General features: G+C 38.2%; 1 protein-coding gene and 1 long non-coding RNA gene across 2 annotated transcripts; both read left to right on the forward strand.

The window, feature by feature from the left end:
• The first annotated feature begins 3836 nt into the window (after window positions 1-3836).
• LOC125122177 (uncharacterized) lies at window positions 3837-21785 on the forward strand. The gene is made up of 3 exons (XR_007133720.1): window positions 3837-4029; window positions 10139-10322; window positions 21614-21785. It is a non-coding gene; the product is annotated as an uncharacterized LOC125122177 (long non-coding RNA).
• A 23901-nt stretch (window positions 21786-45686) lies between these two features.
• Window positions 45687-92757, forward strand: NEIL3 (nei like DNA glycosylase 3). The gene is made up of 10 exons (XM_047772294.1): window positions 45687-45928; window positions 59895-60022; window positions 69341-69475; window positions 69768-69981; window positions 72462-72536; window positions 74113-74279; window positions 82841-83010; window positions 84754-85171; window positions 90872-91046; window positions 92459-92757. Exons 1-10 carry the CDS (start codon window positions 45773-45775, stop codon window positions 92639-92641), a joined length of 1821 nt encoding a protein of 606 aa, XP_047628250.1. The 5' UTR covers window positions 45687-45772; the 3' UTR covers window positions 92642-92757.
• The last annotated feature ends 51422 nt before the right edge of the window (window positions 92758-144179 follow it).

Here is a 144179-nt window from a genome sequence, read left to right on the forward strand (position 1 = left end):
AATAAATTCTAGAGAAAGACAAAGACAAATACCATATGATATCACTTATAACTGGAATCTAATATCCAGCACAAATGAACATCTCCTCAGAAAAGAAAATCATGGACTTGGAGAAGAGACTTGTGGCTGCCTGATGGGAGGGGGAGGGAGTGGGAGGGATCGGGAGCTTGGGCTTATCAGACACAACTTGGAATAGATTTACAAGGAGATCCTGCTGAATAGCATTGAGAACTTTGTCTAGATACTCATGTTGCAACAGAAGAAAGGCTGGGGGAAAAATGTAATTGTAATGTATACATGTAAGGATAACCTGACCCCCTTGCTGTACAGTGGGAAAAAAATAATAATAAATAATTTAAAAAAAAATTCTAGAGAACAACTGCACAGCATCATGCCTATAGTTGACAGTACTGCATTGTGCTCTTAAAAATTTGATGAGGTAGATGTCATGTTAAGTGTTCTTACCAGAATTTTATGCTAATCAACCATAAACATTATAAAACAATATATAAATGTGTTTATCAAGATAGTATTTCATTGACTATATGACACACGGGAGGCACCAAATGGAAATCTAGAAAGAAAATAACATAATCCTGGTCATATACATATTTAATATGAAACATATCCCCAAAAATCCATCCTATACTTTATTTATGCAACCTGCAGTATACATCTATGAGGTAAAGGTATCAAAGAAGATGATTTTTTTGGTTTTCTTCTTTTTTACCCAGAAAAAGCTTTTACTTCCTGTTATTGACTTGATAGTTTGATAAAAATATATTTTGCCAGAAAGTGCCTCTATTTGGACCAAAGATTTTCCTATTATATAGTTTAGCAAATTTCAGTAATTTCACTGAGAAGTATCAGAAATGATGGCATGATCACTGTGAACAAAGCATTACAAGGTGAAGATACAGCTTCTGTAATATTCCAGAAGTAGCTGAGTTGTACATTTTAACACTGTGGTTGATTCACACTCATCCCAGAGCTTACTATTTATATCTTTTTTAGAGCTCTTTGCATGTCTATAAAATTTGAGGATACAATTCAATAAAACACAAGTCAGTGAGTGAATTTTTAATTTAAATTTTGTTGTGGGCATTATCAACAAAGGCAGGCCATTAAAAAGGCTGTTTCTTTACCAGTGAATTAATGATAGAAGGACAACTAGTGTAAACCATTCTGCCTACAGGCCAATAATGAAAACACAGTTAAAGCAGTAAAGCTTGCCAACTACTGATGAGACTCAGGAGAAATTCCTTAACAGATGTTTCCCTGAGCAAATATATACTTTGCCTACTCTGATTATGGTGGTCTTGAGAATTCGTGATTTGATTCAACATTCAGCTGCTTTTCAGTGGGCTCATAAAAATATGATTCTAACAAAGAGTATATTCTAAATTTTCCTTTTCTAAGAACCAATATATAACATATTTATGGTTCTCAGTCCCATATGGCGAAGCAGTGGTCCAACAGCACTGTTTATAACACCATAATTAAAGTGATGTCAGCATTTTATTCTGAACGAAAGGAGGCAATGCCTTTCTCTTTTGCTTTGTTTTGTTTCATTCTGTATGCTCCCTTTAGTTGAGTGCCCACTGGCTGCAGTAATCTGCTCCAAACTCCCATTTGCCTCCTGCTAAGAATGTCTCATGTCTTGCTCTTGGCTGAATGATTTGCGTACAAACAGTTTAAAAGAGCTTTGTTTTTGAACACTGAGAGATTGTTCCTGCCACACAGTTCCACCTTTCAGGTTAATCTCTAATCATGATAGTATTTTGAAGACTTCTTTCTGGAATGAGCATTAGCATGAAATAGTTGGCAGTTTGTAAAAGCAATACAACCAAATCTACAGGGAGGAGAGACCCACAAATTATTGAGTCCCGTTATGATGCCTGTCACTGGCATCTCTGTGGCTTTACTAATGTCTATTTGTGTGTATTAAAGACAAAATTATTTTAGTTATTTCTTTCTAAAAATCTTCTGTCTTCCAGATTTTTTTATTGAGTGAGAAACACCAAAATATGCACTTAGTAGTTGTGTGACATTGGACAGTTGATTTAATTCAGCTCAACCGCAAATTCCCTGAGGATGGGGTGGATAATAATAAGAATACTTACCTCATCAGATCATGTAAGGATCCAACTGGATAACCCATGCCAGGGCTGAACACAAAAGCCCTCCGTGAAAAGGGCCCTCATCCTCCCCCCTCCCTACCTGGAGCGGCTCCATCCTGGTCACCACCATCACCCCTCACTCTGCAGGTGCCTGAAGACGATTCCATGTATCTAACTCTCTACCCAAAGCCAATCCCTTTTTTTTTTGCTTTTTAGGGCCACACCTGGGGCATATGGAAGTTCCCCAGGGTCAAATCAGACAGCGCTGCAACTGCCGGCCACAGCCACAGCAATGAGGGATCCAAGCCAAGTCTGAGAACTATACCAGAGCTCACGGCAACACCATGTCCTTAACCCACTGAGCGAGGCCAGGGATTGAACTTGTATCCTCATGGATAAGAGTTGGACTTGTTTCCGCTGAGACACAGCAAGAACTCCCAATGGCAATCCTTTTTAAACAGTTTAAACTCTTAAAAAAAAATTCAAATGAAAGCAACAAATTAACCAAATCAATGACTGCTGTTAAGATTAATAATTATCCTCTAGGTTCCATGAAGGGGCAAATCTGTGTCTGTTTTCTTAGTGCAGTGCCTGGCGAAGAAGTTATGTGCTTCATAAAATGGTCTTTAGAGTCGTTAAAAAAAATTGTGATCTTATGTGCAGTAACACAATTTGCTTAAGTGAAAACAATTCATTTTTGAGGCTGTTCTGGTTGGTAGTGAAAAAGTCAGCCTTGCTCTGGTATTACTTGATTATCAGCTTCCACACAAATCTAGTATTAGAACCGATATTAATTCACACTTTCAACAAGAGGCTTTAAGCTAAATCTGGAAGACATGCCATGGTGTTATCAAAGAGCACTAAGCAAGCTGCTAGACATGGTGATTGGCAGGGAAACAAAACCCACAGAAATCCTGAGGCAAAGAACTGTCCAGTACTACTCTTTACACCTCCTGGCTGTGGCCTGAAAATGTTAATTGCTATTCAGTGCCTCTTGTTGATAAACCACAGTTGTCCCAGCTCTCCTAATTTACATTTGCAGAATTCATACTTCAGGAGCTTCTCATATCCAACTCCATTTAAAAGAATAATTGCATCTGTGCCTCATTAAAAGAAAAAGGGTTCTGGCTAAAAATATTTCCTACTTATCTTTTGAGTATTATATATTTTTAGGTCACCTTAAAATATGAATGAACAATCTCCTGCACAATTTGATGAGAGCCCAGTGATCATTTGGCTGTATTGAAAATTTATTAACAGTAAATTAACCACCAAGAGGACAGCCTTTCACTGTAACAACAGAATCACAAGCACATATTCTAGGCTGAACTCACAGGTGTTTTTATATTTGCATTCTCAAAGTTGACAGGCGGAAGATTCAAAAATACAGCCTTTAAAAACTGCCCTTAATGCTTGATTATCACAATCACAATATTTCCACATGTCCCGAGAGGGAAGAACATTCAAATCTTGGAAGGATTTCCCTGTTATCAAGAGATAATTCACAGGTGCCATCTTCCCTTACCATTTGTAACATTCTCAGAGGTTGAAAGCTGCTAGAATCATTAACTGACTCTGCATTATGCCATTTCTCTTGCTGTCTCACCTGTCACCTTCCGGCTCCTCTTTCCTTGTCTTACTGTCTGTCTCCTCCTCAGAAATGCCATCAGGATCACTGCTTCCTTTCCTCAGGCAGCCTGACAGGCTGCTGTTTTGCTATCGTCCTCAAGGAGGCGCTGGTGGACCGCGAGCCTGTTCTACATGTTTCGAGCGGGAGTTCCTGCCGATCTCCTTCCAGCCCAGGAAGAGAAATACTCTGTTAGAGCAATAGTGGCTGCTTTGAACCAGTGCTACAGGCCACGGTTTTTACTTCTGATTCCAAAAGATAACTTGTTTATATGAATGAAATGTAAGTATCCAGCACCCTAGAGGTAGCTACCTTCTTTTTCTGGGTGGTAGTTTTGCAAAGTCAGTGCAAACCTGTTTGTCTTAGAAGTTGATTATACGAACTTCTTTTTACTGAATCCCACTAAAATGCTGGCTTTTCTTTGGCTTTTAAATCATTGTATTTAAAGTATGAATTAAGTAGTAAACCTGAGTCAGCTTGTTAATGCTATTATAGAACTATGTATTAATAATTATAATAGTTTACAGTTATGTCATTATAATTACATCGTAATTACATATTGCTGCATCAGTAACCTTTATAGTAAGTATTGTCTAAATATTTAAATACACAAATGTTGACATGTACCTAATCTACAGTGAGCATCATAATAGCTTGTAACTCTTATCAACAATACTATGAAGCACTTAATAGTATCTGTCACATATCTTCTCCTTAATTTCATAATAACATATAGAGATTTTCTAAATTTGCTTTTATACATATCATAGTTATTTATGTTTGAAAAACATCTGATTTCAAAACAGTTTTAAAGATGGTTTCTGTGTTCAAAAGCATCTATCACATGGTGTCTGTGATACAAGTGAACTAGCTGAAATAATGAAGAAAACATCTGTTAAAAGGGATAAATACTCTGGGATAAATACTCTGTCAAAAATGTGCCATTAATCATCACGACTATTGCTATAAAAGTATAAAAAGCAGAATGAGTGATATTTATAAAACATAAATAGGATCATGTCACACATCCCTACCAAAATCTTCCAGTGACTTCTCCTTGAAATAAAATGGTATGCAGAAGTTAAAGAGTCTACGAAGCCCTACATGATCCAGTCCCTCCTACTCTAACCTCTCCTTAAGGAGTCCTGCTTTCCTCTTCCCTGTGCTGCTCTCATCACAGTGCCCTGCTCCCATTTCTGTAAAAAGCATTCCTGCCCTGCCTTGGCCCTCTTCTCCTGAGCAAGAACCTCCCACCCTTTGCCTGGCTCACTGTTCCTCTCCTTTCAAGTATCAGCTTAAATGTCATTTTCTCAGAGTCCTACCCTGCTTCTCCCTCCATTACACTCTTTTTTAACACCTTCTGCTACTCCTTCTTGACGCGTTACATTTGTAATTTTTGACGGGCTTTTCAGGATTATGTATCTTTCATTTCCACAAAAGTTCGAATAGGGGTCTTAGCTTACTGGTTAACAATATGGCTAACTAGAGTCACAATCCCAGCTCTGCCAGTTACTTCCTTTGTGGCCTGTGTGTCTCCTATGTAAAATGTGGTGAAGATTGAATAAGTAAAAGGCCCATAGTAATTACTATGCAAATGCTTATGCAGTATTTTCATCTTATTGTATTGGCTTTAATGGCTACCACATTATAAGCCCTCAGAAGTATTCACCATCTGAATTAATGAATGAGAATCTTTTCCTTGTCCTTATAGAGAACTGTACACTAAATGAAGGAACTCTTCCAGTTCCTGGGACATGGATCTTAATTTTCTTGAGCATTGTGGGGCAAAAATGCATATGAGAAATAAGAGGGTTGGAACACATAGGCCTTGAAATTGATTTCCTTTCTACTTTGCCTGTCTCTTCTGCTATGCTCCAGAGTTGAGAACAAATCCGGTGTGTATTAAGGCCATGACTTATGATACCTGTTTAATTCACTCCCTCATCAAGTATTGTTTGAGCACCTACTATGCTCTAGGCATTATTCTAACTGCCAGGGATATAGAAAACCACCCAAACAAAATTCTGCCTTTGTGGAATACACACTCAGTCACAGCAGGAAAACTTTGGCTTATCTCCAACTCTTTGTGGATTTCTAAAGTAAATATGATGAAATATCTTGTACCCTCTCTCTCCCAACCCTGGAAAATTCCAGAACTATTTACTCAAGTTTCCCTAAGCAACTGGGGAATTTCAGAGCTGATCTGAGGTCTGCAAATACAGCCATAGAAAATCTAACTAAATTAATGAAATGTTTCTCAAAGTATAAATTTTAGTAGAGTCTGTTACTCAAAATGCACAATCCATGGACAGATGTGTATGGAGAACAATAGTTTTTTTTTAAAGCTTTTAAAATTACCACTACTGTGGCTTTTCTTGCTTTGTTATGTTTCATCTTGCCTTGACTTTGGGACCCTCTCATTAACATAGCCGTTTAAATACCAGATCAGACTTTTCCTACTGTGCACACTTGAGCAAGTTACTAGACTTTTCTAGGTGTCAGTTTCCACATCTGTAAAATGGGTATAATAACAATTATCATTTCATAAAGTTATTGAGAATTAATGAGTCAGTACATGTAATTTGTATAGTTCAGAACTTGACCCATGATGGGGACTCAGTGTTAATTTTGTTATTGTAATTCTTGTTATACGCCTCCCAATGAACCAAGAAAGTCTTTATTCCAGGAATTGATTTCTACAGAACACACTTGGGAGACAGTAAACTTCATCAAGACATTAAACATGCAGAAAATGCCAATTAAGTTCACTCTGGCCACTTCAAAAGAAGCCCTGGGTCAACAGACACAGACAAATCAGCCCTTGTAAGAAAGGCAAGTAGAGTAGATAAACCCCAGCCATCCATGCTCCAGGGGAGGACCAAAGGCCCCTGCAGGGACAGTGAAATCCTGTTCCAACTCAGACGACCTCTGTGACACGACAATAAACTGCAATGCACATGAATAGCCACACAGCCTGGCTATATTTAAAGTTAAGAGCTCTAATATTACTAATGAGATCACTTAGGTTTCCCCCAAAAATTGTGAATGTAAAAATGAGAAATGCATACAGAGTCTTATCATAACGAATGCCATTTAACCAAAAGCTTTTTTCCATATATAACCAATAAATGTACGAGGAACGTCCTGCCTGTAAGTATTGTAGAAGGCAATTCTTCTCTTGCCTCACTCCCAAATAAGTCATTTAAAAATTGTCAGTCTCAAACTCCCATCCTATCAGACTTAAATCTCTGAACGAACAACCACATATCATAATTTAAAAAACAATCTTGCAGACAGAGAAGAGGTAAAGTTTACACCTTTCATCTTCTTATTTTCTCTACCAAGTCATTACACTAGGTTGATAACCAGTGCTGATGGGGAAAAGGGGTTAAAGGAGTAAATGATTTCAAGAATAGAAGTCAGATGAGGAATCAGGAATCTTGATACACAGATATATTAGAAAACAAGACAAGAGAAGTAAAAATCCAAATGTGGTAGAGGTGGGGGCTTGGTTATATGTGTTCACAGGGTTTGTAAAGCAGGCACCAGTTGGTAGTTTGCACCTAATTTAGTTGGTTACCCAGCCTAGCTTTACCTGTATGAGGTGTGGTTATAAAAGTCTTCTGATGCTGAGACTTGGAGGTTCATATCAAAAAATAAAGTACATCCTGGCTGACTGAGGAAGGACTGTGCCTGGAAATATTCATATGTCTCTACAGTGATGATCCCCTGTGAATTCTTTCTCCTGACCCTTGCCCTTTATAAAGGGCACCTCGTCTTTACCTAAATACCTGTCCTCCTTTCAAATATGCAACCCAGTGTAACCATTACACCAACCTAGCTGAAGTATTTCTTTTCATTGCTAATTTCAAGGGTTAAATATGATGCTTGGTTCTATTGGTCCTTCAGTTCTATCCCACTAGCAGTGCAACTTATGCTAACATACTACCTAGATCTAAGTTCTACGGCAACAAAATTCAGCTACCTCTTCTGTTTCATGATAATGCTATTTTGTATGTTATTTTCTGTATCTGCAGTTGGGTGCTATCATTTTGATTTTTGTGATAGAATTCAAAATATTTTCAGTCAATTTAAAAATACCATGTGAAACAGTATTTACAATTTTGTGCCATATGTCTATTAAGAGTATCCTTTTCATGGAGTTCCCGTCGTGGTGCAGTGGTTAACGAATCCGACTAGGAACCATGAGGTTGCGGGTTCGGTCCCTGCCCTTGCTCAGTGGGTTAAGGATCCTGCGTTGCTGTGAGCTGTGGTGTAGGTTGCAGACGCGGCTCGGATCCTGTGTTGCTGTGGCTCTGGCGTAGGCCAGTGGCTACAGCTCTGATTTAACCCCTAGCCTGGGAACCTCCATATGCCGTGGGAGCGGCCCAAAGAAATAGCAAAAAGACCAAAAAAAAAAAAAAACCCAAAACCAAAAACAAACAAACAAACAAACAAACAAAGAGTATCCTTCTCCAAAGATTGGTCTACATTGTTCAGAGATTGGCAGAATGGAGTGAGTCTTATAGACACTCAGTCAGAAGTAAAGTTGTGTTCTTTCCCTGTGACAACTGGTATTTGCCACCCCAGCTTGGGCTGATGGCTTAAAAGCAGTCAGAGGACTTCATTTTGGAAAGGTGTTTTTTTTGTTTGTTTGTTTGTTTGTTTTCTTTTTTCTTTTTTAGGGCCACACCTACGGCAAATGGAAATTCCCAGGCTCAGGGTCGAATCCGAGCTGCAGCTAGAGCCTACACCACAACCATGGCAACACTGGATCTGAGCCACATCTGCAACGTATGCCACAACTTCTGGCAATGCTGGAAACTGAGTGAGGCCAGGAATTGAATCCTACTGGCGTCCTCATGTACCAGTAGGATTCTACCTGCGCTGAGCCACAGCGAGAACTCCTGGAAAGTTCTTAAGTGTCAACTTCTCCAACACAAAAGGCCGGATAGTAATTGAAATTTGACTCTAATATGTAGCCACCTTACTTTCTTTCTTATATTAAGGAAATTCTTCTTACATCAGAGTTTAGGGAATGCATATTCTTAGGCAAGAATTACAAAGGTATTTACTAGTGAAACTTTGCAAACATAAGTTAAAATGTAAAGTGAAACTAAATAATTTACCACCAAGTGAAAACCTTTAAATAAGATATCAGAAAGATACTTTTTAAAAAGTTTCTTCTCTTGGTCTTTCATCCCATTCAGGGAATTTCAAATAATGAGTGAGTCCTTGCTTAGAAGAAATAAACAAGTGTAAATAAAACAGACACAATGAATGTTAGTTTATGTCTAGGCACCTCTGCATCAGATAACTTTGTAAGGCAATTGAGCTTTCTTCCAGGGTTTCCATGTGGTTGATAATGTCTGTGCATTATCTTTCAGGTGAGTCTTTCATAATAAAACGAATCCCCCAGAGCCTCAAAACCAATTAACCTACAGTTCTATTTTTCCTAAATAGAATCTCTCCCTATGAATCTCTACTTCAGTTAAAACTGCAGTTACTGATAAAAATAACAACCATGGCATCAAAGACATGTTTGCCACACACCTGTATCAACAACTCTATCATTTTAGCCAATCCGTTAGTTAACGGCCAAGAGGACACCATGTGGTCGGCATACTCAGATTGACCCTACTGCCTCAGTGAGGAAATAAGACTATTTTTGACTGTTGGGTGGAATGGAGCCCACATTACCATATTGTAGAAAGATTGGTTGGGCCTTGTAGTACCTGAAGTGCAAATATATTAATGAGTCCTATGCAGTTATTGGTTGATTGACTTGAATATATCAAGGCTTCGTTAGAAAAGAAAACTGCATTACCATTTAGTATAAAACTAAATAACAAAATCCCTTTAGCCATGAGCTGGGTGCTATCTATTTTTATGTTTCAAGAACATTAAACAAAAGAGGAAAACAAGTGTCACAGACTTCAGTCTCGGAGAGTCCAAATCATCTATCTTATGAGTTTTGTGATGTATGGTTTATATGTACATACTATGAGAACTGAGTGAAGTATTTGCTGCTTATAGCTCTCATTAAAAGTAGATGTGGGTTTGATTGTGCCTGCATCTAAGTGGTAAGTATGGTCATCCTTGATGGTGAGCCAGGCTAAATACAGGGGTTGGCTTGCTCAACTTAGATTCTGTCCTATCTCTGAGATTTGGGAAAACTGAGAACAACATTTATCCATGGCCACTAGGACTCAGGATGCAAATTCAGCTTCTCAGACTAAATGAACTTGGGTGAGATTCGGTAAGTGAAAATGAGGTTGAAACCATTTCCTTGTCCCTTTTGATTTTTTTTTCTAATGAAAAAGAGGTCATGGAAATATGAAGATTTTCTGCCCCATTAATTTTCCTTCTTTCTGCTTCTTTTGTTTTCTAGGAGATGCATCAGAGGTGCAGGATGGAGTTAGCCTTATGGGACTAGATCCCTACTCCCTGCACCTTGGTGACTCTCAGCACCACTGGGTTGTCCCAGTACATTCGGTCTCCTATGGATCTGCCCTTGATTGTGGAAGTCATTCATGGTGACTCAGCTAGAATTTGTCCTTCCAGTCTTCCTTAACGTAAGCCCATAATTCTCTGTGTTTCATCCTTTCCTCTTTTAAAGATACGGAGTGGACCTTGTTTTCATATTAAATTCTGACTGATACAGAGTCTGACACTAGAAACAGCTGCAAGCAGAAGTCCTCAGTGATGGGAATTTGGGAGTGACTGTGGGACCTATTGGGGTGTGAAACAAGGATGATGCCCTTTTTTTTTCCATTAAAAAAAGGAAAAACATGTTGCTCACATTATCACATCCAGTCACTTGAAATAAAATGCCTACTGGAGGGAAAGCTTTAGTATACCAGATACCTGTTGGGATAGAGTGCTGGAGAGGAATGTGGACTGAGGAACCCTGGCTATTTCCCACAACACTGGAGAATTTAAAGAAGAAGCACACACTCTCTGAGTCTTAAATTCTCAGCCCAGGTGTGGTTAGAAAACTAAGGAACATTTGCAGCCAGGAAACTGACATAGCTGAAATCAGACAGAGTCAGTTACTATAATTTGCTAAATCACCATATAAATTGAATGCAAAGTCTTGCTGTGCCTCTTGTGTCAAAGTTTCAGTATTTATTAAGAGAAAGTGTAGTCCTGACTGAGGACATTTAGTGGACTCAGATGGATTTGACCACTTATACTGTATGCTTACATATTTTGGTATAGACTTACAATTATACAGAAAATATGCATAGTAATATATATATAAAACATATGTACTTATATATATGAAAGGAGGGAAGGAAGGAAGGGAGAAGGAAGGGGATCTTTGTTTAGAAGAATGCCAAGTATTGATTGGTAAGTGTGAAGGGAATGCTGGAGTTATAGTAAATATAGTAAATACTTGTTGTAGTAAATATTGGTACAGGCAAGAATCATTAATCGATGCTAAAACCAGGGGGACACATTTTGATAAGAAGCAAAATATTTGTCTGATCTGAAGTTGTCCCTCTAGATTGTTTACTAACTGCAAGGCCAAGTGAAGAAATCTGACAGCACATTGACAGGGTGATAAAGATGAGACAGACATTGTGTGCCTCTTGATTTGATACCCTGAGAAGGCTGTCAATCATGATGTCCTTTATGTAGCGTTCTGGCTAGGAATATGGAACCTAAATCTAATCATGAGGAAACATCAAACTCAGAGTAAGGACCATTCTCTTCTATTTTCTGAAAAGTAGGAGAGGATCGTATTCTACATAAATGTTAGTAATAGTAATAAATAATAATACAAGACAGAGAAAAGCTTTATAAATGTCTCAAATGAGTCTCCAAAAACATGACAACTATGTGCAATAGCCAACTCTAGGCTACATTTTATACCAGAGGACAAGCGAACTCAATACAAGACATTATTGGATCAATGGACCAAATGGGAACATGGATGATAGATAAAAGTATGAAATTTATGTTAAATTTACTTAAAATGATAACTGCACATTTATTAGATGAGACTATATCTTTTTGCTTAGGAAATAAGTGTTTAGTGCAAAGGACCAAGAGGTATGCGAATTATTGTCAAACGTTTAGGGAGAGTCCGCTGATAAAGCAAATGGAGCAAATTATTTAAAATAAGTGAGCCAGTGTAAAAGGCACTTTGTTGTTCCTTGTATATGCTTGTTTTTGCACCTCTGCTTTATATTTGAAGTTATTTCCAAATAAAAAAATGTTAACATATATTTTTATTTAAAATAATATATACAGCACCTTGAAAGATGTCCCCAGTAGGCCTTATGTAAGAAGGTTGGAAATGCTGCCGTTGATATAGGCTCACTGATTTCACTGAGGATGATTGGATCCCAGAGAGAATAAGACAAAGTGGCAGCAATTAACTGCTAGAAACAAGGTGCTCATGATTACAAAAACAGGCAGTGAGGACAGAAAGATAATCAGAATGATGTTCCCCTTAAGGATCTTTAGTAGCTTCTAATTCACCCCAGACCAAGTTGGTCTGAGTCAGCTTACAAAACTTGAGTGTTGGAGTTCCTGTCGTGGTGCAGTGGTTAACGAATCTGACTAGGAACCATGAAGTTGCGGTTTCAATCCCCAGCCTTGCTCAGTGGGTCGAGGATCCCGTGTTGCCGTGAGCTGTGGGTATAGGTTGCAGTCGTGGCTCGGATCTGGCGTTGCTGTGGCTCTGGCGTAGGCCTGCAGCTACAGCTCCGATTAGACCCCTAGCCTGGGAACCTCCATATGCCGCAGGAGTGGCTCTAGAAAAGGCCAAAAAAAAGACAAAAAAAAAAAAACTTGAGTGTTGTAAGCAAAAGCCTAACTTTGACATCGTAAAGGAGTCCAAAGCCACCTCCTCTAGTTCTTAGGGGAAAATCATTTCTCAAGACTGTGAGTAAGAGTATACAGAAGTTCCCTGGTGGCTCAGCAGATTAAGGCTCCAGCACTGTCACTGTCGTGGCTCTGCTTACTGCTGTGGCATGAGTTTGATCCCTAGCCTAGGAACTTCTGCCTGCCATGAGGATGGCAAAAAAAAAAAAAAAAAAAAAAAAAGGTAAAGAGTAAGATAGATTCCCTTAAGGAAGGACCTGTGACTGCTAAATCTTCTTTCTAGTCTTTCCCAAAAGGACATAGGGCCCCTTACCATGGAACTGGAGTGGTAAACCTTGCAGGTTTGAGCTGGGACTAACTACTGAGCTTGGAGTAAAACATGGTTTGTTTGGCTTTTTTTTTTTTTTTTTTTGGTATTTTTGCCTTTTCCAGGGCCGCATGTGTGGCATATGGAGGTTCCCAGGCTAGGAGTCTAATTGGAGCTGTAGATACCGGCCTATGCCAGAGCCACAGCAACGCAGGATCCGAGCCTCGTCTGCGACCTACACCACAACTCACGGCAATGCCAGATCCTTAACCCACTGAGCAAGGCTGGGGATTGAAACCGCAACTTCATTGTTCCTAGTCAGATTCGTTAACCACTGAGCCACAACGGGAACTCCAAAACACAGGTTTTTAAAGATCCTAGTATACTTTGCCTCTGTCTTCCCTGCCTGAGTTCAGAATCATTTGGCAGTCAAAGGAGATTTAAATATCTATGTATCTTTTTGCTTTTTTTAGGCGTGCCTCAGGCATGTGGAAGTTCCCAGGCCAGGAATTGAATCCACACCACAGCAGTGGACAACTCCAGGTCCTTAACCCACTGAGCCACGGAGGAACTCCTTGATATATTTTTAAAACTAATAAATATATTGGAAAATTTTTATCAGATGTGGTCCAGTAGGTTAGGCATACATCAGTCACCCCAGGTCCCCATCGTGAAATTAATCGGACACTCATGTTGGAGCACAGTGTAACTGTCTGTTTCATACAGACGTTTTGGCATGAGAGTTGCCTAATTAACAGCATCATTGGAGGCCATGACTTCAGTTGACAAAGTTTGAGACTAAACAGAATTGACTATTTTATGACCTGCTTGGCCATTTGGCCCTTTATTTACAAGTCACTGAGGGGATAAATTGTTAAGACAAGGCATCTTAACCACTCGAATGGCTCACTGAATTAAAAAACAAGGTATAGAATTGCTATTAAGGGAACAAATAAATACTTACCTATGGAAGGTTTCAAATTCTCTTTCATTTTCAGATCAGGGAAAACATGAGGAGCTATGAATCATGTCAAAGATATAAAGGGATTACTGATAATGCAAATTTTTTTCAACCTAACAGCTGTGCGGAAAAATTTTCATAATAATGATTGCATTTAATTACATAAAGAGCGGTAGAGTCTCTTTCATTTTATCTCAATAATGAAGCTTTGATTTTGAAGATAATCCTGGCCTTTCTCTGTCAAGGCCAGCATGTGAGCAACAGTGAATTCAATTCCATCTTAGTTATCCTGAGAGGATAAAGCAAGAAAAAATTTTCACATACATTATGAAGATGAAAACTATTACCACAGGGCATATTTTCTTTAATATGCTTTAAAATATATATATATATATATATACATATATATGTGTGTAAATAGACAGATATCCAAAAAAGAGAAAGAACTAGCTCCTGAATCTTTAGAGTTCACTGTTACATAATTCAACAAAAATTAAATGATACGAAAGTCTTTAAAAAAAAAAAAGAACAACAGTAGTTTGTTACATTTTCTAGTACCCTCACCTATTTGAGATTTAACAATGGCTCTTATGACTTACATCTTCTTTCACCCTTTGTTTCTGGAAAGATCACTAGTTTTATGAAAATAATTAGGGAGCCCAGCTCTGCCACATAAACTAGAGTCTTGAGGTTAATTAAAATGGAAAGAACACTGCACATATGTGGACCACCAGGAACGCCTGACAGGCAGGTACACAGACTTCTGTCATCCACTGAGAATACCAGTGAAGGAAGATAGTGTGGTGAATTAACGGGGGACCTTCATGTTTACACTTTCTGTTATAGTCTTCAGTTGACACTGATATCTGACACATTACACCCACAGAATGAAGAGTTGCTTACTCCACTGATTTTATACACAGTATTCAAAAATTTCCAAAATATTTCTATGTATTCCTAATAAGGGGTGAATATTTTTCCTATGTGTTTTTAAAAGAGAAATGAATGGAAACATTTTTGAATAGGCTCACTGATTTCAGGTAAAATGTCAGTTGTTGTTCAGCCTCTTTAATTGGCCATTTCTCACAAAAATTCTATTTTAAAAATTAATAATTTCTAAGAGTTCCCCTTATGGCTCAGCAGTAATGAACCCAGCTAGTATCCATGAGAATGCAGGTTCGAGATCTCCAGCCTTGCTCAGTGGGATAAGGATCCGGTGTTGCCATGAGCTGTGGTGTAGGTCACAGATATGTCTAAGATCCCACATTGCTGTGGCTGTGGTATAGGCTGGCATCTACAGCTTGGATTCAACCCCTAGCCTGGGAACTTCCATATTCCTCAGGTTCGGACATAAAAAAAAGATTTAAAAAATTTAACCATTTCCAAAAGCCATTCAAAGTCATGGTGTCAGCACCAAAAAACTAGTTTCTTCAAAGGAGAATGACTTCTGAGCCTTGGTTTTTTTCAATATGAAATTGACACAAAAAGCCATCCCTTGTTGACTTGATGGAGTTTTTATGAAGATAAAATAAGAAGTATGAGTGTACTTTATACTGCAAAATACTGTGTACATGTTAGCATTTCATTATAGAAAATATACCCTTTTTTCCCTTTAGATGAAGAAGTTTTTTATCCTTAATTTGTTATGTGAGAGCAGTTTGGTGAGGGACAAGGAATTGTCCCTTCACAAATTCAGGAAGTATGGACCCCTGCCAGGTGGTTAATTAAAAGTTCACAAGAATGGGCAGAAATAAAATAGTGCATGAAACTTCATAGATTAACCAATAATAGAAAGACTATAAGTCAGGATAGATGAGGATGTGGAATATCCATCCAAAGAGTTATTTGTGCCAATCATAAAATTTACCTGCAAGCTTTCAGAAAATATGCACTCAAACTAAAATGAATGTTGGTTTGTAGTACGGTGTGCAATTGTTAACAAAGCTAATGTATAGACAGCAGAAGTCTGAAGAGTATTATTCTGCACTTGTGAGCCCTGGGGGGTTTCCCATGTGGCAGTGAAATTGCAGTTTGTCAAGTTGGGATGTCAAAATGAAAAAATAGGGAGTTCTCTTGTGGTGTATTGAGTTAAGGATCCAGCATTGTCACTGCAGCGGCCCAGGTCGCAGCTTCGATGTGGGTTTGATCCCTGGCCTGGGAACTTCCACATGCTGTGAGTGCAGCCAAAAAAAAAAAAAAAAAGACAGAAATAGGATAAAATAGTATTGGGATAACTTTGCATTTTTATCCATCCTGAAACAAGCTTTGAGGGAGGAACTCAGAGCTCTTAATGAATTTCAGGAGCCTGAACTTTAGAGCATGGATTTTTAACCTCTTTACTGAGAGGTCAAAGGGGTTTTTCTCCTTAATTCCCAGTCCGATATGTTCTGAACAATATCTAGCTAAGTGTAATCTAAGCATTCTGTGATCATACTGAACATATGAAGAAACACACACACACAAGCTTACTCCTTAATCAGAGAAGTTAAATTGATTTCATGGTTGAGTTCACTCTGCTCTCCAAGTGGTTACTTCTCAAAGTTAAGCCCAGATGGTTATGCCCAAGATAATGCAATACTAGGTTATGTTAATCCCTGTCTGGATTACACTGTAATTTAACTCGTGACTCCAAATCATTTGAGAAAGCTCCTCATGCCAAACAGACTTTTAATAATTCAGTCCATCTCATTCATAGAACAAATTTGCAACCTGAACGAATCAAGATATTTTGGCAGCAAGTTTCAGAACACACAGTGAACAACAGCCTAAACTATAACACCATGATGTTTCACCACGGAAGAAGAAAACCAGAAACAGGTGGTTGTGAGGTCAGTGTGGCTGCTCAACAGTTACAGAAAGCTAGGTCAGCATCACTGTTGATTGTTTGGTCTTTCATTCATGGTTAAAAGATGATGACTAAGGATCCAGAACGCATCGGCACATAACCGTGTCCCAAGGAAGAAAGATCGGAATGGGAGCAAACATGTATAATCCTTTCTCTATGTTTGCTCTCAAGGATCTTGCAAGTAAGATCCTTTCCAGATGTGTCCCCGAACTTTCCCCTCCTGTTTCATCTTCCAGGACTGAGTCACACATCTACCCCAGACAGACCCCTAGTGGAGACAATGGAATTGCCAGTAACTTTGACCTACCCCACAGGTATGAAGCAGTTCTATTAATGAGAGAGGAGGATGACTTTGAATAGGCAATGACTGGGGTCTCACTCCACAAATTGGTCTGAGTTCTGGCTAAAGTATGTATAAAAAATAGTTGTATATTTAAGAATAAAAATGGATCTGCAAACATTTTTCTGTAAAGAGTCAGGTGGTAAGTATTTCGGGCTCTGTGGACCCTAGAGTCCTTGTCACATTCTTCCTTGTTATTTTTAAACCCTTTAAAATATATTTTTAAAAAATTCTTAGCTTACAGGATACATCAAAACAGGCCATGTGCTGACCCTTGGCTCAACATATGATATGTATAGTTTGATGAATGTTTGATACAATTATCATCTGACTAAGTATTGGGGACACAGCCATGATAATGTGGAGCATATTCCCCAGAAAAGCTCACAACCTAGGAGGATATGCACAATAAACAAAACCCAAATTTAAGTTCATCCTTCATTTTCCCAAAATGATTCTCCTGAAAGGATTTTCTTTGCAACTTTATTTATTTATTTATTTATGGTCTTTTTATCTTTTGCTAAGGCTGCACCCATGGCATATGGAAGTTCCCAGGCTAGGGGTCCAATCGGACCTATAGCCGCCAGCCTTCGCCGCAGACACAGCAATGTGGGATCTGAGCTGTGTGTGCAACCTACACCACAGCTCACGGCAATGCCGGATCCTTAACCCACTGAGCAAGGCCAGGGATTGCACCCGCAACCTCATGGTTGCGAATCCTCATAGTTGGATTCGTTAACCACTGAGCTACAATGGGAACTTCATCTTTGCAACTTTAGAATATAAATTTTACAGCTAAAAGCAGTCACAATGTTACTTACAAACATTTAATTAACCTGGGGAAATCACATGGTTTCTAAGGGATTCCACACTTTTGAATCATTTATGACTTTCCTGTGAGGAACAGAGAAGAAATGCAGAGCAGGTGTAGGGTTGCAGAACAGGCCACTCCAAAGTCCACCCTGTGGTTTATGGATTCCTTGGAGCTGGGGGCACTTGGAAAACAGCAAAGGCAGGGAGAGGCTTTCTCTGAACTCCCTTATCTGCCTCAAGACAGATTCCCCAGAAGGAACCATTTGCATGAATCCCCTCCCTGGGGGTTTCATTAGCCAGAGAAGTGGAGACTGGAGGTGGACACTACACCCTCCCACACACATTGTCACAGATTATCACACCTCCCATCAACTCTTCTAAGAGCCCTTTCATCCTCCTAAAAATCATTTCCTCTCCCCTAATAGGCCCACATCCTCCCTCCCTTTCCCTAATAAGATGATACTCAAGCCTGAGTCCTAAGCCGTACCGGGGAGTCACTCATTTTTCCCAGGGCATCTGCCACATGCATACTGAGGTCTACATGTTAATCAAACGCCTTGTGTTTTACTCTTGTTAATCTGTCTTTTATTACAAGGATTTTTGGCTAAGAACTCAGAAGGGTAAAGGAAAAATTATTTTTCCTCCCCTACATAGCCAAATCTGTATACAAATGCCCTAAAATATTGATGCCATTGCTGGTCCTGGTGCCAAATTCTTATTAATTTCTTGTCTAAAAAATAAATATACACACATGTATATACATACACTAAGGCCTAATAGCACAAGTTTAGAAGGCAGAAAGTCAGTAACTTTAATAACAGTAGTCGTCAAAAGAAAAAAATTCATATGCTGAATGTAATAAAACTCAGGATAGGCCACCATAAGTAAATGGAATCCAATTCTTAATGTAAGATATTAATATCTTATTCCCAAGATTTCAGTATTTTTAAAGGGATTTTCCTAAAAATACTATGGAAGACAGATATTCTCAAGGAAGAAAGAAACCATTTAATCTCAATCAGTCTGACTGGGTCAGAGTTTGAAGCATATTTGAGCTTAGTTTGAAAAGTCTTTACCAGCATCACCAAAAGTACCTGCTTGTATTTAAGAAATGCCCTCAGTCTATTGCTTTGAGGCCATCAGAGGATCATTTGTTTGCTTATTCTTTTCCTTTTTCATGGTGACTAAGGAGGCACACTATACAGCCCTTCTAAGAAACGCAAAATAAAACAGCAACAACAAAAAAATCACCCAGGCATTTCTGAGAAAGAATAAAAGTGTCCTTCGGAAAACTGAAATTGCCTTTGGGAACTGCATGTTCTGTCTTTAAACAACACAATTGTTGCTCTCTTAGAAACGGTTTGTTTGTGATAAGTGAGCTTGCTTTCTATACACAAGGCCCCCTGAGAAACTTTCCATCACCAGGGTTTTCTTTCTTTGGACTTGGGAAACGAGAGTCTGCAGATAGCATACTTGCCCAAGAGGCACAAAAATGTTACAAACTTCTGAACAGCTCTGGGAAATAGTGTCCCACAAAACTCCTGGCGAGTGCCCCAGAATGTTTATGGGAATCCTAACCCTCTACAGCCATGTGTTCGAAGCTTGTGGTTAAGTTTCTCAACGGGCCTTCCTGGAGCTTTCAAGATGAGGATGTCTGAGGCTGTTTTACAATTCTAAACACCATGAAATTGCTAGAGACAAAAATTTGAAGTACTCACAATACAATCTGTTGAAAATAACGTGACTCGATAGGTCAGGTTTAAACACTTGTGCAGTTTCAATGATTTGCCAGAAGCAGCCTGGAGTCATTGAAAAGATAATGACTCTCAAGTCAGAAGTTCTAGTTTCCTTACCCATCTCTACGACCTTGTGAAATAGTCCTCAGTTAACCCGCCTGATTCTTTCTTTTCTCATCTGTCTAATAGGGATAATGTCATGAGCATCCAATGTAACAGTGCTTTAGTTCATTCTCTCACTGGGTGAATATGTGAGTCAGGAATTTTGTGTCAGCTCTAAGGCTCTAAGTTAAAGGCTGGGAACACTGTGAAGACAGCCACAGTCCTGTCTTCTGGCAGGAGAAAAGCTTGGGAAACTGTAAAGCCATCTGCACAGGCTGATAACTCTCATGAAAAGAAAGATGCTGGTGTGGTTGGAGGCGCAATAACCGATTCCTTTTCTGATAATCCATGACAAAAATGACTCAGCACTGAACAAATCAAAAGAGAAACATGTACACATACCAGGTGGAGTTTTCTTTCTTTCTTTGAGGTCCCTGAGATAAAGCACATGTGGTGATAGAGAAATGAAATGGTTCCTTCTACCAGAGTCTGATCAGTCCTTTTCAATTAGGCTACTGACTACAGTCAAATTAGGCTACACAGTTCAAAGAATGCTCTCATAGGCAGTGAATTCTGAATGTGCTTTAAAAAGCCCAGTGCTGGGAGTTCCCATTGTGGCGCAGCAGAAATGAATCTGACTAGTATCCATGAGGATGCAGGTTTGATCCCTAGCCTTGCTCGGTGGGTAGGGGATCCAGTGTTGCCCTGAGCTGTGGTGTATGTTGCAGCCGCCGCTTGGATCCCGAGTTACTGTGGCGTAGGCTGGCAGCTGTAGCTCTTATTCTAGGAATTTCCATATGCTCTGGGTGTGGCCCTAAAAAGAAAAAAATAAAAATTAAACATTAAAAAATAAGAAGCCCAGTGCTGAACTTCAAGTATGTATCAGGTTAGATTGCTGATGGGTTGTATTTCAAAAAACTCTAGGAAACAGTTTAACAAAACTTAGTAACCATATACCAAGTATGTTTTTTAAGTATTTATACTAACCAATGAAAGGACACTATTTATCTCCTAAAGCACTGTATTGAAATATTTTTAAGTCCTAATTTAAATCTCATAAATTATATTTAAATATAGATAAATAATACAGAATCTATTATCAAAACTAAACCTTATGCTTTAAAAAGTATCATAGAATTTCAGAATTGATCTTAAAGATAACTTTCAGATAAGGAAATGAAAGAACAGAGAAGTGAAATTTTTCTGCTTATTTTCCCATAGCTTTTTTTCTTTTGTTTGTTGGTTTTTCTCTTTTTAGGACCGCACCTGCAGCATAGGAAGATTCCCAAGCTAGGGGTCAAATCTGAGCTACAGCCGCCGGCCTAGATCACAGCCACAGCAACACGAGATCCAAGCTGCAAACTATGCCACAGCTCATGGCAATGCTGGATCCTTAACCCACTGAGTCAGGCCAGGGATCGAACATGCTTCCTCATGGATGTTAGATTCATTTCTGCTGAGCCATGATGGGAACTCCTCCCATAGCTTTTTAATGGCAAACTTGGTGTCTGAACATGAATACATGTTAATCTATGTGTTCCTCCTATAAAAGGTTTATTTTAGTTCATAAATAAATAACACAATATTTAAAAGACTATGAAAGTCGTGAATGCTTGAAATATCTGCCTGAAGAGCATTGTCTTTAGTCAGGAATAAAAATAAAATATGGTTTCCTTTATGAAACAGTCTTCATTCACCCATTACTTGATTCCATACTTTTTTTCTGAATAACCATCCAGTAACTATCTCTGTACACACAAAAAGAAATAAAACACACCCCTGCCTTTTTAGGATCCCCCACTGTAGAATGAGATAGGCACCCAGTCGGGTCATATAAAACATCATGTATAAGGACTCTAATACCTTTCAGGGCAGTTTCAAGGTCTGAGGAAGGGCAGAACCCAAGAACTGCTCTCTCTGCCTGCAGACACTCTGGAGAAAAGGAGAACTGGGACCATCTGGGGAGCAACTGCCTGGAACTGATGATGGTGGATGAGTTGACCATGGACCCAAGGATGGCAGGAGAAGCTGACCGGGGTGAATTCCAGGATAGCAGCCTTGATCCCCTGCCTCTAAAATGGTATCAGTACCGAGCTCATAAGGTGTGTATAAAGAATAAAATAGAGGAGTTCTTGTTGTGGCTCAGCGATTAACAAAACTGACTAGGATCCATGAGGACACAAATTCGATCCCTTGCCTCGATCAGCGGGTTAAGGATCTGTCATTGCTGTGAACTGTGTTGTAGGTCACAGACGTGGCTCAGATCTGGTGTTGCTATGGCTGTGGCTTAAGCTGGCAGCTGTAGCTCTGATTTGACCCCTATTTTGGGAACCTCCATATGCTGCGGGTACAGCCCTAAAACAAAAGCGGGGGGCAGGGGGAAATAGAGAGTGTCGTGATGATGGTATTGATAAAATACAGTAATTCTAATATGGGTAAATCCCTAGACAGAAAGAATGCAGATAGGAGGTGACTGGTGGTGGGCAGGTGTCCTCTGCAGCAGAACTACCCAAGTTCATTAGCTTTACTGCAGTAAGAACAATTCCATTCCTGCCTCCCCACCCCCTGCCCCAGGGCTATCTCCACCCTCATTTTACATGGCTGAATTTTTTGCTACCTTTATAGCATTGTGGTAGGTTTTTATTTTTCTGTTAAAAACTATTCACTTAAAAACTATTTACATTATTTCATACACTATCTTCATTTCATCTTTACAACTCTAGGAGGGAGAACTCGTACCCTCTTACAGAGGGTTTAAAGAAGTTAAATAATTTGCCTGAAATCACAAGGCTCAGGAGGTGAGAACTGAGAGTCTCACTCTGTAGGCCCCCACAGTCTTATTCAGAGGTTGGCCAACAAAGCCCACAGGCCAGATCCTATCTGCCGCCTATTCCTGCTCAACCCACAGCTGAGAATGGCTTTCACCCTCTTAAGTGGTTGGAAGTGCTACCCTTAACTACAATTATCAGGCACTGGCTGGTTGGAAATTAGCTTTTAGTGCTGACTGGATAACATTTTGTAATGAATTTGACATCAAATACAAGGAAAAAAAGTGCTTATCTGCCAAACGTATTCTGTAGTAAAGTCATTTCTGTGATGACTGAGGCTGTTTGAAATAAAATAAAATAAAGCTCCCTTATACACATCAGGTACTATTAAAATTTAGAACAAGAAAAAGAGGTTTCCATTCCCACACAGATTTGCAGTAGTAGATAGTTTCCAAGTTCAAACTATATAGTTCTAAGAGCATTTTTCAGACCTTGATCAAAAAGCAAGAAAAAATCCTACATTTTTCAAAATCCAATTAACAATGCAATGGAGGAACTTCCACCTAATCTTCTTTTGGAAATTACTAATATGTGATATAATGGCAAGCTAAAATCAAATATCAAGATAATAATATAATAGTATTCTATATGTCTTCCACTCAGTAAATATGCTCAGTTAAAATGACATGCTCCTGTATTGACATGTATTTAGTGATACCTATTTGTATGAAAAATATTCCCAAAGATGAAATACTTAAAATCTCGTTTTGAGAAGTTCCACTGTGGCTCATTGATAACAAGCCCAGCTAATATCCACAAGGATGCGGGTTCCTGGGCCTAGTTCAATGGGTTAAGGATCCAGTGTTGCTGCGAGTTGCAGTATAGGTTGTGGATGTGGTTCAGACCTGGCATTGCTGTGGCTGTGTTGTAGGCCAGCAGCTTCAGCTCCAATTCAACCCCTAGCCTAGGAACTTCCATATGCCACAGGTTCATCCCTAAAAAGAAAAAAAATCTCATTTTGAATCTGCAATTGATTCTGACCATAGTGAAAACTAAGTTTGAACCTCAATTAAGCAAAATGGTATCCCCCCCCAAAGAAAATTGCATTCTTCTCACTAGTAGGCTTATTGTTTTATAAAGGAACTTAATTATCATCCTTATATTTTGAATTTCATTGGTTAAAACTTTGTGCAAATCTGTCTTCCCTTTTGTCACATAAATACTACATAATATATTCAATGTTGCCTCATAGCTGGCAAAGCCTAAAGTATTTACCCTCAGACCCTTTACAGGAAAATGTTACCAACCCCTTGTTTAATTGCAACAATTGCTGGCTTCATATAATTTCTCTTTCAAAGTTGTCTGCTAGTTATCTTTACCTAGACAGCAAATTCACTTGCTTCAAAAGCTTTTGGTAAAAATTACAGGGTATACAAAAAATTTTATCCAGTTCCCTGGTGGCTCAGTGGGTCAAGTATCTGGCATTGTCACTGCTGTGTCTCTGGTTGCTGCTGTGACATGGGTTCAATCCCTAGCCAGGAACTTCTGCTGGCTACAGGCGCTGCCAAAAAAAAAAAAAAAAAAAAGTTTTTTTTGTTTTTTTTTTTATAGCTGCACCTGGAGCATATGAAAGTTCCCAGGCTAGGGGTCCAATTGAAGCTGCAGCCACTGGCCTACACCACAGCCAAGGCAACACCAAATCCCAGGTGAATCTTCGACCTATGGCACAGCTTGCAGCAACACTAGATCCTTAACCTACTGAGTGAGGTTTGAATCTGCATCCTCATGGAGACTATGTCAGATTCTTAACCCACTGAGGGATAGAATCTGCATCCTCATGGAGACTATGTCAGGTTCTTAACCCACTGAGCCACAAGGGAAACTCCCTCCAAAATTTTTTATGAACTTTATATCCCATTTTACAAAGGCTTCATGCTGCTGACCAGTCTCCTCCATCCCCTGCCCCACATCGTCTCTACAGATGCCCAAAGTGTTCATGCCACCACTCATTGTTCATTGCCCTCCAGCCCATTAAATGTTCCTTGGACTCCAGTTTCTCTTCTCTCTTCCTGACTCTGTCACAGATCTTATATCTGAGTGCTTTTCTGTCTCAAGTCTTCCCCAACCTGTGTAGTCAGGGTTTTGGATCCCCAGGGAGTGAGGATCCCTGCCTCTGCCTAACTCTTCTACCTTCCCAAGGGAGCTCTCCAACTGGATGAGCTAGCCCATCGATCTCATACTATATTTTATCCAAAGCCTGAGAAACAACTATCCATGAGCCAGTGAGCTATGAACAACTGGCCCCCAAGGTTTGAGGCAGCGGAGCCTTGGATGGAGGCAAAGAATAGCAGAAGGTTGACAAACTGCCTTTCAACACCTGTGCCTGTGGCAAGCTGCCAAAGGGCAGGAGAATGGAGGGTACTGAGACTGCTTTTCTCGGAATGTCTCCTGAAATATTTCCTCTCCTCTCTGGCCAGCTTCAGAGAATTCTTATCCTCTCTGGTCCCCTGGTGTCGTGATCCAGGGAACAACAGGAAGAAAATTGTGGAAGGAGGAGGTCCAGTAATATTCTGATTAAAGACATTCACCCAATATGCTACAATAAACTAATCTTCCTAGAGTTATTTTTTTTTGTCTTTTGTCTTTTGTTGTTGTTGTTGTTGTTGCTGCTATTTCTTGGGCCACTCCCGCAGCATATGGAGGTTCCCAGGCTAGGGGTTGAATCAGAGCTGTAGCCACCGGCCTACACCAGAGCCACAGCAACGCGGGATCCGAGCCGCGTCTGCAACCTACACCACAGCTCACAGCAACGCCGGATCGTTAACCCTCTCAGCAAGGGCAGGGACCGAACCTGCAACCTCATGGTTCCTAGTCGGATTCGTTAACCACTGCGCCACGACGGGAACTCCCTTTTATTTATTTTTTTTTTTCTAGAGTTATTTTTTTAAGGGAAATATTTCTGCGCAAATGGATGTCTAATTGGTAATCTAGGAGTTCCCATTGTGGCTCAGTGGGTTAAGAACCCAACATAGTGTCAGTGAGGATGCAGGTTCAACCCCTGGCCTCGCTCAACTCAGTAGGTTGAGAATGCTGGCATAGGTCACACAGATCCAATCTGGTATTGCTGTGGCTGTGGCCTAGGGCTGCACCTGCAGCTCCAATTTGACCCCTAGCCTGGGAATTTCCATATACCACATTTGTAGCCCTTTGGGAAAAAAAAAGTAACCTATGTGCAGGACGTATTGCTGAACAGTGGCTCCCCACTTTAAGAGCTTCTTGTTGAGCCAGTGTGTGGCTATCCCTTCACATAGCCAGTGTTTCATATGTAAAATTCTTGTCAATGGAGAGACTTATTTATTTAGAAGTTACCAAAAGACAGCTTAAAAAGTTAAAACATGGAGTTCCTGTCATGGCTCAGTGGAAACAAATCTGACTAGCATCCATGAGGATGCAGGTTTGATCCCTGGCCTCAGTGGGTTAAGGATCTGGTGTTGCCGTGACCTGTGATGTAGGTTGCAGACATGGCTCGGATCCCACATTGCTGAGGTGTAGGCCAGTGGCTACAGCTCCAATTCAATCCCTAGCCTGGGGACCTCCGTATGCTGTGGGTATGGCCCTAGGAAGACATTAAAAAAGAAAAAAAGAATTAAAATATGAGAAGAGCAGGAAATTTAATTATCTTTAAGTGTTTAAATGTAGTACAATAAAAAGAAATAACTATATGTTCTTATTAATGGAGACATAGTACCAAAATAGATAAGCTTAAGTGGCAGAAGAAACTGACATAAAAATAGAAAACTAAACTTTCATAAAGTCAAAGCAAAGATTTCTAGACTTTTAAATTCATATAGATATCTTCCCTTATGCATTTTATTGCATACACTATTTTTTCTGCAGCCTTCTGTTAGTGTATGAGTCACATACATGCTGACTGATAATAATAGCATGTGATATAATGCTTTCCAACTACGTGTTTTATCTGTTATATTCCATGACCAGCCTCAGCGGTAAATGGAGCAGGCCTGCTTTACCCCAGAATACCTACAACACTCAGGTGCAGATTTACATACTTATAGCAATCTAAGTCCCTTCTTGGTTCTTCTCCTGATTCAACAGTTTTGCTCACCTGGCTGGGCCCCCAACCCAGGCTGGCACACCCGCACACTTGTCTGGCCCATGGTTTTGACAGGGGCAGGTCCAATGTCAGGCTGCCTTATTCAGTACCTACTTAGTCATTTGCCGTGAGTGAGTCTAGTGCTTGCAGGTTTTCTTTCAAATGGGTGAAAATTGCATCATGATTCTGTGAGTGAAAAATATACAAAGAAGTTAACGTGTAATTTTCATGTATTTTTTGGCATCTGTTGCTGTTTTGTTCCTCCTTTACATTTAAGCTCAAGTTTATTTGGTTTTGTTTGTTTTTAATGTAAGTCTTCTTTCCTTCACTTGGTCTATTTATTTCAAAAGTGTATTCAGATGTGCTATTATATTTTATTTTGGTCTCCATCAGACTATATTATATAGCTGATCTTTTTTTCTACTAACCATATAATGTTATATTTTATTTTCATCTCCATCAGATTATATTATACAGCTGATCTTTTTTCCCCCCTATTAACCATATAATCGTAAGGAAGTACATGGGCCAGAATATTACATTCTAAAATAATCATGCTTATCAAAGTCAATGCCTGAATATCAAGACAGTATGAGGCTAATGAAAAATGCTTTGAAAAGCTATAGACATGGTGTATCTCATGTTACCAGATGGGAAATGTGGGTTATAGGCTAGAGAGTGTGGAATAAGAAACAGGAGAGATTAATGCTATACCTCTGGGCTTTAGTCTCTAGTATAAACACTTCCTGTGACTGAGAATGATTAAAGAAAAGAGCAGCCTCTTTACACCAAAATCTGTAAAGAAGGAAACATGCAGAAAAAAGATCTTTAAGATTCCTTTTTAAAGTGATGATAGAGTTTAAAATCATTACAGATGGAATTATTAGAAACCAGGAAGACCATGACACTATGAAATCAAAGGCACAATTAGATTTGATAGCAATCACAATCTGCAGACACTCAGGTTCTTCCTGAATTGTTATTTAAGTGAGCAAGAACCTCAAGCTGTAATAAGTGCAGAATCTGAGACAACAAAAACGCTACAGAAAGGCCATCTACAATTGTAAAATACAGAGGGGAGAGGGAGGATTCTAAAACATACTCAGGAAATAAATGTGCAGTTAGTACCACTCAGAAATAATGCAAGAGGAGAATGTGGCTGATGTGAATGAGGATGAAAATTATGAAAGCACTCAAACAAAAGTAAGAAAGCACAAGTCAAATATAGCATCACTAAAACTGCTACTAAAAGAAAGAAGAGTTAAGAGCCAGAATAAACTATTAGGAAAACTTACACTTGATGGAGGACTCATAAAGTAAGCAGAATAAAGATGTAAATATGTACAGCAGAAATAAAGCACAATAAACAAGAATAGAGTATAATTTTAGTTCTGCTACATTAAAATGTACATAGTACATCATATACCTTGAAGAAAATAATACGCCTTATTCCTGAATTCTGTTAGACTTTTTAAGTCCCTCCACTTACTTGTGAAAGCACCTGTTCTCATGCAGAGTAACCACTGAGGTCAACAAGAGGTGAGGGTCTTTCCTTTCAGGTTAAACTGAATTCACTAGTGAGGTTGGGTTTTGTGACCCCTTGGTGAAATATTCTAACACTTCTTAAAGGACATTATTCTGTAGTTGAAAGATAATTAAATGAGAACCCAGGTTCAAGGTTAGTTTTGATCTTTCACCAGTTTATGTGACTTTGGACAACTAACCTAAACTTTTTTACCCATCTGCTGCTTCATCTGTAAAGTGTATGTACTGATTACACCTTCAGAGAAGTAACTCAAGAATGAAATATAAAGCAGTTAATACTGTTTCCGGGACTGATAAAATATTAGCTCTTTTTCTCCAAACCCCTTGAAGTCAGCAATGCCATTGCTGAGTTCTACAACGAAGAAAACAGTACCTGCTAATAGGCATGTTGAAAAAATCCATTAATGATGAAGAAACTTAGCTATAAAGTGGTAGTGTCACTGTTTCATCAGATTCCTTCAGGGACGGTCCGCAGGATACAAAGCCCCACCTCTAGGTGACTGACAGCAGTGGACAGCACTGCTTGCAATCAGAGAGAAGCTCAGTGTAAACACATCTAACAATCCGGGAGCAGAAGTAGGACAGTAAACATTTTGCACAGTGCAGTGCCATGCCCCCCGAGGAGACTCAAAAATATAATTCATGGTGATTATGACAATGAGGAACAGTCTCGGGCCCTGCAATGGCGTTGGAGCCATTAGCAAAAAGCTGTGCACTCAGGGAGGGGTGGTGACCACCTCTGTGGCCTTGACCAAGTCCATTTCCACCCGCTGGGTTACAGGGCAGTGATTTAAGAAGCTAAGGGCTGTGAGACGACAGGAAATGGCCTGTTTTGTGACCCAGATAAAATGCTGACAGTCTGTCATGAAACCATTTTCAATTTGTGCCCTGAAACTTCATTTACATTTTTTTCCCCTAAAGGTTCTATCTTAGGGATACTAAATTCTCCCAGGGGGAAAAAAAATATATTTTCTGCAATTATTTGAATCAGAAAGCTATCCACTTAAGGATATAGCTTCAGAGTTGCTTCAACTATCTGATATAAGGCCACAAAAGTCTCTTTTCAAATAAGGTATTGATTAGGAGACAGAGGGAGAAAGCCTAAATAAGTGAATAATAAATGAAATAGAAAAATTGAGACATGCTTCTCTGTTTTTCCTAATTTTTCTGTAGTAGGCCTATTAAGAATGGCTTGTCACTTGTCACAATCTAGTGTCTCCTTCTTCCTTGCTAAAAGAAACTCCAATTTTGTTGGAGATGATTATCAGTGTTCCCAGCTAAATATATAAATATCTTCACTTCTGCAAATAATTTTGCAGCTAGGGGAAACCATGTTACCCAGTTCTGGCCATAAGATACAGGCAGATACATCTGGGGAAAGCATCCCTTTTTCCTTTTTAAGACAAAATGAAGCCTTATGAGAAAGTCTTCTGAATCTTTCCCTTTCTTCCTACCTGGGGTCAGAATGTGATGCCTGGAGGGGCAGTAGTCATTTTGCAAACATGAGTGCAAAGGCCACACTGCTGAAGAAGGCAGAATAGGAAATAGGAGTTTGAATCCTTGGAGGGGGCCTTCAGCTCCAGCAGCCCAGGATTCCCTATTTCCACAGTGTCTTGTATGTAAGAAAAATATGCCCTGTGTTTGCAACTGTTTTTCAGGTTTCTATAGCTCAGAGCCAAATATGATGCTATGTAGAGCATGTGTTATTGGTGGCTTCATTTTTAAGTACCTAACTTTTACATGCATTGGGAAACCAAAAAGTTGCTGTCACTCACTTTATTGCAATAATCTTTTTTATCATGAGCTGCAACCAAACTGGAAATATTTCTAAAGTATGCCTGTATTTATCAATGTGTAAAAATGCACACATATTTATATATTATATATGTACATATATAGCCACATACATATGTACACATAGTTATGTATTCATGTATATGGATGTTTGATAGGTACTTGCATACACAGAGAAATACCTAGTATATTTATTTGATTTGTTCTTACCATCAAGAACACAAATCCATTTTTAAGTGGATATCAAAAGAATACTATATTATGAGTAGAATAATCTGAAACCTTAAATATAAATATCAGGAAGGAACCCTAGGTAATATATGAAATACGAAGTGAAGGGATTGATATTTTCAGTCCAAAAGTTGACTAAAGGAGTTCCCCATGTCTTTAACTTCATGCACTTAATTCCATTACCTACAATAATTAAAGGCTATATTTTCAATCCTCTCTAGCTCATGTACACAGACACTTAAAATCATAGAGTTGGAAGGGACTTAAGTGGTCACTTTGTCCAAATTCTCTGATTTTATGGATAATGAAGCTGAGATCCCAAAACACAGGTGATTGTCCTGTGTGGCAAATAGGTCAATAGCTGAGCTAAAACTCAAAACTTTTTCTCTGACATTCTTTCAGGCACAGACCCACTCCTATAATGTAGGTCCCTGACTTTGTCAGCATGTGTTTGAGCCCTTCGTGTCACTTTCATGGACTTGAGAACCAGGGAACAGCCGCAAACATGATGATACCCATGTTGCTTGTTGTCTGTGAGTAATAAAGTCATTTGTCTCTGGTCCAAGTCCCACGTCTTCTGCCAGAATCTGTGAAACAGGAATAGGCTAATTTACTAATATATGAAATAGGCTAATTTACTAAACTGTAAGTCACAAAACATCAACTGCCAGGCCAGATATAAGGCTTATAGAAAAAGTTGGGACTTGGTAACTCCTCTATTTTATGTAAAACTATCTATAGGATTTGCATTATTTCCTTTTCAAAAAATTAATAGAATTCATCAGTAAAGCCACTTGCGACTCAAGTTTTAATTGTGGGGAGATTCTGATGGTAAATGCAATTCCATTATTATGGGGCTTCTCAGATTTTCTATTTTGTCAGTTTGGGTAACTTGTGTTTCAAGGAATTTGTCCACTTCATCTAAATTGTCATATATGTTGGCATAAAGTTGTTCATAGTATTCACATATTATTCCTTTAATATCTATAATATATGGAAAAAAAAATAAATTCTCATTTATTCCTAAAAGTAAAAGTTTTGGTTTTTCATTTTAACATTTATTGAGAGAAATATTTTATTTTTTAATTTTTTTTTGTCTTTTTGCCATTTTCTTGGGCTGCTCCCACTGCATATGGAGGTTCCCAGGCTAGGGGTCTAATCGGAGCTATAGACCCCGGCCTACACCAGAGCCACAGCAATGTGGGATCCAAGCCGTGTCTGCAACCTACACCACAGCTCATGGCAACGCCGGATCCTTAACCCACTGAGCAAGGCTAAGGATCAAACCCGCAACCTCATGGTTCCTAGTCGGATTCACTAACCACTGAGCCACAATGGGAAATCCCAATCTTTTTTACTTTCCCAATTTAAGAATTTTCCTTTAAGTATTACTTTACAACATCCCACAAGTTTTCATAAGCCATATTTTCATTATAATTTTACTCAAATGAAGTTTTCTTTTTCTCTGTGGTTTTTATCCCTTGACCTCTTTGATATTTAGAAGAGAGTTCTTTAATTTCTAAATGTCTAGGCTTATCTAGATAAGTTATTGATTTCTAATTTAAGTCTGTTATTATCAGTTAACATGCTTTAAAAGTCAAGCCTTTTAAGTTTATTGAGTATGGGTCTTTCTCAGCATATAGTTTATCTTGGAGATGTTACTATATACACTTGATAAAAATCACTGTGGGATTTGTCTGCTTATCTTATGAGTTCTACCAGTGTTTGCTTTGGGTTTTTTTGGTATCCACGTGGTTTATTCTTAGGTTTCAACTCTCAGGGCCATCATATGAGGAATGGTGTCATACTTGCTTTTGAATTTGATTTCATATCTGGGTTGACAGTCGAACATACCTTTCCAGCCTCTCTGCATGTATGAGTAGTTCGTGGTGGTGGTGGTGGTGGTGGTGGTGGTTGTGGTGGTTGTTGTTTAGGAGCCCTGTGGAGGAATGAACTCCTGAACAATAAGCTTTCACGGTGTCATTATTCCCTAAGAATATAAATTCTGTGCATCAAAGTTCTGTTGAATGAAATCTACTTCTAATCAAGCAAAATAAGGACAAAAGAGCATGGTGTACGAAATAGCTATTGGAAAGTCATGGCAATGCCAGAACAGAACAGACACTAGTAAATATGTGGCAGAACGTGCTGTTCGCCTACCCAATATCCACTCTCTCCTTTGTTTTTACTAGAAGAACTCTCATTTTCAATTTTTATTGGCCAGGCAGCCAAAACATAAGCCAAAAAACAAAACAAACAAACCCTACCATCTCTCAGACTGTTACAGCAGAGGCTGACCCCAGGATATGGTGTGGTGGGTGAGATTAGCTGAAACCTAACCAGGAATGCCTTGTAGTTTTGCTTTCCTGACACAGGTTTCTCATTCTTCCTGCTTGGCACACAGAAGGGAGGCTAGTTAGGGGCAGAGAAGACTCTTTTGCAGCCATGACAAAACCATAAGGATGAAGGAACAAAAAGACAAAATAAACGCAGATGCTGATGATATTACAAGGCCACTATACCCACTTTGCCCACTTATGTCTATACTTCATGTGTGAGAAGAAGCCTTTAACTGGTTAAGCCACCATACTTGTGTTCCTCTTACATGCAGCTGAACATAATCCCTAGCTAATTTCAAAAAAGAAAGTCTTAAGTAACTCATGACTATCAGAAGCCAAATTCAAACTTCTGCCTGAGAATTATTCTTTCACACTTTCTACTCTTCTAGAATAACCTACAAGAAGTAAACTTAGGAGTTCCCGCATTGGCTCAGTGGTAACGAACCCAACTAGTAACCATGAGGATGTGGGTTCGATCCCTGGCCTCGCTCAGTGGGTTAAGGATCCGGCATTGCTGTGAGCTGTGGTGTAGGTCGCAGACGCAGCTCGAATCCCGCATTGCTGTGGCTATGGAGTAGGCCGGCGGCTACAGCTCTGATTGGACCCCTAGCTGGGGAACCTCCATATGCCTCAAGTGCAGCCCTGAAAAGAAAGACAAAAAGACCAAAAAAAAAAAAAAGAAGTAAACTTAAAAACTCTCTATGTTATCATGCAAAGAAATCAGTGCAGACTTGTACCCATTTTGCATCATTTGGGTAATCAGAAGTCCTCTCTGAAATGACACCCCTTTTTCTGAAATGAAACATTAAGCCCAGGCTACACCAAGGAAGACTGTTGACTGCCCTTCTGTAAGACAATTTGACTCCCTACAACAGTTTGAAAAACATGGCAAGGTGAAATTTGTACAAAATTATTTTCTTATCTGGAATCTCTGCAAATGTGTTTCTGTAATTGCCATGCCCTTTCCTATCGGACTTGACGTCATACTTAAACCTTTTCTTCTGGAAGTTCTGAATCCTCAAAGGACAGTGCGAATCCCTTTCCCATTAGCAGTGATCCTCGGAAGCAAGTTCCAACGTGCATATGCTGGCAAATTAATCAAACCATTTATAATCAAGCTGTCACATGAATATTTACTGATGCAAACTTCTACATCTAAAAAAGACAGCAGTTCCAGTCCGAGTGCCCTCGTTGAGAGTTAGTACATGAACAGAATGCAGTATTTCTCAGCTCTGCTAATCAATTAGAATACTTTGTAAAGGTTAGTGTTTATCCCTGAAAGACTATAAAACCTGTATGTGTGCATGCACAAGTATACACACACTACACTACACACACACACACACACACACACACACACACCCCCTAGCATTTCCCAATTGCTTCACAAATGAAAATAGCAGAACGGTAAAAAACCTAGGAATCAATATTTAGCAAGTAATCAAAAAGTGAAGCATTTTAAATACCTAATAGCTTTGGGTCTGATAAACCTTTCAAATCCAAGAGATTAATAATGGAAAAAGAGCCTACTGTGAATTAATCATTTGTCAAGATCGGGTCCAGGCCAATAATAATTAGATCAGAAATGCCACAGAATCCTTCCTGAGATTTAACAGATAAACTCTGAAACCTGTCTGCATACTACGAACAGGGTCAAAATATTGTTCTTGTTATTCAAGACATCTACAAATTACTTAGCACTGAGTTTTTCTATTGGCTTTATAGTTGATTAAAATTGTATATTCTAAAAGTTTGGCAAGAAGCGATCTTCTATTTATCTGCTAAAATTGACCCTTCTGTTCCGCTAGAAATATAACTATTTTACTATATTATGACCATTGTGTTCTCATTAAGACATCAAATACAATAAATTGGACTCAATTATCTCTTGAGAGTTTCATTTGTTCCATTACATAGGTAGAAATGGATACACATAGAGCCAAAGTTATATCCTGGGTATATAAATGTGATTTCCAAGACTAGAGCATGCCTAGCTGTCTTAAACATCCTCACTATATTTATATCTGACCTTTAGTTAATGACCTAACCTGCTTTGTATGGTCCATCAAGCTCAGGATTGAGTATTTTTGCTTAAACTGTACACACCTTTGATTGCTTCATGTTAGCAAGGTCTGTCTGTTGCTGTCATTTCACAGCTATCAATTTCAATATTACCTAGTCACACCCTGGTACAATCCAGCCGAACTTGGAATGTCTACAAAATTGATAACATGGTATAATGTTATCAATTTCAGGTGTTTCTGCTCTGAACTCCTGGTCCATTCTCAAGCTCAAGACCTGTCCTGTGCTCTTTTTCTTCTTTGTGGTGGCCACAGAGCCTTGACTTAATCTCCTCTCTTCTGGTCTGCTGTCACCTCCCTCTCTGTCTCCATTTCTCCAAATGCATTGATGTTCCTAAAACAGCACCAGGCTGCTAAGGTCCTAAGAGTTTTCCTGTTGCTCATTTTGTGAAACTGGCAATCATTTAAAATAACAACAATGAATCTGCAAAGAAAAAGATTTCAAACCTCTTATAATCTTCATCTGAAATGCCTGAGTTGCTACCAGAAAGCTATTAAGATTTCTGTTCTCAAATTTTATTTCTTAGCTCCGCACTAAACCCCTCCTCCACATTCTGACCCAATCGAGGCAACAGTGGTTGCCCTTTGCCTCATGGGGCAGAGCCTCATTTTTGAAGAATATCTTTGATGTAACTTCTCACTGGAACAAATGTGCTCACCACCAGAAATCTAATGTTTATAGTAATTGCCTTCTGAGACTTGATTTCCTTTTGCCTCTCAGTTTGCCCAATAAAATTTAGTTTACGTTGACATAGTTACTTTCATTCTTTTCATTAGTTATCTGCCAAGAATTGTGGGGAAATTGTTTTTGAAAATGGTTGGCAACTAAATGATAATGCATACAAAACATGCTAATGTTTTTATCCTTTCCAAAATTGCCAAACACTACATATTTCAAAATTCTGCTCTGAAGCTTTAAACCTTACTTATCTTATGATGAATTGCAGAAAATATTTAACTGACTAAATATGTTTTCTCTAGAAAATGCCATAGTACAGTTTTGGTATCCTTCCTTTTCTTCTTTGGTAACAAAATACCTTTTTTTTTTTTTTTTTAGGGCCACACCCACAGCATATGGAAGTTCCCAGACTATAGGTCTAATTGGAGTTGTAGCCTCTGGCCTACACTACAGCAGCGCAGGATCTGAGCCTTGTCTGCAACCTACACCACAGCTCACAGCAACGCCAGATCCTTAACCCACTGAGCAAGGCCAGGGATTGAACCTGCAACTTCATGGTTTGTAGTGGTTTGTTGACTGCTGAGCCATGAGGGGAACTCCTGGTAACTAAATACCTTTGAGTTAGTTGAAATAAAGCCCTTTAGGGTTTAAAGAACCTTAAAGTTTAAGTGAAATTTTAAAAGGCAGATAATTTTATCTCATGCAAACTTTTCCAGAAAAAACTAAGACTGCACAAGTAATTTTATGAGCTTAATATCTTCATATTAAAACTAGATAAGAACAATACAAAAGAAAAAGGAAAATAGTCCACCTCTGAACACAGATGATACTAAATAAAATTTTAGTCAAATAAATTCATGATCTATTAAAACAATACAATGTGAACTTGTAGGAATTACCTCGGGAGTGGTACAATGGCTTACTGATCAAAACTGTTATCAAATTGTAATTCATCACAACAGTGGACTAAAAAAGAAATCATCTCAGTAGATACAGAAAAAGCATTTAGTAAATTTTATACTTATTTAATGATAAAACAACAGAAACTAAGAAAACTGGGAGCAAATATGATGTTTTTAACTTGATAAAAGTATTAATTTAAAAGGCTCAGATAGATAATGTTTATTGAAGAAATTTTTAATTCAACAAAGCAAGGATATCTTTTATCACCACTACTATTCAATGTAGTACTGGAGGCCCAGCCAACACAATAAGACAAGGAAAATAATTAGCAGTAATAAGAATTGGAAAGGAAGAGATAAAACTGTCATTATTTGTAAATGATAAGATTACTAAAAAACCCAAGAGAATGAGCAAGTTAGTTTATATAATAAAAGAGTTAAGTGAAATTGCCAGATACAAGATAAACATTAAAGATTAATAGCATTTTTCTACACCACTAGTCTCAAAATATTAGTTCCTCTAAAAGTTGATAAGTAAAACTTTAAAGAAATATATAATCCTTATCTTTAAAAAGTATGCCAACTCATTGTATGAGCCTAGTATGAACCCAATATTTATTTATAAAGTGCAATAATGTAGTTTGCGAACCACATCGCGTAGAGACTAAGGGTAAGATTGTCTTGGATCCAAATCTTGGTTCTGTAACTTACACCTGTGTGAACTTAGGCAAGTTATATAACCACTCTCTGCCTCATTTTTCTTGCCTATAAAGTGAGAAAAAGTGATCACTTTGGATATTGTGAGGATGGAATGAATTAATACTTGGAAAGCATTTGAATAGTAACTAGCACAAAGTTGGTGTCTAATAAAAATTAGCTATTGTTATTATTGTAGAACTAATGTATTCATACTTAGGTTCTATTTACCTAAAAACTAAAATGTTGAAATATAAAATAAGCATTTATATAGAAGTGCTAATACTTTCTTCTCTTCCTTAATTGGGTGAACACAGTTTACATCAGAGTCCAACACCTTACACAGTAAAAACCAACTAAAAATATGAGAGGATAATAGGCCACTCAAAAACATCAGTCCGAACTATGAAAGACCTAGGAATTAGATCAATGAAGAAAGCACAATATCTTCACAGAGGAACTTTTAAGATATCTAAAGTTAATCAAATGAGACTTTCATAAAAGAAGTCATGCTAACATTGTAAAGCTTTTAATGGTTTCCCAGGTTTATCTATAAACTCAAGGTAATCAATATCTCAGCAGAATTTGCAGAAGAACATGAAACCTATTTTAAATATAATTTGAAATTTCACAATACAAAACTAATGTAATTTTAAGAAGTAAGACTAAAAGTGGGAACTCACATTTAGACACAGTATAATATTTCAGTACCAAAAATAGTATAGAATTGATATGGGAACAGATCAATGAAACAGAATTGAGAGATCAAACAGATACCTGTATACAACAATGATGGCATCATAGATAAAAGGCCTAAATGTAAACATAAATGTTTTAGACAGATTTCCCGAGGATATACGGCATAACAAACCATACCAAAGTCTCAGTGGCTTCCAACAGTGGACCCCTTATTTCACACTCACAAGTTTATAATCAGATAAGAGAACTTGCATTCAATGGATCAAAAGTTGCTCGTGGCCAGTCCTGACAGTGGTGTGGTGAAGTCTGTTCTTTTATAGGAATACATGGCAAGAATGGGTTAATAATAATGCTGTGGGTCATTGGGAGTAATATTCAATCCATGATAATAAAACTATAAGCAAAGTTAATAGAAAACAATGTAGAGAGATATTATATGACACTACAACACCTTGCATTGTTCAGGGGAGGTACAGTTCATAATGTGAAATACTAAGAAATTCGAATCAAAAGTAAAACTGTCAAGACAGAAAAAGTCATAAGATGTAAAATGGATTAGGAAAGGAAGTTAGCATTACTCAGGGCTATTTTCTGAAATTTAGGAAGAACTCACACATACAAAACATGCACACACACAAACCCCTATAAATTTGAAGGGAACAGAATTTTTTCTCTGCCTGGATCACTGTTGTGTCTTCAGCGCTCAGGTGCCTGGCAGAATTGATACCTTCTTACTGTTTATTCTGCCTTAAGATTCACTTCCTGTCTGTCTGTCCTCCAAAGCATATATTAATCTCCTATTGCTGCTGTAACAGTGTCACATGGATAGTGGCTTAACACAACACAAATGTATTCTCTAATCGCTCTGAGAGGTCAGAAGTCCCAAAGCAGCCTCACTGGCCTCAAGTCAAGGTGTCAGCATGACTGGCTCCATCTGGAGGCTGTAGGGGACCTTCAAGTTTCTGGAGGCTGCCTGTTTCCTTGGCTCCCTGCTCCCTCTTCTGATTCCAAGGCATCACCCCCATCTCCCTCAGTGACTGGATCCGTCCTCACATTACCTTTTCTGTCTTTGACCCTGTGCCTCCCTCTAATCAGGACCCTTGTGATTATGTTGGGTCACTCTGATAAGACAGGATCATCTCATTTCACAACCCTTAATTTAATCACATCTGTCCTTTTAAGGACACACATTCACAAATTCCTTGAATTAGATCATGAACATGTTGGGGGTGGGGTGGGACACAGGCATTAGTCAGCCTTGCATGCCAGGATTTCGCCACCTTGGGATAATTAATTATTTGTTCCAGTGGCTTGTCCTGCGCTTTATAAGATATTTAGTGGTATTCCTGTCCTTGACACGTTTGATGCCAGTAGGACCCATTTCCCCTAGTTGTGACCAAGCATCACCATTGAGACCTACTGCTTCACACCACCCTGAGGATCGTTTAAAAGAGCAAATCTGAGTATGTCAACCTCCTGCAATTCTCCATTTGTTCTCCCCTTACTTTCGACATTTTACCCATTCTTCTTAGCATCCCTAAGATTTCCCATAATCTGACTTTGCCAACTTCTCTTGGCCCTGTCTGCCCTCATTCCTATCCACTTGTCCTCCTGACATTCTTGGAGTTCCCCGAAGTATGAGGTTCTCTCACACCTCCTGGCTTTGTAAATATGTGTTCCCCCATCTCCCTAAATATCCCCTCTTCCTCTTCCTCATGCCACAAACGTCTGCTTATGTCTCCTAGAAGCTGAGCTGAGCTGCCTGGGATGGAGGTCTCCTGGTGTGTGCCCAGAGCACTCTGAGGTTCCCTCTGTCAGTGCACGGCCTTTTATTTCCTCTTGCCATGGCGTTAGTCCCTGTTCAGATCCCTGACTTTTTCTGTACCTATGGGTCTAGCACTATCCCTGCAGCTAATTAGTTGCCCAAGAATTGGTTTTTGAATAAATAAGTGGTGGGTTTCATGCCTCAGTCTGAATATGCTCTCCAGTGTCTGAGATGGATGAAAATGTTGCTTCAAAATGTTTACAAAAAATAACCTGCTTTTCTATTTCAAGATAGACAGAGTTAATGCTCTTATTCTCTCTCAAGGAGAGAACACTTCACAAAGAGATTATTTGGGCTCTTTTGTGAGTGTTTAATAACTATTTAGTTATTTTCCCAAATTATGTTCATGCTCAGAAACTACCTTTGCTTACTAAATACGCTTAAATTGAAAAATAAATTAGGGAGTTCCTATTGTGGCTCAGTGGCTTAAGAACCCAACTAGGATCTGTGAGAGCACAGGTTCGATCCTTGGCCTCACTCAGGGGGTTAAGGGTCCAGCGTTGCCATGAGCTGTAGTGTAGTGGCAGATGTGGCTTGGATCTGGCATTGCTGTGGCTGTGGTGTAGGCTGGCAGCTGTAGCTCCAATTCAACTCCTAGCCTGGGAATTTCCATATGCTGCAAGTGTAACCCTTAAAAAAAAAGCCAAAAACAAAAATTTACAAAATAATTTAGAATTTAAAAATTCCAATTTTATTATCATTACTATTTATTAGTTTATTATTTATTAATTAATATTTATTAATTTTATTAAAAACAAAAAATAAATCCTTTCCATGGAGAATTTGGCAGAATCAAAGCACCCATTCCTAGATGTCACAGCACTGTAAAAACAGTAGGTATGTCAGAGTACCTCAGGAATTACCTAAGAGCCCAGGAGTGACTCCGCAATTTACATTTTGACTTTGCAAGCAGAAAACTGTCACCTGGCACTTTCAGCCTTCACAATGGAACAAAACCCACTGCTATGCAAAGTTCCAGTTTTGGTATATGCTTCAAACAACAAAAGTGTCAAAAATGGTTTCTCTTGCTGTGCATTTTATCATTCTTCTGGTAGTCTAACTTTAAAAGTTTCTCTTAATGGGTAGCAACTGGAGACTCTTTAGTAAATACCACCGAAAACACCTGCATGTAATGTTCACTAATGACTCCTCTATTTAGTGCTCAAATTAAGAGGATGTTCATGGAGGATGGATGTTATCGCTCTACTTGTTAAATATATTCAGGTAATTTATGTAAAACATGGAAATTAAAGAAATTTCCCCCATGCTACATTTTTATCATTCCAGCTAAAACTCTGCCCACAGACTTTGTAAAGGGAGGGTAAAAACAGTTTCATTATCCAAAATATGTCAAAACTTAATATGGTAAAGGGAGGCTTTGAGATTTTAATTTCCATAGAAGGCAGACTAAAAGGTCCTTTTCCTCTAACCCACCATTTCATAAGTTGTTGCTAAAAATATCTGGTTGAGGGCTAGTGTAATATAATTGATGTTGCTGAAAGTATTTGGCTAAGATCATGGTTTTCCTGGTTGAATCCCAACTCTGTGACCTTGATTATGTTACCCAACCTCTCTGTGCCCCAGTTCCTCATTTGTGAAATGAAGATAAGAATAGTGGGAACTTCAGAGGATTATCATGATTGAAAGAGTCTGTATTTGCAAAACACTGTGAAATTGCCTGGTACATAGAAGCACAAAATAAGTATCTGGGATTACTATTAGTGAAAACAAAAATTTTGAACTAAGGGCTCTTCAAAGTGTTAGGAACTCTGCATTGTGTAAAAAACTCTATCCACCTACCAGCCACAGCTGTTCTCCATCTGTTTCTTAATGAAGAACAAGCAGGTAAGGGATCCCAAATGCAGAGTGGATTCCTCTCCAGAGCTGGAATGGTCCTGGTTTTTGGTTTTCGTAGCTATGTTCTGCGAACATGTGAGCTTGTGGTCGCCCCACCTGCTCAGCGGTTTCATTGGCTGCCTGTTATCCCAGGAAGATGAATTCTCCTTTTCCTTAGCCAGGGTTCTCCACAATACGGTCCCTATAAATCTCTCCAGTGTTTTCTACCACTTCCTGACCTCTGCTTTGACCACTGTGTTGCATATACATGACATACTGTATTCTTCCTGCTTAGAACTCCTTTCATTGACCTTTCTACTTGCCTAGACCCTCACTTCCTCAAGGCTCAGCTCAGTTCCCATATCTTCTCTGGGCGTGTCCTAGACTATATTGCTTCTGAGTGATGTGTTCCTTCTGTCATTTTCTATAGTTTCTGTCTGCTTTTTGTGTGCATAAGATCTCTTCATTTTATTACATTTTTTCTGCCAGTAACCCTGACTACTTTGTCCTTCTTTGTGGGCTGAAACTCCTCTATGTTGCTTTTTGCAGCAGAGCCCCGCTCTGAGCCTCACACAGAGCCAGCATTAGGTATATTTTTATTAATGATAATCTTTGGAAGTGAAATTCATGTTTACTTTCAGCTTTCATCTGTATCCTTTTGGCAAATTCTCACCCCTTTCAACACTTTTTTGCACTAGTGCTGTGTACTTACATGCTGTATATTGGCTACTTGAGGTCCTGAAGAAAGCTATCTTTTCCAATGTTTTAGACATTTTAATTTCATCCACACTTATCTATGTTGTTAGTGAAAAGAATACTGGTGTAGGAGTCAGAAAATTTGGGTTCCCTTTTCGTCTCTTTGTGGGCTCCTACATGTAATCATGGAAAAAATAACTGCTCTGAAACTCAATTTTTTCATCTATAAAATACTAATGATATTATCTACCTATCACACAGGGTTATTGAGAAGATACATACTTATAAGTTAATGTACACAAATGAGTGCACATAGAATTGGTCTGACTTCCTCAGGTATACATCAAGGTTACGGATATGCTGATCTAAGAAAAGTAAGTATGCCACAGGACAACTTAATGTATTACCTATTTTTGTTATCATTTAGTTTAGAGGAGCTCCCATTGTGTCTCAATGGGTTAAGAACCTGACAAAATGTCTGAGGATGCAGGTTTGATCCCTGGCATTGCTGTGGCTGCGGTGTAGGCCTGCAGCTGCAGCTGCAGCTATGATTTGACCACCAGCCTGGGAACTTCCATATGCTACAGGTGTGACCCTTAAAAGAAAAAAAAAAAAACTAGTTGAGAAGGAACTTCTGAAAATATAAAATATCAATTCATTAAGATGACACTAAAGATATTAGGAAAGATATTTGGGGATAGAAAAGTCAATTTTTTTTCCATCTTACATTAATAATCATAATTAAATTTAACAAATACTAACTGAATGTGTGCTATGTTCAAGAGCACCCTGGATGCTGTGGGAAGTATAAGGATGACAGGACATGCAGTCTTCTGTCTTCAAGGAATGAGAGTCCAAGAGGAGACCACTCTGTCCCCAGTTCAATCTAACACAAGGTAGTTTGGTAAAATCTATGGAAGAACCAGCTTCAGAAGATGAGATTAACTCTGTCTGTACCTGGAAGATTTCTTAGAGAATATGCATTCAAATAGGACTCAAATATCAGACTTCCAAAAAACTGGGATAGATTTTTTTAAAAGAAAGGTGAGAATAACAGCATGAGCTAAGAAGCAAAAAGGACAGAGCATATTCTGGGAATAGCAAATAAAATTTATCTTTATTCATTGAATTTGTAGTATTTTATAGTTTTGAAAGTGCTTTCATATTATTGGAGAATTAAAGCTATTATAGGGAGGTTTAAAGGAAAGGTGTATTTTATTTTACCTAAGAAGAAAGTGTGTTTTAGAGACAATGAATGACTTTTTTTTTTTAATTATTTATTATTATTTTTTTTCCCACTGTACAGCAAGGGGGTCAGGTTATCCTTACATGTATACATTATAATTACATTTTTCCCCCACCCTTTCTTCTGTTGCAACATGAGTATCTAGACAAAGTTCTCAATGCTATTCAGCAGGATCTCCTTGTAAATCTATTCCAAGTTGTGTCTGATAAGCCCAAGCTCCCGATCCCTCCCACTCCCTCCCCCTCCCATCAGGCAGGCACAAGTCTCTTCTCCAAGTCCATGATTTTCTTTTCTGAGGAGATGTTCCTTTGTGCTGGATATTAGATTCCAGTTATAAGTGATATCATATGGTATTTGTCTTTGTCTTTCTGGCTCATTTCACTCAGTATGAGGTTCTCTAGCTCCATCCATGTTGCTGCAAATGGCATTATGTCATTCTTTTTGATGGCTGAGTAGTATTCCATTGTGTATATATACCACATCTTTCAAATCCAATCATCTGTCGATGGATATTTGGGTTGTTTCCATGTCCTGGCTATTGTGAGTAGTGCTGCAATGAACATGCAGGTGCACGTGTCTCTTTTAAGTAGAGTTTTGTCCGGATAGATGCCCAAGAGTGGGATTGTGGGGTCATATGGAAGTTCTATGTATAGATTTCTAAGGTATCTCCAAACTGTTCTCCATAGTGGTGAATGACTTTTATAAAGTAATCAAGTAATTAATGTTTAAGACAAAATCGAGACTATACCAGGGTAGGTTTGCTTGCAATGGTGAGACTGTAAATGCTGCAGATGCACAATGTATGTGATTTTGCTCTTAATTGGCTGTAAGGAAGGATAATAAGGAGAAGCATCAAAAGACTTAGAGGCTAGTCACAGATAACAAAATCTGGCTTGGACTTGCAGGGCACCTCAGTGACATCGTTGAACCTCAGTATTCCTGCCCAGCACTTACTCAGCTCCCTGGAGATGGTAAACCTAACTCTTGAGGAAGATTTTATTTGCTGTGAATGTGCGCCAGTGACAATAGCAACAGAGAATATGTCCGTGATGAATCAATCAGACGAATGAAGATTGTGATGGTTTTAAAATGTTTACAAGTTATTTGATACTCTTCTTTTCAAGGGATAAAGCCTAATTCCCCACCCCTATATGGCTATATGACATAATGACAGGATGGTAATGAATCTAAGTAGTCAAGGTGTGGCTGTGTCACTTCGGAGACTAGGCAGTAAAGTCCATTACAGCTTCCTCCTTCTCCGATCACATATTCTGGGGATGTCATCTGCCATGGCAGAAAAACAGCCAAGCAACAGCTATGCAGAGACTCATAAAATGAGAAACTAAGGCCTCCTGCCCAGAGCTTTGTAAGAAAGCCCTTTCAGAAGTGGATCTTCTAGCTACAATCAGACCTTTAGGTGACTGCAATCCTGGCCTGTCCTGACCGCAACTACTTGAAAAGCACTGAGCCAGAACCACCCAGCCGCACTCCTGCCAAATTCCTGACCTGAAGAAACACTGAAATAACAAATGGGATGATTTGTTTGCAAGCGGAAAATAATACAAAGGTAAAGCGAATAAGGTGTGAGGACTATCTTCCATCAAGGATTCTTCCTTGATTATGCAGTAACTTGAACTAGAAGAGTAAACATCGTTAAACAAGGAAGTATAAAGGATCCTGAACCTGATCCAGCTAACTTTCTACCACTAATCTTTCTCCCAACAAATTTTTAAATTCAAGTCTCTATACATTCTCCTGGTTTAATGACAGCAATGATATGCTTATTAAATCACTTATAAATTGACAATATTTTAATGTGATATACTTTTAATTTTTTAAAGGGATATTTTTCATTATTTACAAAATTGTATGAAGTCTTAGCTTTATATGCTGACATGCATGGATCCTTGTGTAAATCTGAAAAGCTATGCATTGCCCTCAAATATACATAAAGCCCTGTCTTTGACAAAGAAATTTCAAAAAGTATTCATCTCAAGCAACCCCTACAGAATGATTGCATGAATTTTGGTAGGGCTCTCTCAGTTCAGCTATCCAAAATGAAGGGGATTTTAAGATAGATAATAAAATGTATTTGGCATATAAAACCACGTTTTCTAAGACATGCTAACTCTATAGGAGAAAAAGTAAAAGCTGCTTGTTTTAAAAAACCCTCCTCTGAGTCCCTCCCCTCCCATCCACTTCCAAATAGGGCCTGTAGAAACCAGAGGCTTGCCAGCCCGTCTACAGCAACCTCGGATTTCAGAGCTGAATAAAAGCCACAAAATGTGTGTATACTGAGTAGTTCAAGGACAAGGGCAAAACCTCAAAGCAAAGAAAACAAAGTTGGAGCTTCAGAGGCTCCAGGCGGCTCTGACTTTAGAATTAAACCCCGGGGCATGGCAGTCGGGACTCAGGAACCCAAAACTCATTTGCTATTATAACACCACTTCCGTACCAAAGGGGTGTGCCACTGCGCTTGCGCCCCGGAGCCCAGCCCGCCGGGTTTGGGAGGGTGCTGGCGGGGCGGGGCCAGGCGCGCGGGAGTTTTGAACTTCCTCTCCGCGGAGTCCACCCGCCTGGGGGAGTTTTCTCAGCAGGGCCTTGCAAGTTTGTGGGGCAGAGTGCGGGCCCGGGGATGGTGGAAGGACCAGGTTGTACTCTAAATGGAGAGAAAATTCGGGCTCGAGTGCGCCCGGGCCAAGCGGTGACGGACGTGCGGGGCAGCGTGCTGCAAAACGCGGGGGGTCCCGGCTTGCCTCTCTCAGCCTCGGAGACTGTGGTCCCCTCACAGGTGAGCCTCTCCTGTATTTTTCTAGGGGCCAGCAGGGGAAAAAGAAATAACCCCATCAAGTTTTCTGGGGTCCAAGGCGTCTTGTCCTTGCTTTGACCCTGGGCCCCCGCGTTTCCCAAAGTTTACTTTGATTTCACCTGTGGGAGAAGGCCGATCTCTTGAGCCTGCGCAATTGAGAGCTGTTGGACCGCTGGGCTCAGATGGCCACGGAGATGCCAGGTGGAAAGTGATGGAAGGTGTTTTGTTTCATATTACCTTGTTTAAATTCTTTACAACCCAGCAAAAGTCTATAGCTACATTTTGTGCAGTTAATATTATCAGATCTCTGCAATTTCTGATGTGTTTTTTTTTCTTTTTTAATACTTTTTAAGACAATAAGTTTTTAGGATTTTATCCTAAGCTTTTAGAATAAAATTCTAACTTCTCACTTGCGTAATATTCTGCAGTTAAGGTGTAATTCTGCAATTAATTTATAATTCTAAAATTGCACATAGACGATTTAGCACTAATCTTCCCACTCAACTTAATATTGCCACCTAATGAAAGGGTAGTGAAACCCGTTCTGGTTCCCTTAAGTAAATTTCTTTCTTTTTAAAAGAAATCTTAGCACAGCTTTTTGCCACTCAGGCATGCATTGCAGATGGTGTGATATTCATTTGGTAAGAATTTAGAACTTGTAGTAAAAATTTTCTGATTAAGCCATCATGCCTTAAAAGCCCTTTAGATGTACAGATGATTATATTTCCTGGATGCATGCAATATTGTGCTGTACTTCAATTTCTCCTGCAAGGCTTCATCATAGCCTTTGGTCCTGGAAGAAAAAGTTGCCTGCTATGAAATTAGCATATGCTTACAGCTTGAAAGAAATGAGGTTCTAAGTCTGAGAAAATACATTTTCAAACTTGGCAAAAGAGCAAATTTTGCATCTCCTTCCAATTGCACTTGTATTTTATGTATTTTGACTTTAAATGTCAGGTAGTACTCTGCACCTGTATAGTATTTCCAAATTCATTTCAAGGTACCACAGAGATGGATCTTGAATGGTCTCTTAGGAATATTAATGTTTATAAAAATGACTTATTCAATGAAATTTTGACAACTCAAGGAACCTGGGGAACAAAGACTAACACTTCCACATGTAGAGTCTATTCTTTAGTTGGGAAGATATATTCATTAAGAACATAAAGATTTATGAATTGATAAGTTTTCTAAAGAGGAGATACATGGTTTCGTAAGAACTTACAGGAAGTTCAGGGAGGGCTTTGCTAGGAAATGAACAATTAAGCTGAGGTACCAAAGGATGAGGAGATACAGCAGACCTGAGCTGAAGGCTAGCAGGCAGAATGCATCAGGCAGGAGGATAGAAAAGAAGAGGGCTTCAGAAGTGTGAGAGATTGAAAGAAACCTGGTGTGGCTGGAAGAGGAAGGATGAGATGGAAGGTGGTTTGAAATAAGAAAAGGGATTAGTGGGTCAGAGTCAGACCTTGGGGGTCTTTGTAGACTGGTTAGGGACTTCCTATTCATTTTGGGAGTAATGGTGGTCTGTGAAAGGTGATCCATTGACACTTTGAAAAGATCACTCTACTTTGCAAAGGAAAAACATAAGATGGAGGAAAGCCAGAGTAGATGCTGCTTCCATAGTTAGGCACAGACAGCAGGAATCCAGAGGGGTGTTCCTAGAGTCTGGAAGAGAGTAATGGTGGCAGAGATGAAGAGAAGGGAACAGAATCACTGTTTTGGAAGTAAAGGCAATAGGGCTTTGTAATGGATATGGCATGACTGTGAAATGGGTATCATAATTTACATCATTCAACAATACTGTGCTTCGCGTTAGGTTTTATGCTTGCTTCTGGAGATAACAAAGGTGAATAAGATAAACTTCCTTCTGTGAGAATGCCACTTAATGTTTTAAATAGACATCACCTCATTGGTATTTAGGCCAAAACAGCATGAACATTTCCTTTATAATCATTTGGGATTATCTCTAGGGGCAAGGTGTAAAGTGCCTTTGAAGTACTGTTCCATTTCATTTAGTCATGAGAAACATTAACCCTTTGATAAAGGATTAACCTGATTGTACAGATGAAGAATATGAGCAAGGCTTGGCGTAAGTTTGAATAAAATGTCCGAGATCACATGATTAGGAAGGGGTTTAATCAAGGGTTGATCTCCCTTCTTTCAAACTCCAAAGCCTACACTCTTAACCATAGCTTCTCTCAGTTATAAAAGGTTTAGAAGGAAAATGGCTAATGTTTTATCGGCAGGAGTGCCACATTGCTCAGCATGTAGTGGTGATTACTTATTAACCAGAGAAGTGAGACCTTAAGTTTTTGCCTGTGCCTGGCACCATTTTTAGTTTTGTTCGTTTTAGTTGATTCTGTTGCCTACTCTGATAATTCTGTGATGAATCCCATATTTCAAAGTCTTCTATTTCCATGTTCACAGTGCAGCCTGATGATAATAATACACCTGCTTCATCAGTGGTTGGGCAGTTATTAATTTCACTTGGAAACAATATTAAATGAGCTGTACCCCTTAAATAAAAAGCCCTTCCACTTAAAGCTAGTATATTTAATACCTTGACATAAAGAGGTATTAAAAATTGGGAAGGTCTTTATGATCGGGACCAGCAATCTGGTTCTCTGGGAACTGGATTTGTAAATCAGTGTGGAATGAATAAACCTTTTGTGGTTATTGGGAGTATTCTAATTATTTTGTCATGCCTTCACTTTCTGGGCCTTTGATCTAAAAACTAATAATAGTCTTTGTAAACATGAAGAATCTTTTTGTGTTTTAGAGTGTCGCTGGATCTGTAGTAAATTTCATCAAAACGTGATAGCTTGTCACACATCTCTGGCACTGTAACAGGTGATCCTGTGTTTCCTAGGCCTTCATGCCAGAGAGTTAAAGCTATTTAAGATTTCTGCTACAGGCTTGAAATCACTCCTTTTTACAAGGCAGCAGCTGAAAAATAATAACTGCATCAATCTTCTTTATACTGCAGTAAACATGAAAAAATGCAAAGGAAAGTTAAAGAAATATTACTTGAGTACTTAAAATAAATGATTTAAACTTTAGATAATCCTCGTCCTAAAAAAACAACCAAAAACACCCTTACCTATGTAGCTACTACCATAATAAACCAGTTACTCTGGCATATAACCTCCCCTTTGCTCCAGCTTAAATTTCATAGAGAACACATTTTAAGACATGTCTCCTTGTGGGAAGTGATTCTCATTTTGAGGAGGAAAGCCTAGCCGTAGAAGGTCCCAGCATCTGCTCGTCGTGTATGCACTGTATTATTTCTCTGAGTTCTGATCCACTGTCTTGTCAGCATAAGATTATGCAACTCTGTAAGCATGTTGCATAAAACGCTGCTGGAGTTTGTGGAACCTTATGGTAAGAAACAACATTGGAATATAAATGAATATGCCTGGGTTAATGAGCTGTGTAGAGTCAGTCCTCCGATTTTAATTGTTGGGTGGATACAATATTTTGGTGAAATTGGTGTGTCATCTGCCTATGTTTTTTATCTCCTTTCACAAAACAGGATATGAAACAAAGTTTCATTATAAGCATTGGTTTCTTTTGAAACAGGGTCCTCTGGCTACTCCATCAGTCCTTGAGGTTTGACCCATGTGTTTAACATGCTGGCTACTCTCATTCATCTTGATCTGCCCCTGGCAGTGTTTTGAACAGAGTAGACATTTAGTAAACATTTGAATGGATGGATATGAGCAACGTTTTAAATAGAGCAAAAATAGTTTTGATGAAGGATTTAAAAATAAATTCAGTTTAGAATCTTTATGAATGTGTATTCTCTTATGTATGTTAAATGGAAATTCCACTTACAAGAAAATAATGAAACCACATAGTAAAAGTTTTCCTCCCTCCTTTCCCTTTTTCATAGTGGGGGGAAAAAATCCTAGCTCATTTTAGTCATTATATAAAGGAATGAGCTAATCCACAGGGATTCATTCTCCAGCTAAATGAAGCTTTTTTGTTTAAATCCAAAGAGGTTTTAAAACTGTGTAGCAGGTGCATTTAGTACTTACCTTCTTAAATGGATATTGAAGATGTTTCACCTTGACCCAGGATCGTTATTTTTCAGTATTCAGCATTATATGGGATCACGGAACGAGAGATAACAGAACAGGTAACAATTCTGCAGATGAGGAAACTCAGGGAGATGATTTTCCATCACCTTTGGAGCTTTTAACCCAACACTGAAGTTTTGGGTGTGATATGGAGAAAAGAACATCTGATCATCTTGATTTTGAATTCCAGCTCCTTTGTAACTTCCTCAGCTGGAGGTGCCTGTGTGCATATCTTTGCTTATTTGGTCAGGATTAGATCAGAGGACGTACAAAACTCTTAGTTTACTACCTAGCAAAGTAAACGTCCTGGTAATTGTTTGAATTGTTTGTTTCTTTTTCTCACAGATGAGGGCTTTCTCACTAGACCCATTTATCTGAGGCATGCCCTATTCCCTTGTGAAAGTTGTAATCTTTTGGTTACCCTCCAATTGTGTACAAAGCATTTAGCCTCTGAGTAGGTATTTAAAACCTCTGCTCTTACAAAATTTTAGAGTATATTTTGATGTAAGGACCTAAAGACCTCTATTTGGGGGCTTAGAGACCATTTTAAAATTAGGTTCTTTGATGGCTTAAGTTGGTAGGTGAGTGACTTCTCTAATTACTGAAAGTATTGTTGAATTAGGAGGAAGAGAAAGCATTAGGGTAAAAAAGGAGGAGAGACTATGAATGTAATAAATACGGTATCATTTTTTCTCTTTGGAGAAAATATGCAACTGCACCAGAGTTGAGACATTTATCTATAGAAAAGTCTCACTCTGTTCTGAAAAGTTCATCTTCCTTGTTCACTCATGGATAGGCAGGATAAATGGTAATCGGCACAATAAATCATGTACTGTCTCTGAAGATATATGTTGTTTTGATGATTTCATATTATTAAGCCACTTGAAAATGGGAAGGTGAACCCTTCTCAATCATACTTAATATTGTGGCAAAGGAGATTTTTCGTCTCTATTTCAGGGGAAAAAAGAGGATGAAATGTTCAATAATACAGTAACAGGATTATAAGGGTCAACATGAGAAAGTCAAGTATATATTGGGCAATTGTATATAGTTACAGCAAAGATAACAGGCTTATGGGAATTAATTTTTGAATTTGTCTGGGCAACTGAAGCTTATACAAAGAGGTGATAACCCCAAATTCTACAGTAGGACAGTGAATATCTTGTATATCTTAGATTTATTGCAAAAGCCTTGCCCAGTTTCTACACAGTAACTCACAAAATAAGTGGAACAAACCATCACTGGTATACCAGAATTTTCCCCCTAAAATGAAGTTATATTAAAAAAAAAGTTTAAAATATATGCAGGTGCTTGAGATGGGTGAAACAAGTTATAAGTGAAATTTTTATTTTGCCCTGAGTATATACTATCTAGAGCTGATTATTTTAGAAATGATAGCATATGGGAAAATCAGGTGATTTGGGTCAAGTGCTCATATGATGGACAACTGGATAAAAAAGATCTTTTTGTATCATCTCCCTCAAATAAGCTAATGGAATAGATGTCTTTAAAGCATCTATTTAAATGCTGAGTAAACATCACAAATAAAAACCAGGGCACGCTGAGACTAATTGCTGAAAAATACATTAATCCCTTCCTCAACCTTCCCATAAACTTTCTTTTTACTTTATGGGAAAATCCTGTTAAATATAGTATTTTACTTCCTTCTAGCTTTGGAGAGTCATGAAAATTTGAACCCCTCATGTTTAAGTCTTACTCCATTGCACAAAATCAGAAGATAAGAGACTAGGGTGTTAAATTTCAAAGGAGATGAAACAGGTGGTAGAATAGAGTTTTCATCAAGAAACCTTAGGAAAGGTAAAGCAAAATGAGGTTGGTGGATGGGAAAGACAGTGAGCCGTGTTTTAAAGCCATACTCAGTTTTTAAGAGGGAAGGAAGGAGGGATCTGATTAATCCCACAAATGTTTTCTTTTTCTTTTTTTTTTCTTTGTCTTTTGTCTTTTTATGGCCACACCCACAGCATATGGAGGTTCCCAGGATAGGGGTCAAATCGGAGTTACAGCTGCAAAAGCCTACCCTACAGCCACAGCAATGTGAGATCCGAGCCACGTCTGTGACCTACACCACAACTCATGGCAATGCCGGATCCTTAACCCATTGAGCGAGGCCAGGGATCGAACCCAAGTTCTCTTGGATACTAGTAGTGTTAGTTAACCACTGAGCGATGACGGGAACTCCGATCCCACAATTGTTTTCTGAACTCTAGGTATTGTGTAAGGTCACAGGGCTATTAAACACAGGAGTTAATATCCCCAAGGAGCTTATAGACAAATAAGGGAGAAACGCAAGTCACAGACAATCATTCAGTTTGGTAAGTACTGTTATAGTGGTTGTAGAAAACCCTATGCTGGGTCCCCAGACAGAAAACCTCAAGATGATTCCACTTCCCAGGCCGGGAAATGCTAGTACCAGAGAGAATGACAAACCACATATGTGAGCAAGGAGGAGGTTATACTAACGTTGCTTTTTAACTCCCCCGAAAATAAAACAATACTTTTAATCAAATATGAAAAAACTGATTCTGAAGCATGGTCAAGCCAAGGGCACATGGCACAGCCTCTGCTGACTGACCTCATTTGATAGTGTCAAGGCTCTAAGTTTTCACAGTACCTGTGTCTCCGGAGACCTGTGGTCATTCCTGCACTTGCCCACTGCTGACATCTGTGTTATAATAGTCACCTTCATCAGACTGTAAACATCTTCTTTCAGTATTTGTAGAGCCTTTAATATCATAACTTTCCACATTTCTTTTTTTGATGTCATAGTGAATGTTATTTTTAATTATGGAGTATACCATAATTAAACACCAGCAAAGTAGGTGAGACATCTTATCACACCGTCAAAGATTTGGTCTGTGGTTCTTTATGGCTCCGTCAGCCAGGACAACAGTTCACTTTTTATGGACTGCTGTGTGAAGAGATTTAGTGGTCGCATGCATTGTAAGTATATTGGCCTTTGTGTTTTTTGATTCATCCTCCTACGTACAGTGGAACTTATTTCCAACTGTATGTACTCCTCTTTGTCTAGTTAATAAGTGGTCCATAACCATAAAGTTTTGAAGGGCCATCCACTGAGTCTGTCTTTTGCTAAATAACCAAATCTCTCATGCTTAAATGTTAGACTTTCTAAAATCTCTGAGGGTTGACAATAATTTGGAGAGTATGACTGTTTCAGGATAGCCTTTGCAATAAATAAGTGGTCCATAACCATAAAGTTTTGGAGGGCCATCCACTGAGTCTGTCTTTTGCTAAATAACCAAATCTCTCATGCTTAAATGTTAGACTTTCTAAAATCTCTGAGGGTTGACAATAATTTGGAGAGTATGACTGTTTCAGGATAGCCTTTGCAATAAACCTAAGATTTACAAGATATTTGCTTGTCCTACTCTAGAATCTGGGGCTATCACCTCTTTGTATAAGGGATTAATCCTGGATAGAAAAACATTTTTTTTAGCCTACCCCTCAGCCTTGGTTCTGGAGGGTATTTCATCTGTGCTCTCTACAAGCTCCACATGGAACCAAATTCCTCACAAGTGCGGGTTCTATGCAGTCCTGAGGCAGGATCTAATAGATCCATTTAGTGCATAATTAGAAATTCCCTGGGGAAAATCTAGGATAAAAATCAGGATAAACTAGGTTTGAATTTCTTCCTAATAGACATTATTAGGAGCCCTGGGCATATAACTATTTAGGCAAGAAAAGGTAGAAGTTTTCATTAAGTATCCATAGTTTTTACCAGGTTTTTGTAGTTTAATTGATGTCTTCTGAAATATATGTCATAGTGGTTTAAGAATAAGTGGCACAAAATTTTTGATATGAATTGTACTCAGATATTTTGTTTATATTCATTATAACAAAACTCAGTGATGTATTACTGCTGAATTACATTTGGGAGTTTTGATAATGGAGAAGTTTCAGATGGCCCAGTCCATCTGAACAGTGAGCAGTAGTCCTTACAGAGTGGAAAACTTCACCAGAAAATCATCTGGGTTTTCAGAACACATAGAATCAAAAAATTAAAAAATGAAAAAAAATAAGTAAGGGAAAACTATTATCCTAGTGGGCACATGATTATATAGGCAAATACAAACAGGCCTACTTCCTTTCAATAAGATCTATACCCTCAACTAATGAGCATTTGGTTGGTGTACATAAAAAAGGTTACCTCATATGGTCCTATATGGTGAGATTTCATGAAATTTCTTCACTAATGTGACTAGAGTGAAACCACTGACACCATTTGTATGAGGCCATTGGCCTCTGCCTATGAATGATGAGACTGGACATATGTCAGAATCTGAGAAAGTTGAGTGCTAATTAATTATATGCTGCATATAACCTTAGAGGATCTGTGTTCAGGGGGCCTCCCTTCTTCTCAGTTGATGACCTTGATTCCTGCTTTACTGAGAAACTGAATCAACCCATAGGAGAATTTTCATAGGCACATCTACCTACCTATCAACACCTGTACTCCCTCTAATCTGCCTTCCTTCCTGAGGCTGTACATAAACTGTCCATGTTCCTGTCAAGACCAGTAAACCACATATATCTTTGAACCCTGTCTTCTTGCCTAGTTAAGACGGTCTTCCACTGTAGAGTAGTGTTTTCCTCTCTACTGAATCTTTCCATTAACATACAGACAAGACCCATCTTTTAAGATAGCTAACAAAGACACTCCCCTTAACCATCACCCCATGTCTGTGTTGTCCTTTACAGATTTGTGTATTCACACTGCCTCTAATTCCTCTTTTCCTCCTGCCTCTTAAACCCACTCCACCCAGGCTTTTGCCTCCTGTCGCTTTTCTACAATTCTTGTCGCTCCTCACCTAGATGTTGCTGAATGCAATGGTCAGGTCTCAGATTTTCTTTTTCTTGATGTGTTAGCAGTACTTGACTCCTCTTCTCCTTGAGACATGTTCTCCCTTGGCTTCCAGGATACACCCTTGCTTGGTTTGCTCCTACCTTGCTGGCGGCCTTCTCGGTCTCCTTTGGTGGCTCCTCCTCCCCAACATGATAACATTACAGGGTTCTCAGTGTCAGTTCTTGGGCCCCTTTCCTTCTTTATCTCTGTTTTCTTGCTCAGCTCATCCAGTTTCAAAGTGTTAAGAGCCATTTGAATTGCTGACCACCAAATTCCTGTCTCCAGCCTAGACCTCTCTCCTGAACTCCATACCCATATCCAACTGCTGACTTGACGTCTCCACTTATGTGTCTATTAGGCATTTCAAACTTGATCTTCCTCTCCCGTCTTACCCCAGATTCCATCTTCCCAAACCTTCATCTCAGTTGATAACACTGCTGTTTTTCCATCTGTTCAGGCCAGAAATCCCTTGTAGTCAGTGTGCCAGCAAGTCTCCTTTGTTCACCTTCAGGATGCATCCACAGATCTGGCCCAGATATGGCATCCGGGCACAGGTCTCCTTTGTCTCTTGTCTGCTTTGTTGCAGTAGTTGCCTTCTGTTGCGTTTCTGTTGGAGAAAAAGCCAGACCTTAGAGTGGACCTTGTGGGCCACAAGATCTGATTCTTATCTTGTCAGACTTCATTTCTCCACCATCTTCCCTATTTTTAGTGCTCTAGCCACCTGGCCTGTTTTCTGTTCTACATGTACCGGAAACACCTGCCCCAGGACCTTTGCATTGCCCTTCCTTTTGCCTGGATCATGACTTACTTGCAACTCCTTTAAGAGTTGCGTAAATGTCATTTTCCCAATGAAGTTATACCTACTTCATTTAAAATTGCAACCTGCTATGCCCTTACCTAGTCTTGATTTCTTTTTTTCATCTTGATTTCTTGTAAAAATATTCTGATAACATTGTTACTCTGTTTCTTGCTTACTCTTTCTCCTCAGACTATAAACTCCATAAAAGCAGGAGGCATTTATTTTTTTCATTGACATCACTTGCTTTTAGACCCCACTGTGTGTGAGGTTGACAAAATTTTCTAAAAATCCAATTCCACAGCCAAGAATGGTGCATTTTTAATGGGGAGGGTTGTGTCCAGATGTCTCACACCACCTTTGTCCTCAGAGGATGTCAAAGCTGTAGACACAGAGAAGTGAATAAGATGAACTGTGGTAGCTGTTGACTGAGTTTTAAATTAAATGGTGTACATTCTTGTCAAAGCTATTAATTTAGTGATATGAGCAGACTTCACAAGAGGTAGTTGGGACCCATTTATTATTGTATTAGATATTGTGACAGCATTGTTTATTTCAAAATTACCTTGCCTGTCTCTTTGCCAGGAGCCATTATAAAACATGGTAAAGTCAGAATAAGGATAGGGATAGAGGTCTGACAGGAAACAGAGATGTCATTGAGTGAGAGCAGCTCAGTCATGTGGTTCCCCATTTGAGGAGGTAGCAAAATGATGTGATTAGATTTAGAGCAGAACAGTGAGACACAGTGATGTGGCAATCACAGAAGAATTTTCAGTTGTCTATTGATTGGTATTCAGTCAATACTGATCAAGTATAGTGGTTTCACTGTTCACTGGGTGGTCAGGCCATACCAAAGGATAGACTAGAACATGGGTGTGACTACAGTCCAAAGGCAGATACATGACCCTGGAAGAAACTAGTGCCCGATGCCACATTGCTGAGAAAAGACAACATGCACACCAGGTTCAAGGGGTACAACGTTTGCTTACAGCCAGAGGAGAGAGTGCATGGGGCCCCGGTGGATCTAGTCCGGGTCACTGAGGGCAGTGTAATTGCACCTGCCCCACTTTCCGCCCTCCCCCTCGGGCTGGATCCCAGAACACTGGAGTGGGGGTGTCCCTGAGGGCCATTGACCCAAGCAGGTGCTTAAACTGGACATAGGAGTGAACTTGAACTGGGAACAGGAAAGGAATCCTCACAAGGGGTCAAGCGCAGGCCTTGAGGCTTCTGCCTCTCCCAGAAAGAAGAGATCCAGGTCCAAGGCAGAGTGAAGGGTGTGACAGTGACATGATGACCTTTTCCTCCATATTGGGTAGATGTTGGGCTTTCCATTTAACTTGTGAAACTTAAAGGGTAATGCAAGCACTGGGGTGACAGTCATACCCTCCCAACCAAGAAGTAGAGAATGCCACTGTGGTATCTCGGGCTGTACAGATGAAATGGGGTCAGATCATACCCAGCCTCTGCTGGGAACTCTGACAGAAACCAGAGGACTTCAGAGGGCATGGTTAAAACCAGCTGCTAGTAAAGTATATGGAGAGGGGAATAAGAGGTGCTTGGCGTGGAGCAATGGAAACACAAAGCCCTGAACCATTAATTTAGAAAATGAAGATTTAAAATGTCACAAGACCTTACAGCAGAGATCCTAAAAGTGTAAAACCTAATATCTTGAGGCAGAGGTTACTCATAACAGATCTATATCTGCTCTGTATATCATCATCTTCAGAGTCTCCTGGCTAGTTTCTAAGAACTTTCTACCTACTAATTGGTTGTCATGGGAATGCACCTTGAAACCTGTCTTAATCTTCACTTGGCTTGAAGTGTATATAAGTGGCAGCGTTAAGTCTTGTTAGGTAGAAAAACATCAAACTCTTGGTGCTTCTCAGTCCGGGGTTCTAACTGATTCATTTGCAAAAACGAGGCAAATGTGAAAGATGCATTTCCCTCATGAGTACTCAGGCTCATGCCAGTGCTTGAGCATCACTGATTTGCCCTAGAGTTCATCCAGGAAAGAGAAATCAGAGGCAAATGTTCTGAGGACATGGTGACACATGTGCCTGTAGTTCCTGATGCTAGAACCTCCCACAGTTTCTTTTTGTGATTCATGCAGAACTGCAAGGCTGTAACTTTTAGGTGCTTCTGTGCATTTGTTCATTGGCCACTATAAGTCTGTGATTGATTCCCCAGTTTTCATTTTGCAAAGGAGGGTGTGTAAAGCCAGTTCCCTGAACTTCAGACAGTTGAGAGATTCCAGCATTGGCTGTAGCCATTCCACTTGTGAATGGATTTAATGGGAGAATAGCGTGTTCTTAGTCTCCTCAAGCTGCTGTAACAGACTGAGTGGCTTGAACAACAGAAATTTATTTTTTCATAGTCTTGGAGTCTAGAAGTCCAAGATCAAGGTTACAGCCAGTTGGTTTCTGGTGAAGCTCTCTTCCTGGCTTGCTGATACCACTTTCTTCTCACTTGGCCCTCCCTCTGAGCACGCAGGAGGGAGAGAGTGTTCTTGGCCATCTCTCTGTATAAGAATATTAATCCAGTTGGATCAGGGCCCTATCCTTACAACCTGATTAAACCTTAATTACCTCTTAAAGGCCCTATTTTCAAATATAGTCACAGTAGGGGTAAGAGCTTCAGCATGAGAATGTTGGAGAAGACCCAATTTAGTCCTTAGCAGTTCTCAATATATATTTATATATACTTTAATATTTATTATCCCTTTATTCCTTTGAGCTAAATATTGCAGTTGTGTCTTTTTAAACACAGACCAATTTAGTAAAGAACAGAATAGACATATGCACTTAAATACCCAGAATGATAGGTGTCTGTAAACAAAAAGTCTGGAATCATTGAACAATACCGTTCTTCCATAAGTGGAGGGCAAGTTATTATTTGCTCATAGACTGTATCTAAAACTTTTATAATAGTCTCCCTGAGACACATGATGGAAGGCTACCACCACCTCACCCACACCTCGCCAGGATTTTATCCTGGGTCTTCAGAGAATCCTTAAGTCCATCTGAGAGAAAAGGAAATAAAAGTTAAAAGTATTTGAAGATATTACCTTAGATGAAGTTATGTCTTAATACAACTAACTATATGTACCTATTGCATCTTACATAACTCTCATGTATTTATAATATTTTAAAATTTTATTACATTTGAATACAAGTTAAATAATATTTATAAAACTTATGTCTCGAGAATAAAAAAAGTGACGCCAGTATACATACTGCCCAGCTTAAGAAAAAGAGCATTATATGTGTCATCATTTTCTGCGACATTATGTCATTGTTACTCGGAAAGCTAGTTGAGGTATTTCTTTAAAAAAATGATGCGTTAGCAACTTCTCAAGGGGATCTAAACTCAATCCATTCCTTTTCCTCACCTACAGAAGAGCTGAGATTTTGAATTTATAATTTCCTTGATCTTCTTTGTAATATTCAGTACGTGGATTGTAATCCTAACAATAGTTCTGCATGGTGATAAGGGAAAAGTGTAGTGGGTTCTTTTCCTTTATTCTAAACATTGCAAATGGGGAAGAGAGAGAAGCAGACCTCAAATTAGTTTTGCCTGCTCAGGGGGACCCCAGGCTTTATCCCTCAAGGACCATGAGAACTGAAGCCCTTATACCTTAGTGCTGGTAAATGCCTTTCTGATAAAAGCTAGCTTCTTGCCTTTGGGGTTCTCTCTCACTCCTACTTGGTTTTTGACCTCTTATTCTTCCTTTCCTGGCATGTGAGTTCATCTTTACAGGTCAGAATATCTTGTTTTCCTATTTTATCCCCCATTTTTTGGTTGTTTTTAATCCGAATGCTCTTCCAAGGACCTTGGCTCTATTGCTGGAAATGAAATGCTCTGTGCCCGGCTTTTAGCTTTAAAGCATTCACATCATTTTTCTGTGCTTTCTTTTTATATGCACAGAGCTATATGGTCCTAGAAGAAAATCATTTTGATTTTGTGCCAATTACTTTTTTTTTCACTTAATTATTTTTTGGCCTCTCTTAAAACGACTACAATAATTTGACAAAATGTATGTACACAACTGATTACATTACTTGACTTGTTGGAGATTCTTCTTGCTGGGATGCACCTGGGCATGAAGTTATATAAAAACATTAAGAATTAAATTATGATTTTGTTTTGAGTTTATGTGTGTGTGTTTACATGTGCACATGTATTTTCTCTTAGGCTACTGCACTGAATAATAATAAACTTTGCAGCCAGAATTCCTTGAGACTGTTTAATGGACACATTTACAGTGGTGTGGAGACTCTGGGGAAGGAGCTCTTTATGTACTTTGGGCCAAAAGCTTTACGGTAAGATAAACTTGTACAATACATCTTATCTCTCTATGTTTAAAGATGTGTAGAGGCTTTTCTTGCAGTTTGCTGCATGTCACATTTAATCATGTAGAAAGTACTCTATTTTTAAGAGAGCTGTAACACAAGAGGTTGAGATTCTATCCTGGAAAGCAATAAGCAGAAGAGGCATAAATTGTGATGTCATCCCTACTTGGAGGGCTAGTCAATTTATTTCTTTGAAAAAAAAAAAAATGATAGTCTGTCAGAGCTTCCCAAGGGATATTTAGAGCAATACAGCTCTGTTTTGCTTGTCTCCAAACTCCCTCTGCTGCTCTTTCCCCATCTCGTTTTCACCAAATGTTTATTGCATTTAGTCACATCAGTTTCCTTATACTTATGACAGCTCCTAGGTTGGCTTAAATGTATCTCTGGATTTTTATATTTTTCTGCCTTCTTTCCCTGAAGCCTTGTAAAGAAATGGAAACTTATAAAATTAAAAACTTTCAGGAGTTCCCTGTTGGCTCAGTGAATTAAGGACCTGGCATTGTCACTGCTGTGGTGCAGACTGGATCACAAACTTTGCACTGATGTAACCGGTTCTCCGCTGTTTCACAGTGCTTATAGAAATTCATTGGCTAACGTGTTGATTGATTCAATGATAAAAATGTCAAAATGTATCTTATCATCATCTAATTTTTGCAAAAAATACAAAAAAAAAAAAAGGCCTGAGGATTACCATGTCTGTCAAGTCTCCATCTTCTCGGAGTTTAGCCTAAGCTATTGCAAACTGTAAAGTTTGAATCACTTCTAATATTGCTTTAAGATATGAAACAGTATTCAACTCCTTAAAAGAAAAGTTCTGTTACTGGACCCCATACTTCTAACTGAAGGTGAATAATGGACACAGAGAGGTGACATGACTATGTGATTGCTATTTATCGCATCTCATCTATCGCACATTTAGCATTCATGTAATTGCTTTTCCTTTGAAGTATAATGGTCACAGTAATAATGGTCACAGAGAGGTGATATGACTGTGTGATTGCTATTTATCGAATCTCATCTATCGCACGTTCAGCATTTACGTAATTGCTTTTCCTTTGAAGTATTCTCTCTCCGTTGTCAGCAGCCGCTGTCCTTGGACAACATTGTCCCTTCGTGGTTTCTTTTAGTCTGGAATTGATAACCTCAGCATTCGTCTACCGGTCTGTGCGGTAGTGATCAGCCGCAGGCTACATTATGGTTGTATAGATTGATGTGATTGAAAATTCTTTGCTCTGAACAGAGTAGACACAGTGGGAGCCATGTAAGATAGGTGAAAACATTGATATGTTATTGATCTCTGGTGTGAGGTACAGATTTATTTCTCTAGGATGAGAGGGAGGTTTTTATCACATGTTCTCCACAAGACTGATAAGAAGGGAATCATTTCTCAGTGCAGGGCTGTCAGTAAGCATTCCATGAAATTCTAAACAAACTAAGTGAACTAGTTCCATCCCTGGTAGGTACATGTGTCAATATATGGATGGGGAGCAGTGCAGCTTACTCCCTTTCAATTCCCTTCAGCCTTGACTACTGTTTGATGTCACAGCTCAAAGTCATTGGCAAATCAGCAGTTTGAATATAAACAGAGCAACCTAAAATCAATCAACTATAGTCTCTTTCACAATTTAACATAAGCTATAGAAATGCTCTCCCAAGCTAAGCTTCTTAGGAGGATGGATGACTATGGCAGAGAAATGGGATCCTTGTGTGAGGCTGCAGGTTAGGGACTGTGAGATAGAGATGTAGTCCTCATTTTTGACCTCTGTTTTCTACACTGGTCTGCACTTTCAGAAAGCTGATAGCTGGAAACATACTTAACGATTACTTACAATGTCCCCTCCATAGGCAGCTTTTCATAATTAAAATTGCCCATGGATTTCAGTGCATCTTATAGGCCAGGCTATGAATCTTCCTGGGATTCATTTGTTATGAAAGTGGAATACCAGCCTAGCCTTCTGGAAGAGGAACGGGGAAAACCCACGCTTCAGAAAGATACAAATTAGGGTGTGACTATTTCTGTTGCTGAAAAATGTATCAAGTGCTCGGAATAGTGCCAGAAACTAATAAAAATGATTGGGTATACATTTATTTTAGGAGCACAGTTGTGATGTTATATGTGATTAATACCTATACTATTTCTGAACACTTTATAGAAGCTCTCCATCTGTAACACAAAAAAAATGATTTTTAATTTTTTGTTAAGCCTGTATCAAATACTCATTAGAGCAAACTGAGAAATAATGAACAAACAAGAATAAATTTATACCGTCATAATCCCACTACTGAATATAATGCCGGTTAACTGTATTGCCAGTCCTATGTGTGTATATGTATCTGTTAGTCTATTCACCCACCCTACAAGCTGCTGTTTTCAATCAAAATGAATACAGCTTATATACTGGACTATATGTATATAAAAGATATAAATATCTTTTAAATGAATGTCCCTTACCAAAACACTTTTACCTTTCCAATTTGTGATTTATATGACTCTGATTATTGCAATTATCACACATACGCAGAGACTAGAAACTTGTCTGAAATATTTTGGAGGCTTTGCCCTTTAAGAGAAGCATTGATGTTATCACTGTTGTCATTTTGTGGTTTATTGGGGTTTGAGTGATAGGATCCTCTAAAGAGAAATGAAAGACATAATGTGACAATCCTTTTAGTTTGCTGAAAAGTTTTAAAGGAATCCATGACATGCTACTTATTTGTGAGTTTTACAGTTTAAATGTAGTTGTAATCTGTTGAATAATATGTTAGGAAAAGTTGGCATGTGATAAGGATTCTAAACTAAATTACATACTTTAGAGTAGTAAATAACCTGCTGTTTGTCTGTCCAACATGCTCACTTTTCTTTGGGAGACAGCATTTCTTTTAGAGACTCGTCATCTGGCTACCATCACCACAGAGTTCAAGTTGAATTTAACATAATCTCTCATACACAGTCGATTGGGTGAGTCTAGGTTCTTTTGTGAACCTTCTCATCTGGAGCTGAGAGCATTAGGCTGTGATGGAGGCTAGGGTGTGAGGCCTCAGGACTTCTAGGTGGCTATTGGCTTGTCAAGAAAGACAGTGTCAGGGGATGGAAAATCCGGCCTCCATCAGGCAGAGAGAGAATCCCTTATTCCCTCTGTTCCCAAGATCTTGCCGCATTCCTGCTTTTCTTGCAGTTTGATTCTTCAGCCTTTCCTAATAGTCCACAAGCTACCAAATAGCCCTTAATGCCTAAACCTTTTTGAGATGGATCTCTGTCTCTTGCAATTTAAGAAGACTGACAAAGTAATCTATAGGTAGAAAAATACATATTTTTAGTTTTTGAGGTGGTATAACTTTTATTTTCTATTTCAGTTATGATAATGCTTTCATATGTAACTGGAGAAAATATGGAAATCTTTACGTCAATCATTTACTTTCCTTTCTGCACTTGGCAGAGCCTACAGGGTCACTAGTTCTACCACTTTCTTTTTCTTCTTTCTTTTCATGATATACATCATTTTATTGCAATTTTCCCTATATTTTAAAGTAATATATAAGCCAAGTATAAAACATTTGGTTCCAAAAAGGCTAAAGGAAAAAGTAAATACCATATATAATTACTATTATTGAAAAAAAAATACTTAACAGTTTTTATAAATATCCTATATAAAATACAGATTGTATACATACCATATGTCCATATAATTTACATTACATATGTGTGACTTATGATATTGCATGTTACAGTTTTTATGTAAATAGGAATTTTAATCTACATTTGTCTTTTTTTTTTTTTTTTTTTGCTTTTCTTAGGGCCTCACCCATGGCATATGGGAGTTACCAAACTAGGGGTGGAATCACAGCTACAGCTGCCAGCCACAGCCACAGCAATGCCAGATCCGAACTGTGTCAGCAACCTACACCATAGCTCATGGTAATGCTAGATCCTTAACCCACTGAGCGAGGCCAGGGATCAAACCCGCATTCTCATGAATCTTAGTCAGGTTCATTACTACTGAGCCACAACAGAAACTCCCTATATTTGTGTTTTTTACCAATTATATTGGTCAGTGACAAAATATACACATACCATACATTATTATTGTTATTAATGTGCACAGAATGTTCTCCTATATAGATGTATCATCTTTTTTTTTAGTCTAACTGCTGATTAACATTTTCTCTCATTATTCACTTTAATAAATAACTTGCAGCTAACATCATTTGAGCACATATCTTTTACCATTTTGATGTTTTCTTAGGATAAATTCCTAGATATGAATTTGCTGGTTCTTGGTTGCTGATGCTTTTATTATATCCATTTTGAAGGCATATGGGAATCTATCATGAATGGAAAACAAAGCATCTGCAGCTGGCTGCACAGGAGGGAATGACCTGTTCATGGTCTGCCACAGCTCTGACTGTGGAATATTGATCCCCACTCGTGCAAGGTTTTACAACTCGAGAAACATGTTAATACAAAATCCATGTGCAGCATTGTAATGCTTGTGGAAGGGGTGGAGAACCTTATAGCACATTCACCTGGCATGGTTTTCTCAACAAATAATTTCAATTTTTAAATTGATTTTAAATTATTTGCCTCATAGCTTTAACATCTGGGACATCTTTGGCTCTGGTTCTGTTGACTAATTTGGCTCTTGACACTGTTTTATTCTTTATCTTATTTTCTTATGTGTCATAATTTTGTGGAATCTCAGCATGCTTCAAAGAACAATAGAGAACAAGTTATATAATATTTAAGTCCAGAATTAGTAATGCCTCTTCTATCAGGTCATTAGTGTGGGGGATTGAGTGAGTCTAGTAGGTGGTTGAGCTTGGTTGTGTTTTGCTGTATTGTAGTACCTTCAATGCCCCAGCAATTTCAAAACCTTTAGGTGCTCCTGTTACTGTATGCCTCAGTTGTGGCCTGGCTGGCTTCTCTGTTTTTCCTCCACTCTTAGCATTCAGCAGGCCCTGAACATCCTTTTCCTAAGGGAATCCCTCCCTCCCCACTCCTCCCCCACCTTCCTTGATGGTGAACTGCTTTTGCCTGTTGCTCAGGGAGAGGTTCGTGATGTGGGAAATGGAGATTCTTGTTTCTTCTGTACCAGCTTTAATCTTGGGCATACCCTGAGCACATGGGCCTCAGGGTTGCAGTTTTCTCAAGGCTGCTGCCCCTCTCCTCCCTAAGGTAGCTGCACATCCTCAGGTGAGGGGGTGGCCTCAGGTCAGAGAGAGTCTGCTTCCTCTCTCCCACCAGAACGGATACCTCCCTGTATCATGGCAGGATACAGTGCCAGAATCCATTCCCCACCTCACCCCTAGAGGCAAATGGCCTTTGCTTCCATTCATCCTTACCAGTGTGTACTTGGCCGGGGCCTGGAGGCAGAAAGTTTCTTGCCATCCCCAGTGGCAGCCTGCTTGTCTCTGTTACTTGATGCAAGACTTCCACTGAGGGCAGGAGGTTTCCCGTTGCTCCTTCAGGTACAGATAGCTTTTTGTTTGTCCCTCTCCCTCAGCTAGAGCAGCTTAATACTTTTTAAGACTTCTGCTTCATCTAAGAAGCATGTTCGAGAAGCAAGGAGACAGGGTTTCATACAAGCAGGTGCCATGCCACCAAGGGTGACTTTCAGGTTCCCTGCCATAACTCACATCTTACTTGTGTGCAACTAATTTGTGAGTGTGCCCATAGAAAAGAGCTTGCAACTAATGGGGTACTCTCCTTGTGTCTGGGACTCCGGGGGTTGTAAATTGTCCTACCAGCCACACTCCAGATTTAAAAGTTGATTACAAATATTAGCTATTTTCTTATCCACTTTTACAATAGCTGTCTCTTTCACCCATACTCTGCCATAGATGGAACAACTTATGAGTCTTTCTTACCAAGGAGGGGCATGTCACTCTTGAGAATTTATTTCACCCAGCTGCCTGTTACCTCATGTCTCTGATGGGCTCAAGAAAATTTAGAATTTTGTAAATATTGTCACTTTTCTCTTCTTGTTAGCATAGGATATATTTTCACTTATACATCCTAAATAGAAGCAGAGCTCCCTTATTCCTTTTCAACATAGTGAAGACCACATCTTTTTTTTTTTGTCTTTTTGTCTTTTTGCTATTTCTTGGGCCGCTCCTGCGGCATATGGAGGTTCCCAGGCTAGGGGTTGAATCGGAGCTGTAGCCACCGGCCTATGCCAGAGCCACAGCAACGCGGGATCCAAGCCGCGTCCGCGACCTACACCACAGCTCACGGCAACGCCGGATCGTTAACCCACTGAGCAAGGGCAGGGATTGAACCCGCAACCTCATGGTTCCTAGTCGGATTCGTTAACCACTGCGCCACAACGGGAACTCCAGACCACATCTTTTTATACTCTTTCTCTGAATTACCAGCATGAGTTTTACAATCTTTATATTCAACTATTTTAATGCTATTATGCTTTGACCACTTGATCATTTTCAAAAGCAGCTGCCTTATTTGCAGTGTGTAGTTGTCATTAATCTGAACCTGTGACAGTACCATTGTTGATGCTATTTATGTTTGCTGAAAGATATTCAGATTGTTCTATAGTGATAGCCAGGAAGAAGGTGGCTGATGGCTAAAAAAAAAAAAAATAGTATCAAGTCATATTTATTGTTTTGTTTTAGGCAGTTATTTCAAACTAGAGGAATTTTCTTACTATCAATTCATGTTTTAGTTTGGACATAATTCTTCTATTAGAACTTTGGTTTCAGTTTGAAGGCCGGCTCAAACAAGTTCAGTAAGTTTTATGAGACTAAGTGTTTTGTGATACATGGAGATAATGCAGTCAGGCTTCAGGTAGAGATGGAAGCAAAGACTAGATGCTATGAGGACTTTGCATTTCTTGATTCTGTTCCACACTGAAATGTGCTCTAGGCTGCCTCCGCAGACAGGCTTGCCCTGGTTTTTCTGGAGCCTGTGTCAGGCAGCACTCCTATTGACAGCTCCCATGAAAGATCCCCATCCTAACAAGAAACTCATCTCTCTCTGTCTCAGATAAATTCACTTAGAGAACTCTGATGAATCCAGCTTGACTCAGGTGTCCATTCCTGAATCAGCTGTGTCAAAGGCATGGGATCTGAGGGAGGGACAGAGATCACTGAAGGCTGGGCCTAATGCCCACTGTTGGCAGGCAGGTGAATGATCTCCCGCAACCAGTTAGATTGGGGGAGGGGGAGCTTGGGAGGATCAAGAGATAGAAATAAGGATCTAATAAAGTTGTTCTAGGAGTTCCTGTTGTGGTGTAGCGGAGATGAATCTGACCAGTATCCATGAGGATGTGGGTTCGATCCCTGGCATCACTCAGTTGGTGGGAAATCCAGCATTGCCATAAGCTGTGGTGTAGGTCGCAGATGTGGCTCGGATCCCATGTTGCTGTAGGCTGACAACTGTAGCTCCAATATGACCCATAGCCGGGGAACCTCCATGTGTTTTTAGGGTGTGGCCCTAAAAAGAAAAAAAAAAAAGTTGTCCTAGACTCGGTTGATAATAATGAGGAATCTTCTTCTTTTTTTTTTTTTTTTTAAGAGCCACACCTGCAGCATATGGCAGTTCCCAGGCTAGGGGTTGAATTGGAGCTATAGCCCATACCACAGTCACAGCAATGCCGGATCCTTATCCCACATTCTCATGGATACTAGTTGGGTTCATCACTGCTGAGCCACAATGGGAACTCCATAATGAGGAATCTTGAAAAGCAAATCTAACTCTTGAATGTAAATGCAATATAGGTATCTGTCATGGTTTATAAAGGTATGACAGTTGTTATAACAGTATAGGTATTTTCTGTGCCTTGAAAATTTTTGTGATACTGATGTTTTTCTTAATCTAAAATAAAAGGTACTTAATGATAAACACAATTTTTTTGTTTATTGGGGCCCAGTTACAACATTTTGCTATTTCATAAAAATAATAAAAAGAAAATGTAATTACTATAAAATAGTATAAATCTATACTAAATAGATTTATAAGACCAAAAAAGGCATGCTTATTTGATTCGTAGTTCTTACTGGGGCTACTCCTGCATTTGAATTGGGTCTTAACCTTTGAGATTTTATATGTGGATGCAGTTTCATTATAGAAAGTGATTTAGAATATACTTTATGAGCCATGCAGCTGAAAAGATTTTAGGTATGATGGCTTTTGGGCATGACAGTTGTACACCTTTCACTGGGGTTGAACCTCCATAAGCTAAATTATGAAGTACTTACAGGCACACATTTTTCCTGTCAAGAACTATGGGGCATGTAAAATGTTTTTATGATTGATAGTAGGGCACACAGAGTTTAAAACCCACATTTTAAAAGTTAGACTGGTTAACCTTGTACCATACTATAACATGGTGCTTTGGAATTAGAAGCACAGAGCAGCAACATTTGCTGCCAAAAGAGCCGTATTTATTAACTCAACAAAGCTATAAGGAGAAAGATTCGAAAGGCAGAACACAATATTTCATCTTGAGAATCATTTCTGATCTTCATCATCAGAGGTCTCATAAAACCACTTTCTTTTTCTTTTTTCTTTTTTTTTTTTTTTAACCGGACATGCTAATCAATCCTGTAAAACCTGAAAGGCTATGAATTTTTCATCACTGCATTGTGGCTTTCAAGTTAACCGTAAATATTTATAAATCCCCTCTTCCCAATATGTATAAAAGCAGAAGAAAACTGAAAGAATTGAAGACAATAGTATTTGACTTGTTCTCTTTTCTTTTGATTTGAAAGATTTTACAAAAAAAATGGTTTCATTGTGTTATCCCAAAGCAGGGGGGTAGAAAAGAGTCAGTGTCTTAAACTGTAGATCTCATTTTGGAAGAAGTAAACATTTCCAATCCTCTGTGGCTAAAAACTAGGAACGTGAATGTTGGTGGCTTTGTAAAATTCATAAGTACACCAACTATAGGCAATTTAAATGTAGCCTTATCTCACCTCAAGCCTTTGAATCTGAGAAAAAGCTGAGAGACAGTAGGCTGCTCCGTGAATAAAAGATACTTCATCTGACAAGACAAGAGAACAGGGATGTGTTTTCTTGGGCTTATTGTCACGGCCTTATTATTTCTCTAGGAATTTATTTTATTTGTAAGTTGAAAAATTAATTTCCATGTCTAGTTTTATTAGGCTACAAAGCCATTAACAGAAAAATATATATTAGCTACTACCATTTTGTGCCCTTTAAACCCATCTGTTTTGACCAATATTTATTTGCATATATTCCAAAAAGTGAAGGAACAAAAATAGGATGCATGATATACCTTCTGCCATTCAAAAATGGGTTTTCTTTTGTTCCAGGATTCATTTTGGAATGAAAGGCTCTCTTGCGATTAATCCACTTGAGTCTAAAAGTAAAAATGGAGTTTCTCCTGTTTTTGAAGTGCAGCTCACCAAAGATCTTATTTGTTTCTTTGACTCATCAGTAGAAATCAGGTAAAAAGTAAAATTAAAAAGGGCTCTAGCTGCAAAACTGCATAGTTGGTTCTCAGTTTGCTTTGGGATGTCACAGGTGGAAATAAATAAAAATTTTAAAAAGTGGTTTATATATTGATAAAATCTTATTTTAAAAGAGTTTTCAAGTAGCATGTGTTAGGGTCTTCATCGTTTGGCTCTATAGCTCCTTGGCTGATTAACGTAAAGTGTTTATATCAAAGTTCGTTTTAAATGACGCTTTGTGAATTGTAACCAGGCATATGATTAATCTGTTTTCTCTTCCTTTCTACAGAAACACAGCAGAAAGCCAACAGAGAATAAGGATGATGGAAGAATTAGATATATGTTCACCTAAATTTAGTTTCTCAAGAGCAGAACGTGAAGTTAAAAAGCAGGGAGGACGAATGCTCTGTGATGTGTTAATGGATCAGAAAGTGTTGCCAGGGGTGGGGAACATCATCAAAAATGAAGCTCTCTTTGATAGTGGACTCCACCCAGCCGTTAAAGTAGGTTTTAAGTGTTTTTTAATACTCAATTTCTATATTTGTAAATAATGTGAAGGAATCAACGTGGAATACTTAAATCTGAGTGGCAGTAACACATCCTCCCCAAACAGATTTCAGAGGTCTTTGCTCATGTCAACTTCTCCACAAGGCCACCTGTGACCACTGTATTTAAGATTGCTCTGTGCCTCTCCGCTATCCACTCCCTCCCCCTAGTCTTCCATAACTTGCTTTGCTTTTATTTTCTCCACACCATTGATCACTTTAAATATAGCCAAGTATTTTACTTGTGATATATGTTATTTAAAATTTGTCTTGGGAGCTCCCATTGTGGCTTAGTGGGTTACAAACACAACTAGTATCCATGAGGATGCAGGTCCCATCACTGGCCTTGCTTAGTGGGTTGAGAATCCGGTGTTGCCTTGAGCTGCAGTGCAGGATGCAGTCATAGCTCAGATGATCTGGCATTGCTGTGGCTACAACTTTACCCCCTAGCCTGGGAACTTCCATATGCCACACACATGGCCCTAAAACGACAAAACAAACAAACAAACAAAACCATGTCTTCTGCTAGAATGCAGTCTAAAAGAGAGAAAAGTGTCTGTTTTGTTCATTGATAGATCCGAACATCTAGAATACAGTGTCTGGCATTAAATATTTGTTGAATGTATGAGTGAACTAAGCTCACAACTTTCTGTATCTGGCATATTAAAATCGTACTCTATACACACTCATATATTCCTGTTTATAGCTATGTGTGACATAAAAAAATGCTGTTTTGTTGGAATGGTAAGAATAGAAGTCAGGTAGGAGGGACTAAGGAATAAGTGATCAATGAGGAAATAGAAGCAAATTTAGAGTGATTGTTAAAATAGCTTAGATTTGAGTGAAGGGAAAATATTAGATGCTAGAGGTGGGTGTCATGATAAGAACTGGTTTTGGGGTTTTTTTTCTTGTTCTTCAACTGGAGAGATGTGAGCTTATTTATATGTTGGGGGAAAGAGTGGCAGAATGAGAGAGTTAAAGTTGTTTAAAAAAAAAAAAAGAAAAAAAAGGAGAATGGTGATTAATAGGACCAAGTTGTAAGATGGTCAGAAAGGTCAGAACTCAAACCCAGGTAGTATATGTATTTTAGTTTCTGGGGGGGGGGGGCGGGGAGAGGCTACGTTAGGGCTTTTATCTAGACCCAAATAGTCTCTATTAACTGTCATTTTTTACATGACTCCAAAGATACTTATTTATTTTGTGTAATTACTTTCCAGATAGTTTGTGTAAAATCCAAATCAGTAGGAAATATGTTTTAAAAGAAAGCAGTGAATAATTGTTCTAGACTAGTTTGTTTTTTAACACCTGGAACAAGCTGGTCGAATTTCTATAAAATGGGAATAATGAAACAATTTTAACAAGAATGAGCTTATGAACTTTTAAAAATCACCTAGATCTCTGTGAAAAAATGTCTTTGGAAAAAGAACCTAGATCATTGTTACCTAAAGCATTGTTAATATCTTTGATAAACCGATGATTTACTTGTCATCAGTACATTCAGCCAGCCATTTATCTAGTAAAAGATCATTTGCCCATAATGCCTGGAGGTTTAAAAATTAATGATACTTCTGAAGTTTAGCTATTCGTCCCCTAAAAGCCCATGCACAATTAGTGAAAAAGTACAGTTTTAGCATTTTAAGATCTGACTGAATATAGTATATTAGATGTGATAAGAAATAAATGAATTTTAGAAGTACCTATATTTTAAACCTTAAATAAATGAAAAAAATAGGTCATACTTTTAGAATTATTGTGTTGACTACATGGTTTTAGATTTTGTGATCACTGATAAACTTATTTTTGCTATGTATGAATATATGTATGTATTCATATACACACAACAAAGGTGAGTCACCGGACAGAATTTCTTCCTGAATTACCATTGAAACATGTGCCAAATGATAATTCTGCAAGGGTAACCCTGAGATTTATGCTAAGCTGTGTCAGAAAAAAATTCTTCAATAAGGTCTGTTTCTGAGTTCTTCCATGTGTTAACAAGTACTTTAATATTAATGCACATATATAAATTCATATCTTTTTAAAAGCGTGATAGTGACCTTGATGGTCATCTACTCTTGAGCCTATTTCCTCCCCGTCTTTCTGTTTTTTTTTTTTTTTTTCTTTCTTTCTCTCTTTTTTATTTTCTGCAAGACTTTTCAGGGTGGTTGGTTGACCATGTTGGGACTTTGAAGATGTTTGGTACAGAATGGATATTCCATAAATACTTTAATTTAGAATTAAAGTATATAAATAACAATGGTATTTTGAATCCATAGTACTGTTACTTAAAAATACTTTTAATGGCACTAAGTAGGTATATGGGTTCTAGAAGAGATGCATATATTTCAAATCTATTTTCAAGTCTCTTAGAACTGGCAAATGGTATTATTTTTCTATAGTAATGAATAAGCTGTCCTAAGTCATTTTTCTATTTTAAGGTTTGTCAGTTAACAGATGAACAGACCCATCACCTTGTGAAAATGATACATGATTTCAGCATTCTTTTCTACAGGGTAAGAGCAAAATTTTTTCAACTATGTAAAATGTCAATTTAACTTTGGTCACACCAAAACCATTAAGGCTGTATATAGCCATCTAGTGGTAAGAGCAGAGAGGTACAGTAGGAGAGTATGATATGGGCATAATTAACACCTTGAAATTTTAGGTCGTAGGTCAGTCCAAACTTTTCTTACTATAATTATTTAAATTATCTTTATACTAAGTGGGGAACAGCTTTGTTAGCAGTTTCTAGGCCCTTGTTCTATTTTTGGACATATAAGAGTAAAATATAGGTAGCCTAGAGAGAGACTCAATAATTTGGAATAAATAGAGATTTCAGTTCAATCGGATTTGGTCACTTGCCAACTGTGTGGTTAATGTTGAGATAATTTAGCTTTAGTTGCTTTATCTGTAAAATGAGGTAATAATATTTCTCTGTCTACCACAGCGATTTTTGAGCATAAGTCCTCACTAAACAGGAAATTTTAAAAGTTGTGTGTATGCATATATATATATATATATATATATATATATGTTTTACCTGTAAACAAGGCATCATAAATGTCGTTTTACTCTACAGTTCATCTATGGATTCAAAGTGTTTATTTTACTGTTGTCAGAAAGTCAGGTATTATAGGATTCTTCATTAATAGGCCTAGAGTGTTATAATGAGACTCTTGCTTCACATACGTGCCTACCTATGACTATTTTAATAATATTTATGCTCACTTATTATTCCAGGGAAAGATGATTACAGACAGCTACCCATCTTCTGCCCAGATTAAGATGGGCATTTCAATACTTTGCTTAAATTAATACAAGTTATGTATTTTTCAGCTTATGTATGGTGAACTTCATTTCTGGACTTTTAAATGTTCACACTTCTGATGTAAATCCCAGAGATTCTCTTTGTAGAAGCTTTAAATGTATGTGAGTCGAATAAAACTGTGATAGAGAAAGATCACCGTCTTTTGAAATAGGACTTATGCCAAAACAATATGTTCTCTCCTAGGATGGCATTTGGATTTTTCTTTTTCAGTGATTCTGTAAGATTAAAAACGAAAAACTGTCCCTTTTCAGGTCAACAAAGAAGATGATCTTGTTAAATTTTTCCCCCTAGAAATAAATTTTTTGGCTGTTGAAACAAAGTGAGCAGCTTCGGTGGTTCTAAAAATAATCAGATTTAAAGCTAATCTGGTCTTTTTCTTATAACCACATAATTATGTTTAATTATAAAAACCTTAAAAGCATGAAAGGCACTTTAAATTATAGGGCTTTTATATCCCATTTAGATAAGAGGGTAAAGCCAAGCAAAGAACAATGTTGAATACTAATAAGTTATAAAATAATGACTTAATTATTTCACACAAATCTCACTTAACAAATATTGCTGAATCTTGTCAATACCTTTTTCTCAGATGGAAGAAAAGATTATGAGGACATATGTACAAACATATGTAAATTTTTAACAAATTATTTTCAGAAATAACTTTCAAGAATGTTTCTTTGGCTCCTTAGCAACCCCGTTTTGTAGATAACATTATAATGTTGTTTGTTTGGTTTTTTGCTTTTTTTTTTTTTTTTTTTTAGTGCTGTAAAGCAGGATCTGCTGTCTCTAAACACTATAAGGTTTACAAGCGTCCTAATTGCGGTCAGTGCTGCTGCAAAATAACTGTGTGTCGCTTAGGGGAGAATAACAGAATGACATATTTCTGTCCTCACTGTCAGAAAGAAAACCCTCAACATGTTGACATATGGTAAGAAATCTAATTTAAAGTATACCGTTTGTCCCAATTCTCTAACCAAAAGGCTATTAATAAGAAAACATAACGGAGTAACTATCAAGCTATTAAGAACAGAACATAACTCACGAGTATTTAAACCCCTGGAAGAAAGTAGTAAATAATATCATCCAAAACCCAGAATGAGCTGAAGATGATTTCTGGACCTCTTCTGAATTCAATAGAAAAATTTCTAGCTTGGTTGTTAATATCCAGGCTGTGGCCTTAATCTCATCCTGGTAAAGTGATTACCAGGAGGTGTAATTTTGTCAATAATTGGAAAAATTCAGCTGTCTTCAAAAGCGCTTGTGTCGTTTAGAAGAAATATAAATCATTACCAAGCTCTCTTTACAGAATTGCTGTTTTGTTGGTGAAACAGCTGACTACTTATTAAACACAAATATGGTAACTGAGCCAGTGTCTGAATAAGTCTGTTCCCATGATACATTCCAAAACTGGGGAAGTAATCATGGGATGGGTTCAGGGACCCACTGAACCTGTTGTGAGATGAACTTGACCTAAAACCCCATTCACTGATCACCTGACTCCACCTGACTTGTGAAGTACAGGGACATTTTGGGTCTTTTGGAATTACCATCAGACAGAATGAGTGTCCAGTAGTCCTTAAAAGTTTTGATGATTTCCTTTTCCCCAGTGTACACTTATCCTGATAAGAGGTCAAGGGTCCCTTTGGAGAAGGCCGGGCCAAGTATTAGCAATATAAAGGAGCTGCATAGCAGTATATGGGATTATAAGCCAAAACAACCAATATAGACATGAAACATTTTAAAGGCTATGAGAGTTTGGGGATGTCAGAGGTTTATACGTACATAGAAGCCTTGGAATATCTCATAGAAAGAGTATAATTTGAAGTTTCGTTTAAAAATATAGCTGGAATTTTGAATAGATAAATGAGCAAATAAACATTATTTAATGGGAAAGAAGGAACATGACAAAAAACATTTAAGTCATAACACTGGCCAAGTCAAATGAGGTCTCCAAGTTGTTAAATAGTAAAAGGTAGTTTTATAGGTAGATGGGATCAACCTAGTCATCAACCTGGTTTGGGGAATGGTTAATTCTTTCCCAAATCAATAGATTACGGACTTTTAAATGATTATAGCATAGTTAGAATTGAAAGTGAAGAGGCTTAAAGAACATGCAAAGTTTGTTCAGTGTAATGCATGAGAGATAGTTACCAGGTCTGAGGTCAAGACTCTGGAAATGGAGGAAAAAATGGGTACTTCAATTTTTTTTTTTTCCTTTTTAGCTGCACATGTGGCATATGCAAGTTCCAAGGCTAGGGGTTGAGTAAGAATTTTGGCTGAGGCCCATGCCACAACACTGGATCTGAGCCACAGGTGTGACCTATACTGCAGCTTGCAGCAATGCTGGATCCTAATCCACTGAGTGAGACCAGGGATCAAGTCCGCATCCTCACAGACACTATGCTGTGTTCTTAACTTGCTGAGCCACAATGAGAGCTCCTGGTACTTTAATTTAAAATGTTAAATGTCAGCAGGAATTATGACAGTTTTGATATGTAGAGTAATGCATAAAGTTGCAGGCCCAAATAATAGAAATTTTCACTTTATGGGTCTGGGAAATATGGGTAGAATGGAAGAATTAAGTTGAGGATTTGTGAAGTATCTGGAAAACATGTCGTACGGGCCACGTTCAGGGTGGAAGATAATGGCTTGAGGGTTATCATCACTGTAGTGGTCTTAGTGGAAGTATTAAAACAGCATCAGTCCCCTGAAAAAGCATAGAAAAAAAGAACCACAGTCTGAGCTTCAGAGACCACCTGTAACTGCAAAGGAGGAGGAAAAGAATAAGAGCGAAACCAAAATGATGTGGTCAGAAATAGGAGGACAAACGGAAGTGAGTACTTGGCTGTGTGGAAGCCTGGGAGGAAGGAGGCGCCACCTTGTCTGTGCAGAGCTTGGGGCAGCCTGAGGGATGGAGGGGATGTCCAAATCCCTGTCACATCTTCATAAATATATCTGCAGCTGTGTTTTTCCCTCCTTATTTCTGTGTTTCATTTTCTTCATCACACCTCTCGTTCTCAATTACTTTTCTCTAAACCACACCATATCCCCCTTTTTCTCAGTTTCCTCCCATGAGTTTACATGTCACAGAGATCTGAAATATGTTTAGATAATAGGTTATATTACACAGATCTATGGGTTTTTTTTTAATTTCTTGATGAATTTTATTACATTTATAGTTGTACAATGATCATCACAACCCAATTTTATAGCATTTCCATCCCAAACCCTCAGTGCATCCGTCTACCCTCACAACCTGTCTCATTTGGAAAACTTAACTTTTTCAAAGTCTGTAAGTCAGTATCTGTTCTGCAAAGAAGTTCATTGTGTCCTTTTTTTAGATTCCACATGTAAGTGATAGCATGTGATGGTGTCTCACTGTCTGACTGACTTCACTTAGCATGATAATTTCTAGGCCCAGCCATGTTGCTGCAAATGCCATTATTTCTTTCCTTTTTTAATTCCATTGTGTATATGTACCATATCTTTTTTTTTGTCTTTTGTCTTTTTAGTGTCGCACCCGTGGCATATGGAGGTTCCCATGCTAGGGTCCAATTGGAGCTGTTGCTGCTGGCCTAAGCCAGAGCCACAGTAATGCAGGATCCGAGCCATGTCTGTGACCTACACCACAGCTCATGGCAACACTGGATCCTTGACCCACGGAGCAAGGCCAGGGATCAAACCCTCAGCCTCATGGTTCCTAGTGAGATTCATTTCCACTGCACCACAATGGGAACTCCCGTACCAGCTTCTTTATCCACTCCTCTGTTGATGGGCATTTAAGTTGTTTCTTGTCTTGGCTGTTGTATATAGTGCTGCACTGAACATTGGAGTACATGTATCTTTTTGAGTCATAGTTTTCTCTAGATAGATGCCCAGGGGTGGAATTGCTGGATCAAATGGTAATTCTATTTTTAGTTTTCTGAGGAATCTCCATACTGTTTACCAGAGGGGTTGCACCAATTTACATTCCCACCAACAGTGTGATGGGGTGCCCTTTTCTCCACACCCTTTCCAGCATTTATTGTTTGTAGATTTTTTGATGATGGCCAATCTGGCCGGTGTAAGGTGGTACCTCGTATGGGTTTCTTATTTTTAATATTATAGGTGTACATTTCTTTGACCAAAAGTGCATAACAGTATTTATCAGGTAGAAGACATTCAATGTATATTTGTCTACTGGGTAAATGATTAATGTTCCATATGTATTTGTCTTCTATGAATTGATAGCTTTTGAAATTTTAAAAATTATTATTCTTTCAGGTTATCAAAATTTTTTTATTAAAGTATTTACAATGTTTTTTCAATGTTTGTTGTATAGCAAAGTGACCCAATCATACACAGTTCCCTGTGCTGTACAGTAGGGCCCTGTTGCCCATCCATTCCAAATATAAGAGTTTGCATCCAAAAAACCCCTGAACTCCCCGTCCATCCCACTCCCTCCCTGCCCCCCACCCCCCCGAAAACACAAGTCTGTTCTCCTTGGCTGTGATCTGTTTCTGTTTTGTAGCTAGAAATCTGTGCCACATTTTAGATTCCACAAATAAGTGATATCAGATGGTGTTTAGCTTTTTCTTTCTGGCTTCGCTTAGTATGAGAATCTCTAGTTCCACCCATGTTGCTGCAAATAACATTAGTTTATCTTTTTTTATGGCTGAGTAGTTTTCCATTGTATATATGTACCACATCTTCTTAATCCATTCATTTGTTGTCGGGCATTTAGGTTGTTTCCATGTCTTGGCTATTGTGAAGAGTCCTGTGATGAACATGGGGGCGCATGTTCAATGAAAGTTTTGTCCAGATATATGCCCAGGAGTGGGATTATGAAATAAATACATTTATCATGTAAATAAAATCATTGTCTGTTCCAAAGGCTTTTTTGAAACTAGGATTCAAAGCTTCAGGTGTTTCCTGAGAGAGACTTGCGAGTTACCTAGGAGTCAGGGAGGCCATGCTACACTGTCAACGTCCTGGGCCCTGCGGTCCCCCCTCCCTCCTTTCCTAGTTCTGTTTTATATATCGGCATCCAGCTTAAGACTCATTGCAGAATAAGTGTATACATAATAAAACATCACTTTGTTGTACAGCAGAAATGATCACAACCTTATAAGTCAACTATACTTCAATAAAATTAAAACATGAAAGACAATTTGCATAGTCCCTTAGGACTCAAATAAATTTGCTATAATAGAAAAAAAAAACATTTAAAAATCAGTAAGATTTGCTCCGCTCTTAGAGATTTCTGTAATTAAATGTATTCCATTCATTTTTTTTCTGTATTGAACACTTTTTATGTTGACTACATTTTTTCATTAATTTAAAGTCATTTCAAATTAAAATATGAAAAACCCAATAATAATGGTCTAAATTCTTGTGTTCCTTCAGTTGCTAAAGGTTTGTCTCACTCCTTCCTGAAGTCCTCCCCAGATTTTCCAGTTTTTATTGATTACACCACACTTTGAATACCTATACCATTTATTGTTGGCTCTTCTTTTTATACCAGCTCATGTGATTTATGTGAGTATTGTTTCCTTGAGGGGAAACTGTCTGCTTTGTTCTTTGTCTTCATGAGAGTCTTTATCTTATTTTTCGTGGTGTCATTTTCTTGCTATTTACTTCATTAGGGTCTACTGTACATCAGGTCCTGGGAATACAAAGGCAAAATAGAGTACAGTTGCTCAAAGTGGGTATAATGTGGGGAATAAGGAGACCCTAGGAACCTCATAATGGACATGCTACAAAGGGGCACATTTGTGCTAACGGCAGTGGAGGTATCGTATGGAGGAGGAAACCCCGAGTTTCTCTGAGGAAGTGACATTTGAGTTTGGTGTGGAAGGAAATAGGACCTCAGCAAAGATAAGAGGCAGGAAAGGGATTTCCTGGAAGGGAAAAGAGCCCCTGACAAGGTATGTGGGAAAACACCATGTGCCTTTGGAGAGATGCACAAGAGAGAAGATATTCTCTTCCTCTAAGAAGACCTGTTCAGACTTTGGAAACCATCTAGTTTGGAAATGTGCTGAGAGCTGGTTTCTAGTTAATGAGAATCCAGTGTTGTTTGCAGACCAATTCTTAAGCAGACCTGACCTGGCAGAGATTTTTCTGGGAGATGGACTATGACAGGGATCTTGGGAGAAATGAAAAAAAAAATCTGTGCTGGGTTAATCTGGACAGGATAGCCCTATTTGGGGAAGAGAGTTTGATTACGTGGTTGTCATGTTTAAAAACATAATTTAAAAAGGACTCTTTTGATTACAATGAAAAAAACCCAGTGCAAATTATATTAAAATGGGAATTTGTGGGTCATGTAGCCAAAATGAATATTGGGGTAATTCTCAAAATTAATGAAAAAGCTATAAAAATCCCTGTCTTGGGGATTGGAACTCATGAAGGTGACCTTGCCTGGGCTCTCCACAGATGGAACAAGTAGAAAGAATAAAGTCAGGTCTCAGCTGCTTCTTGCTTAAGCTTCTCATTTCAAGTCTCACAATAGTAGATTCACGGTGGTTTCAGAAGAAGAAACATTCTGGAGGGCTGCCTGGAAACATGGGTACTCTATGACCAAGGGATTAGCAGTTGATTCTGTGGAAGTATAATTTGTACAGCTTACTGGACCTCACCCCCAGAGTTTCTGGTCCAAAGGTCTGAGGGAGGCCTGAGACTCTGCATGACTAACAAGTTCCCATGTGGTGTCGGTGCTGTGGGTGGAGAACCTATCTCTAAGAACCCCAGCCATTGCTCAACACTACTCCCCACCCCGCCGCTGTCTCTCACTTGCCACCTCCACCAGGCTGTGACAGGTCAGTGGTGGGTGGTGCAGGTGTCGAATGGACTTGCAGCCCAGCTCGTAACATCCCCTAAGCAAGGAGGTGTAAGACAGTCCACTTGCTCTTTGGTCTCACCAGGGCTCATGTCCCTGGGCACTGAGCAGGTGCAAGGTGGTGTGGGCAGCATGGGGGTCTCACCTGGAACAAACCCCAGGACTGACACAACTGACAGCACTCTCTAACACCTGCAGCAGGGTGATGGCTTCCATCAGTCCCCCAGTCCCCTCTACGGGGGCAGCATGGCAGCCCTGGGAGCTTCCTTAGCTCCTGGTAAATTTGCCTCTGCAGCAGTGCCACAGCATTTGCTGATGGAAGGATGTGGGGAGTCAGGGTAAGGAGTGTTAAGGACCACTTGCATGTTTCATGTGCACTCTACTGAGTGCAGGGGATGCCCTTTACTGGGATGCAACAAACAAGCAGATTGGGGGCAGAAGGTCCTAAATTTTATTTGTAATAGTTTCCTGTGGCTGCCATAACAAATTGCCACAGGAGCAGGTCTGATTGCTCAAAGCAACAGAAATGCATTCTCTTGTGGTTCTGGAGGCTAGAAGCTCAGCATCATTTTGTTGGGCCAAAGTTAAGGTGTGGGTAGAGCTGTGCCCTCCAGAGGCTCTAGGGCAGAATTTCTTCCTTGCCTTGTCCAGCTTCTGATGGCCCGCCAGTGTGCATTTGTGGCCACATGACTCTAATCCCAGCATCTGTGGTCACGTTGCCTTCTCCCCTTCTGTGTTGCTCTCCGTCTTCTATGTTCTTCCATGTCTTCTCCTCTCCCTCTGTCTCTTGCTCAGAAGGATACTTAGGTTTGCATTATGAGGTCTCTGTTAGTCCAGCATCATCTCCCCATGTTAAGATCCTTGATTACTTCTGTGAAGATCCTCTTTCTTTTAAAGTAACATTTACAGGTTCCTGGTATTGTGGCCTGCTATCTTTAGGAGGCCATTATTCAGCCAACTGTGGCCATGTCGAGGTTGAAATTCCTGTTACACATCCAACTGGAGACGGGAAAGAATTTATTAGAAGGTGATTAAGAAATGGAGCAGTAAGGAGGAGATGCTTGCAAAACTCCCATATGTAGCAAATATCCCCTCATAGTTTATGAAATTTATAGGATAAAAGGTGAAAATGGTGAAAAGATGGAGCACATTGTGTTTATTTGATTATGAGTAAATGCGTGATGCTGCCTCTCAGTAAGTTAGCAAAGGGCAGGAATTAGGCCATGTACATACTGTAGAAGGTCTCTTGTCCCATAGGAGCAAAAAAATACCGAGTGGCATTAAAAGCCAAGGGAAGAAAAGATAAATGAACCGTAGAGATGTGTCTTACTTTCAGATTGTCTTAGGCTGTTTATGATTTTACCAGACAAGCCTGAATTTAAAACCAGATGTAATTATGTGTAAGTAGTAAAATGTTACAGAAGACACAACTACCTTTGAAAGTCAGAGAACTCATGTTCTGAAATATAAGGTACAAAGCCTTTACCAGAAGAGCCCCTTTTCAATTTAATCATGAAAGGAATCCATGACACCGATGTGGTTGTTTACACCATATGCTGTGCTCTGCAGACCCAGAGCTGCGTGTTGAAGAACGGGACTGTATCACATATAACAGTATACTGTTACATTCCATATAACAGTAGAGAGTTAATTAAGAATTCCAGCTAGAGAATCATGACTTAGGTTTGTGGCCAAAAAATCACAGTTGGTTTTATCATTGCTTACTAATCTATTAATTAGATATCCAACAGTTTTATCTGAAGGGAAATAACACATTATGGATGAAAAACATATCTCTAGAACAACTAATTGATATAGTGCCTAATGTATTTTTTTTTCTTTTTAGGGCCACATGCATGGCATATGGAGGTCCCCAGGTTAGGGGTCCAATCGGAGCTACAGTTGCCAGCCTTCGCCACAGCCATAGGAATGCAGGATCTGAGCCACATCTGCGACCTACACCACAGCTCATGGCAATGCCAGATCCTTAACCTACTGACCAAGGCCACATATCCAACCTGCAACCTCATGATTCCTCGTCAGATTCATTTCCCCTGCGCCATGATGGGAACTCCCCTAGGGGATATTGAGAAATTCCAGAGATGTACAAAGTAAAGGTAGAACTTTCTCATCCTGCAGTCAGTGCGCTAATTTCTACATAACTTTTTTCTTCCCTAGTTTGGTTGAATAAAAACATTTTAGTTTTGCTTTGGGAAGAGTCCCACTTACTTAAAAAATTAGTTGAGAAATGCTCCCTAGCAGTTATGTCACATGTTTTTAGTTGGGGAGTTCTCTTGTGGCACAGTAGGTTAAGGATCCAGCATTGTCATTGCAGCAGCTTGGGTTGCTGCTGTGGAGTGAGTTTGATCCTAGGCCTAGGAATTTTCAGATGCCATGGGCACAGACCAATAATATATATATATATGTTAGTTGGTTTAAAAAAACACACAACTCCTTGACTCTGAATTAGATCTGTTATTTCTGTCTTTTATGGCAATCAGCAGGGCCCAAGTGAAAACATGTCCAGATAGCCAGATAGGTAGAACTCTAAGTAATAGCAAACATGTAGCATTTGAGTGTTAATAGTTCTGTCATTGTTTCTAGAATACCCAGCATGTAGAACAGGGCAATAATAAAAGTGATAATGAGTAACTTTAGGAATTCTTTTATAGCTTGCTACCAGCTAGAAACACTTTCGTCCCTTGGCCATCCAGCAGGGAGAATCATTTCACAGACTGTGTGGCTTGGAAATCTGAAGAGCAGTGGACGTGTGAGGTCTGTACACTAATAAATAAGCCATCTTCTCAGGCATGTGATGCTTGCCTGTCTTCAAGGCCTGTTGGTAAGACTGAATTTTGATTTTGTGTTCATTCCATTTCAAAGAGGGTTAATTACACAAAGTCAGGTATATATCTTGTCCCCACCTTGATATTTCATAACTAAAATGCTTTCTTTCTGAAAGGTTTAAAGGAATTGCCAGCCTCTGCATGTAAACCATGCTGATATTCTGTTGAGTACTTTTTTTAAAAAAAACAGGGAGGGAAAACATGCTTGTACTAAAAGAGTATGTGCCTTTGTATCTCAAAAAAAAAAAAAAACTGAGATGATCACATCTGTTCTCTACTGTTTCTAATGAATTATTCAATAAAGCTTTGTTTTATGCAGATTTCAGCAACTTTTGAGTTTGTTATTCAGTCCAAGCGTTTGATAAATTGAAAGGGAGGATTTCTGTAAGAATATCTTTGCAGGTGGAATAGAAAAATGCTGATTTTTTTTCCTCTTCTTTATCCCTCCTACCCCTTGTTATTAAAATCTTTACCCAGACAATTGTACTGATTTCATTGAAATCCTTCAAAATAACTCTTTAGAGCTCACAATTTCATGCGTTCAGAGAATGTAAAACCTCAGAGGAAACCCGTGATTAAGAACCATCTCATTGACGCAGCCTCTATTGTGTTCTCGAATCGTTCTTTCTTTCTTCAATTAGAGAGGAGAAAGTTCAGTCTTGACTTCTGGACCCCGCATTGTATGAGCTGTCGTATTCTGTTTTGTTCTCTGGGCCGGAAAGGCGGGCATCACCCTGTCTACAGCATTGCTGGTATCAGAAGGGATGCTCTCCTACTTCCATCCCTCTCCCTTCAGTAGCATTCAGCAGAGAGCCCTCAGAAAAACACAGTTGAGGTTTCCACACTCATTTTGACATTCTGAAATGCCTTTACACATCTCCTTAATTATTTTCTTATTACTGTTTTTCTGAATATGATGGACATATATCTTAACTGCAATTTAAAATAAATTATAGTACAGATTCCAAAATCCTAGGATGCTTTGTTGAAACATTTAGTCAATGTTAAGTCTTTGTAATTCATCTTATTTTTAGTAAGCCTTTTACTTGGTCTTGTCGTTTACAGTAATATTCCTCATCATTTAGATATAAACTTGAATCGCTGATCGAAAGCTTTGTGGCGAGTTCCCATTGTGGCTCACTCGTTTAAGAACTGGACTAGTTTCCATGAAGATGAGGGTTCCATCCCTGGCCTCACTCAGTGGGTTAAGGATCCAGCGTTGCTGCGAGCTGTGGTGTAGGTCACAAACACAGCTCAGATCTGCTGTGGCTGTGTCTGTGGCATAGGCTGGCAATCGGCAGCTCCGGTTTGACGCCTAGCCTGGAAACTTCTGTATGCCACAGGTGAAGCCTTAAAAAAGTTGAGAAAGAACAAGAGAGAAAGCTTTGTGGGATGTCACCTCTTAATTAAACTGCATAATATTTGGCCTAGTGGTTACAAAATTGATAACCGAATAACCTTAAAATGCTTAAACATAATGTAAAGTGTAATAACTACAAGTCTTTTTTAAGCCCACCTCTGAGTCCCTGAAAGTTGTTGAAAATTTGCCCTTTATATAATACTTCATTGCCTAAACAAGAAGATGTTTAGTTCTCAGTTGCTCAGACTAACTTTGTTGTATTAGTTCTCTGTATTAGGTCACTGTAATACATGAACTAAAATGTTTTAGTTAAGTAAAAAGATGTTTCATGTCAGTGTATTTATAGGAATACTGCAGAATTACTGGTCTCTCTTTCCAGATTCAGTGCTTGAGAATGAAGAAAAGCCAACTGCCTTGAACAACTTAGTGAAATACCCTTGTAATAGCTTTGGAAAACCAAGGACAGAAGTGAAGATCAACAGGAAAACTGCATTTGGAACTACAACCCTTGTCTTGACTGATTTCAGTAATAAATCCAGTGCTTTGAAAAGAGAAGAAAGCCAAAAGCAGATTTTAGATGGGGAATTTCCAAGCCCTGCTTCTCATGTCCGTTTTAGTGATACATCGCACCCCTCCCGGGAGAGAGCAAACTATATAACTCAACTATCTAACAAAGTAAATGTATTACCTATGATCTGTACTCAGTCTAAAATATTTAGTCCAGCATATACAAATTTAAAAACAACCCACTACTCATCACCAGATCTCAAAACTTGCAACCCTGGATTTTCTAACAGGTATGATGCTTCTAACTTTCATCTTTAAAGTATTTTCATGGAGTTTTAAGAATGCAGAAAAATCATCCATTGCTAAGGGGGCTGTATTGATTTGGGAAATGTAAATCAAATCAGTAAAGACTATTATAGTAATTGGCATCCCTTGCCTCCCCTAGCAGACAATATTAGAGAAGGAAGGGAATGAAAAACAGAATTTCCTACATCTGCAAAAAGTTTGCTTTTTCTGGCTGTAACCATATATATGCTTAATACAGAATATTTGGAAAATATTGGAAAGTATAAAGCAAAGTGATTAAATCCCCCGAAATCTTACTGGTTATCCATCTCTACTGTTAGCAGTTGTTTGTTGTGTTTGTTTGTTTTTAACTCCCAATGAAATATAGTTCTTCTGAAAGGGAGACTATCATTAATAACATTTAATCAATTCTTTTGTTTTAAAGAGAGAGATCTGAGATAATTTTAGTGACATTTCTGCTAAAAGAAATGGCTGTATTTCAAACAACCAAGGGCGTGAATGGTGGCATTTGTTTAAGCCAGAAAGGCTCAAAGAACATGCATACTCATTTTGGACTTGAAATTTAAAAGTTGTAATTCCGATTAATAAATACTACCAGACTGGACGTATTTTATGAGACTACGTGCCACACATTCAGGAGAAGACCCTCAGGTGCAATCACCAGAGATACAGAAATTTTAGTAAACAGTGTTATCCTTGTTGCTTAATGATTAGTGGCATCCCTTTCTTTCCCAACCTTGTTTAGTCCCTTTATCTGGGCCTCCTCACTGTCACACCTGATACCTCCATTAGGGAGCGTCATCTCTCCACAATTTCCTTTTCCTTCACAAAGCAGGTGCTGTATATCCAGCTTCTTTAAATGAGGGGGAGAACATTTTAAACGAAGTGAAGGTGAAGATTCTTCCTCTCCTGTGCCTTTTCTTGCTGATGGGAGGCGAACAGAGGAAGAGCTACTGTGGATGGGATCTAAAGTCATCTCAGGAGGGGTTCTGATTTCCAGCCTCTCCTCTGATGATCTATGTACATCTCTACTGATGGATAGATTCTTCCTTTGGGCAGTGAGATAAAGGACCACCCGTGTTCACACCTTGAACCAACTTCTGGGAACCCTTGAAGCTTATTTCATAACAGAATCCTGAGACAGCTTTTGGTCAATAGATGCTTTAATCTCAAGTTTCCTATACTAACTCTAAACTTACTATCAGTTAATCTTGATGACTTATCCTTGGCTGTTTTTTTTTTAATTTGTTTGTAATCATTTATAATAACTGGTTTGACTTTTGTCCATAGTACTCACAAAATGTAGACATTTGAATTAAGCTTTGGAGGGCAGACTTTTAACTGCCTGGGTCCGTACGCTATCTTCTCACTTGAAACCTAATTAATGTCTCATGATGAAAGTTCAGGAAGGAGCTAGTTAAAAGTGTCTGAGTCAGGGGGCTCTCCTGTAAGAAAATCATTTTTTCACAGCCTTTTCTGTTGTCTAGCTTAAGTGGAAAGAAGCAGATGTGATCATTTAAAAACAGTGTGGCTTTTGTTGTACTCAAATGAAGTATCTCAGCATATTTTTATTTCCTTAGTGCTTTGTAGAAAATCTCAGACAATTTAACTAATGAATTAGGGATTTAAAAAAGCATTAATGTAACCTTAAATTTAAATGATTTCTTCATAAGTCATTAGTAATAGGGTCATATGATTAATCACAGTGCACAGCATTACTTAGAAACACTACAGCATGTGTATGTGTTGAAAATAAGAACCCCAGGAATGAGACTCTAAAATCAATCAAGATCAACTAGCAGAATAAATGTCAAGTGATGAAATACATTCACCCAGCAGCCCTTCTGCACCCAGCTACTTTACAAGGAATAAATTGCAAATTACTGTCATTTATTTCATTTTTCTCCTTGTCTGGCAGCTACAGTGTTCATCTTGTGGACAAGATGCTGAGCAGACGCTCACAACATAATAGAATTAAAGCAGGTGGTCCACTCAGAGAATTTATAGCCAGTTCATTTTTTCTTTAATAATTATATGGTAATTAATTTGCCTTTTGTTCTCTTAATTACTGATCTCATCACCACATGATACATGCTCTGTTGATGGGGCATATTTTCAGATTGGTCTTTAGATAGACTTGAATTTTATCCAGTTACCAGGTTATAAATTGGATAGTTGGACCAATTTTTAAGCAGTTAAGAATGACTGTTAGACAGTGGTAAGTCTTTGATCCAATTATTGTGACTACAGAACGAAATACAGTGATACTTTTTCAAAGAACACTACCTGTGTTTTAGGTGTAAATTTTTCCTGAGCTGACACAAAGGCTCATGTAGATGAGGAAAGTGACATGAATATAATCACTAACATTTTCTCGGGTCTGCTGCTAGCAGCATTGCCAAATTCTACCTCTAATCACCAGTGAAGCACTGACACCTCATACGTGCTGCAGGTCACCTTTTGGAGTTTTCAGTCCCCAAGGATTTCAGAACCACCTGGGACCATCCAGGATGAATCATTTAACCTCTGCCTGTTTGTTATTATCCTTGAAATACTGCTGCACTACAAAATTCACGTTCAGTGAGACTGATTAGTTCAAAAAATTTTAGTGTTTTTATTATGTACCACCCTATCTGTAAAATAAGTTAAACCGTGGTAGATGGATCACTGAAAAAATACCCACCTGAAAATTACAGACCTGTGCTTGGGAATGTCCTCTTTCTTGATAAGAGTTTTTATCTAATCTCTGTTTGGGGGGGTGTTAAAAGATTTATTGAAGTATATTTAATTTACAAGGCTGTGATAATTTCTGTTGTACAACAGTGACCCAGTTATACATGTGGATACACATTCATTCTCTCTCTGATTCTTTACTTCCATAGATTATCACAGAGTACTGAATAGAATTCTCTGTGCTATACAGCTGGTCCCTGTTGGACAGTTGTTCCATATTTGAACAATATTTATTGAACATGTTCAGTGTTTACTTATTAATAAGTATTTATTGAGAACCTATTATGCGTTAAGCATTGGCCTTGGTTCTAATGACCTCTACCTCAGCAAAGTGCAGCCAGAGGGGCCAAATTCAGCTCACCACCTGTTTTTGTAAATAAGGTTTTATTGGGACACATCACATTCCCATTGGCTTACATCTTCTCTGTGGCTGCTTTTCATGCTCCAATAGCAAATTTGAATATTTTGCACCAGAGATCATAAGACCAACAAGCCTAAAAATATGTCCCTTCTGAGAAGATTTGCCAACCCCTGATCTATCATATTATATTGACCATTTATAATCCAGTATCAGTATTCAAAATGATGGTCCTAGTTATCAAAATAAGTTAAAGTCTTCTATATGCTAAACCAAGAAAATGCTCATTACATTTTAGAAAGTTTTTAAAGCCATGATTGAAGCAAAGAGGAACAAAGATGTCCTCAATTAATCAGAACATTTAATTATGCTGGGTGATGTTTGCTATCATAAAATGAAGATTCCCTGTCCATATTTAGACCCGATGTGATCCCAGGTGGCATCAGTATCTTGGTTATATTAAGTCAGTGCTTCACAACTTAATGCGTATACACATCCCTTGGGAGTCCTGTTAACATGCATGTTCCGATGCTGCCAGTGGACTGGGTGGAGTAGGGACAGGTGATGCTATAGGTCTAAGGAGTGCCCAGGTGATGCTGATGCTCCTGGTTGGTGGACCACACTCTAAGGGCTGAGATAAGATAGCATAGGGCAGTTCTTTTCTTTAACCTTATCCTAAGGGAGAAACAGAATGGAAGACAGAAATGAGGAACCAGTAGGAGACACTGGGATCTTTCTTTTCTACCTTAATCCCACCTTCCATCTTGCTTGTCTCCAGAAACCTTTACTAGTAAAAGAATCTAAACCTCTCCCTGGATTTGTGAAAACCTGGAGATTTCTAGGTTGAGGCAAGTGGATTCAAAAATGTTTAATTGTTTTCTCTGACAGATTTCAACAGACTCTATAAAACTGTTTGCATGTGTGTGCTTTTTAATTATTTTAAAGTATGCATCATTTTATTTCTGTTTAAATTCTTACCCTTCTTTTTTCCTCCTTTAACATTTTTTTAAGCACAATTGATGGTTTATAACCCACATGCTTCAGTTTTGAAATCCCCCGACTTCTCTCCAGCCATCCAGATGTTTAGCTTCTCTTCAAGTTATAGTTTTAATACTGCTGTTTTTTGGTGGGGGGCTGGTGAAATGAAGGGGGTGGGGAAGAGAAGTCACCTTCCCTATTTCTGTTTAGTGTCTTCTATGATTCTAAAATGTAAGCTACCATCCCCCACCTTGAAAATGCTACCAACAAAATAGCTGCTGGAGAAATATTTAATTATAATGATTTCTTTAGCAAGGCCCACAGCTGCTTTGATCTTACAAATGCCTGCTTCACAAACAGCTTCAGAAACTAGCCTCAGAACATTTGAGTTCATCCCAGACGTCGGGATGTTTAAGTCCATTTAAGGCAATATATTTAAGCATCTGTTATATAATTGTAAACCAATTTCCTCACAAATGAAAGATCTCATACAAGTCAATTATATCTCAATAAAACCAGGGAAAAAAGACTTCATACTCTGAACATTTCGATTAGATATGATGATGCCTTGAGGCATCATTATAGGAACAAGTCTGAGAAGAATGTATTTTAGGAGTCAAGGAAGAGGAGAACCACCTCTGATTTATAAATTTTTTAAAAAATCATTTAATAATGATTTTGTTCTTTAGAAATTAACAAAAAAAGAAGCTTTTTATCATTCAAAAGTTAAAACAGGGCTATTAAGGGGAAGGACTTCTAGTTTTAATGAGGTCTTTTTCTCTTCAATTGGTTTATTAAAAAGACCAACTATTATAAAGGCATTATCAAAAATATGCAAAATTTAAAAAATTTAAAATAATCATGAAGCTCCTCTTCAAAGAGAAAATTCTGTATAGCTACAGTGGCAGCCTGGCTTCTGGCCTTTCTCTGCTGTATGCAGGAATAACCTCTAGACACTCTTGATCCTAATCACAGGGGAGAATAAAGCTTCCTTGCCAGTTTTACAAAATACACATTTCTGCTGTGCCCAGCAGCCTGGTCCTTGCTGAAATATGATTGCAACTATTATGGTAGCCTTGATCAAAGCAAAGCATAGAAAATTGCCTTTAACTTGGACAGTAGAAAGAGTGATCTCTTTGGCCTTGTCAGAACCATTGATGAGAGCTTGCTATGGATGAGAAAATAATTAGACAAGATTGTAACTCTCGTTCCTTTGGAGTGTGAGAGGGGAGTTGGACTTGAGAATATTTTATAAGAAATAAAAGTGGTCACACTGTCATGTTGAGTAAGAGAAGAGCCAAATATCACAAATGAAAACTAAGAAAATTGGATATATTGGATATGCAGTTCAGCTCCTTTCGTTCTTGAGAAATTTAATTTAAATTACGCATTTAATTTAAATTTCAGTAGGTGGCTTTGGAAGGAAATGAGAGTTACCTAGGAAAAGCAAGAATTAAAAAGACAGAGGAGTGTATATAATCACGTAGAGTGGATCATGATCACTTTTTGGTATAATTTCATTGTACCGGCAGGATTCTGGCGTGGGGGTGGGGTGGTGTGAACAGCCCCTTTTAGCACCATGGTGCTGCAGTTATTTTGTAACTTGTCATTACAGTGAACTTCAGATTAATATGACAGATGGTCCTCATACATTAGATGCTGGCAGTCCTCGCTGCAGTAAACACGGCCGCCCCTGCATTCTCCGAGTGGTGAGGAAGGATGGCGAAAACAAGGGCAGGCAGTTTTATGCTTGTCCTCTACCTAGAGAAGCACAATGTGGATTTTTTGAGGTACCTGTATGAATTATCAAGCTTAATGATAATATCATGGAATACTTTGGTTACTAAAATGTAACCGATGGCAACCCATTTCCGGCTTAACCATGACATTTAAAAGCCATGTTGAGTCCTAAAGCCTGAATGTTGAATAACTTAAAATTCAAAGAGGGTCATCACAGAAAGAAAAATTAATCAAATGATAGCTATTAGATTATTAAGTGTATCATGTTTGTAAATCACAGGGGTAGAAGCATTGCCCCCTTGGTTTACAGAGAGAAAGTTATTGAGTCATTACTCAGGTGGCTGATGATCCAAGATATAAATGTATGCTTCCTAACTTCAGTGCTACCTCAAAACCTGTGCCTTATGGGTTGGATAGAGGCACCTGGGAAAAATAATATACTGTCCCTGGATTTATAACAAACTTAGCAAATCCTACTGCATAAGCATACCCAAAGAAAGTGATGGCACAATAGCAATTTAGATTTAGGCAATTCCCCATGCCTTTCAATAGGTGTGTCCCTGCAAAGAAATGTGAAATAAGAGACAAGAATCTGGGCCCTTTTGGTCAGTCCCACGTTCTGTCTGCGTTCCTGAATGTGAGCCTCTCTCTCACTGTGAAGGTTTGAAGATACGTAATTTTTCCCACTGCTTCATCGGATACCTAACTGTAAAAAGAAAATAGGGATCTGTTTCAGTGCTGGAGCAAAAGTTTTCTGGTTGCACATATTGAGAGAGAAATGATCTGTCTTCATTGTGGTACCTTCCTTAGGCATTCCCCAGGGAATATTGACAGTGATCTTAGAGCTTAACCTTTGCCCAAGATGTGGCTCCATCCTACTAAACTTAACTCATTTCCTCCTCTAGAAACTTGTACAGATGGGGAAAACATTATTAGCAATATCAATAATATCATAGCCTTCTTTGTAGCTCTCTTGAGGCCAAGATTAATATGGATAGGAATAATATAATGGAATCTGCCTAAATTAGTCCAGGTAATTCTATAGCAAATTCTTTCTTTGCCTGGAAGACTAAAGCAGTTGAGTGTTAAAGGCATAACAAATCTTTGATCTTAAGAGCATTAACTACAACAGACCTGTAGCAGGAACTTTGGTGGTTGTTTTACAGTGAGATTCTAGTAGTTTTCAACTATTTGCAATAAAGTGAAGGAACTTCTCTACGGTGCCTTTGGATTGAGAGAAACTTGAAATTACGACAATTTTCTGTGTGATTAAGGCAAATTTGTTATAGATGCTTCTCATAGGGTATAAGGTTTTTAAGGGCAACAACTAATGACTTATGTGTATTTTACAATGTCAAATTAGTAAGTGAAGACAATACATTACTAATCAAATGCATCCAGACTCAGCCTGTCTATCATTGTAACATCCACCTAAACTTTACAATCTGTTTTTCCCCCCTAGTGGGCAGATTTGTCATTCCCATTCTGCAACCATGGCAAACGCTCCATCATGAGAACAGTGTTGAAGATTGGACCTAATAATGGAAAGAATTTTTTTGTGTGCCCTCTTGGGAAGGAAAAACAGTGCAATTTTTTCCAGTGGGCAGAAAATGGACCAGGAATAAACATTATTCCAGGATGCTAATGTTTTCTCCTTCTGTAGAATACCTTTTAATCCTTTCAAACTATAATTTTAGGTTTATTGTAATATTTGATAACTGTTCATTTTAGTTTGCCACCTTTCCATTCTGTGGCTGTATTTTTTATTGTTGTTATATGTGTTTCATCGAATATACAATATATTCTATTTAAAATGTATGTTTAATGCATTTAGTAATGACAATAAAGTATTTTTAGCATGTTCTTGGTCTCTTGTAATTTCTTTGGGGACACAGTGATTTTTTTTTTTTTTTTAGGAGAGGAGTATACAGTACAATCAAATATAAGGTATTCTGTCTGTAATGAATAATTTCTCCGGTATGACCACTATTCATAATATATGATTAAAGGAACTTCTTGTTTTCTTAAATGAAATGTGAGAAATGAGATTTTCTTCATAGAAAATAATGTTTTTTATTCTGTGCAACAAACATCAAGTTCCTCTAGATGCTATAAACATGCCAAACACTTGTATAGCTTCAAATGCATTTTCGTGCAAAGCTATGGGGATTAAAAATATAAAAGTCACATTTAGGAACAAAAGAAATTGTACATTTTTAAAAGAGAAGTTGGCTTAAACTTTTCTGATTTGATTTTCATACCTATTAATTTTTAAAAAGTTTATTTCAAAAGCTTGCTGTGCTATTTTTTTTTAGTTTTTGTTTTAACTTCTCTCCTTTTTTTTTTTTTAAAGTTTATTTCAGGTAGGATTATTTACCAAAAGAAAGGACAAACATTAATCTCAAGGCATTTCCACATGTTTGTGGAAAATTCCATTTAGAGCTGGTTCCATCAATTTCAAAAAGGACAGCATGGAAGATTCCTTGAGCCCTTTTCCCCTTCTGTCACTAAATTGCCAAGCAGAGCTCTAGAAGGTAACGGCATGTGAAATTACCAGCAGGGCCGAGCATATCATTCCTATCTGTGTTTGAACCCAACACTGAAGAGACAAAATTAGAACCAACCAAAGATCAATGACCTTTACCCAAATTGCTCAACAAGGTAATAACTCTCCAGATCAGAACAGGAACTGGACTGGACCGTTGATCTTAGTGACCTGATGTGAAGTACACAGGGTGTGCATTTGGAAGGAAGGCAACATATTCATTGTGCAAATTAACTGCAATGAAAGATAGGCAAGTGACACGCAACAAATTTCAATATATACATTTAGATGTTTATCCACTAAGAAATGTGCAGGATTTATGTGAAGAGAATTTTACTGACCAGTATCAAAGAACCGGATGGATAGACAAAATAATATCTTATTTGGAAAGGATGAACGTTTAAAAAATGTTATTCTCCCAAACTTATTTTTTTTTTTTATTTTCCCACTGTACAGCAAGGGGATCAAGTTATCCTTACATGTATACATTACAATTACATTTTTTCGCCACCCTTTGTTCTGTTGCAACATGAGTATCTAGACAAAGTTCTCAACTTATTTTTGAGTTTTAGCAAAATTTCCCATTAAAATTTCAAGGGGGTTTTTGTTTCTGTCATGGAGTAAGATCCAACTGAACCCAGCTCTAGATTCTGGACAAAAAAATAGAACTAGGGAGTGAACCAAAAGCAAACAATTCTGGAGGGATATAAAATTTGGAAGAAGAAACCAGCCTTAGGTAATTTCCCTTTTTTTTTTTTCACACTTTCTATCTTGAGGGCAGGACAAAGACAATTTCAACCCACAGTCTTTCTAGCTTGAGGAGCCAGCAGACAGTCTAGGCAACTATAGCTACTGGGAAGGAGGAATCTCAGAAGATATTCAAGAGGGTGCACCCCAGGTTCTGTGTTTAAACTGTCCAGGTCCTTGACTGACCCCTGAACCACACATACATGCATGGGGCAGACAACACAGAGCAGCTCAAGAGAGAAGAACTGGACCAAGACTAGATCTGTCACCCAAGAGAATGTGCCATTTGAAACCAACCAGATCTATTGATTTTCTGAGACAAAGGGACCAATATTCTCTAGAGGAATATTCCAGATCCAAAGGTGCTACCATATCATACTAACATATGCAAGATCCAGTTGGAATTGTGCAACATAGGAAGGGCCAGAGTAATCTGACCCAGATTTGGAGAAAAGACTAACAGCCAAGACCAACTCCACAGTGACCAAGATGTGGGAATTATCAACCAGGGACCTTAAAGCACCTGCTACAATAATGCTCACTGAGGTAAATGCTAAATGGAGAGGATGCCAAATGGAAATCCAGATCTTCAGGAGGCAATACAGAAACTCTGAAATGGTAAATATCTAAATAACTATAAAATACTATTTTTGCCTCTTTGTTTTGTTTTAATACATGAGACTGTTTAAAGCAATAACGTGTGTATGTATATATATATAGAGAGAGAGAAAACCTCTAAGATTTATAATATGTGTAGATATGACAACTACAGCATGAGAGGTCAAAGGAACTCTACAATTGCAAGTTTTCTGTATTTTATGCAAAGCAGTTTCATATTCTAATTGTAAAAATTAAGGGTATATATATATGTAATAGCTATTACCAGATTTGGAAAGTTTTCAATAACTCTTTCTTTGAGTATTTTTTTAGTCCCTCACTCTTCCTCTCCTTCAGAGATTCCATTTACACAAATGTTGGATTATAAGATTGTTATTACCCCTCAGATCCCTGGACTCTGTTTCTTTTTCATTCTCTTATTCGAACTGAGTCAATTTTATCGATCTGTTTTGAAGTTCACTGACTGTTCTCTGTCATTTTCATTCTACTATTGAGATCATTTAGCCAATTTTTTAATTTCACTAATTGTAGTTTTCAGTCCTGTCATTTCCACTTTTTTTTTATAACTTCTATGTCTTTATTGAGATTTTGCATTTTTCCTATTGATTTCAAGATAATTTATAATTGATTCCAGAAGCACTTTGATAATGTCCACTTTAAAATCCTGGACGGATAATTCTTAATATCTGATTTACCTCAGGAGCTTCATCAGCTGAGTGTCTTTTCTTCTACAGATGTGGTTTATCCAGTTTGGAACAGGACAGGTGATTTTTTTTTTTAATTGTATCCTGAATGGTTATTATGTTCAGAGACTACGTTCTATGTAAATGGTTTCTTTTAGCATGTAGTCATCCTGTTTGGTTGAGTGTGTAGGTTCTGACTTATCTAGTTTTTGGAGCCATTGCAATGCAGTTCGGGTCTGCTTTAATCTGGTCCTGCCTTGGGTCTTCATCAAGCCCCCTGGTGCTGTCTGCAGGCTGCCTGGTGCTTCTAGGACATCTTCTGCAGAAGAGTGAGGGCAGAAGCAACTGTGCCCATGTCCCCTTATGTCACCAGGTGGAGGGAAGCAGGTATTATTATTGTCCCCACCAACACTGGTTTCTGTAGCAGCAGAATCAGAACCAGACGTCAGCCCTCCGAGCCTGCCTCTGTTCGTCATCGTGCTAAATCTTTGGAAGGTGCTGTGTGGTCTGCTGATATTCATCACTGTGGAGTTTATCTTCCTACATCTTAGTATTTCAAGCCAATATATGAATATAAAGGCTTTTCATAATTTAGGGAAATCTGAGAGTGAGATGGAGGGTGAAAATGCAGAAGATGATTTTAAGAACTATTGTTTCTGAGCCCTTATTTTGTGACACCTGCTGTCACTTTCCATAGATTATTTCTTTTAATCCTCTTGACTACCCCATGAAATTTATTATTATTTCTAATTTTCCAGTTTAAGAAAGCTAACTTTCTGTAGGTTAGGTCAGAAATGTGTCACGTGGGCTGTGGTATAAATGGAGTTTGTATAGCACTAAAACCTGCATTCTGAATAAGCTTCTCTCCTTTTCATGTATTAAGAAAAGGTGGCTGTACCCAGAATTGCATGTTGTTGATATGGGCAAACATCATTATATACAAATGAAAATAATCGAGGGATGATGATAAGAAAATGGTCATGTTTTTCTCTAAACATTGTCATGTTAAAATTTCTATAAATTTATTTTGAATTTCCACTACTTTCCATTGCTTTTATTTAAATCCCTTTATTTTTTTTTTTTAAGAAATCCATTATTTTCATGTTCTTTGTAAAGGTACCTGCCATTGCACATTCTAGACCATGATTATTAGCAAGTTGGTATGTAAAATGAAAAAACAAATGTTCTAATAAGTTTTCCCCAAAACTTAACCTTCTTTTTCTTCCCAGCACTTAATATCTCTTCTAAAGCCTGTGCTAGTGTTTGCCTTGTGTTATAATACTTGTCCTATATGCATTTCCTAATGTTCACCTCCTTAAGGGATTGTATGTAGCCCTTCTTTGTTCTATACCGAATCTTACCAAGGATTGTGCCTTGTACACAGTATAAACTTGGTAAACATTTGTTGAATCTAATAGATGAAGGTTTAATATCATGTCAGTCTGCTGAACATTTTTAACCTTGTTACCACTGTTCAAACATAATGCACTTAAATGTTATTGAAAAGTGTCTCTGGTTTATTATAAAATAGAAAGAAACGCCTTGGTATCTAAAAGCTATTCTTTCTAGTAATTTAAATAAAAGTCTTTTTTCTTTTTTCTTTTTTTTAATTTTTAGAAATTTGCTTACACATGTACAGGCCAAAGCTAATCAGATCAAAGGGTATGCATTCATTGGAAAGGAAAGAAGACATTAAAAATAAGGCTGCCTTAGTGCTATACCATATTCATAACATAAAGATGAAAAAAAATGTGAGTACGCCTCAGGACACCCATGAGTTTGAACCTCTTCATTTTACAGGAAGCCAAGTCACCTGGTTAAAATTACTTCTTAGCTTTTAATTCATTTAATCTCTAGTGGGCATCTACTATGTGAAAAATTCGATGACACATTTTAAAGTAGATCTTGGGAATGCCTGAATGAATGATAAGTATGGAGTAGAAATGATGAGTGTGGTAGCTCTGTAAGCAAAGTGCAGATGGAGCAGGAAGGGAGAGCCCACAGCTGGCTGAGGAGCTGGATGAACAGTAGTAGGAATTTCACCTTGGTGAAGATTTGCATATGGAGAAGGGCATTTTGGGCTGTAGGTACAGCATTAGGCAAAGATTTCTCAGAGCACAGGGAGTGTGCAGGGAATAGAAAAAAGTCCTGCTTGGCTAGATCACTCTCCCCCTTAGGGATCTCATGCCAGAGAAGCAAGCCAGTGCACACTGGGACCTGTGCTGATTAGTGATGCAACCAGAGGGCCTTCTGAACAATGAAAAAGGGGATCTATGCTGCAGTGTTATGCAAGATGGTATGCATGGTTTACTTATTTTCTAGGAAACAGTTGGGTTCTGGAGTCAGACTGCTAGTTCAAAAACCTGTGCTATCACTTTCCTTGACCTTAACCCTGTGACCTTGAATATATTTTATTAGTTTTGGGTATTGTGTGCTGAGTCTTAGCTACTTTATTTGTTACAAGGTGATAACAATGCTACCATCTCACAGCATTGTTTTGAGGGTAAAGTGCAAAATCCATTTAAAGAGCTGAGCATATTCCCTGGCCATCAAAACACAGGAATTCATTTTATTATCTTTATTATTCCTCTTCCTCCTCCTCCCCACACAACTGTTATCACAGAAAGCTTCAGAAAGGAAATAGCAGTGGTAGTGGCCTTAAAAAAGGACTTGAATTTCACAAGAGAAGTACTTAGGATAGAGGGGAGCAGCGTGAGGGAAGCCTGAGAGCAGAAGGAAGTACAGTTGTATTGGAGAGAACTGAGAGCCTGGAAATTTAGAAAGACGTTATTAAGAAGAAGATGCTGGGCTGAGTTTTATGTTTCCAGTGATGCATCAGGAGTTTAGGGATAGAAAATGTGAAAGAACTACAAAAAGCCTTTATTCATGAAGAATCAAGAGAGCCAAAATTTTATAGTAATTCAGGGATCCACTATCCTAGATAGAAATCATATATTCCAGCAATGAATGTACGTCATTATCAATTACAACTACTCACATGCTATTCTTGCCCTGTTTCTCTGACTGCGGAGGAGGTTCTGGCTCTGAGTGCCTGGAAACACTGTATATACAGTATTTCCAGAAAAGCAGGTGGGTAAGTCTCACACTTTCATGCAGAGTGATGGGCTCAAGCAGTGTGCAGGGTCCCATTCATTGAAATCTATTTTTAAAGGGATGAATACAGGGCTCCACAAGGCAGAGCAAGGCCCCCAACACACCGAAGAGTGGATGAACCCTCTTGTTCTCGAAGTTGCAAAAAAAAAAAAAAAAAAGCCAAAGGCTTGGAGATTGAAATATTTTCTATTTATTATTTGAATCCTATTTCTTCTCTGATAAAAGAGTACTGAAAGGTTGGCGGCAGAGGAAGGGACAGAAAGGTAAAAGAGATGCAGAAAGGAAAAAGTGATGGCAGAGAAAGAAAAAAAATAAATCTTGTGAACAGATAGGGAAAGATAAATGCCTAAAGCATCTTTGCGGACACTATGTATCCATTTTTAGCAATCAGAAACACAAATATATGGATAGTCAACAAAAGAACAGTCTTGTAAATTTTTAAAACTATACACTAGCTTCTTGGACTAAATGCTATCATAAAATGGGAAACTGCCAAGCCAATTAGCTGTGCTGTTACAGCAGTTCCACACCTATGTCCATGTGTCTATGTTCATTGCTGTGTCACTTCCAATTGCTAGCTGTGGCATCTTGGTTTACACATTAATAAATACGCATCTGCTTTTAATATGCGTATATCTTTCTCATTATTGTATTATTACACTCAGCATGTTTGGCACCATTTAAAAAGAATTTATTTTGCTATCATTGGCAGAAAACAATTTAGGAAGCTGAACATTCAGAGCAGAAAAATCGGTAAATCTAAGTATTTGAGTGGGTTATGGACTCATTAGTTTAATAACTTGTTTTCTCCAAACTTGAATAATTTGAATGCATTAGGAATGATACAGCATTTTAAAAAGTGCGTTCTTAAAATGGCAAACACTGGATCTAGGATCTGAGTTGGTAGTTGTTACTTATTTAAAATAAACAAGCAAATTCTGTTGAGATATGGGCTCATTTTCAGGAATAGTCTATTAGCAGGCAGCAGTGAGTGCAACAATTAACCATATCAGCGCATTAAAACCTCATATGTAAACTCCACATAGCAGCACTCACGCATCCTACCATGGCCTATTAAGTAATCAGAAATGATTGCAGATAATTAGTTTGTGAACAGCTGCATAAACTCAAGTATCCCATTTTTTATCAGACATGGAGACTTCAAGTGGAAGGGAGGTTTATCAGCTATGTCTTGAACTGGGTAGGGGTGTCACCATGAAAAAAAAATTAAGGATGATTCTAAGGTTGGATGGCAGGAGGTCACTTGAAATTGTCTTCTGATAATACTCTTAAGGTTCCTGTGAATATCATTCTATAAGTGAAGAGTATGGAAATAAGGATACTACCAATGACCAAATTGAAATAACACAGAGATCAATATGTAAAGTTCTTTTGGTGAGTGTATATCATTCATAGTTGTTTGTATTTTTTACTTCAAATTTGATTTGCACATTCCCATATATCCCTTCTGGATGAGATTATATTCAGATATATATCTGAGTGATGATACAGTAAATATATAGATACACTTGATTTAATAATGTACTTAATAAGTATTTCTTTCTTAAATTAAAAAATGCAAAACATGGTTTCCTTTTTTTTTTTTCCTGTCCCAGCAAGGAAACATGCTGAATGTACCATGATAACCATCTTTAGAAATCCAAGAGACTGATAGGGAAAAGAGTTATGTTTATTCCATACAAGTCCAGAAAAACATGAGAGACATGGAAAACATTCCAAAAATTAGAGTTCTTAAAATGGCAGTGATACACTGTAAAGTGCTTAGGTCCTGCCAGGAATGTCATCAAATAATTTCAGTGACTGACTTCCCATAAGGGTGGATGTGGTCAGAAGGACCTCAGGTTCTATTAAAGGTTTTTCCTCCCATTGTCAAATCCTAGAAACTAAACCCCTAGAGAAGATGATTCAGCAGCAAATGAACGTATTATCCCCAATGGCGCTTTGGATGGTACTTTCTGAATACTTACATTGAAGATTTTGTATCATGTGAGATTACATTTATTGTTTTCTGACAGAAGTTAGTTTTCATTTTATTTATAGGCCTACCAATGATAAAATGGATGGAATAGAAGGATGGATGGATAGTTGGGTAGATAGACAGATAAAAGATAATGCATATATAACTAAGAGGCATGAATTTTACTCACAGAGAATTAGTTCTATCATATGTAACATTTATTTTATCTCTAGTTATCCTCATTTTAAAAAGCATTCATTCAGCAAATTTTATCAATGTGCCTATTGCTGTGTGAAGCTGGAAGTATAGATGTAGAATCAGGCCTCAAGGAGCTTAAAGTCTTGGGGAGGGAGTAAGCGTTTGAGGCAACCATCACATCTAGAGTTCAGTGTGACTGAGAGAGGGTGCAGAGAGAAAATGGGGGAGAGAGTGCAGTGAGAACCTGAAAGACACCAGGACGTAAGGCTAGAGGTAAGGAGTGTGCCAGGTAGAGCTTAGGAGGAGGTGGTAGGCAGAGGAGTTTGTAAAAGGCTATTTGTCCTGGCAAGAGGCTCTTGATGATACTTCTGAAAGATGACTCAAGCTAACACCTACTAACTCTGGTGGTGATGATTCCCTTGTGTTCACGCTGCAAATTGTCGGTGGTTCTCACCCACATTTCTAAGAATGGCTACTTATTACTACTCTGTCTCCTAGGGCCAGGGCTAGGAAAAGCACTAATAAAAATGTGGGCCAGCAACATCAGCATCACCTTGGAGCATGGTAAACATTCCAGGATTGAGGCCCAGGAATGTTTGCTTTAACAAGCTCTTCAGGTGATGTTTCTACAAGCTCAAGTTGTGAATCACTGTTCTGGAGCAGGGTATCTGCTTATGTTTTAGAAACATTTAATCTAATATACTAGAATAAACATGTGACACTTTTTTTGTTTGAAGTGTGTTGCAATAATTAGGTAATTTGAAGTGGAATGGGAATCGGAGGTTGAGAAAAACAATGAATGGACTGGGAATCAGGCCACTTGGTTTCTAATTCCAGATGTGCCACTAAATGATAATAAAAAACTTGTGACTAAATAATGTGTAACTCTGCCAAGGTTACTGAACCTCTCTTGGACCTCACAGGCTTCAGCCATAAAATGGGGAAGTTATATTGGAAGATTTATAAAACCCTTTTCCAAGTCTAGAATACTGTGGTTCTAAAGGGGTTTAACATAAGTTATTCATGTAATTAAATAATGTGATTGTGCCAGGCACTCTGCAGATTACCCTCAATTGTTTTCACCTCTTGTGTCTTTTGAAATCACTTCTGCCCTTGCTCTCTGCTGTGTTTCTGATCCATTTTTTGACTTTTTAAAAAATTACTTAGTGAGGAATTTCCGCCGTGGTGTAGTGGTTAATGAATCCAACTAGGAACCATGAGGTTGTGGTTTTGATCCCTGCCCTTGCTCAGTGGGTTAAGGATCCAGTGTTGCCATGAGCTGTGGTGTAGATCGCAGACACGGCTCAGATCCCGCGTTGCTGTGGCTCTGGCGTAGGCTGGCAGCTACAGCTCCGATTAGACCCCTAGCCTGGGAACCTCCATATGCCACAGGAGCAGCCCAAGAAATGGCAAAAAGACAAAAAAAAAATTACTTAGTGAATTTTATTACATTTATACGTGTACAACAATCATCACAACCAAATTTTATAGCATTTCCATCCCAAAACTTCAGTGCCTCCCCCCACCCGCTAAACTGTCTCATTTGGAAGCCTAAGTTTTACAAAGTCTGTGACTCGGTATCTTTTCTGCAAAGAAGTTCATTGTGTCCTTTTTTTAGATTCCACATGTAAGAGATAGCATTTGAAGTTGTGTCTCATTGTCTGACTGACTTCACTTAGCATGATAATTTCTAGGTACATCCATTTGGCTAAAAATGCCATTATTTCTTTCCTTTTATTGGCTGAGTAATATTCCATTGTGTATATGTACCACATTTTCTTTTTTCTTTTTTTGTCTTTTTAACTTTTCTAGGGCTGTTCCCAGGGCACATGGAGATTCCCAGGCTAGGGGTCTAATCAGAGCTGTAGCCACTGGCCTACGCCAGAGCCACAGCAATGAGAAATCTGAGCCATGACTGCGACCTACACCACAGATCACAGCAATGCCAGATCCTTAACCCACTGAGCAAGACCAGGGATCGAACCTGCAACCTCATGTTTCCTAGTTGGATTCATTGACCACTGCGCCACGACGAGAACTCCGCAACACATCTTATTTGTCCACCCCTCTGTCGATGGACATTTAGTTGTTTCCATGTCTTGATTATTGAATATAGTGCTGCAATGAACACTGGAGTACATGTGTCTTTTTGAGTCATGGTTTTCTATGGATAGATGCCCAGGAGTGGGATTGCTGGGTCAAATGGTAGTTCTATTTTCAGTTTTCGAAGGAATCTCCCTACTGTTTTCCACAGTCGTTTCACCAATTTACATTCCCACCAACAGTGTAATAGGGTTCCTTTTTCTCTACACCCTCTGTAGCACTTATTGTTTGTAGACTTTTTGATGATGGCCATTCTTGCCATTCTGTAATGTGGTACTTCATAGTGGGTTTTGATTTGCGTTTCTCTAATAATGAGTGATGTTGAACATCTTTTCATGTGTTTTTTGGCCATCTGTATGTCTTCTTTGGAGAATTGTCTGTTTAGATCTTCTGCCCACTTTTTGATGGGGTTGTTTTTTTGGTATCGAGCTGAGAGGGTGTTTATACATTTCAGGGATTAATCCCTTGTCAGTCACTTCATTTGCAAGTATGTTCTCCAATTCTGTGGGTGTCTTTTTGTTTTGTTTAGGGTTTCCTTTGCTGTGCAGAAACTTTTAAGTTTAATTAAGTCCCATTTGTTTATTGTTGTTTTTACTGTCATTACTCTAAGAGGTGGATATGAGAAGATGTTGCTGTCATTTATGTTGGAGAGTGTTTGGCCTATGTTTTCCTTTAACAGTTTTATAGTATCTGGTCTTATATCTAGGTCTTTAATCCATCTTGAGTTTATTTTTGTGTATGGTATTAAAGAGTATTCTAATTTCATTCATTTACATATGGCTGTCCAGTTTTCCCAGCACCACTTATGGAACAGGCTGTCTTTACTCTGTTGTATATTCTTGCCTCCTTTGTCATAGATTAGTTAACTGTAGGTGCGTGGGTTTCATTCTGGGCTTTCTATCCTGTTCCACTGATCTATATGTCTGTCCTTGTGCCAGTACCATACAGTTTTGATGACTATTGCTTTGTAGTATAGTCTGAAGTCAGGGAGCCTGATTCCTCCAGCTCCATTTTTCTTTTTCAGGATATCTTTGGCTATTCTGGGTCTTTTGTGCTTCCAAACAAACTTTAAAATATTCTGTTCGAGTTCTGTGACAAATGTCCTTGGGAATTTGATAGGGATTGCATTGAATCTGTAGATCTCCTTGGGTCTATAGTCGTTTTGATAATATTGACTCTTCCAATCCAAGAGCATGGTATGTCTTTCCATCTATTTGTGTCATCTTTGATTTCTTTCATCAGTGTCTTATAGTTTTCAGGGTACAGGTCTTTTGTCTCTTTAGGTAGGTTTACTCCTAGGTATTTTATTTTTGGATGTGATGATAAATGGGATTGCTTCCCTAATTTATCTTTCTGAACATTCATTGTTAGTCTGTAGAAGTGCAGTCTATTTCTGTGTATTAATTTTGTATCCTGCAACTTTGCCAAATTCATTGATGAGCTCTAACAATTTTCTGGTAGAGTGTTTAGGATTCTCTGGGTATAGTATCATGTCATCTGCAAATAGTGTTAGTTTACTTCTTCTTTTCCAATTTGGATTCCTTTTATTTCTTCTCTGATTGCTGTGGCTAGGACTTCCCAAACTATGTTGAATAGTAATGGCAAAAATGGACATCCTTGTCTTTTTCCTGATCTCAGTGGAATTCTTTCAGCTTTTCGCCATTGAGAATGATGTTAACTCTGGGTTTATCGTATATGACCTTTATTATGTTGGGGTAGCTTCCCTCTGAGCCCACTTTCTGAAGGGTTTTTATCAGAAATGAGTGTTGGATTTTTGTCAAAGTCTTTTTCTTTGTCTGTTGAGAGGGTCATATGGTTATTATTCTTCAGTTTGTTAATGTGGTGTCTCACACTGATTGAGTTGCAGATATTGAAGAACCCTTGCATCCCTGGGATAAATCCCAGTTGATCATGGTGTACAATCCTTTTAATGTATTGTTGGATGTGGTTTGCTAGTATTTTGTTGAGGATTTTTACAGTGATGTTCATCAGTGAAATTGGCCTGTAGTTTTCTTTTGTTGTGGTATCTTTGTCTGGTTTTGGTATCAGGGTGATGGTGGTCTCATAGAGTGAATTTGGAAGTATTCCTTTCTCTGTGATTTTTTGGAATAGTTTCAGAAGGATAGGTGTCAGCTCTTCTCTAAATGTTTGATAGAATTCCTCTGTGAAGCCATCTGGCCCAGGACTTTTGTTTTTTGGAAGCTTTTTAATCACAGTTTCAATTTCAGTTCTTGTGATTGGTCCGTTCATCTTTTCTATTTCATCTTGGTTTAGTCTTGGAAGATTGTACTTTTCTAAGAATTGGTGCATTTGTTCTAGGTTTTCCATTTTATTGGTGTATAGTTGCATATAGTAGTCTCTTGTGATCCTTTGTATTTCTGTGATGTCGGTTTTTACTTCTCCTTTTTCATTTCTAATTTTATTGATTTGAGTCCTCTCTCTTTTTTGCTTGAGAAGTCTGGCTAAGGGTTTATAAATTTTGTGGATCTTTTCAAAAACCACCTTTTAGTTTCATTGATCTTTTCTGTGGTTTTCTTCATTTCTATTTCATTGATTTCTGCTCTGATCTTTATGATTTCTTTCCTTCTTCTAACTTTATCTCTTGTCTGTACTTCTCTATCTGCTTTAGATGTAAAGTTAAGTTGTTTATTTGACCTTTTTCTTGTTTCCTGAGGTAGGCTTGTACTGCTATAAACTTTCCTCTTAGAACTGCTTTTGCTGCATCCCATAGGTTTTGGAGTGTCATATTTTTGTTGTCATTTGCTTCTAGGTATTTTTTAATTTCCTCTTTGATTTCTTCAGTGATCCATTGGTTGTTTAGTAGCATGTTGTTGAGTCTCCATGTGTTTGTGTTTTTTCAGTTTTTTTCTTGTTGTTGATGTCCAGTTGTATAGTGTTGTGGTCAGAAAAGATGCTTGATATGATTTCAATTTTCTTAAAGTTACTGAGGTTGGATTTGCAGCCCAGGATGTGATCAATCTTAGAGAATGTTCCATGTGCCCTTGAGAAGAATGTGTATTCTGTTGCTTGGATGGAATGTCCTATAAATATCTATTAAGTCCATCTGGTTTAATGCATCATTTGGTGCTTGTATTTCCTTATTGATTTTCTGTCTGGATGATCTGTCCATGGCTGTAAGTGGAGTGTTAAAGTCCCCCACTATGATTGTGTTATTGTTCATTTCCCCTTTTAAGGTTGTTAGAGGTTGCCTTATATATTGTAGTGAACCAATGTTGGGTGCATAGATATTTAAAATTGTTATATCTTCCTCTTGGATTGATCCTTTGTCCATCATGTATTGACCTTCCTTGTCTCTTCATATAATATTTATTTTAAGCTCTATTTTGTCTGATATGAGTATTGCTACTCCAGCTTTCTTTTGCTTCCCATTTGCTTGGAATATTTTCTTCCATCCTCTCACTTTCAATTTGTATGTGTCCCTAGAAGTGAAGTGGGTCTCTTGAAGACAGCATATATGTGGGTCTTGTTTTTGTATCCATTTAGCCAGTCTACATCTTTTGGTTAGGGCGTTTAGTCCATTAACATTTAAGGTAATTATTGATATGTATCTTCTTATTGCCATTTTATTAATTGTTTTGGATTTGGTTTTGTGCTCTTTTTTCTTCCCTTCGTCTCTTGTTCTCTCCTCTTGTGGTTTGCTGACTATCTTTAGTGTTATATTTGAATTGATTTTTCTTATTTGTTTATGTATCAATTGTAGAAGTTTGGTTTGCAGTTACCCTGAAGTTTTGATGTGAGTCTATATATATATATGAGGTTTTTTTAAGTTTTTGGTCTCTTAATTGCAAGTGCATCTCCAGTGTCCTGCGTTTGAACCCTCCTCTTCTCATAATTTCTGATTTTGGTGGCATAATTTTGCATGGATGATTTCACATCTTTACTGTATATGTACCTTTACTGGTGTGCCTTGTCATTTGTGGAATTTTTGTTTCTGGTTGTGGCCTTTTCTTTTCTGCCTAGGGAAGTTCCTTTAGTATTTGTTATAAAGCTGGTTTAGTTTTGCTAAATTCTCTTAGCTTTTGCTTATCTGTAAAGCTTTTGATTACTCCTTCAAATCTGAATGAGAGCCTTGCTGGGTAAAGTAATGTTAGTTGGAGTTTTTTTTCCTTTCAGCACATTAAGTATATCATGCCACTCCCTTCTGGCCTGCAGAGTTTCTGCTGAAAAATCCGATAACCTTATCGGAGTTCCCTTGTATATTATTTGTTTCTTTTCCCTAGCTGCTTTCAAGATTTTTTTTGTCTTTAATTTTGGTCAGTTTGATTAATATGTATCTTGGGGTGTTCCTCCTTGGGTTATTTTATATGGTACTCATTGTGCTTCCTGGATTTGAGTGAGTGGTTCCTTTCCCATGTTAGGGAAGTTTTGGACTGTTATCTCTTCAATAATTTTTATGTCCCTTTCTCTCTCTCTTCTCCTTCTGGCACCCCTATAATATGGATGTTGGTGCATTTCACATTGTCCCAGAGTTCTCTGAGACTCTCTTCATTTGTTCTCAATCATTTTTCTCTTTTCTTTTCTGCATCAGTGATTTCCACTAGTCTGTCCTCCACCTTGCTTATTTGTTCTTCTACCTCCTGTATTCTGCTGTTGGCTGCTTCTAATGAATTTTTTGTTTCTGTTATTATATTTTGCATCTCTTCTTATTTAAGTTTTATATCTTGTATTTCTTTGCTCAGTGTTTCCTGTAAGTTATCCGTCTTTGCCTCCAGTTTATTTCCAATGTCTTGCATCATCTTCAGCATCAACCGTCTAAAGTCTTTTTCCTGGAGGCCGATAATCTCCTGATCACTTAGCTGTTTTTCTGGGCTTTTTTTCTTTCTCCCTTGTCTGAGTTATAGGTCTCCGTCTTTTCATATTTATAGGTTTTTGGTGTGGTGACCTTTTTGTGGACAATAGAGTTGTAGCCTCTCTTACTTTTGGTGTCTGAACCCCTTGTGGTTGAAGTTGGGACAGGGGATTGCTGTAGGCTTCCTGGGACTGGTGCCTGCCCACTGGTTGTTGGGACTGACTCATATCCCCCTGGTAGGTGGGGCTTTGTCTCTTCCCATCCATTCTTTTTAAACCTCCCTATCTTTGTACCTTCCAGCTCTTGGGTCAGTAGTTGGTTTACTACACAGTTATTTAAAATGAGATCCTCTTACTTTTATAAATATTAAAACTCCCATGAAAACTCCTTAATTAAAACTCCCCAGTAGACTTTTAGAAGAAAACAAAACAAATAGCACTCTTGTTTCAGGGTGTGAAACATCCTGTGTTGAATGTCAGTTGAACAATTCACAGGGGATGGGAACTAAGCAGAAAGCAGTGTTTGACTGAAGCAGGGACCCAGGGAAGAATTTAACTCTTCCTTTTGCTTTGTACACAGTGAGTTAGACTTAGACTTTCCCTTCTTTCTCCCTTCCTCCCTTCCACATTTTTTTGTGCTGATTTCCTTTCTATAGAGCTGGGTTTTTTTTTGTTTTTTGTTTTTTGTGTTTTTTTTGGTCTTTGTCTTTTTAGGGCCACCCCCAAGGCATATGAGGCATATGGAAGTTCCCAGGCTAGGGGGCAAGTTGGACCAGCAACAGCCAGCCTACACCACAGCCACTGCAATGCAGGATCCAAACCACATCTGTGACCTATACCATAGCTCATGGCAATGCAGCTCATGTCAATGTCGGATCCTTAACCCACTGAGCAAGGCCAAGGATCGAACCCGCGTCCTCATGGATACTAGTCAGTTTTATTAACCACGAGCCACAGTGGGAACTTCCTCTGTTGAGCTGCTTTGTCACCAAATCTTTCATATGTGAAACTGTAAACTTCCCAAAGGCATAATTTACTCATTGCTCTCCCTCATAATACTTAGCATAATACTCAAACAAATAAGTTCTCAATAAAAGTTTAAAGGAGGCAGACTTAAAGAATCAGTGCTTAATGCCTTATACTCCGAGCCCCAATTAGTAAACTGGTTTTCTCTACAATCCTTGGAGCATCCCTCCAAACTATTTTATCTGTATTTTTGTCAAGAGGTCAGGTTTTTGACTGTTTGCTACTTCATGTGCTCCTGCTCTCTTTCTGTTAAGATCTGTGACTGGAAGCTGACATATCTGCACCCTCCTTCTGTCTTACACAGCACAGGGTTTTAGCAACTGACTCCTAACACATTCCTGGGTAATTCAGCTTCTGCTCCAGTGCCCTTGAGACCCACTTAGAGCATGTGCTTGGTTTATCTAAAACTTTTCAATAACACTTCTCCACCACAGATAGGAAATTATAGGAAAATGCTCTATTTCAGCATCACTTTGCCATCATTCTACCTCTTTCCCCTCCAGTCTTGCATCCCCAAATCAGTCTTATCTGCTGTAGCTGATTGTCCAGCACTTTACAAAACACATTCCCATAACTCTTCATTTTGTTTCAGAAGGGAGCATAGATAATTCTGATCCCTGATCACTCCAGGGATCTAACGTCTTCAAAGCAGTTATCTGTTCTAAAAATATCAGAAAGCATTCATTTCTGAATAGTATGTCATCTTTGGAATGTGGATTGCTAAGCAGGCCTCTTTTAGAGGCACTCTTAAAGAAATATTGACAGTAATCTTTCTAAATAGTCTCCGTGGATAATTGTTTTGTCACTGATCATGTTTAGCTACTATTGTCACCACTATATACACAGTATTAATCTAATTTTATTCCCTCAACTTGTATTTATTTTCATCTTCCTTCATCCTTTTCCCCTTTAGAAGCCATGCATAAGCAACCATTTGGGGATCCTCATGAAAGCTTTCTGTAAACCTCAGATCAGTTCAGAGGCCCTCTGTGGATTTTTTTTTTTTTCTGTTCAAATGAATCCTGTGTATTTTCTCTCTAGAAATAATAACAATTGTAACAAAATAATGTATTGGTTAATTAATTGTTTAATATCTCTCTTTTTTAGAATGAATGCCCCATGCGGGCATGGATTTTCTCTTACTCAACACCCAATCCTCAGCTCCTAGGCCAGAGGCTTGTCTATAGCAGGCATTCCACAAAAGACTGTGGAATTAACACAATCCTATGACTTTATTAATTTTACTGACTGGTCTTTGGCTGTTATTATGATTCTGAGAATGCAGTTCTTTGGCTTCCAAACTGATAAGGACAGCTGCTTTGCTGCTAAGCATGGAGCTCTCCAGAAGGCAAATCTACATGTGAATAAAGCCTTTAAAATACAAATTACTATTCAGTCTGTCTGGGAAGTGGAATGCTGAGGCTGCCCTTCTCTCGCTGGAGGGAGCTGGAGTCACAGATAAATACTGGCTTTGTAGGTCCCCACTTCCACACAGATGCCCCTACCATCCTTCATACATTCTTTCTTCAGGTGTGTTAGGACGGAATTGATTGTGATTAGAGTACTTAATCTATTCACTATAACTGATTAAGTTACTACTTGATTGTGTTACAGCTCCATCCATTTACCTTGATTAGATTGTTGCTGGAAATATAAGGATACAATCAACCTTCTTGCCATTGTCAAATTCCTCAGGGTGTTTCTAAATTTCTCCAATAATCTTTTTGGCTATTCCTTAGGGTATGTCATTCCTGCAGATAACTAATCTCATGCCTTTTGAATCTTCCTGATTTTATTCTTGGAGGGCAGCTTTATCCCAAACTCCCCAGTGACTCTCCTGCCCTCCCCAGTCCTGACCACCTGGCAGATAATGGTTGGGGCTCTCTCCTGGAGGTCACAAACCACTCTCCTCTTTCTTCTCCTCTCCTGCCTCTTCTTGGTCTCAGAGGAGTGGTGGCGCAGCCTTACTCATGTATAACTCCCCACAAAGCATAGGAGACCTTCTCGTGAATTTCCCATCACAGGCCTTGAATGGAACTTCCTTGCATATATTAGAGGAGCAGAGCAGGCAGAGCAGAGTTCATTAAAAATAATGATAAAAAGTTTCTGACTGCTCAATGTTATACATCTTAAACACACAGTTTAGTGTCTACTCAACCACTCACATTCAGGATCACCTTTTCCTAGGTGAAGGGGGGTCAGGTGATAGTTGCAAAAATCCCTCCCTCCAGCTTGCCAGCTGTGGTGACAGCAGTTCAGAGGCACAGAGCCTCTCTGATGCCACAGTTTGAGGCCAGTCGGCCACCTGACTCCCTGTGCTTGTTCTTTTAGGAGGTCAACCTACTCTTTTAGGAGTAGGTTGTGTTCATTTGTATATTTGACTTTATAGAAACTTCTCCTTTTGATAAGAAGTGGGAAGATTTCTCTGGGTATGCATAGCAACCAAATATTAGAGACTTCCCTATGGCTCCTCCAGAAATATTATGTATAGTCCAGTGAGGCATTGTCTGAAAAATATTTTTTTCCAAAAGATTCAACAGAGGATGAAGGATCTCTTGGTAAATATTACTTTGGGACTGAAGTTCTTTAGTCTGTGAATGATGATTTTATCGGGCCTCTAGTCCTTCGATGCTGTCAAAGTATAGACCAAGAGTCCTTGTTTTTCAGCATTTCTGATATCACTTCCATTTGTATAGTCAGGTCCACCCCCATGCTCTGTCTCCAGGCCTATTTCTTTCCCCTTTTTTTTTTTTTTTTTAATTTTTTTGCTTTTTAAGGCTGCACCCACGGCATATGGAAGTTCCCAGGATAGGGGTTGAATCAGAGCTACTGCTGCCAGGAATCAAGGTTCATAATGATGACACTGGGTAATCAATTCAGTAAACACGTAATGACAGATGCCTTGTGTACAGCATTATGTTTTATATTCAGTGCCCAACTCATTTGCTACGGGGGTTCAACTGTTATAGGTTGAATAATACTGTGAAAATACATTTCACAGAAACACAATGGAGATTATTATGATTTTTTTTTCCAATGTGACCATTTCAAGGGAAGGGTATAAGAAGGTTTAAAAGATATTGAGAATAAAGCAAGTGAGATGGTAGCTGAGAGTTACAGAGAAAAAAAAATGAAAAAGACATTGAAGATTATAGGAAAAGGTCAAGAATATAGAGCTTCAAAAAATGCAGAGGTAACAGTGTAGCGGAAGAACCCTTCTGAAACTCTCAGATTAAAGATTTAAGAAGGCTGTAAATGAGGTAGAGGTAGTATTTGATATAGAAAATGATTAAGACATAAATATGAATCTCAGCAGAGGCAAGACTCTGGTAAAGCCATATATTAGACATGTTCAAAGGTGGATGACAGAAGAATAGGCAGAGGAAGAAATGGTAGGTTCAAATCAAGGATACCTATTTCTTGGGCCTTGGGAGCAATGTAAAAGGAGAAATTTTGTAGGAAAAAGAGCAAAACCAAACTACTTATGGCATAACTAGAAAGTAGATTGTATTCTTCAAAAAGGAAGAATGAATTGACATAAAAGTTTAGGAAGATAACAGATTTAAACTAAAGGATAAAAGAAGTAGGTTTGAGACCAGTAGAACTGTTAATTCAACAATTATATCAGACTTATACAGGGAGATCCAAATTAGGCTTAATTGCTCTCGTGAAGGAAGTATTTAATGAGTTAAGACTGAGAAATATTTTTGAAAATTATAGAAAAATGCACCAAAAGAGACATTGTCATGTGGCCCAAGCAGCATCTTGTTATTGGTGGCTCACCTACCGCTAAAGCCTAAGTGACTTAGTTTGTAATAAGCCCACTTCCTTTGCCCTTCTAATTAAAAGGTTCTCACAACTGGGAACAATACCTAAGAAGTTTGGCAAAATTTTGTACATACATTGCAATCGTTCTTGCCTTACCAACTAGAATTATTTTACCAGATCTGCCTTCTCATTAGTTATAAAAAGAGAAATAATTGTACTTGGTGCTTTACAATAAATATTTAAGAAACCGAAGCTGTAAAATATAACCTGGCAATTTAAGTGATTTACTACAATTGCATAATGCTTGAGACATTCCTATTAACTGAAAACTTGGAATATTTCAAGTAAAACACTTAAAGCAGGACATAGAGATTATCATATTAAGTGAAGTAAGTTGAACAGAGAAAGACAAATATCATGATATCCCTTATCTGGAAAATCGAAAAAAAAAATGATATAAATGAACTAGTTTACAAAGCAGAAACAGACTCACAGGGTTCAAAAACAAACTTACCAAAGGGGAAAGGTGGGCGGGGAATAAATTAGGAGTTTGGGATTAGCATATACACACTACTATATATAAAATAGATAATCAGCAAGGACCTACTGTATAGCACAGGGAACTCTATTCAATATTCTATAGTAATCTATATGGGAAAAGATTCTGAAAAAGAATGGATATATGTATATATGTATAACTGAACCATTTTGCTGTACACTTGAAACTATTACAACATTGTAAATCAACTATGCTCCAATATAAAATAAAAATTAAAAAATAAAAAAAAAACACTTAAAGCAATGAAGGTGTCTTTAAAGAAAACCAAAGCTCTTATCATTGAGAAGGATAGATTCTTCTTTTTCCCTTCACACAAACATCACCAAAATAACCCTTTACCATATCCCATTATATAAGTAGCACAACTTTGCCTAATGCTGTACGTAATAAGACCAGGAAAACAGCAGAAATGAGTTGCTTACTGGATAACTTCCAGTCATTATAAGAAACAGAATTAGTATATTCTTCACCATAACTATTGTTTCATGCTGCCTGAGTTTGTTATTAGATGGTGCATATGTGTGGAACATTGTTCTAAGAAACAAAAACAAGCAAATTCAATGAGTGGTAAGAGAAACATTTTGAAATATGTCTTTTTTTTCTCCAAAAAGATGGTATTCACTTATTGTAACTTCCCAGACATTCATAACTTTCTGGTGTTCAGTTAACGCTCTTGAATGGAAAAGGACTACAGCACAAGAAAGAATAACCTATTTCAAAATGCATTTATATTTTGTTTTTATTTCTGAAAGAAGATATAGCTGGTCTGGTAATTTTTTATAGTTGAAAACAACAAAGTCAGGCATAATTTTGCAGGAGGCTATAATCCAAGTGTTCTAGAACTTAGAGATTTAATTTCTACCCAGCCTCAGAATATTGGGTATAGTTCTTGACTACAAGAGAACATGGGAAGAAAGAAAGTCATGTTAGAGTCACAATATGAACTGCACTTTCCATTTGGTGCAGTTTAAATAGTATGCTGTTGATGGAAGAAGAGACAAGTCAGAGAAACTATAGAGTCATATTAAGCCTATTCAGGACTAAAAAGTTTCAACTCAAAAAAAAAAAAAAAAAAAGGAGTTCCCTGGTATCCTAGCTGTTAAGGACTCGGCATTGTCACTGCTATGGCTGGTTTAGGTTACTGCTGAGGACACACCCTCCTGCCCCCATCCCAAGGTACAACTCACTGTGCACTTTTCTCCAAAGTGAACACTGCAAAGTTAGCCTGCAGGCCAATACTTTTTAACCTACTGCCCAGTCTGGTACTGCTCCATGTTTTAAACTATTTGCCAGCATTTAAAAGTGGAATATGTCACCTGAAAGTCCAGATTTATGGATTCTCTTTAAATCCAATCTTGTAACAACAGATCAATATTCCACACAGACAATCTGCCTCTTTCTGTAAGATTCTTGCTCACATTTATCCCAGTAAGGTGAATTCTTGTCTCTCCAACACAGAGAGTCAGTTGTCCTTCAACATCTCACCAGCCCATTCACTGCTCACATTTACAGCACCTGCCAGCCAGCACACCAGCATTCGAAGTCCATTCTCAGAGCCTAGAGGACCAGTGCTATGGTGTCACATTCCTGGCTCCTCAGTCACATCCTGAAGTCCAAGCCTCCACTCTTTCCCAAAATGTCATCCCTAGTGCTTGGGGTAACTTCAGAGACCTTCTCTCTGTCCTTTCTATTATGGGTTTCCACTGTAACATATCTAAATTGAGTTTATTTTCTTTTTTTGTCTTTTTTTGTGGAAGTTTTTGTTCATTTGTCTGTCTTTTCTGGGGCCACACCCACGGCACATGGAGGTTCCTAGGCTAGGGGTCTAATTGGAGCTGTTGCCACAGGCCTATGCCAGGGCCACAGCGACATGTGATCCGAGCCTCGTCTACAACCTGTACCACAGCTCACAGCAACGCCAAATACTTAACCCACTGATGGAGGCCAGGGATTGAACCTGCAACCTCATGGTTCCTAGTCAGATTCGTTAACCACTGCGCCACAAGGGGAACTCCTGAGTTTATTTTCATTCATCTGCTTTTCATTTAGTGGGCTCTTTTATATGTTTAGTATCTTTATGTCTTCATTAGAGGTGAATTACTTTTAGAGTCATATTTTAATGCATTTATTCTCTTGAATTTTGCCCGGTCTAAAGGTTGTCACATATGTTTAGATTTTATTTCAGAGTCTGTGCTTTTCAACATTTTCAAGTATTTCTTTTTCCTAACCATTTGTTGTTTTAATGTCTGTGTGCTTTGTTCCATGATTTCTTGTTCTTTTCATCCTTCATGGAGGGTCCTAAAAATACGTATTTTAATACAATTTTCCAAGTATTCTGTTATTTTCATTTTTTTCTGAAGTGAATTAATTTTTTTTTAATCTCATTGTCTTTCCTGGTTTATGCTTTTCCTCATATGTTTGGAATTTTGATTTGCTTGTGCTTCATGGATGTTAGTGTGTTCTCTTCCTCCCTCCTCCTCCTCATCCTTCTCTCTTCATCCCCCCCCACCACTTCCCATTCACAAACATTTAATCCTTCTCCAACTGTTTCTAAGTGCATTCACTTAGCTCTGACCCCAGACCAACTCACAGATCTGAAATGAATCCTCATTATAATGGTTTGGGGTCCTGTTCAAATGATGCTATATTACCACAGCTCTACTCATTGAGACAAAAGAGTCTACATTCTGGCTGCAAGGCTGTTTCTCTGTCTGCCTTAAAAGCAACAGCGGTATGTGGTAATTTCTTCAAATATTCCTTTTACAGGCAGAGCTATCTCACCTAAGCTCCTAATTTCAAGAAGTGCATTGCGTTTGCTCCCTGCTTTGATAGGAAGGGGCAGCTTCCACTTTATGTTCCTCTGAAGAGGTAAAAATGATCTCAAGACTGCCTGCCTGTCCCTGCTACTGGTTTCAGCTCCAATGCCCATTTTGTGTTTCTATTCCATATTTGATCCATAAAATAATGATTTTATGTTGAGCTTAGCGAGACTTTTTATTTTCTTTTCTGAAATCTATTATTGCTGTGTTACAAAAGTAGAGGAGTTTTCCCTAAGACAATATGTAAAATATCTTCCTACCTGGAAATTTTCCCATACCTGCTCTTCACTCTCTAAAGGTACTCTACCATCCTCTATCTCATTCCCTCTTCCCTTCCCTCTTGAAAACACATGAATCTCACAGCTGTAATCAGCACAACCTAATTCATCTTCAGCTTTCGCTCTAAACATCTCATTTACCTTTTTTGGTGTTAGCTAGAACTTTGATGAAACCTAAAACTGTTTTTTGGCAGCCCTTTCAAATTAAAAACTTTCACTTTTTTTTCCCATCTTAATTAACTCAAGGTAAAGGATTTAACTTCCTTGCTCTCTATTGCCCCCTTTAAAGTATTCTCCTCCTTTTTCATGGACCATTTCCAGCTCCTTTACAATGATTTGTTCCTGTCTTTTGACAGTAATATAATTCATTGTCTCCTATGTAGATATCATTTAGTTTCTCCCTTTAAGCCATTGAAGTCATCTTTCTTATTTCTAGAAATTTGCCATACTAGATGTTTGAAACAGCCTCCCCCTAGAAACCCCTAGAGATGCTGGATAATAATAAGAAACATCTTTTTAAATGCCTTGCTGAGTTCACAAAAAAACAAGGTAATTTTATTGGCTAAAGCTAAAAGCAAGTAAAATTCAGAGGATTAAGCAAATACCAAAAGTGTGAAAGAGCTTTCAGATCTTTAACCTAGAGATTTGGATGTAAAGGCCTACCAAGGGACAGAATTTATAGACGTGAGAGACATAATCAATGAAGTTAAAAATAGAATGGAGAAATTCAACGGCATGATAGGTAGGGCTGAATGGAGAATGATAAACTGGAAGACAGAGGCAAAAGAAATCACTCAAAAACAGTACAGAGAGCATATATGTAGCACAATATATGGACAATATGAAATGAAGTTTGACACATTTAAGGTAGATAAAAATATGAAAAATATTGCCCAACAACTATTGCATGCCATTGGCAGTAATTCTCAATCCAGTTTAGAAACCTTTAGATGTGAAAATAATTTAACTTACAATTGACAAAATAAGGTAACAGTGTAAGAAAATATTTTTAAGGTAATAAAAATTTTAAATCTGTGATCTTTATTATATCTTTATGAATCATCAGATTTAGAAGTACAGTGAATTTCAAGCAGAAAAATAAAAATAAACATGGACATAGACATATTTTTGGGTAATAACACTGAAGATAAAGAGTTTTGAAAATTATTCTGAGAAAAAAGATTTCCTACAAATACAGGAAAATTAGATAACAATTAACTTTCAACAGCAATAAGTGAAGCAAGAAACAATATAATTAATTCATCTGAAAGGAAATAACTATCAATTAGCAACTGAATACCTAATAAAATTAACTTATAAGAATGAGAATTAAATTAGAAGCATTTTCAGACAAAATTTGAGAGAGGTATTCAACATAGATCTAAAAGGGGTTTGTTTCCCTCCTCCCTTCTCTATTTCTAATTTTTTAAAATATACTTTAATGTGGTTTAAAATTCTAAAACACAAAAGGAAATAGAGTTAGAAGTCTCTGCTCGACTGATTCTCAGCCAATCATTTCTCCTCCTAGAGACAATCAACATGTATTTGGCATGTATATGTATGTCTGCGTGTGTATATTCCTATAAAGATATGTTACAAATATATAGGCAAACATACACACATTATTCTGCATGTGCATTTTAATAAAACTGTAATATTCCATAAGGTTTTCTATAGTCTAGGGTTTTCTATACATGAAGGCTGCAGTGAATCATCCTTTGCTTAAATATAACTGATAAGTTATAGAAGGTAAATTTTTTAAGTAGAATTATTAGATCTAAGGTATATGGCAACATAGCTTTCCTTAAAAGTTATATGAATTTACTTCTACCAGAAAAAATAAAATGACAATCTTTTCTGCATCATCACAAAAAACAGTTTTCAAACACTTTGATCTTTGCCAAGCTGATACAAGATAAGAGTTTTAATTTTGAATTTATCATATGATATGTAATGCTCAGCACATTTTCACATTTGAAATTTATATTTTAGGTGAATTTTTATATTCATTTTCTATACTTGTATTTTTTGGGGAACTTTCTTTTGATTTAAGGGCAAGCTTTATCTCAGCCTAATTAGCCCATAGTGTTGTTATGGCTTGGAAAAATTTTCCTCAATTTTTTATGTCTTTTTTTGTCATTGCATATATAGGAATTTTCAATTTTACTGTGTTTAAATATAACACTTTAAAAAAATTTATGGCCTTTGTTTTTGTGTCATATTTAGAAAGGCCTTGACCTTTGAGTTTATATTAATACAATTTTATTACACTTATTTTATCAATTTAGAATCTATTCATATATAGCTCAATTAATGTAATGATCTTTGATGGTCATCACTTATTCTAGAGTTTTTATTCTGTTTTGTGATCTAAATGTTCATTCCTGCTCTAATATTAAAAAGTTAATTATTTAACCATTGATACATTTTCATTTTTCCAATAAAATTTTGATTTAATTTTAGTTCTAAAAATATCTTTTTAATGAGTATATTAAATGTTTATTATTGAAAAATATAAATCTCTTACAGTTATTACATTTTTGTTCTTCCAGATAATTCATAGAATTATTTTATTAAGATTTTTTTCCAGGAATTCCTGTCGTGGCGCAGTGGTTAATGAATCCAACTAGGAACCATGAGGTTGCCGGTTTGGTCCCTGCCCTTGCTCAGTGGGTTAACGATCCCGTGTTGCCCTGAGCTGTGGTGTAGGTTGCAGACGCGACTCGGATCCCGCGTTGCTGTGGCTCTGGCGTAGGCCAGTGGCTACAGCTCTGATTGGACCCCTAGCCTGGGAACCTCCATATGCCGCGGGAGCGGCCCAAAAAAATAGCAAAAAAAAGACAAAAAAAAAGATTTTTTTCCAAAAATCTTTTAGGATTTTGATTGTGTCAAATTAACATTCTAGGTTAATTTAGAAATAACACATTTTCAATGAGGAAATTTCCTTTCTAAGAACTTGATATTTGTTGTCTAATAAAATTTATATTTTTCTGTTGCACTTTATAGTTTAATTCACAAGCACTGAGTAATAAAATTTGCTAAGTTAACTGTGAATACTTTTGACCACATAATAAAAGATTAGGCCATTTCCCTCTATTATCAATATATATGTTATTTTATTCCCTTGTAAGAATAGTTTGAATATCTTGGAATAGAAAAAAGAATCAAGGGAAAAATTATTCGTTTGGATGATAAAACACAGCCCCATTTTCATCATTACATCATTACTTCAATTACTTCATACCAAATGAAGTTCTAGATGGATCAAAGTTTTTAAATACTGAAAAATAAAAGTATCAAACTAGATTTTTTAAATATGCCAAATCATTTTTATAAACTTGTCATGGAAAGACCTTTCTAATCATGATAAAAAAGAAACACAAGGATTAATTTACATAAATATCTATCTTTATAAAAGTAGGTCATAAGAAAAGCTTAAGATAAGTGGCATATTGAGAATTCTAATACTCCCTATCTGTAAAGATCACTCTTGTTAGTTCCTCAATTCCAACAATGTTTCTAGTCAACCAAGACCTACAGTTACTAGGTAAAAAAATAGTAAAACCTACTATTTTTTTTTTTTTTTACTTTCATTTACCCCTATTTCCATGTTGCTCTTCTTCTTTTCTAACTTAAGTTCAAGGTCAGTACTAATAATCATCATGCCTGCTTGGTTAAACCATAATCCTGGTTCAATTCATCTCTCCATCATGCACCAGTATCTCTGAATCTAAACCTGATTGATTTCAGTCACACTGCAAGTCTTACTTTCAGCTCACAATTACTCAAAACAAGGGGGCTTTAAATACCTTTCAGCAGTTGCGCCCATTCTCTTTCTACTCCCTTTAATGTTCCTTCATATCTCCTCTTCTCCTCAGACATCAAACCTCTGACCACCTCCTCCACATCCTCACTTTCATCTCATTATCTTATTCCCTAGGTCACTACAGATATAGAAACAATTAGGAGAGCCTCCAAGAGCTTCCTTTCCCACGTCAAACCACCCACCTGCATCAAGCAGGTTAAATCTTGAGCATGACTCCTCCAGAGAAATTCTTCTTCTGTGCCAGTTAACAGTATTTTTCATTTGTGCAGTGGAGTCTTAACTGATGATCAAAAAATCTTTTATAGTCAATAAATTGGAAAGAAACCTTTATTTTGATCAGATCTTTCCATAAAATTTTATTATTCCACTATCAGTGCTATTAATTCAGATATTTGAGACCACTGGTAAACATCATCCTGTATTACAAAGTTAAAGTGTCAGTAGTTTTGGGGGTCCATGCTATTTCCTTCAGCATTAGCTTGCTCAGAAAACTATTTAATGGACAATATTGACCTCACTGATCTTGATATGTTTCTACCATGCTTTCCCAGTTGCATCTGTTGGAGGCCAGTTTGAAATTATTTTCCCCAAAGTGGGATTACAGAATGAACCCAGTATTAGTAAGTCTGTGCCATTTAGCAAATTTCTTTCAAGCTGACTTTTTATATCTGTCCCTCAGGAAATGGGGTGCATGCCCTTTTCCTAGAGGCCACAAAGACAGCCTCTACACATCAGTGACAGGTGACTATGATGCATGGATCTGATGAACATAAAAGGGTTGGAAGTAGGGGAAATGCTTCCTTTATTCTGAGACTATAGGAGACCTCTTCAGCTGTTCCTGAGAGTGTAAATACTATTGCTGAATAAAGACATGTTTAGTCAAGGAGAGGTGTGTGTGTGTGTGTTTCATACTGTGCTTGGCCCTTTTATTTCTCAAGAGTAATCTATGGTAACTTCCTTTGGCATTCTTTCCATGCAGGCAAAATCTCAGTAGCAATATCAAGCTGGTTGCTTTTTGTTCTTCTGTGAATGGCAACCTTCACCAATCTATTTCAAAGGATAATACTCCAGGCAGAACACATGATGCAAATGTAATGTGGCAATTTGATTTTCAGGGAGCACTTCATAGGAAGCACAGTTAGGCAAGAGGAGCGAGCCAGTCAGCTCCAGAAAATATATTATAGCAAACCTAATGACGAATCCCAGAATAAAGGAACAATCTTAATTTTCTCAAAAACAGATCCCATCCCAAAGATGGAGACAGTCTTGTTCACAGTAATCTTAGCACACAACCTGAATTCTTTGCCCTTCCTTGAGCATAGTTTGATGCTCTTAGACCCCAAGCTGAGGGGCCTCAAACTCCACTTTAGAGACTCCTGCCTGATTTCTCTTACCCACTCCCAGAGTTTTCAAACCTGTAAATAACCATTGTATAACACGTTCAAGATGGAGATAGCAAACAACTAAATGGATGTATTCAGAGATCCCCACATATTCAGGGTAATATATTAAAAATGGGACAGTCTGTTTTAAGTTATCACAAAGAATTTGGGGGCAGAAAACAACCTTACCAGGGCAAAGCAAGATTTCATTTCTAAGGCTCTTCTGTAAGACTTTCTAACTGCTTAAGTAACCATGGGGCCTATGTATTAGTAGCTGCCAACCAAAAACAAACACTTAGAGTGCATTCTGACTCTTGCCTTAACACTTGGAATAGGAGTTCCCATTGTGGCTCAGTGGGTTACAAACCTGACAGTATCCATGAGGATGTGGCTGGTTTGATCCCTGGCCTTGCTCACTGGGTTAACGATCTGGCCTTGTGGTGAGCTGTAGTATAGGCTGGCATAACGTTTGCATTTTCCTGTCCACACATCACAACCAATCTCTAGTTCAGATCTGTGACATGGTTCCTTAAAACTCTCCTAGTATCCATTGACTTTTTTTTAATCAGATTCCATGCCCACTCACTCAGTTTCCTTCTGTTTAGTCATAGCTATGTTGCAGCATTCATCTGACTGGGCTTTGTTACTTGTCTCTTTGGTTTAGGGCAGCAGTTCTCAAATATTTTGGTCTCAAGACCCCTTACACACTCTTAAAAATTTTTGAGAACCACAATGTTGATGTGTTGTTCATCTATCAATGTGTGCTGCATCCATCAATATTCACCATGTTAAAACTTACAATGGAGACATTATTAAAATCTATAAAATAAAAAACATCTATAAAAATAATAAACTGATTTCATATTAACATGAAATTTTTTTGAAAAATAGCTAGATTTTTCAAAAAAAAATGCATTTAGTGAGAAGAGTAATCTATCACTTTACATGTTTGCGAAGCTCTTTAATGGCCAGCTTAAAGAAAAGGTGCTGGATTCTCATTTCTGCTTCTGAATTCAATGCTGCCATATGTTCTTTTAATTTAAATTCCAAAAGAAACTCTGGCCTCATATAGCTGTATCCAAAAAAGGGAAGAATATCTTAATTGCCTCTTCGTCTGATCTTGGGTTTTCTTCTTTGATGCAACACCAAATTTTGGCAGGCTGTAATTTCTTAAATGCCATTTGCAACATAGAAATTGAAACTATATCAATGAACTTCTTTTACTCTATTACATTGAAATCCATTGGCTTATCTTGTACTTGAAGGATTTTTTTTTAACTATTTATGATAGTGTAACATGCATTGGTCATTTGACAAAGTTAACTGATTTAAGCAGCTCTTACAAATATTGATAATTTCATTACATAAAATCAAAAAAGAATATTTATTACTATAACTACTGATCTCATAAGAAAAGTCTTTGTAGTAAGAAGCTGTTAAACCTCATAGTTGTGAATGTAAGTATTCCAAAATTTAATTTTCACATTAAAATTCAAATTTTATCATTGATAATACATACTGCAGTTGTTTTTCTTTGACATATCGGGCTTACTTTATTCATTTTCAATATAATGTCCACCAAAAACCCAAATCTGTATAACCATAGTTTAGCTATTAATCATTCATTCAAATAAAACTTGGTTTTACAAAAAAATTGGTTAATTTTAGCTCACAACTCAAACAATCGCAGTTTTCCTCACAACATCATATTTCACTATGAAGTTAACATATGTTATTTGTAGTTTCCATTTTGTCACATAGAATGTTAAAAAGACATATGCTCAAGGGTTGACATTAATAAAAATTAATACTTTTCTCTGCCTTATCAAAGACATTCTTAAGAGAAACTGGCTTTAAAAAAAAAAAAGACAAAAACCACAAGTGTGTGATGGAGAAAAATCAGATGATAACTAGCATAGTTTGATGCTGCAGTCTTGATTCATGCTAATATACTAGCCATTTTACCCCCATCATTCCTTTTATACCATCATCGTCAATGTCATCTCAGTGAAAAAGGCAAATGATGCCTTAATATTATTATGACAAGTGTTATGACATCATGGATGAGGTAGAAAGGTCTCAGGAACCCTCAGGGCCCACCAACCACACCTGAAATACTGGCCTAGTCCTAGGGATGCTCATCACTGGTTAAGATATTAAAAGAATGTGGATAGCTTTTAAAAATACTTATGCTCAGGTCCCAAGCCAAACCAATTAAATCAGAACAGGGAACCACTGAGAGTCAGGCTTGGGCATCAGTATTTTTTAAAAGCCTCCAGATGTTTCTACTGTCAGCAAAGTTGAGAAACTTCAATCTGGTGTTTGGATCTGTTTTCAAATCCATGGTCCTTCTTTTTTGCTTTATTTTCTGATTTTTCCCATGTTCTTTGATGTGCTAATACTTACCAATCACTCTTACTCATTCAAATCTCATTATTCTGTAAGAAAACTTTTCTGACTTTAAGGAAGGTGACAAAAATAGAGCAATGCAATTAACTTGTGATTTTTTTTTAACCTCATCATTGTTTTTAATAAAAAAAAATCAGTGGTCTAAAGTTGGAGTAAGTATTGGTTTCATTCTCTTGTAATCACTCACAAAATGGGAATGATGATCAAAAGGCTCTTTTCTCAGAGTAAAAATATCTGTATCACAAAGAAGTTTATTTGTGGCCCCAGAGAAGTACTAATACAGTTTTAAAACATGCCTAACAGGTGTTCCTGCTGTGGCACAGCAGAAACGAATCCAGCTAGGAACCATGAGGTTGCGGGTTGGATCCCTGGCCTTGCTCAGTGGGTCAAGGATCCAGCATTACCGTGAGCTGTGGTGTAGGCCACAGATACTGCTAGGATCTGGTGTGGCTGCGGCTGTGGCGTAGGCCAGCGGCAACAGCTCCAATTAGACACCTGTGCTGCGGGTGCAGCCCTAAAAAGACAAAAAAAAAAAAAGATAAAACGTGCCTAACAGTGAATACATTTTTAAATGTTTTCTTCTTGGCTCATCACAATAGTTTGTCTTGAAGCCATTTGGTTTATTGAGAATTTATTTTTTTACAGGATTTAAAATCATTATTGATACTACATGAACTTGTTCTTGGGAAAGTATGAACAATTTTTATCATATTTGTGAATATGTGAATAAAATCATATTGCATATTGTAACTTTCCATGGAAAACAAACTCATGGACTTGGAGAACAGACTTGTGGTTGCCAAGGAGAAGGGGTAGGGATTGTAATCGGCTTGGAGTTTGGGGTTAATAGATGCAAACTATTGCATTTGGTGTGGATAAGCAATGATATCTTGCTGTATAGCACAGGGAACTATATCTAGTCACTTGTGATGGAACATGATGGAGGATAATATGAGAAAGATAATATGTATATGTATGACTGGGTCACTTTGCTGTACAGTAGCAATTGAAGAACACGGTAAATCAACTATAATGGAAAAATGAAAATCCTTTAAAAAATTTTAAAAAGATAAATTAAAAAAAATCATATTGAAATTTATTAAATTCCTTCTTGTGCATAGCACTTTGCTTGACTTGATTTCATTGGAGTCTCTCTGGCATCAGTGAATGAAGAGTTAAGCTCATCGACATAAATTATATGATAGTTCTCTGTAAGTGACAGAATTGCCTGATAAATATTAAGCCACAAAGCAAAGGTTAACAGTAAGTGTTATAAAAATAAGATTTCTGCTTATGACATCTTTTCCTATGAAAAGTATAAAACTTTTAAAGATAACCTCTTGTTTTTTATGCTAACCCTCTCACATCTGAGCATGCTTTTTTTTTTTTCTTTCCTTAAAAAAAAATAAAAAATGCCTAAAGAGACTCAGATGACCAATGACACCAAGGAATCTCATGGCAAAACCCCACAAATCCAACTTGTGGGCCACAGGGCACCAGCCCTCAAGCACGGTTGATAAAACTATTCACAAAATATCATTTGAACAGTTGAAGAGATGGAACTTAAGATAGGAATTGGTGGAAAAAAGTCTTTTTCCGCCTTCACATGGACTGCAGTTTTGAACTGTTATCAAGTTGTCTGATTTAACACCAAAGAGTGACTGATACTCAGGGCCTGAAAGAGAAGGAAAGAATCCCTCCAGGTCAGAAGAAGAAGATAATGATTTTTTAAGAGTGTATCAAGAGATTGATGACATAAAGAGGAATTTCAGGCAGGCAAAGGAAATGACTGGAAATAAACGTCTCAAGCTTTGCTGGTCTTCCGCCGTCGTCTTTCAGAGCTGCCACAGGCAACAACTTCAGAGCCTTATTGACCATGAAGCAGAGATAGTTTCCATTAAAATTTGCGAAATTAACTCTCTGGATACTTTTGGACAAAGAACAAAAAGTCAGGCCTGAGGTTTCACTGACTTAACAATTTCCTTTCTTTTATGTATTATTGTGATTTTTTACTCTCCTCTTTTAAATGATCATTGTTTCAAGCATTTTTTAAACTATCAGTACATCAAACTTCTATGAATTAGGGAAGTAATATTAAACAAATTCAATCATGATGCTCCCTTCACAGATCATGTTTACCCTGAATTCCAGCCCTAAGCTTTCTGTTCTCTTGCTGGACCACTGAGATGGAACTTGTAAGCAGTGTGAATTTGAGACCACACTTTCATCTGTGACAGTGCGTAGTGTCACTTTCAGAATATCTTGGGAAAAAGAAGTTATATCTGTGTATAATTTTGTATCTTCTTATCTTCCTTGTAGAGGGTTACCAAACGATTCATTAACTTGTCAGATTATTTGGTTACTACATGTCTCAATCATTTCTACTCATTTAATTTTTCACCTCTACACTTTGTGTTAACTGAGCAACTTTGATGTTTAATTGTTTGCCTTTCCTTACATTATGGATTTCTTATTTGAAATATCCTGGCTTACTTCCATTTTTATAATCCCTCTGCCCCTCTCTGCCCCTTCCTTCCTTCCTCCTTCCTTTCCTGCCTCCTGGTTCTCTCCCTTATTTCAAAATAAGGGGAGGGTCATAGATTTCTAACCCTTATTCAATATTTATCATGTGCTAAGTATAGAGGTAGATATATATGTATCTGTATGCATATTTACATATATAATTCTTTTTCTAGTTTCACAGTCATACTCTGAGGTAGAAATTATCATCCCCACCTTCCCCTGCCAGTTTGCAGATAGAGCTTAGAAAGCATAGGTGAACTGACCCAAGTTAGGAGATGGCAGAGTCAGAGACGGTATCAAGCTAAATACTTCCTTTCCCTATAGAATGAGATTCTTAACCATTCTGCCTATGCTTTTGACCATAGCCACAGAATGTCCCTTAAAATAGGAAGTTAGGAGTTCTCCTTGTGGCACAGTGGTTAATGAATCCGACTAGGAACCATGAGGTTGCGGGTTCGGTCCCTGCCCTTGCTCAGTGGGTTAAGGATCCGGCGCTGCCGTGAGCTGCGGTGTAGGTTGCAGAGGCGGCTCAGATCCCGCATTGCTGTGGCTCTAGCATAGGCCGGTGGCTACCGCTCTGACCCTTAGCCTGGGAACCTCCATATGCCATGGGAAGCGGCCCTAGAAAAGGCAAAAAGACAAAAAAATAATAATAATAAAATAAAATAGGAAGTTAAAGAGTTCCCTTCACGGCTCAGCGGTTAACAAACCTGACTAGCATACATGAGGACGCGGGTTCTGTCCCTGGCTCTCTCAGTGGATTAAGGATAAGGTGTTGCTATGAGCTCTGGTGTAGGTTGCAGACATGGCTCAGATCCCACATTGCTGTGGCTCTGGCCTAGGCCAGCAGCTACCACTCCAATTTAATCCCTAACCTGGGAACCTCCATATGCCGTGGGTGTGGCCCTAAAAAGACAAAAAAATAAGTAAATAAAAATAAATAAAATGGGAAGTTAATGTTAGTTATTAACTAATATAGATATTAACCTCAAAAGAATTAAAGTGTATTCCAAATAGCCAAAGCTCCCCGTAAGTGTTCCTTTATAGGCTATTATCTGTAGACTTATCCCAAGCCATCTTGAAGTCATTTATGCTTTTTATACTTAGCATCTCACAGAGTAGAATTTTTAGAAGTTTATTATTCATCCTGTTAAACTGTTCTTGTTATACCTTTAAATATTCTCCACTCATCACCCCTTTCAGCCTCATGGCATTTCTCTAACTTTCTGCCTTTATCTGTGTTCACTCCTTTCCCCTCTTCTTATATTATTGGCGTCTGTCATCTCATCTCAGCTTTGACTCTTCAGAGTCATAGTTCAGTCATTCTGTTACCACACTGTTGTTCCTCCATCTTCTTGATGTTTTTAATCACCTTTTGGATACTTTTCCTATCGATTCTATTTTTCTGTAAGTACAGATCAAACAGATTTCACAAATTTTTTTCTGCTACAAAAGATTTGCTTGGGAACTACTGTGAAGGAAGGGTTGAAAAAAAAAGAAGTTTAATTTCTCAAAGCTCTTGCAATAATTGAGAAGTGATAAGGCCTTGCTGGGGGAGTGAGTTATAATGAAAGGAAATCAAGATGATGAAAGAGGTTTTGGTTAAGATCCACCTCTTAGCATTTGCCTGATATATGGCCTTGGGCAAGTCAGCAAAGGTCCTAATCCTTTCACTTCTGGGAGGAGAGCTGTAATGTTTACCTTACCTATTGTTTTGAGCACTAGAGGAAATATATTCACTTAGATTTATAGGAAATAATCTGGAAGTTGTAGTTATTATAATCCAGATTTGGGGAAGTTAGTTTGAAAAGGGAGAAATAAGAGATAAAGGAGAAAAGAAAGAAAAAGAACTCCTGAGAGACTGGATTATACTAATACACGTTTAATTATTTCTGGGCTTGGAGATTTCTAGTTTGCCACAATAAATGGGATTTTGGTTCTCATTTGGAAAAATTACTATCTTTGAAAAGATTCCTTTTTGAAAATACTGGCCTATTATTTGCCTGGTAACTGTGCTTGTATGAGTTTCTATGTGGAAGAAGTTAGGAAAGGGGACAGTGACGGGGGAAGAAATAAGTGTCAGAATTAGATAGGTAGGAGGGAGAAGGATGGGAGTGGAAGGTGGGAGATGGTTCTTTTTGGTTCATAACTTACACTTTTCCTGGGTTTGCTCTAGGGTGTTTCTAAATAGTATACAGACTCCTTGATGATTATTGATTCTGCTTTACAATACCTATATTTTATCATAGTTTATTTCCTAAAATTGAATAACCAAGTGATAGATTTTTTTTAAGTGTTCGTTCTCCAAGAAAACATTGATCCCTATTATACTGTGGCTTAATACTTCCAGTGAGGATTTCTGTTGACTGCTCAGGTTCAAGGCTCTAGCCATTTATCCTTCCCTAAATTATTCTTGCCCAAAGGAGAGATTTCACCAATAGAGCAGTAGGGAAAAGGCTTACCTTATAAACAATCACTAAGTTGTAAAATCTGCATTTCGCCCGATCACTAATCATACTTCTAGCTTAGAATGATTTATCCTTGTCAAATTTCTGTGAAGCACTCCACTGCCATTTTAAAAAATAGTAGATGGACCTACACCAAGTACATACTTTCACAGTAAGATTGCAATACCATGATACTTGCTGCTTTTCCTTGTGAAGTACTTTTCCTCTTCCCATCCTTCCTGTAGATGTTGTGATCTGCATGCTCTGTATCTTCTTTCATCTTCCAGGCATCCAACATTCAAATTATATCCAGGCTTTCCCTTACTGCTGAAACACATACTTTAATGGGTTTTCATTAGGATTCTTCACATGTGTTTTAAAAAATTTACGGCCCATCTTGGCTTTTCTGTTTCCTCTCACAGTTCAATGGACCAATATAATAAATAATTGAATACTTTGTTTTCCTTAAACACTCTATAAAATTTCCTTATTACTCTTAACTGAGCCTTAGAATCTAAAAATCTTACTTTTTTTAAAAGTTGACTTTGTGGAATTTCTTTTTTTTTTTCTTTCTCTCTTTTTGTTTTTTTGGTAGGGCTATACCCACGGCATATGGAAGTTCCCAGGCTAGGGGTCGAATCGGAGCTGCAGCTGCTGACCTACACTACAGCCATAGCAAAGCCAGATCAGAACTGCTTCTGTGCCCTATATCCCAGCTCACAGCAATGCCAGATCCTTAACCATGAACAAGGCCAGGGATCGAGCCCACATCCTCATGGATACTAGTCAGGTTTGTTACTGCTGAGCCACCACGGAACTCCTAGAATTTTTAATTCAAGAATTATTTCTCTATATTTAATTGATTTTATCAGAAGCTAAATTCAATCTTGTTTGGGGTGAAGTTCATCCTTCCTTAATTAGTATAGCGGGCACATTTATTTCCTAAAAAAAAACCTTGTCATACAGGCGCTAAAACTCTTGCTTGCATTTATATGGGTTGAATTTATTAAATGATGTCTTAAGAAACACCGTTCAAAGTCTTGGATTTAATTCTTCAGTCTATTAACCAGAATGGACCATCAGCCTCTCCAACGGCATTGGTACCTTCTCTGTGCCACTGAAATCCTTTTAGTCAAATGGCAGCTCTTCCCTGTGTCTGCTCAATCATGGTCTGATATATTTGTGTCTGTCAGGAAAATCAATCCTTCAGGTTTCACAATTATTATAATTCTAATCATTTATAATCTTATAATTACTTCCATTACATAAGTCTATTTCAGAATTCCTGAACTTAGTTAACACTGAAGCAATAGCTAGAAGGTAAATTATATCAAAAATGCCTTTATTCAGAGTTCCCATCATGGCTCAGTGAGTTAAGAACCCAACATAGTGTCAAAGAGGATGTGGTTTCAATCCCTGGCTTCACTCAGTGGATTGAGAATTGCATTGCCACAAGCTGTGGTGTAGGTTGCAGATGTGGCTTGGAACCAACATTACTGTGGCTGTGGCATAGGCCTGCAGCTGCAGCTCCGATTTGAACCCTAGCCCCTGGAAACTTCCATATACCACAGGTATGGCCTAAAAACAAACCAAAAAAAAAAAAAAGCAACAATAACTGAGTTCTTCCCTGTCATCTGAAGGTCACCCTCGCCATCCTATTTCCCCTGCAGTCCTGAGAGATGACTGCATGTGCTTCTCACTCTCTCATCAATCAATCTCAGAAAGAAACCACGCCATGTTATTCTGAGAAAAATATACAAAATGTTAAATTTGTAAGTTTCAGGTGACATGTGAAATCTTTTTTAAGATTTTTCCCAAAGTTTTGAAAAGCCATAGCCAGGATCATGATGTAATAAGACATAACATTTTTCCTTTAAAAAAAAATTAAGTGCATGTGTAGAGTTAAGAAGCTGTTGTACATTTATGATTTAATAAAATAATTCTAAAGGAAAAAAATATACAAAATTTGGTAATGAAAAACTGTTCATGTACCCCTGCGTTTAAGACCATGGACAGTAACCAACATGAAGCTTGATTTGTATAACTGAACTCTTTTGGCTATTATCAGAGTAAAAGTACCTACAATGAACATTCATGATTGTTGAAAATGGGGAATGAAGAGAGGGGAGCAGCAGCAGAAGACCTCTGAGAGGCAAAGTACACCAAAACTGCACCCACAAGGAGCTGCCTGCAGTTAAGAAGAGGTAGGCAGACATGCGGATGTGCTGTCCAGACTGTTTCTACCTCCCTCTGCAGCCACTCCTCTGATCTAAATGGGCAGTTTATTCCAAGGTCTGGATTGGCTGCAGGGGCATACTAAAATTCATTGGCTGTTTGTACTAACCATCTTTTCACTTTCACTATATAGATACATCCTCTATCACTCATATTTCACAATATATAGAATATTTGATTTTGATGAAACAACTGGACATCAATGTAAAGAATTATTTAATATTAACAATCTGTTGCTGGGAATGCTATAGGAATTCGAAAAGGAGACATCAGTGGTATGAGTTGGAGTTTTTCCAATAATTTCGTACAATGGTTGGGATGCTAGTGAGACAAAGAAATGTGAGTTTGGTAAAGTACTTGTTCTAGGTAAGGGGCGGGGCACTCCAGCAAAGGACAGAGACTGGGGTTCCTCGGTGCATATACGGAGGGCTGGAAAGAAACTCTCTTGACTAGATGGAGGCCCTGATTTGAGGACAGTGAGAAGTTGTACAGTGGAAGGCAGATTGATGTTAGATCTTAAATGTGAAGCAAGGTATTGAGATGAGACCCAGTCATTTAAGGAACTAGATCTAAGGCCTATGAAAACTACTGAGGAGTTTTGGTAGAGATGTGTCTTACAAAGGTTAGTTTGTGAGCAATGTACAGTACAGATTGAAACAGGAAAAAAATGAGAGCATTAGCAAAATTTAGTCATGAGGTTGATGGCAAGGGTCTAGGCTAGAGTGGCCACTCTGGTAATTAAAATAAAGAGATATGAGGTATGCTGCAAGGCAAAAAGTCAGGTTTTTTGGTGTCTGTTGGGAAGCCAAGAAATTTGGGAAGAAATAATGCTAAGAAAATAAGAAATAGTTCCCAATATCTTGTTTAACACATTTTTTTCTCCTTCATTCTCGTTATAAATTTTATAGTTGGGATAAAAGTGAAATGGAAAAAAACAACACACTAGATCCTCCTGGAGAACTAAATATGACTAAAGGTCAATAGTTTTAAGACATGGATCTGTTTTGATTCTTGTAACTCAAGATCTAACTTGTAAAACTTGATCCACGATCCTGTTTACTTATATATTGAATACGTTTTTGTGTGTGTGATTTGTGTATTAAGGGAAAAACACAATATACTTTAACAAGTGGGATTTCAAAATGCAAAATGTCATCAATGTTAGTTCATTAGTTCTACTAAATGTTTTTTTATTTCAACAGAAAGCAAAAGTGGTATTCTATTTTGCCTTTGCTGCATTTGTTTAGGACAAAGACCTTGTTTTCTCATTTTTCTTTCTTCTCACCTCAGGAGCAGCAGACTTACAGAAGTTTTTGTTAGAAAGTCAATCACAGCAAATGTGGAAAAGGGGATAAAATCCTGTGTTTTAACATTAGTAGAAGAAAAAAAAATATATATATACATATATGTATATATATATATATATATTTTTTTTTTTTGTCTTTTTGCTATTTCTTTGGGCCGCTCCCGCGGCATATGGAGGTTCCCAGGCTAGGGGTCCAATCAGAGCTGTAGCCACTGGCCTACGCCAGAGCCACAGCAACGTGGGATCCGAGCCGCGGCTGCAATCTACACCACAGCTCACAGCAACACTGGATCGTTAACCCACTGAGCAAGGCCAGGGACCGAACCCGCAACCTCATGGTTCCTAGTCGGATTCATTAACCACCGCGCCACGACGGGAACTCCAGTAGAAGAAAAAATATATTAAATGTGATTGCATTGGGTTTTTCCCACTCATCAATTCTAAGCAGCTCAACTGAATTTAAGAAATAATTCCTACATGGAGCAGCCTGTTCTGCATGGGTACCATTCTTTGGAAAATGTTGAATCAGCTGCAGAGCATCCTGAGGTAGGCACCATTTGTTAGATGGCATTTTTTAAATCTAACTAGGTGAGCTAAGTTCTTTCTACTCAGTTTCAGGAAAAGGCACTGAAATGTCATTGGAAAAAAACTGAAAACTATTATATAAACTTCACAGATAAGCTCCTGTTTATCTATTTACTCTGTTATCTTTTTGTCCTTTACGCAGAAGTTACATTTCACTCACAAAAAAGCACTGGGCTGACCAGGGAGCAATAAGAGTTACTAAGAACAAGCTTTGTGATCATATTTTTTCTTCTTTTTTGGAATTATCACTTTCTTCTCTTCTTACTCTGCAGACCTGACTGATTTTAGAATAGCTTCTTCTGAATCAAAATTGATTCATTTTGAACACAAAATGAAATCAAGCAGGTCTGTTTCTTAAAATTAGTTGATGGAATCAACTATAATTTACTTCTAAAGGAATGAAGTGGTCTAGTGATGATTTTTTTAAATTTTATTAGAAAATTTATCAAAAATTTTTGCGAGAGATATTTGACTCAAATGAAACCAGAGTGTTGTATGTCAACTATATCTCAATAAAACTTTTAAAAAGGAATTCCTGTTTTTGCTCAATGGGTTAAGAACCTGAAATAGTGTACATGAGGATGCAGGTTTGATCCCTGAACTGTCTCAGTGGGTTAAGGATCTGGTGTTGCTGCAAGCTGTGGTGTAGGTCATAGATGTGGCTTGGATCCAGTGTTGCTGTGGTTGTAGTAGGAGTCTAGAGCTGCAGCTCTGATTTGACCGCTGGCCTGGGAATTTCCATATGCTGCAGGGACAGCCGTAAGAAAAAAAAAATTAAAAATATTTGTTTAACTCAATCATGGGGGGAAGTGACCTTAGAGACTGTGATGGTTAAAAATAAAAGGCTACAAATCATTTCACATTCCTGACTTCAAAAAGAGCTTGAGACTGCTCTAATGAATATGCTGTAGTGAAAAAGACAGCGTGATTTCCCAGCTACATCACAAAATGTTACACCTTCTGCTTCATTCTTTTTTTAAAAAAAATTTTTTTAGTAGTTATTTCCCCAATACACTTTTTTTCTACTGTGCAGCATGGTGACTCAGTTACACATACAGGTGCCCATTCTATTTGCACACTTTGTCATGCTCCATCATAAGTAACTAGACATAGTTCCCAGTGCTACACAGCAGGATCTCATTGCTAATCCATTCCAAAGGCAATAGTTTGTATCTATTAACCCCAAGCTCCCCAACCACCCCACTCCCTCCCCCTCCGCATTGGCAACCACAAGTCTATTCTCCAAGTCCATGATTTTCTTTTCTGTGGAAAGGTTCATTTGTGCTGTATATTAGATTCCAGATATTAGTGATATCATATAGTATTTGTCTTTCTCTTTCTGACTGACTTCACTCAGGATGAGAGTCTCTAGTTCCATCCATGTTGCTGCAGATGGCAGTATTTCATTCTTTTTTATGGCTGAGTAGTATTCCATTCTGTATATATACACACCATATCTTCCTAATCCAATCATCTGTGATGGACATTTGGGTTGTTTCCATGTCTTGGCTATTGTGAATAGAGCTACAATGAACATGCAGGTGCATGTGTCTTTTTTAAGGAAAGTTTTGTCTGGATATATGCCCAAGAGTGGGATTGCTAGATCATATGGTAGTTCTATGTATAGATTTCCAAGGTATCTCCATACTGACCTCCAGAGTGGCAATACCAGTTTACATTCCCATCAATAGTGCAGGAGGGTTCCCTTTTCTCCACACCCCCTCCAGCATTTGTTATTTGTGGACTTAATAATGGCCATTTTGACTGGTGCGACGTGGTACCTCATAGTAGCTTTGATTTGCATTTCTCTAATAATCAGGGATGTTGAGCATTTTTTCATGTGCTTATTGGCCATCCATACATCTTCCTTGGAAAAATGTCTATTTAGGTCTTATATCCATTTTTCCATTGGGTGGTTGGATTTTTTGCTGTTGAGTTATATAAGTTGCTTATATGTTCTAGAGATTAAGCCCTTGTCAGTCACATCATTTGAAACTATTTTCTTCCTGCTTCATTCTTTTTAAGGGAAGTCGGATGTCACAGAAGAGGTCCTGCTATACCAAGACAACACTTTGGGGAGGGATCCAGAGAGAGAGCCTCAGCTCAGTGCCCAGCCAACATCCAGCCTCCAGTGCAACCACGTGAGTGATAGGCTGGGATATCAGCTGAGGACCACAGCCCTAGGTGAACATCTGGACCATAACTGCATCACCTTACCAGACCCCTGACCCACAAAGCCATGCAGGAGCAAAATAAAATAAAACACCTCTAAGTTTGGGAATCACTTCTTATACAGCAATCGAAACTAGAATGGTAGCTCCCAGATTTATTTATGTGACTCATAGGTGGTTGGTAAGCCTAATGTACAATTTTAAAACAAAGTTCCTACTCCTGGTTTTATCGATCATGAACCTTGGGAACTAGCCAGAGTGTCATTTTAATGCCTTGGTTCCTTTGCCTATAAAGTGGTAGTATCTTTTTAAAGTTATTAGAAATTTTAAATGGGAATACTTGTAAAAATCCTTTCAGAAGGGAAACTGTGTAAAGCATTATCCTCCTACTAAACTTAACTAATAAGTAGTAATTATAATGTAAACATAGAGATAGGATATCAGTTTTTCTTACAAATCAAATTTTCAGAGAGATATTTAAGATATTTTCTTATTTTCCATAATAAAATATATTTTTGCATTGAGGGAGTGAAATAATACAAATTCAATCAAAGTACATAAAAGCATATGCCTATTTCAAGTTTCATTTTCTTTCCCCTTCTTATGTGGTATTACTCAGCATGATATATTATGGGTTTTAGGGGTGATTTGTATTCATCATAAAAATTTCCTTCAGTATTATTAGAGCCCATTGTGCGATGCTTAGGACTGTCGGAAAGTCATTTATCATTCAGAATTTATGATAAAACCACTGTTAGGCAGCTTCTAGACACTCTGTCATATTTACACTTTTGGAAAACAACATAGTGAAAACACATTTGGGAAGTGACCTTGATGCTTTCATATTGTGCTATTGTGATAAATACCCTCCATGCTAGAATTTTTTAACATCAATCCTATCAAGAATCAAATGGTAAGATAGCTGAAAAGCTATATTCCCACATTTTATTTCTGACTGTTTCCCTCAGAGTGCAAATGAGCTGTTTCTAGCAAGCTTGGCCCTTGATGTGGCATTGGAGTGTACTTTCAAATCATTGACATTTACTAAGGTCTTTCAAGAGACAAAGACTGCTGCAATCTCCAGGCTGCATTTCTGGGAATTACATATATTATATATTTAGCTAGGCTTCCTTTTATGTAGAAGGAGACTTACCGTGCAAAGTAACTGAGCTGCCCTTTTGAATGAGTTCCTATGCCTGATACACAGTGAGGCCAAACAAAGGGAAACTGTTGTTGGAAGCAGAGAAATGTTTATTACAGGGCTGTGCAAGGAGAATGGTGGTTCATGCCTCACTCCACTGCAAAATAAAAAGAAAAAAAAACAAAAAAAACCTCTGAACTCCCTGAAGGGTTTCAGCAAAGCATTTTTTTTTTTTTCCTTTTCTAGGGCTGCACCCACATATATGGAAGTTCCAATGCCAGGGGTCTAAATGGAGGTATAGCTGCTGGCCTACACCAAAGCCACAGCAATGCCAGATCCAAGCTGCATCTGTGATCTACACCACAGCTCACGGCAACACTGGATCCTTAACGCACTGAGCAAGGCCAGGGATCGAACCTGCAACTTCATGGTTCCTAGTTGGATCCGTTAACCACTGAGCCATGATGGGAACTCTGGCTTCAGCAAAGCATTTTAAAGGCAAGGTGAGGGAAGGGCATCCTGGCATATGTGATTAGCTCCTGCACAATTCTCTGATGGGTGCATGTTGAGGTCAGAGAGCGGTTAATGTTACCAATCCTTACCTGCCAGATAGTCTGGGGTTTGAGTCATGATCATCAAGCAGTTAACTTCTTCCATGGTGGTTTTTTGCAACTGAGAAACTCCGAAAATATGTGTGAAATACTATTACCTGGGTAATTCAGAGAGGAGCTACAGCAGAAGATGGGGCAGGGGTGGGGTATCTGTCCCAGGAAGGCCCCCTAGGGTCCCGCTCCTTAGAAGGGAAGCTGCGCTTCTTCCCCTGGGCAGATATTACCATGTCCTAGAGTCCTAGGTTACCCATGACCAAGAGGAGATGCCCTGATTCCTCATCATCCTGGTGAGACCATGCAGCTTACACTCAAGAGGGTGGTGAACGGTGCCCTGAATCTGTAGTGCTTCTGTGCATGCTTCCTCTTTCTGAAAGCAGAAAAGAAAAATTTGTCTAGAATCTTGAAGACAATGCTAATCCTTATTTTAGAAGAGTAAAAATTAACCTATTAAGTCTTATTGTTTTCTAGTACCAAAGCTAGTTCTTCAGTGCAAAGTACAAAGTGTGAATCTTGTAAAAAAAAAAAAATCCAGAGTCCCTGTTGTGGCTCAGCAGGTTAAGAACCTGACATAGTTGGAGGATATGGTGGGTTCAATCCCTGGCCTTAGTGGATTAAGGACCCAGTGTAGCCACAAGCTGTGGCCTAGGTGGCAGATGCGGCTTGGATCCTACGTTGCTGTGGTGTAGGCTGGCAGCTACAGCTCTAATTTGACCTCTAGCCCTGGAACTTCCATATACCATAGGTGCAGCTATAAAAAGAAAAAAAAAATTTCTCCATGTTTCTAATGAAGAAAAGCAAAAATTACACAGAATTTAGAATCTTCCCATATGTAGATGCTTATTATTTATTCCAGGTTTATATCTCCTTCTTCTCTCCTGCTGGCCCTACCCACTGCTGTAACCAGTCTCTCATTGCCAAACATGCTCTTAGATTTTACGCAAATTACTCCCACTGCTAAGAATACACTTCCCTGATATTCCAACAGTTGAAAAAGCCCGAGCCTTCACTAAATGCTCCATTCAATTCTAATTTCTAAGGTTTCTAACCCACACGTTCTCCAAGCAGAATTATCTGCCCCTCAGACATATTTTCAGGGGAACCTGTTTATACATCTATTAACGGTCTATTGTAAACTGTACTTTGTCATTCTTTATAGACCGTGTTTGAAATTAAAAATACTTAACATGTTGGTTGTCAAGTATTGGGAAGGGTCTGAGATTTTATCTGGATAAAAGCTAACGAATGTGCCTAACAGATTCATGAGTGCTGGAAAAAGACATGAAACTCCAAGTTCAGAAACAAAGGACTTCATCACACATAGAAATAGCAGTAGCCAGAGTACCTGTATTTGCCCGTCTCTAAACCCTAATTCCCAGCAGGTGACATGAAGAAGGCATGTGTTCCTGCATAGGCAGTAGGTTGCATAATGGAGAGGAAACCAAATCCTTTCTAAGGAGCATTAAGCCTGCCTGAACTTTGCCCAGAGAAAGACATTATTTTTATTACACTGGACAGTGCACAGACTGCCCTTTGCTACAGAGGCAACTCTCTTTGCTGTCTTCCAAGTCTTTTCACTGTGCAAACATCCTTGGAAAGACAGCCAGTCTGAGGCAAAGGCATTCAACACCACTGCTCTCAATATGTGAAGTAACGTAGCTGATTCACGGAATGGTGTCTCCCAATATTAGATTGTTCATTTGGCTCATAAGAACTTCTCCCTGTCCATTATGTACTAATAACCTAGGAAGAATGTCTTATTCATAGTACTAACAGAATATATATTGTTTACTGAAGAAAGTTCTTGAATTCTTCTGAGTAAATATAGTGATAGACCAAGGATGTTAAGTATTTCCTCTGTCTCCACCCTGTTTTTAGAGACTCTGCTTTGCCCATAGCAGCACAGAAGCCAGTGAGAACATATTTTAGTTTCGACGGTACAGCCTCCCTATTATAATATGTTTTTCTCATTAGGGATGATCAATCTCAGGCCTCCCAAATTCTATTCATCCCACTCCCTGCTGCAAACATAGTAACCCTCCTACTCTCATCCCTGGTCTCATCAAGACCAGGGCCCAGGGAAAGAAGTAAGATGCATTTCATCAGGGTATAAATGCTGATTCCAGCTTTTGTACCCAGGTGACACTGACAGTAACTTAAGTTGAATAAGAAGGAAGTAAAAAATTGGGAGAATGTGGACAATTGCTAACCACTATAATAAATAGAAATTTATGACTGTTGTTCTTGAAATTGTGCATTCATAATACATCAGTGAACATCTACCCTGCCCATGCATAAGCTTGGGAAGTGAGTACCAACAATATAGGGAAATTAGTTAATATTTAAATAGTCAAGAGCGGAAATATGGCATGTTGACTATCATATATGATATAGCTCTGCTCTTTGAAAGTGAGTACAGAATAATGCAAAACAGTTCTGAATCACAGACAAAAATGTTTCTTGCCAAGGCAAACATTGAGTATAATCTTTTTCTAAGGAAAACTTTCTACATAGCCCAAAACATGTGCTTGTTTTTGCAAATTAACATTGAGAGTGCCAAGAGAGTATGAAAGGAACTATAATCAATACTGGAAAACCAAAAGGGAGGATGATTTTTTTTTTTTTCAGGGCTGCAGATGAGGCATATGGAAGTTCCCAGGCTAGGAGTTGAATGGAGCTATTACTGCCAGCCTACACCACAGCCACAGCAATGCCAGATCCAAGGTTCATCTATACTACAGGTTACAGTAACACCAGATCCTTAACCCACTAAATGGGGCCAGGGATCAAATCCTCATGGATACTAGTCTGATTCTTTTCTGCTGAGCCACAGTGGGAACTCCTGATGATTATCTTAACAGGAGAAATATGCCTGAGTATGCGTAGTAACTAGATGGATTTTATTTAAAACAACAATAATAATAATGCCTAGGACATAGACTGCCTTATATGTAATGCAGCGTTTATATGGAAGTTGTCAGAATGCTCAGAAATACTTTGAGTAGTATGTCATTTTGAATCTCCATCTGTAGAGAGACAATGATGATAATTATAACCAATTTTGATATTTAATGTTCCTTGCAAATTATCAAACTCCATATTTTCTGTGCCTGGCTTCACTGAACGTTCAGATCTCAATGCACAGTTTCCACCTCAGAGAAGACCTCTCTGATCAGCCAACGTAAATCTGCATCCAGATCTTCCCAATGAGTCAGGGTTGATCTCCTTGTTGTGATTGTCTATTAATAATGTCTTCCTCCCCACCCCATCCCCGCCTACAGGAGATTCATTGGAGAGGATCTTGTCTGTTTCTTCATAGCTCTCTCTCATGGGCATAGAAAAATCAGGAAATAATCAAAGAATGAATGGAGCTGTTGAGTTCCTCCTTTAGGACCCCAGCTGGGTGTTGTGTTTTCAGATCTCTTTCCATCCTTAGTTTTTGGGGCAGCTGTCAATTGTTCTCCTTGGTGTGCTTGGTTCTCAAAATAGATCACAGGTAAAATCATGTCTTGGCTGAAGAGGAAGAAGGCCCTTTCATCATTCCATGCAAAGTTACTGTGGCTTCCTCTTTCCCATTCTAATGCTTTTCTGTATTAGTTACTGAATTCTCATTTTTTTTTCCTGAGAACAGTCTTTCTTGGCCACTCTAGGATTCTTTAGCAGATTATCCATTTCACAAACCATCTTCCTCTCAGCCTCCCTCCCACTATATCACACAGCCTCCAGCAGCTTGTGCAGGATGTATGCTTACAACCATGTTACACAAATGTGCACATGTTGCATTTGTGTGTGTCACATGTTGTGCCTATTTTGGTCTGATAAAGACACAAAAAATAATGATGAAGGCATGAGAAGGATACAAGGCTATGGATTTTCACTTTTTAAAAGCAGATATTAATTTTATAAGGGCAATTTTAGAAAGTAAATCTTATTTTTCTATTTAGAGATTAGGTTAGGTCCCATAAAATTGGAGTTATATCAAAGTTCAGATTATTTGAGTCACATCAAGTTTTGGATTAGTCAGGGAGAACTTGGGCAGAATTCTAATACATGTTCCTAGGAAAGGTGTCCACTCATCCCTTTCATCATCAGCTCCAAAAGAGCACATGTAGCTTTTTTTTTTTTTTTTTCTGGTATTATTTCTACACAAATCATACTCCCATTCACCCATCCCCCTTTGCTCTTGCTAAATTCCTTCTCATTTCACATTTCTTGCAGAGGTAGATTTCCTGAAGGAAAAACTGGGGAGCGAACACGTGCTATTAGCACAGCACTTGACCTAGGAAGGAGCCACGCATTTTCAGGTTGGACATATAATTCATCTCCCTGTAGATAACCAGCTGTTTCCTTCGGTGTCCTTAGGGTTTTCCTCATTCATCTTGCAGATCAAACCTAGTTACTCAGAGCCTGAGGTGTGTTATGAAGGACAGAGAAAGATGTATTTAGGGGGAAATGTCAGCTACCACTTACAGAAAAAGCTACTTAGCATTGGCAAATCTTTCTTCATTCCTTTGCAGGCTTTCCTTCTTTTCCCTATTTATCTATGTTAATTTTTTTTTTCAGGTCTGTTTCTAATGTTAAAAAACACAGTTTTGATTTCCTGCTCTGTTTTCCTTTTCCGTCTCATTCAGTTCATCTCCTGTTTCTGTTCGCTGAACCTAAAGTAATAAAATTACAATCTGGTCCCTTCTTGGCTCCAGGAAAGGCCCGGCTGATTGCTCATTAGTCTGAAGAGACTGGGTTGCAAATAGGGGGACTTCTTGAGGATGATTAGGGGAGATTTCTTTTTCTGGCAATGCTTCAAGTGCTGAGCTGAAGAAAACGGAGGCCCAGAGGTAATTGTTACAGACCAAGTAAATACTAAGGGGAAGGCAAGACCGGAAATCTCCACTGGAAATGTTGCATTTTTATTGAAAGGCCAGTAATCAACTAAATGAGAGTTAGGACCTAAGACTATTTATATCTGCAGGAATTCTTCTGTCAGTAAAGGAAGAAATGTATTCAATATGGTGCTGAAAATGATTCAGAGGTTTTTATTTTTGATAGAAAAGATGAACAAATCTAGTGATCAGCAGTTCTCCCTGGTAAGTTATGTTCCACTGTGGCAGTTCAGAAACAGTTCTTGCCTTTGTAGCTTCCATTCTGTGAAAAATTAAAAGAATCCAGCTTAAACTAAGAAATTATACCCAATGATTTTATATCACGATAGCCTGATCTCATACAGCAATATAATCCATAAGGCAGATAACTTTTAATTTTACATCTAGCTGTCACTTTCTGCCTCATCCATATAAATAACCACTAAGTTTCCTCTTTAATCTTACCTCTGTAAGCAGTTCCACCATCTTACAAAGTTTTGAGGGATGTATCCTTGCCTTGGAAATATGGTTAACATTTTATATATTTTTTAAATTTTTATTATTTATTTATTTTTGCTTTTTAGGGCTGTACCTGCAACATATGGAAGTTCCCAGGTGAGGGGTCGAATTGGAGCAGCTCACGGCAACACCGGATCCCCAACCACTGAGAGAAGCCAGGGATTAAACCTATATCCTCATTGGATACTAGTTGGGTTCATAACCTGCTGAGCTACAATGGGAAATCCCTAATTTTTATTTTTTATTGGAGGAGAGTTGAGCATTTTATATTTTAACTGTGATTCAGATTCTCTCCATTTAATAAAAAGATAAAGGTGATTTATCAGGAAAAGTAGGAAATGTACCCTTAAAAAATAATGAGTTCCCATTGTAGCTCAGTGGGTTAAGAACAAACTAATCTCCATGAGGATGTGGGTTTGATCTCTGCCCTTGTTCAGTGGGTTAAGGATCTGGTGTTTCTACAAGCTGTAGCTTGGGTCATTGTAGCTCAGTTCCAGCATTGTGGTGGCTGTGGTGTAAGCCGGTGGCTGCAGCTCCAATTCATCCCCTAGCCTGGGAATGTCCATATACCTCAGGTGTGGCCATAAAGAAAAAAAAAAAAGCTATTATGAAATAAAAACGGAACTAAAAGAAAACTAAACTCAACTTCACCAGGTAACCAGAAAACGCAGGCAGTTCTATATAATCAAAGGGCTTTGAAAGAGTCACTGGTAAAGTCTTCTTCCACCAATTCACAGCACAAAAAATATAAATATGAAGACACACATTTGCACCAGATATTATCCAATCATTGTCTCTACTCTCTCTCCCTGTGGCAGTAAGAACCTGATTTTTCTGAGATATGAGGTATCATCTGACTGTAAGAAAAAGCAGAGGAGGATTCAAGTGCCATGAAGAACACCTTCCAGTACCTCTCAGATGTGGAATGAAATCAAGTAGAACATTACACTGACTTTGCCGATTTATGTCCTTTTTAAAAACAAAAGTTGACATTTGCCTGGTAATCTTTCAGCAAATTTGTTAGGAAAAAAATCCATTCAAATATTTCAAAAGAATTCTATCTGTCTTTTAAAAAGTTCTTGGAGACCCATCAATGACAAGAAATATCTTTCAAGCCCTCCCTCAAACACTGTCACATTTACCAGGTGACATTTTCTTCTACTTCCCATAACTTCTCTGACACAGTAGCGTATCAGCAATATACTACAGGGAAGATAATTGGAATCAAGAAAGCTAATCTACCTTTCTGCTTCAACTGTCAGAGGTGGAAAAAAATGAAGTCACAGCAAATACTTCTAAAAGCACAACAGTAGAATGTCGATTTCCTGACTCAGCAACCCAAACAAAAATGGCAAATCTATTCACGGAGCCGTAGGAATCTGCCACATCTGGGATTCAGTGGCATAATGCACTTTCATGGCTAACTTGAATGGAAGTTGGAGGAAAGAAAGATGTGACAGACCCCTTGCCCCAACCTCCAAGTCAGGCTATGATGTGCTGCATGTGCACAGACTGTCCAATAAATTCAGCTGAGTTTAAGCAGACATCTAGTACTTTGGTCTACTAGAGCAAAAGTTTCAGGAAAGTGATTTCAGGTATAAGAAAGGACAGTGATTTTCAACTAAATCCAGTGGAAAACAGTGTCACTTGTCTGCAAAGTTGATTAGGGAGCAAAATGGACCCAGGCAAAATCTTAACACCGTGATATTCACACACGCGCGCACACACACACACACACACACACACACACACACACACCCTTTCTTATGCCATGAAGCAAAGAGTCCAATCCATTAGGCCAAAATGAGCATACTGACTACAGAAATTTCCCTGCGTGGAAGACAAAAGCAAATCTGACTTGATGAGCATATTGTTCCTATTTCCGTCATATTAAGAAGCGAATCTTTGAAGCTATAATTATTTAGCT

The sequence above is a fragment of the Phacochoerus africanus genome, chromosome 3 (assembly GCF_016906955.1).
Source record: "Phacochoerus africanus isolate WHEZ1 chromosome 3, ROS_Pafr_v1, whole genome shotgun sequence".
Lineage (NCBI taxonomy): Eukaryota > Metazoa > Chordata > Mammalia > Artiodactyla > Suidae > Phacochoerus > Phacochoerus africanus.

Coding starts and splice junctions, on each gene's coding strand:
- NEIL3 (XM_047772294.1), top strand. CDS start 45,773: ATGGTGGAAGGACCAGGTTGTACTCTAAATGGAGAGAAAATTCGGGCT. Junction 69,982..72,461: donor GACTCCACCCAGCCGTTAAA/GTAGGTTTTAAG, acceptor TTCTATTTTAAG/GTTTGTCAGTTAACAGATGA. Junction 74,280..82,840: donor CCTCAACATGTTGACATATG/GTAAGAAATCTA, acceptor ATTCTTTTATAG/CTTGCTACCAGCTAGAAACA.